At 43.2% G+C, this 144,179-nt stretch overlaps 6 protein-coding genes across 12 annotated transcripts in view; 3 read left to right on the plus strand and 3 right to left on the minus strand.

The window, feature by feature from the left end:
* The window catches only part of dctn2 (dynactin 2 (p50)), a 14,471-nt gene extending 13,504 nt beyond the window's left edge, over positions 1-967 (plus strand). Inside the window, exon 14 of the mRNA XM_069677471.1 lies at positions 160-967. Coding sequence (XP_069533572.1) covers positions 160-246 — 87 coding nt within the window. The 3' untranslated portion in view covers positions 247-967. The remainder of the gene's footprint in view (positions 1-159) is intronic.
* Positions 968-7,330: 6,363 nt separating this feature from the next.
* On the plus strand, positions 7,331-11,614 carry ddit3 (DNA-damage-inducible transcript 3). Of its 2 annotated transcripts, none has more exons than XM_069677837.1 (4): positions 7,331-7,456; positions 8,861-8,922; positions 9,425-9,678; positions 9,846-11,614. In XM_069677837.1, the coding sequence occupies exons 3-4, from the start codon at positions 9,478-9,480 to the stop codon at positions 10,629-10,631; spliced, it is 987 nt and encodes a 328-aa protein (XP_069533938.1). In that variant the 5' UTR covers positions 7,331-7,456; positions 8,861-8,922; positions 9,425-9,477; the 3' UTR covers positions 10,632-11,614. The 2 variants fall into 2 exon arrangements, with proteins under 2 accessions (XP_069533938.1, XP_069533939.1); XM_069677838.1 differs by having other exon boundaries at positions 9,425-9,633.
* A 33-nt stretch (positions 11,615-11,647) lies between these two features.
* mars1 (methionyl-tRNA synthetase 1) lies at positions 11,648-28,724 on the minus strand. 2 transcript variants are annotated; one of them, XM_069677839.1, is made up of 22 exons: positions 28,504-28,724; positions 26,263-26,353; positions 25,182-25,260; positions 24,725-24,856; positions 23,997-24,072; positions 23,616-23,800; positions 21,936-22,045; positions 21,630-21,746; positions 21,071-21,274; positions 19,344-19,545; positions 18,714-18,788; positions 18,335-18,505; positions 17,791-17,886; positions 16,966-17,083; positions 16,556-16,769; positions 15,153-15,284; positions 14,801-14,905; positions 14,381-14,576; positions 13,689-13,760; positions 13,367-13,393; positions 12,930-13,067; positions 11,648-12,361 (listed from the first exon to the last, which is right to left on the minus strand). In XM_069677839.1, the coding sequence occupies exons 1-22, from the start codon at positions 28,604-28,606 to the stop codon at positions 12,212-12,214; spliced, it is 2,793 nt and encodes a 930-aa protein (XP_069533940.1). In that variant the 5' UTR covers positions 28,607-28,724; the 3' UTR covers positions 11,648-12,211. The 2 variants fall into 2 exon arrangements, with proteins under 2 accessions (XP_069533940.1, XP_069533941.1); XM_069677840.1 differs by lacking the exon at positions 13,367-13,393.
* Positions 28,725-29,110: 386 nt separating this feature from the next.
* arhgap9 (Rho GTPase activating protein 9) lies at positions 29,111-73,709 on the plus strand. 5 transcript variants are annotated; one of them, XM_069677813.1, is made up of 22 exons: positions 29,111-29,311; positions 39,452-39,527; positions 44,504-44,835; positions 46,115-46,313; positions 47,242-47,636; positions 52,078-52,329; positions 53,456-53,542; positions 57,745-57,810; positions 59,564-59,698; positions 59,847-59,945; positions 60,638-60,699; positions 60,844-60,931; positions 61,287-61,382; positions 61,760-61,858; positions 62,223-62,328; positions 62,714-62,833; positions 64,819-64,917; positions 66,349-66,426; positions 66,718-66,771; positions 67,444-67,578; positions 70,010-70,115; positions 72,512-73,709. In XM_069677813.1, exons 3-22 carry the CDS (start codon positions 44,614-44,616, stop codon positions 72,696-72,698), a joined length of 2,685 nt encoding a protein of 894 aa, XP_069533914.1. In that variant the 5' UTR covers positions 29,111-29,311; positions 39,452-39,527; positions 44,504-44,613; the 3' UTR covers positions 72,699-73,709. The 5 variants fall into 5 exon arrangements, with proteins under 5 accessions (XP_069533914.1, XP_069533916.1, XP_069533917.1 ...); XM_069677815.1 differs by lacking the exon at positions 66,718-66,771; XM_069677816.1 differs by lacking the exon at positions 59,564-59,698.
* Positions 73,710-76,068: 2,359 nt separating this feature from the next.
* Positions 76,069-84,408, minus strand: LOC138605734 (zinc finger E-box-binding homeobox 2-like). The gene is made up of 8 exons (XM_069678149.1): positions 84,381-84,408; positions 83,875-84,138; positions 82,032-82,241; positions 80,767-80,960; positions 80,540-80,651; positions 78,811-80,294; positions 78,523-78,706; positions 76,069-78,378 (listed from the first exon to the last, which is right to left on the minus strand). Exons 1-8 carry the CDS (start codon positions 84,406-84,408, stop codon positions 77,768-77,770), a joined length of 3,087 nt encoding a protein of 1,028 aa, XP_069534250.1. The 3' UTR covers positions 76,069-77,767.
* Positions 84,409-108,704: 24,296 nt separating this feature from the next.
* gli1 (GLI family zinc finger 1) lies at positions 108,705-120,659 on the minus strand. The gene is given in 12 exon segments (XM_069677841.1): positions 108,705-113,482; positions 113,712-114,018; positions 114,168-114,410; positions 114,563-114,727; positions 115,121-115,270; positions 115,379-115,519; positions 115,626-115,733; positions 115,846-116,014; positions 117,073-117,271; positions 117,380-117,471; positions 118,058-118,300; positions 120,589-120,659. Coding segments are annotated over 12 exon segments (4,452 nt in total). The 3' UTR covers positions 108,705-110,918.
* Positions 120,660-144,179: the final 23,520 nt, after the last annotated feature.

Raw genomic sequence — 144,179 nt, forward strand, 5'->3', positions numbered from 1 at the left:
AAGCGAATCCACACACTAGTGAAGCTGAAAAAACATCCAAAACAATCACTGATGAAAACAAACTAGTTGGAAATGAATTCTGTAGATCCACTAAATCTGTTTTCTGTTTGTACTTTTGTTTTGTCCTCGTCTTCCTCGTCTTCCTCGTCTTCCTCACAGGTCCAGCAGACGATGAAGGAAAACCTGGTGGCTGTAGAAGAGAACTTTTCTGCACTAGATCAGAGGATGAAGAAACTCTCCAAATAAACGGCAGCAGAGTTTCGGAGCGGTCCAGGAGAGTTGAGAACATGGACAAATAAGAGTTGGCTGGAGAGCGCTCTTGCTTTCTACTTCGCCTCTGCCTTTTTTCACAAAGTGGAATGTTAGAAAGTTGGAAAAGATGGAATAACTTAAAAAAAAAAAAGAGGAGACCAACATGTTCTTGCCCTCCTTCCTTCTTCCCTTTTCTTGCATCAAAATGAGATCAACTGAAAACACTTTTGTCCACTCTATACATGCCACTGATTGCAGTCCCCTGTGAAGCTTATTGACTTTTAGACTGGGTTGTTTTTATAATTATTAGTATTAAAGATAAGAAATTCTTCCATTCCATTTGAAACCTTACACTACTACTGGATTTGTACTGTATACTTTGGTCAAGTTAGATGGCTCACAGTAATGTCGGGTTAGAGGATGACACGTTACAGAGGTTGTCAGCTGTGTAAAAAGAATTTAAAAAAGATGTCTTGTCTTCTAGAGTTGTAGCAGGAGCACTTTGTGCGAGTGTCAGGGCCAAGTGACGAAGGAAAGCTTGTAAATACGCCTGTGTACCTTATTGTTTCTTCACGCTCAGTCGCTTGTAACTATATTATTATGACTGAGACCGGACACCACAGACAAACTTTTAATCTGCTTTGTCATTGCCTACAAGTCAACTGTATTGTCAGCTGTGGTCATGGAAACTGATCAATAAATCAAAGTGCGATAACCCTGCCTCAATTTATTTCGTAAGAGGAAGATCACTAAGACGGAGCTGCACGACTTACTCTTGTTTGGATGGAAAATATAAATAATATTACCAAATTACTTCTTGTATAGGAACAAGCTGAGGTCTTTTTTTTTTATGTTATAAATGATGCGGATAAGTCCTGTCATGTCAAACGTCTTTAAAGTTTGAAGGTGCCATCTACTAGCTTCCTGTAAGGAAGTGAGCTCACCAAGGTCCTGGCAGAAACGAGTCCTCAGTCATTGGTATTAAAATTAAAATGGTGAAACTGTAAAGTAAAACACATTTTAAAGAGTAAAAAAAATCATATTTGATATTAAAAAAATACTCCCATCTTATCTTTGGAATTTAAATGCCTGTTTATGACCACTAGGTGGCAGCAGAGCATCTAATAAAAAGGTCAAACTCGATATTGAACACTGTTTTTGAGCTTTTAAATGTACTACCAAATACATCCATGAGAGTTAAATGTTCGGCCATATTACTTGTACATTGATCACATTAATAATCTGGTTTGTATTTGTATTAAAATACCTAAAAAGAAGAGGATAGGATGAGGACATTTCAGACACAACCTGAACTAAAGTCAGTATTCAGGTACGTTTTTAAAAAAAGCAACATCCCTGTTTGTGTCTCTCTCTCTCTCTCGCTCTCTCTCTCTCTCGATAAGATCAGCGTCCTAAAGGATCAAAAGGCACCTTTTCTATCCCCGTTGTAAACACACCCACAGTTACACTTGAATAAACTCCATGCTTTGCTCTGTGAGGTCAACCTCAAATCCCCCCCGGCATTAGTCGGTTTATAACAAGCATTAAAACAAAGAGCCCGCCCGTGTTTAACACCAGGTGATGGTATTAGGGACAAAGGTGAGCAGATAAAGTACAGTGGGTTAAGGATCAGGTGTTTCTGATGAGTCATCCAGACACAACAGAGCTGCCAAAAGGAACACATAGTGTAAAGGTCGGTTTCGTGGTAACTAAAACATCTCTGTGTTTAAAAGCTCTGCTGAAACCTGTGTCTTTGTTTTCTGTCAGAATAAGGTGAAGTGTTGGGCACAGCTTTGCATTTCCCCTTCGAGTTGAGGGAGTTCAATTCTGGCCTATTTGGACAGGACATATCAAGTGTGACTTGCAGGGAATCAGATCCAGAGCTCCAACTTAGAAGGGAATTCCCCAGATGAGCACAGAGACATACCGCATACTGTATATCATGTTATCCTGCATTTGTCCTTCTATTTTGGGTGTGGGTCAGCCAAGCCCATCTGCTAAGACACACTTTTACTACACAATTACAAAGTGAAGATTACGAAGGGCAGCCTGAAATATGGTGAATTTATTTCGGACTATAGCTCTCTGCCTGGCCCTGGATTCAAAATGGACGATGAATGAACGATAACACTCAGAACCCCCTTTGAAAAACAGCCGATTTAAGCCGTGGAGTTAAAATCCAAACATTAATTACAATAAAGCTCCATTCTTTGTTGAATCAACAGTAAAATTACAGCTGCTTATATGCCGGCAACCTTTCCTCCAGTGGACAAAGTAAATACGTTGGTCCGCTGGCAGCACAGAGCAGCACAGAGCAGCTGGATACAGCTGAGGCTGTAGGGAGCAACAATCGCTCCAAAATCTCCGTTTCCCCCATATCAGCAGCAGAAACAAAGAGGAGAGGAAGAAAAGGATGGAGTTAAACGCCTGGAGTGTGCATCTCGCTGCCAGTAAACCCACCTGTTCAGACAGGCGTTTAAACTTTAATGCCCTACAGTCTCTTGCTTGGGTTGTTTTTTTGCTTTTGCCTTTTTTCTCACGTCTCATTTTTGACACATATGTCAGGGCCACGAAATGAAGAAATCAAAGCTGTCAGTACTTTTAAAACAATACTTCAAATCAAGAAAATAAGTCAAGGCAATGAGTTGAAGGTTATGGAAACTGCCTGCAGATTGATTACAATGTCATATAATCGAATATTAACCAAGCTACAATTAATAACCTTTAAAGCAGAGCTATCTATAACACTAATATTTCCTATATTTTGACAGACTGATAAAATTACTCATGACAACTCTGGAAATAAACGGAGACAGTTAAAAAAATAACATCTGACTTGAAGAACGAGGTACGGCGAAGAGGAAACGAATCACACGACGGCCTCTGCATCAGTTAGTCAGATTTTGGTGAGTGGGTCTGGACAGGTGGAGAGTCTGTAGTGAAGCAGAGCGAAGGACAGAAGAAGTGGGTGGAGGAAAGCGGAGTAAAATGGGATGGATACTGTTGTGGGGCAGAGTGAGGCTTGTAGCGTGTAATAAAAAAAAGAGAAGAAGACGGAGACGGTTAGGTAGAGAGAGGTGAGGCTCAGAGGTAAACACGGTTTAACAGACTAATAAGATTGACTGTAAAAGTGGTCCTACAGCCAAATCTCTACAAGTGGACGTGACAGCTGGTGAATCTGGACCGGGTGAGACGGCAGAGAGTGGACGGCCTCAAAACTATCACAAAAAACATCCTAAATGATTTCTAACTTTGATGTGGATGCTGATTTCCCTTCCTGTAGAGGAGATGATAGATGGGGGAGCTGCTGGGTAAATAAAATGTAAATGAGCTGATTAATGGGCATCATCTGACAATAGAGATCTGCATTATTGGCCTGAGCTGAGACGGGACGTGGCAAGAGAGATGAAGAGATGTACCAAAAAAACCCTAAAGCTTATGGACAAACATTCATAACTGTAGGCGAATTACACCTTTTACATTGCCTTACAATCTCACCAATGCTACAAGAGGAAAGACGGGTGCACATGATAGAGAGGAAGCATATTTAAGTTGTATATAATGTAAGAGTATGTTTATGTTGAAGGTAAAAGATAAGTGGGAGAGATGTGAGAATACTGCGGCTGTGTCTGATGTGAGGGTTACATATGTGATGTTTTTCTGTTTCGTCTTTTTCCTGCTGTTGATGTACGAAGTATCTCATCTGTATCTTATTCATATTGAGACATCAAAATAAAAGACTCTCACCAATGTATGACGGCAACTTTCAAGCTTTAAAATGTTCAATCCACACGCGCACGCTCACAATCTGAGATTTTTCAAATGTCTTAAGACGACTTTCTCAAAAAGGTGAGGAGGTGTTTCTGCTCGTTGTCTCGGACTCAGAATAAAACAGTTCAAACAAACGCACAATGAGGAAGGGCGAACCAAGAGAGTAAAGGAATTTACAGTATCACCAGAACATGTTAACAGCTGTATCTGTTGGTCTCAGTTCAGAGAGGGGAAAGATTCCGACAGCTGCTGTTGCCGTGTGTGTGTTGGTGTGTGTGTGTGTGTGTGTGTGTGAGACAGGGGAAGAACTGGGTGTGGAGGAGCCCTGACCAAGGGCACAGGACAGGACGGATCGACGGGAGTGTGGCGGCGGTGGCTGGAAACTCCCCGCACACTTTCTGCCTCCAAAACAAGAAAACAAAGGCTGAAATGGGATTTTCATGGCGTTTAGGGGGATAATAAGTAAAAAAAATAAACAGCCACCTCTGTCCATGTTTCTCTTTTTTATATTGTTGAATATAAAAAGACACCAGCATTTGTTGTAAATCAATGTGGCTGCAGCACAACAAAGAGCGAGCCGAGAAGGAAAAATAAATTCCCCTTTCCACACTTTGCTTTTCTATATTTCACTTGTTTTCTTTAATAAATATGTATTAATATAATCCTGACATGTTATTACAATCTGGCCAAGTTATGTAAGCCTAACTAGTCTCTCTTGTTTTGTTTTCCTCTTTAATAACACATGATGTAATACATGGCAGCAGGGATTATCTGTTTAAATATCATTTTATAAAGAATTTTTTTGAGTTATTTGTGGCTTGCAAGACAAAAAGATATTAAGTAAGATGAAGCGAAAGCCAGTAAAACATTACAGCGACCCCATAGCAACCGATATCTCCAAATATACCAATCAGTAAAGACTTCATCTCATCTAAAAGCCGATCCACACCCAGACAGACATCAGCCTGGGACCATGTTTACAGCCAAGTGTCATAAAGACTGATGATAATAAGAGAATGACAGGATACAGAGGATACATAATAAATCTCATCAATAACTTGATTGATCTTTTGTTTTTATTTGTTTTTATTATGAAGGGTATCTGAAACGAGAATTAACCAGAAAACATGGACCCTCGTGGCCAGACAATGTTGACAAAACATGGCAACCCAGATCTGTGGTTGTAAACAGTGTTTTATAATGAATACAACACAGACGAAGGGACTGACAAAATAAACAGACGGCGGGGTGGAGAGGGAGGGAGGGGGGGGAGGGCTGTAGAGAAAGTATGCTGAACTACTCAGCAACAGCCACTCAAGTCGTGACGTGTTCACGGTGCTTCCTGCAGCGCTTTAACCCGGGTCCTAGAGACAGTATTTGAGCTTTCTATTCGCTGCTCCGCGCTGTTGCTATGGGGCTGTGCATGTTGAGGCGTGCACGTGGCGCCGTGCATGGGAAACAGTTTGTGTGTGCTGAGTTTGGGATTAGGGCAGAAAGTGTCAGGAGCGGGGATCAAGAGTGCGACATGACGAAACGACGCGCTTCTATTACACCGTCACTTGTGTTGTTGTTGTTGTTGTTGTTGTTGTTTTTGACGCTGTTGTTTACCTTAATAATGGACATCATCCAAAAGTAGCATAATAACATTAACTGTGTGTCTCCTGGTGTGTCTGAGATAGTGACCTCGTTGAACTCTGCGGTTTTAGACACATATCATATTACTATACACTACTATATAATATATATTACAGGACTTTTTAAAGAGTTGTATTGTTGGCCATGTGGTCATTCCTTTCTTATTGGCTATTAATATCTGGAAACGTGTGACAATATAAAAGGACAACAGTTGATATGTGCCTCTTATAAATGAAGAAACCGTTTTAACAGTGATTTCTTAAAATATCTATAAACACAACTTATTCGAAAGTGTGCAGCGACTTAATCGATTCTGTGGTGTCACACAGTTGTGATGTAAATGTGATTTTTTTAAATAGTTAAAATATTTTTGATTTGAATATTTAAGTAGCCTACCTATCGGCAAATGACACCGTATGGTTATTGCATATGGTGTATTACGCAATTGTATGTTTCATCAGCTAAAATCTTTCATAACATGCCCACGAAAGAAAATGTTTTTGTCTAGTGTGTCAGCCTAAGTAATTTAATAAATTAAACCTTTATTAGACCTTTTTATCAAAACTAAACCATTCTTATAGTGATGTCGGGGAGTAAAATAAGTAAAGGTTGATACAAATCTTAACTATAACACACTTGTCTGAGAAAATAACGTGCCATAAAAGTTTTTATCAGGAGAATATAAGAATTCTGCTGAATTTCATCACTAAAAGCAGAAAATATAAGCATATAGCCTACCAAAAGGGGGACAGTGTGCTGTTAGATCACACCCAGCACCGCCAGCTCGCGCCACAGACGCTCCAGTTCGGGCGTGTTTTGATATCTCGCGCGGAGCTCTGCCACAGAGCGCGCGGTATGAAATGAATGAGAATTTGACACCACTGTATACATGTGTGGTTACAGTGTGGTCTGTGGCATATAACAAATAACTGATAAATAAAACACGTGTCATTATCAATCAATCTGGTCCGGTAGAAAACTGTCGTTTAAAGGGGAGGGACGGTTTATTTTTTTTCCTTCCCCCTCGTGGATATACGGCATGAAAGGGGTGTGTGTATCTCAGTCTCAACGACAAACTTTAGACAACAACCTGAAATCAAAAGTCAGGTTAAGACGACTGATTCAATAATGAAATAACAACATTTAAGCGCTAAATTGATAGATAAAAGACGTTTTTACGGTAAAACAATTGGTGAGAAAATCGATTCAGCCTTTGTGTTCTGGAAACAAACAATTCTTCGACATTAGATATCCATGCATATATGTATATTTTTAGATTTTAGTTAGAGCCAACACTGTTTAATAAAACATGTTCTGATTCTGCTGGTGTTATCCCCAGCTAGAAATTGGTTGCCAAGCATTGCATCATTCCTTTCATGTGACTCCCATACGCCCCAAATTCGTCCTGGCCGTCTTATGACTGCATCACAATTGCTGCTCGTACAAACTATACAAGCTAGAGAGAACAACCAGCGAAGGCGACGCTAAGCCCCGCCTTCTTACTGATTTCGGGTCACTTTATTGGATGTCGCCAAGGAAAAGATCTTAACTCCGCTCTCCTAATTGGACCGTTAGAACGTCAGCCGTGCTCGTGCTGGCTAGGTTGTGATGAAACTACCTTCCCATGCATAGTTCGGTTGGCCTCTCCCTCAATATAAACACCGCCGGGAGTTTCCGAAAAATCACATTCAGCCGTCAAGACTGAACAATGGTTAACATGAGCTATCACCAATTTTTACTAAAATATCCACATTCGAGTTCTAGACAGTCGAGAAGGCGAGCGAATAGAAGAAAAAGGGTAAGTGGAGACTTTTGTCAATAGTTTTTGATATTAGTTGATGGGTGTTTTTCTGCGTTTCGGGGAGTGTCGGCTACTTATCGCACTCTTAAAGTGGTCTGGTGTGCTGTAAAGAAATACAGCATGTTTATGGCAAATACCTCGGTGCCCTTTTGAGAATTACAGTTGTCTTAATCAATCTCAAGTATACATAGAGTTGTTTTTTTAGTGATGTCTGCTTCTTCTGACAGCTGTCCAGTTCACGGACGGACTTAAAACTAGGAAGTTTGAGGTTCTGACAGGCGAGCGTGCCAAACGTTTTTAAACCATTTCGTTAATTTTGTTGCTACAACATTCATTCGCTTGTATTTTTAAATGTCATTTCATTTAACCAAACTAAGCGACATTAGCATACTCCACGTGACATCCTACAGTGTATTTCAGGGGCTTTTAACTTATAACACTGAACGGCATTTATTTTTTGACAGCTGTTTTCGTTTCTCACACTTTAGACAAAGCCATCTGGAGTAATGTGTACCACTGAATGAACAGATGTTCACGTTGGGTTATCTGTTTTACACAGTCCACTGTTTTCCTCTCACTGTACAGTTTCCTTTTGTTTCGCCCATTCCTCCTGCTGGACTTGCATTTCCATGACGTAACTGTCTTGGCTCACAGTGGACATGTATCCCAACTAAAAAAGAAAACATTTCTATTTTAATACAAAAATAAATACAAAAAAATAATCATTGTTACTTTTTATTTTTAAAACCTGTATTTTTAATGCCTGTATGGTATTTAAACGTGCCATTTACATCCAGTAAAATAGCATTTCTTTGTCATCACTTTTTTAACTCAGTTATTCACAACCAACGTCACATTTATGTATTATTTTTATTTTTATTTATTTTACCAAATAAAGGAAAAATGAGGAAATGCTTATTTATATTACATGTTTCAACTATAATCTTTGTCCACAATAATCGTAGTAAATATGAGAAATTGTTTTGGACTGCTTTAATCGATTAATTAAATCAGTACACCTGACTGTCAGACCTGGGGAGATCAATATCAGGATTTTCTCGTCGTTTTTAACCACTTGTTTATCGATCCCAGCATGCCTTAAAGACCGTAGAAAGCAGGGGGCGCAGTAGAGAACATTTTCGTCTTTGTTTACAAGATTTATGTGACAGGAATTTCTTTTTCTCCATCATTGCTGATCATTTAACAAATACTGACAATTGATTTGTGTTATTATAATTTTGCAAGCGTTAATATTTAATTGAAGGCACTTTTTAGCCAGTAAAAGCTTACTCTGTATTTGTGCAAATCATCATTTTGATTTTGAAATCTCAGCAAAAATTTCAGAATTAGACATTTTAAAATTTTTAAAGACTGACATATTAAATCCTCTCTTTCTTTCAGAATTATAGGGACGAGCTTTCTCCCACAAATCTGCAGACTTGATTAACAGAGACTTTCTAAAGGTAAATTGCTTTTCTTATGTGACATTCTGAATGCTGCATGTTTGAGAAGTTCAGGTTTCGAATGAATCAATTTGTTTATTTTAGCTTGAATTGGAATTGTGTCATCTAAATTTAATTTACATATTTTACATTTTCAAATGTCTCTTATCAGCATATTTAGTGCAGTGCAGTTCTTTCCTCACTTCGAGTCACTGTTATTCCATTCCACAATTAATGGGATTATACAACATACTTGACTTTGGTGTTGTTCTCTTTGTCGAGGTGTAAATCATTTTACAAATGAAAGGTTGCTTCCAGTATTTTCAATGAAAATGGACCCAATCCTTTACCTACAGATCTCACCAGTTATAGAAACGTAGATTCAAACGAACACGGCAGAGTTTTGTGACGGTTTTTTGAGCCTTTTTGTGAGTCGTGTAGTGTGCAACTGCTCTGCACGCTGCCTTCATCTTTCTAATTTTCTCAACCTCCCTGTGCCTGTTGCTGCTGCCCCCCCCCTCAGGTCCAGTGTGAACCGTGTGGCCGAGTATCTGTGCGTTGCGACTGACTGGGGAGATGACTGCCGAGTGGCTACACCTGCCCCCGCCGTACCCCCCTGGCGTGGGGCCGTTGTGTGGTGCAGAGTTGGAGGCGTGGTATGAGGACCTGCAGGATATTCTGGGCTCTGACACGGGAGGGGCAAAACTGGCGCGTGCCCCCACATGCACCGAGGTCAGTAGTTTGAAGAAAGAGATGGTTATCACACACGTGATGAGTGTGAGTGATTTCTCTGTTGTATTTTTGTAAAAATTTCTGGTTTTTAAGTTTCTTTTAGTGTTTTGCGTTGTGTTAACTTAATTACCGTTAATGTGTGACGTGTAACTGAATCACGCTGTCATATTTCAAAGGTTTTGACAGCTGTCATTTACATTTTGTGTTTGTAGAAGGAGCCGGAGTTTCTGGATGTTCTGGAGAGTTGTTCTCTGACGTGGCTTACAGACGGAAACCAGACGTGGGGCGAAGGTGCTCAGAGGGCAACTGAGGAGGTCCACAACCCCCAGCCTCTGCATCACACCTCATCATCATCCTCTTCTTCCTCCTCCTCTTGCATGAGTCCAGCTGTTGCAGAGGAGCGGCGGGCCGAGGCTGAAAGTGGAAGAAGTGGAGACAGCTCTGCAGGAGGCAGCGGGGATCTGCTGCCTCCGGAGTTCTTCGAGTTGCTGAGTGAAGGAGGAGTGGGAATGGTGGATCCAAGCGGAGCCGTGATCAGCGGCGGCTATTATTACCACCACCATCAACACCACCAGGCTAATAATAATGTCCATCCTGCGTCTCCTTCAGCCAGCGAGGAGGAACTGCCCTGTGTCCCCGATTCCCCGTCCTGCTCCTCCTCAGCCTCCCAGTCCCCATCTCAAAATTGTTCTTCTCCCTCATCACCCGTCTCCTCTCCCTCTGTCTACCCGACCTCCCGCCTGGGAAAACGCAAGCGGACCACCAGCGAGAGGGCCAACGGTGCCTTGTCCTCCTACGCCTCCTCCACGCAAAGATCATCCTCATCCTACACGTCTGCCAAAAAGAGTCGCAAAGAAAGAGAGCAAGAGAACGAGAGGAAGGTGCAGGAGCTGACGGAGCAGAACGAGCGTTTAAAAGCAGAGATTGAGAGGCTGGGAGAGGAGGTCCAGAGGACACGTCGAGCCCTGATAGAGAGACTAGTCAACACCAGGAAATGAGAGAAAATGAAAGACAGAAATTAAAAATGACAGGTCCTAAAGAATTGGAATAAGCAGTGGTGGGGAAAAGGTAACAAGGTGGTCATGAAATGCCTCTTAGACAGGGAAGGATTGAAACCAAAGATTTTTTAAGCGAGAGGATTTTTGGAAAAGACAGAGAGCTTAAGATGGCAAGAATTAGGGAAGTGATGAAAGTCAAGACAAGAGAAAGCACAGAGAGAAGGGCTGCAACAGCACTGCGGCAACAAAGAGACACAGCACGTACAAAGGAAAGGCAGAACAGACAGCTAGAAGTACAAATGATGCAGAGGTTCTGATGAATGTTTGTCATTTTAAAGATGCCTAACTCTCAAGATCCATCAAAAGGATGGCAGAGAAAACGTTCTGAGCATCAGATGATTTGTATGTAAGGACAGAAGGAACTTAACTCAAAGAGTGCATTTCATCGTCATCCCTTCCCACCATTTTGCAATAATTGTAATTCCTACATTAAGGGCTGCAATCTGGCTAGCAGAGATTATTCGCCCCCATTTGTGGAGAGACAAGAGCTCAGGAAAAGTCTGAAAGTGCCCAGTGCAGTGTGAGTATGAGAGAATGATTTTTTAAAAAGAGAGAATTCATACTCTTTCTTACTTTTTATAACCTATGGCTTGTGTGTATGTGCATTTAGACAAAGAAGTAGGACCCGGCTATACTTTCTAAGCTGACCTTTTCTATCAATAACGGGGATTTGAGGTAGAATGACCCCAAATTATTCTGCCCTGATTTACTATTTTTATATAACGCTGTAAGAAATTTATATATCTCAAACAATTGTAATGTAATGGCGTGTACTGTAAAATGCCAACATACTCACTGTTCCTTTCTCATCGTAGTCACATAAACTGTTAATTATAGAAAAATATGCATGGCTTTTATCATCGATGAATCAATTACATGTAATCTACCATAACATTTATTTTACCTTTCACTGTAAACCAAAATTTGCAATAAAAGAAAAAAATGTGCAATTTTCTGTGTCATGTAACGTTTATTGGTTTTTGTTTTATGAGCTGAACGATTTTTTGGTAAAAAAAATATGTTAAACTAGAGGGGGGGGGGGGGGGGGGCAAGAGGACAGACATTTTTTAACTGAACTTTTATTTATTTGCAGGATCCAAAAAAGGTTGTTTTTTTTTTAGCAAATGGAAAATAACAATTTTCCAGAGGATATAAAAAACATCTTTAAATGCGCAACACACCTTACAACGCTAATATCGTATGCTGACTTTATCACGGGGAGAGTATAAAATCAGTTTCTTTTGGTGGAGGGATTTGGAGAAATCCCTCCATTCTGTAGCTGCATTCATTTGACTCTCTCTTTGTGTGTTTTCATTTCCCCGTCGGCCTATCCAGCATTTCATTAGTCCTCAGTGCCAATACCACATTGTCTTAGATCCTGTCACGGCTTTGCCTTAAGCTAATACCCTCATCCCTTTCTCTGTGTACATCTCGTTCCCATTCTCCACTATCACACCTCAAACCATTCTTCTCTCCCCTTCCTCTGACTAACCTCAATCATTTAGTTTGTACTTCCTGTCTCACTTCTTCTTGCCCTTCTGAGGTGCCGGCTCAGGGCTCTTCCCCTCAGCCAGAGCCAGCTGTTTCTTCAGGTCCAGAAGTTTGGCCACCTCTGCTGTGATCACGGCCTTCTCCGCCTTCTGGGCTTTGAGCGTTCGCACTTTCTCGCCCTGTGACAGAGACAATAAGCGGGTTTAATACATTTTTTAACACTTCAGCTTATGTAGACAGTACGGGTTGGCAGCTTTCTTGTCAAACTGTACGCAATAAACTAAGGCGGCAATTTGCGATTTTGTTACTCCAAGCGTCTTACCGGGAAACTGTGAGAGCTAACATTTAATTCCCAATAATCGAACTGATGCATTTATAACGATACAAAAGACGTAAAATTTAAAAATGAAGAATTTGCAGATAAAATAATTTTGATCAGTTGATTGCAAACTCCAGCGTAACCAGATAGTTTGAAATGTAGCTTTGAGATGAGATGTTTTTGAGCGGCGGGCGGGTTGTTGCGATGTTGGAGCTGGTTTTCGTTCAGAACGGGAGATATCTTTAGTTCAGTTACTCCTGCTGTTAGAGGACTATTTTAAAGACAACACAATGCAATTAATTTAATGTTATTATTGTCAAAAATTTAAAGTGATGTTCTAATAAAATCTATCAGAATTTCTAAGCTTCTAAAAAATGTAAGAATTGGTTTTACAGCTGTTAGCTCAGCAGCGCGTTGAGCCACCTCACCTGCTCAGCCACAGCCTGTGTGAGCTGCTTGGCTTTTTCGGGGTCCACTCCGTTCGACGCTGCCACCTCAGCAGAAGCAGGAGCGGCAGGAGCCGGGACGGTGGCAGGTTGAGTGCCGGCAGCTTTCTGAGCCGGCGTCTGAGGGTGGACACAGACAGATGTAAACGTTTGAATTTTAGCCATTTTGATGGTTATTATGCACGGAGATGAGTTCCTTCATTTCAGACAATAACCCTCGTCACTCAAAATGTCGACGGGATTTTATGAGTCATAAAGTGTGAATGGACATAGAAATCACACTGGACACACGGCGATGAGTGAAAAGTGAAAATCTGAGGGCGTTAGATGAGCTGCTATTGTTAGTGAAGGCATGCGCTAATCAACACTGACACAACAGCACCAGCGTGGACTCTTCACACACAAATACTGCTCGATACCTTTTTTTTAGGGGGTTCGTCTTCAGGCTATAGGCAGGCGGCAGAGGAGAAGGTTTGAGAAGGATTATTTTTATCCTCATGATGGATGCTAAATACACAATTTAAACATTTATAGCGTGTTTGCTCTGCATGTTGTTTCAAAAGACAGATACGCTGATTAAATACGAATGCATCCTCATGCAGACAGTCTGACAGAGGAGCGTGAGCGCCTACGCATTGTCAATTCTTTCTTAGTTCATTATTCATAAATAGTCAACCTATATTACTACAAGATCTGACTGCACTCATACACAGACCATTAGGCATCATGAACATCAAATACCTGCTGTCCACCAAATCTCTTCTTCAAAGACTCAATCTGGTCCACCTCCAGTTTCTGGAACAGCGGACTGACCTGCGAATAAAGCGGGGAACAGAGAGGAAGAAAAAAAATACATTTACGAATATTAAAAAAGTTTGCACTGCATCCTTTAAAGGCCGGTGTACATTTAACCAGGAGGCTTTGAAGAAGATCATACATGTCACTGAGCAGATAACTACGCATGACAAGTGATCATGATTACAATGTTCGATGCAGCTTTACAGTTGTATCAAAGATTATCAGAGGAGTCGTGAGCACATAAGGTGCGTGCGTTTGGTGCATTAGTGCGGCATTAGAACAGTGTCGCATGCTGCTCGTTGTTCGGACACCTCAGTCACGAATCGTGACAGGCTTTGAGATCAAATGTTGACAGGTTGCTGCAGACACGGGTCAACACAATCAGGCCTGAAGGGACAAGAGGCCTGAGAGAAACTTGCTGTTCGAAGGCTGAGCCCTGGAAACACCGTCTAGGCTATTATTCTTAAGTGTGGGTGTGTCCTCCAGAGAACGGAAATATTGGCAGACTATTGCATCCTCATTGTATCACCCAGCGACAACATTCAGGAGGTTCCACAGGTCTGTGTGTGTGTGTACATGTATGAACTGTGTGTGTGCGTGTGTGTACATGTGTGAACTGTGCGTGTCGTACTCACAGTGCCAATGCGGTGGCCAGGACACAGGGCACACACAAAGGTGCCCGTGCCTTGCAACATGGTATTGACGCAAGACTGAGGGGCGTTGAGTTGATCCCTGATGGTTTGACTGACCGTTGGCATGTACGGCGACAGCATCACTGACAACAAGCAGGCGATGTTCACAGACACACCGGTCACTGTGCCCGCTCGCTGCCTGAAGAGGGGAGACAGAGATCAGTCAGTGAATTCAAACGTTAATCAAATCTGCTCAGAGATACATGACTGTGGAAGGAGGAGCCATTTTTGGAGAAGGTGAATGGTCCGTCCCTGTTGGCTGTCACTCAAATGTGTAAATTCTCATTTTAAAAGAAAGCAGAGTACAAAACAGATCCATCTTAGGTTCATGCATGAGTGTTAAGTTGGTAAAGGCACTCTCACCTCTCTGTGTCTCCTCCCTTGATCTTCTTCCAGGGTTCATTGACCTGAATGTACTGGTTGCCATGGCGAGAGATGTTGAGGATGTGTTTCAGGGCGTCACGGATTCTGGAGGAGCGTTTCAGAGACAGTTTAATGATAGGACGACACTGATAACAAACCAACATTAAAGGAAGGTGTGTGACCCCAACCCATCGGTTTATAAATAATCTTCAGTGTCAAAATATGGATTTACCTGGCGTGCAGATACATCTCAGGTGATGATAACATTACTAATGTGAAAGTAACCTTTAATCAACCTTTAAATGTCTAAATGTCCCAAAGCAACCTTGTGATGTAACTTTAATGGTCTCACTTGACTCTGTCCATGAGCTGGATGTACTGCTGCAGCTCCCAGCCCACCACAGCCAGCAGCTTCTTATCTTCCTGCTGTAGCTCCATCGCAGGCACACAGCCCTCAAAGAACTTGGCGACAAACATGCCAGCTCTGGAGGAGAGAGGGAGAGAGGAGGACTTCAGCAAGACAGATACAGAAAAATATGGGGGTCAGAGAGAGAGGGGAAAACGAGAGAGGGCATGTAACTTGACTCGCTAATTGTTTATAAATTATAGATGTTGTTGCCAGATGTAATACAGCGCTCTGCCAGTGTAAACTAACAGTGCGCTGTATTGATCCTCTTCACAGCCCCTTCACCACCTTTAAGTTGTAGCTGCAGCTCGTCAGGAGTTTTACGTGTACATTGGGAGGCTGTTCATAGTGCGTAGGTTCTTGTCATGTCTGATGCAACATGCTGTTCTGTATTTTACACACCTCTCGGCCTGTGAGCAAAACGCTTTGACATGTCAGGTTTAACTGTGGTTCTGACGTGTGAGCATGAACTTTGTGTGACCTGCATTTTTAATTTGTTGTAGTCATTTGATTAGTGAAGCCCTGAGGGTTTCTTTCTTTCATCCTGGGAAAATAAAGACAAACATTCTTACTGTTACAGTAGATTAATTATGCTTATCAATAAAGTCCCATTATCTGGTTAATATTAAGCAAAGATTCGCCCTTTTAGGTTCGTCAAGCAGGTTATCTGACACATTCTCAACCGAACAGCAATGAGCTGGATCAGCCCATCATGAAAGCATTAATGAATGTGAATAAAAGAGGCACGAGATGGACACTCTGTCGCTAATGATGTGGTGATTTAGTGAATGGATCCAGGCAAGGACAGGATTTCTATTCTGAAGCAGAACACTTTCTACCTCCATCACCTGAGGCTCAATGCAATCTACAAGATATTTTTGAACCAATTAGGCATCAGCGTTGCTGCCCGAGACCAATTTGAAGATCAAGGTACTTTGGGAAAAAAGCTGCTGAGAAAAATCTTTGATGTGGGATTTAACCCTGATCTTTTAAAAATCATTTGAGGCGATGTAATTGGGGCTAAATTACGCCATCCCAAACAAATTTAGAAGACTGGGATGAGCCTCTTGTAATAGTTACCGCTCGAACAGACTTTTTTTTCAATGAGTGCAACTTCATATATAAACTTAAACTTTATAATTGGACTGGATGACAATTTTATAGTGAATTAACTTTTTGGGTGAAACTATGTGAAAAGCTGGATTGCCCCATTTTTTATCTCACATGAACTTTTCTCAACTTGTCAAAAATAATTAAGACAGAAAGAAACCAGACAATAGGGAGAGTTCAATTCTGACATATTACTTTAACCACATGACTCCCCTGTAGAAAGCACAACTATTACCAACCTGTTGATAAAGTTGCCCAAGTTGTTGAGCAGCTCGGAGTTGTTCTTCGTAGCCATGTCAGCCCAGGAGAAGGCCGAGTCCTGACCCTCTGGACGCACGTACAGGAGGTAGAACCGCCACACGTCGGAGGGGATGCCCGTGTCCATGGCCATGTCTCCAAACACACCAACACCGCGGCTCTTAGAGAATTTAGTGTCCTCGTAATTCAGATACTCTGTGGGGAAGTTACAGCATCAGTTACTGAACAAGCTGAACCTTCATTTCCAGTGTAAATCCTGTTATTCAAGATAACAGCTAAACAGAGTGAGTGTTCCCTGACAGTGTGTTGGAAACTATTTAAGATCAGGTGAGAATCTCAAGTAGTCTAAAATATAAAACAGCATATGAATAAGTGATCAGAGGTTGCTTACCTGTGGCAACAAGGTGGTTGACCAGAGTGTAGTTGTCCTGCGCTCCCAGTAGGGAGCAGGGAAACACCACACTGTGGAACGGCACATTGTCTTTGGCCATGAAGTTGTACAGCTCCACCTGGTGGCAGAGACACAACACTGCAATGTGAGGATGACATCATATTAGATCATCATGAGATCATCTGGTTCAAAGAGGACTTATCAGCTCTCCCAACCCCCAACACACTCTCTCTCTCTCTCCCTGCACATACAGGCCATCACACACGTATAACAGGAAGTCAGTCCTGGGTTTGAGACGGACATGAGATGAGTCAGTGAGAATAACAAGGTCGTTTGTTCATGTTTCAGGTAAGAACTGAACGAGATCGCTGACGAGAATGAGTCTCCAGCTGGACACTTGTTTCGTACGCGTTACATGGACACAACATTTTAGTGATGACAGAATCACGAACAGCAGAAGTCCAAGATCCGATTACAGACTCATCATGCAGAGACCTTTAGCTCAATGAAATGTATACAAATGTTACTGTGTGTGGATCCCTCCCCTCTGCGGGTACAAAACTGAACGTGTGTTTTGTTCATAATCAAAGGGGTTATGTCTTCCTCTGTTTCACATTAGGCTCATATGGGGCAGGGAATTACACCGAGTTTCTATGGAGAGACCAGAAGACCAGATGGGGCAATAAAAAAAGCAATCAGACTCATTCTGTTTGGTGAAGAGGACAAAAATCTGTGCCGAGCTCGTGCGTCAGTGCTCTGCTCGGCTCATAGACTCTGACAGCATGTGTTGGTGGGGGGGGGCGAGGATGAGTTCGGGTTGGTTACCTGATTGGGATTCTTCCACCACTTTTCCCATTTGTCGGTGTAGTTGGCAGTAATGGACAGATAACCAATAGGGGCGTCAAACCATACGTAGAACACCTGCAGAGAAAATAAGAGTGAAGAGTGACGAATGATGAATGATGCACATGAATCATACTGAACAAAAACACAGGAGGAATGGAAAATATCCTCTGACCTGCATACAGGTGTTAAAGTGACGGTGCATATTTCCCTAACCTCTCGTGTACACAGAAGTATTACAGGTGTGTACCTACAGAAGCCGTCAGACATGTTTAGACATGTCTGATCTAGAGAATCTCCCAGTGACGCACAAGCGTGCTATTATTAAGAAACTGCTGTCATCAGTGACTGCAAACAGCTAATGAAGCGCAGACTCATCCTCAAAGTTTAATTAGGATCCGGACCTCAAATATCAGGTGTCTGTTTTTACCTGCTGAGAACGTGTGTAATGAATGCAGAGTGGTAGAGTGGTGTGTGCATCTTTTCTACTGTGTAATACACAAGAGAAAAGGAATGCTCTACACACCTTCTCTTTAAAGTCAGGATGAGGTACAGGTGTTCCCCACTTCAGGTCCCTGGTGATGCAGCGAGGTTTGAGTCCGTCTCTCAGCCAGGAGCGAGTGATCTGTTTGGCATTTGCGGTCCAGTCTCCTGAGCCGGTTGACTTGTCGAGCCACTGCTCCAGCTGAGTCTCTAGCTGCATGTGAGACAGAGGGAGAAGGAAAACACGTCTTAACTCTAAACCACAGCTCTCGAATGAGTCAGGCAGTTTATATAATGAAATTAGCACATGGATAACTGCCTCCCAGAGCACTCCGACATTGAATCCTACTTCACACTACTTCCTACTTCACACTTAGCTCGTTGAGAAAGCACTGCTTGTGCAACCCAGAGTGAAACCATACCTTTGGCAGATCCAGGAAGAGGTGTTTGGAGGAGCGGATGATCGGAGTCTGCCTGCAGACTTTACACTGGGGTTCCTGGAGGGGACAGACGTTACACACGATCACTTAGGGTTCATGTAATCCGTCTAAAAATGCAGTTTAGGGGAAAATGTTTTCATCCATAAATGCAAAAACAGGTTCCACACAAAAACAATGCGTCATCACCAGTAAAGGAAAGCTTGTAGTGTTAGCCTCTCTGATTAAAAAGGATTCCTACCATCGGTCAGACTTTTCAGACAGCAGCCAAAATAAACCACACGTGTACTAATGCTTCAATAAATGATGTGAATATATGTTGTGGTGTAGCTGCCTTACAGACCTCGTCCTCAATACACTTGTTCTCCAGCGATTTACATACTTGTGTTTATTTATATGCACTGTGAACCTGGAACAGCTGAAAGTCGCACTGGGACATCTAACAGTTAATAATGTTGTTAATATGTAATATGTTAATAATGTTGAAGATGAGGCTCAGGACAGAATGTACCATCACATGTTTACCATGCCCAGAGTACGTCACCATAATGATCCTTAGGACAGTCAGTTTATGCTATAATGAGTCCTCATGATCATCCTCCTCTTCCGACTCACCCTGAGCTCCACGGCGTTGATGAGCCGGCCACACTTGTCACACTGGTCACCTCGAGCTTCTGGGTAGCTGCAGTGGGGACAGACGCCTTCAACGAAGCGGTCGGCGAGGAAGCGCTGGCACTTTTCACAACGCAGTTGCTCCACCGTGTCTTCTACAAGGAAACCGTGTTTGTGGATTCGCCAGAAAATGTCCTGGGCTATCCTGAAAGGTTAAGAGTGGATGGAGAGGGTCGAAAGATATTTTATGGGTTATGATTTGGCACAAGAAACAAATATTTGGGGCGCTGGTTTAGCTCCATTGGTGGAGCAGGCGCCTCATGTACAGACGCCACAGTCCACGACGCACTGATCGCAGGTTCGGCTCCCGGTCTGTCCATCATTTTGTGCATGTCGCCCCCCCCCTCTCCACCCCCCACATTCTCTCTTCAGCTGTCATGTGAATAAAGGCAAAAAGACCCCAAAAATAATCTTTAAAAAAAGAAAAACATATCTGACCCGAGGTGAAGGTGTGTGTTATGTGAGAACAAACTGACCACCAGCTCAGATTGATACTTCCTCTTCCCTGTTAAAATCATGTAAACTTCATTCATCAGTATAGTAATTACAAAATGAAGCGGTGTAAAGAGATGGTGTGTTATTGTTGTAGTAGATGAACAAAGAGCTGCAGGTAATCCTTGGTGGTGGGTTGGTGAATGTAAAATGTTAGTTTTAACGTCTGATGCACTTTTCATGAATTAAATCCAAAGTCTTTAATCTCTTGGCCCTTGTCATTCTTCAAAGAGCGTGCTTCTGGTGCACAGTGTTTGATGCCTTTTATGTTGTGCGCTTTAAAAGCAAAGGCTCCGAAACAAGAGTTTCTATCTTTGCTCTCCTTTCAGATGCACAAGCTTAAAGATGTGAGTCTCATATTTACTGAGAGAGCCTCCTTTTTGTATCGCGTTTACACTCACGAGAAGGTAAACCCACCATCACTCCATCTGTCAGGTCTCATTTAAACACCTACAAACAAAACAGTGTGACACCTTATCCATGAACACGCGCACATTACTCTCATTGTTTCAATAAGTCCTCACAGCATCAGTCCATAACTTTGGAGCCATACATTTTACCTTCAGACTGCAGTTACCTCATCAATATTATAGAATGGATTACTTTACTAAACAACGTCTTATTCATTTTTCATAGATCGACTCTGCCAATATGTTTTTGGACTTCTTAAAAAGGAAGTTATGAAAAGTGAAACTGTTATAAATCATACTGCAGGTGACCCGAGTGCGAATGTACCTCTACACACCCGTCAGCTTAGTTATCACATGTCTGACTTATTCATTATGACCGATGTCACACATGACGAGTGAACTTCTTGACACTTTGCAGCTACATAAATAAATTAAAACTTTTTCAAACAGGATTTTTTGGCAAGAAAAAACCTACATTTGACAATCCTGCTCAATAATCTCTAAGATTACGAAGGCTAGAATTCATGCTTCAGAGGGCTAGACATACACACCAGTAACTACTGCAAGATTATAGTAATCCAACGTTACGTAATGGTATAGTAATCGTATGGAAACGTGTTTGCCCTTTGATACCAAAGCTAAGCAGGGTCAGAACTACATCCAACCCACGAGGAGAGCACGGCTGTGAGCGCTCGATTAATCCTGGAGTCCCGTTTAGCTTTAGCTTGGTTATTCATCAAGGAGGAAACAGAAAATACTTCTACTTACTCTGTCTGCTTCTCGGTGGTGGTTCTGCCAAAGAAGTCGAAGTCGATCTGGAACCACTTGTAGATGCTGGCGTGAATGGCATGGTACTTGTCGCAGATCTGCTGCGGCGTCAGACCCTCCTCTCTGGCCTTGTTCTCTGTCGCTGTGCCGTACTCATCGGTGCCACATACAAACAGCAGCTTCCAGTCTCGCAGGCGGCCGTACCTCACAGGAGAAAACACAAGGACTTAGTACAGAAACAAAGAGTCCTAATATTACCTCTGGACGCTGACGCCTCTGGCCACAGTTATCGACGGCAGCGGTGACATATTGTTAAGATAATAACAGTGAAGGGTAAGCAAGGTGAGCTGCTAAATGCCCCAGTGGATAACCTGTCTGTGAAAATCAAATAATATGGACTGCAATATTCAGATGGTCTTCAAATTCATTACATTACAAGACTGTGTAAGCTTCTATGTAAATACGTCAGCAATAAATAAACATTATATGTGTACGACTGATTACCTGTATGTTGTTGGCTCTAACTGTAGAAAGAAGGAGGAACTACAAGATCTCCTACCTGCAGAAGACATCAGCGCTGAGAACACAGCCGATGATGTTGCCCAGGTGGGGGACGTTGTTGACATAAGGCAAAGCACTGGTCACAAGCACGTTTCGCTTGCCCTCCTGTGGCAGGCTAAGCAGAAAAAAAAGGTGCTGATTTTATGAGTCCTGATGAGTAATATCTGAACATCCAAATTTCTACAGGAAGATGATCTTAAGGGTGAGGCGATCCCCGCAACATCAATATCCTTTAACAGCAACATGCTCACTCGCTGCGTCCCAGGGTCAGAGTTTCTGCTGAAGGCATAGAATAAGGACTTACATGGGATGCTGTCTGTCTGTAGCCGATGAGCAGGTGTTCAGACCTTTACTCCAGGTGAGAGCAGCCGCCTCCATCTCCTCTTCTGAAACCGCGCGCTCACCTTCCTCAGCCTAAACAAACATTTACACAAAGACAATCGTCAACAGGAGAAAAAGAATACGGACTTTGTAATCTCCACGAGAAGATATCTGCACCTGATTCTGCTGCTTAAGTTTAATCTGTTCGATTTCATCACTGTTGCTAAATAACTCTAAATACTTCTTTGACTTTTGAGTGTTTTTGATTCATGTATAAATTATTTCATATTTTGTAGTTTCTAACCGACACACAAAAAGAAATTATAAAACTATGTTTCATTAACAATTAATAATGAACTAGCTTTAGGGACACAAAGCCTGAACATCAAAATGAGATCAGTTTCAACATGATGTTAAAGAGCTAATAACAAGAGGAAGCAGTGCAGCGTACGCACAGAGCTGCTTCACTTCATTTGTCTGCCTCTGAAGAGAACTGTTCACACACTGATGATAAACTGTGAGAACAATCAAGCTGTGATTCTGCAAGTGTTTCCTGCAGGGGCCGTCCTTATCAACATCCATCCTTTCTACAAGTCACAAATAAAAAGACAGAAAGTATAACTAGTGTCGAGTTACAGAAGTATCGTATTATAGTAATATATTACTGTTAGCAGTAACGCAGTAATACAACACGTTACCACCTGAAGATGCAGGTGCAGCACCTTGTCTCTGTCCTCAGGTTGGTTTACTGACGTGTGGATTGGCATATGATCATAATAATAACACGTGGGGTGGGTGCACGTATTACTCCTACAGGGGAGAGGCTTCATCAGGCTGTAGGCCTTCAATCTCAGGCACCAGACATGTGTTACAATGACCTGGAAACTGGAGCCTTTGTGCTTTGATGCTATGACACAACAGTCCCCACGTCCATGCTACAACAGGCCTAATGCTCAAAGTAGTGTAATAACACATTACTAACAGAGACAGTAACGAAGGTAGCATGTCATCTATAACATATTATTATGTAACTTGCCCATCACTGCTCATGGCTCTTCAGTGTTCAAGGTTTGAGAAGTGTATGTTCAATATGAACAGTGGCCACAAATATCACCAACTCCCACTTGACCTTTTGCCCTCTAACCCCTACGCTCTGGCATTTAGCAATCTGAGAGACACATACTCTGCAGCTGTCTCTGTACGGAGCCACACAGTAAGTGCTGCTGTTTGACTGACACATGTTCAAATCCTCTAAAGAATCAACCTCCACATGCTGCATGTTCTAAAACCAAATATGGGTGTTCATTTAGCCCTCAAAGAGCCAGGTGGACTCTTAAGGTGAGAGTGTCTGCTTTACAAGAAAGCCCTGCCTGCCCAGTTCAGCGCGGAGAATCCAAGCAATGCAACCCCTTTGAATGTTTTCACTTCCCTAAAGACAGTAAATGTACGGAAGGAAAAGTGTGATGAGGCATGTGTCCTGGTTGTGTTAGCACACCTATTGCATGAAGAACAGAAAAACACGTTTTCTTGGAAACCTCACAGGGCATACATGTTTCCTGAGGCACGATCACAAATGTAGTTCGGCACTTAAGCACCTCTGGATGCTTTTTGTTCAGTGAGAATGCTTCAAGCCTAACAGTCATCCTGATGATAAGACTGGTACCTCAGCAGGGCTGCTGTTGCATGGCTGAGAGTCTCTGCACTGGCTGCTCTGAGGGGCAGGCTGCTTCTGCATGTAGCTCTTCATGCCCTGCAGGCCTTTTCCCTGCAGCACTTTCTGAGCAGCAGACTGCACGCTCGGCACACCAGCCCCACGGTCAAACCAAGTCATCACACACTTACGTTCACCTGTAACAAAGAGAGAGAGGGAATGATAGGGCAGAGCGGAAAAGGAAATCGAAGGGTCGAGGTAAGGATGGTTCGGACATGGAGAACAAAAAGAACATTTACAAATAAAACATGCAGAAAAATCAGGTATTTAAAAGGTAACGGATGCGCAATTGATGCATGGTTTATAACAACATTAAACTGTATAGTTTCTTACCCAATGCTAGTGAGGAGTCGGATAAAATGGGGAACAGTGCAGCCCACAAAACAACATCAGCAACTGAAACTGCTTCCTGAAATACAAAAGATTTTAATGAATATTTAAAGCTGTTAAAACACGTTTCATGTGTCATCCAATCAAAAACAGAAACTCTTTTTTGAAAGCCTAAAGGGTCAGGGTCCCTCCCGGTCTGCTGTGACGTTCTACACACAGAAGAGCCCTGAGGAGGACTATTTTCAGCATGGTTGTTTTGTGCGCTCACTAAACGTGGACTATATGTTCTGCTGTGACTGCCTCACTGTGAGTGAGGTTCCTTCGAGCCATGCCAATCACCAAGAGACTCAACAAAACATATTTCTGTGCTTGTGAAATATATGACAGACACAGATGACTTATTGCCAAAGGGGCTGCAAATACCACAGAGAGCTCATCTCCCCCTCACCCACCCACACTGAGGCACATCTGCAACATAAGGGACCTCCTCCCCAGATAAATCGTTTCAAGTTTAAAAATGCATCACTTGCTCAGCATCAGCCGCTGAAAAAAAGACAAGAAGAAGAAATGTTGCCCGAGGAGCCTGATGGCACCGAGGAGACGCTCAGTAAAGCTCAGCTGAGCTTCCAAAGAGACATAATGAACTCTTGACTTGATCATACATCATATACTCTGTTTGTTTTTATGTCTTTACTTTGCTCTCACTACACAAAATGTTAAAAATGTGGTACCCCGGTTAAATATGGCGTGTTCCCCTTGCTCAAGCTCTGCTCCAAGTAGTTGAGGGGCCCCTGGAGGAGGTTGGACACCTCTGATCCTTTTCCCTGCAGCACTGCAACGTGAAGAGCCTGCAGCAGTGCTGGCTGCACACAGAAGACAAAACGATGAATTACAATTGATTGAATGACATCAGATCAAGCAGTAAACCACAGAGCATGACTGAGGTCAAACAGGTCATTTCCTTAAACCCTCCTGAGCATGCTCATTGATTTCCTCTGTACACTGTTCTTTTGAGAAGTGGATTTTAAATCATTAAGCTGCATGGATTAATGTCCCCTTCAGTGAGGAGCAGTAAGATGAGTCTGTACAACAGACAAAAGCAAGAATTGAAAATAATTTGCATCTAAAAGAAGTTTGCTGTTTTACACAACAGATCACTGACAGGGTCTGTGTTTATATAGATCTTACCTGAAGATCTGTGGCCTCCCATTCAAGCCACTGGCTGCAAAGTTCACTGCAGTCTTGTCCGCTTACTTCAAACAGATATCTAACATGTTAGAAAAGGAAAGGCGAAAGACGGAGGTCAAACAGTTGCAGCATTCTTGCTTTCAAAAGGATTTTCTAATGTCATGTGCCAAATAAACATATAAAATATCAATACCATATGTTCTACCGACACACCCCATATTCTTGCATCAGTCACAGTGCGCCTCAACATTTTATAGAAATGTAAACATTAAAAAACAGAAGCTGAGAAGGATACTGTTGCCAAGATGTTGACACCAATTTACATACAGTACATGTCATATAAACATTATAGCTTTAACACTTTTATAGGAAACAAACTGCTCGGCTGTTGACAGCGGATCCGTCTGTCCGTCTGATCCTGTTCAGAGTCGCGGGGGGGCTGGAGCCTATCCCAGCCGTCATTGGGTGACTCAATCACAGGGCTGACACACATGCGTTCATGCTCACATCTACGGGTCATTTAAAGTCACCAGTGAGCCTAACGAGCATGTCTTTGGACTGTGGGAGGAAGCCGGAGTACCCGGAGGGAACCCCCACATGCACGGTGAGAACATGCAGACTAACACAGAGAGGCCCACCACGTCTGAACCGGGATTCAAACCAGGAACCTTCTAGCTGTGGGGCGACAGCGCTAACCACTGCAGCACCGACGTGCAGCCCGGATCAGTTCTCCCACATTACAAAAACACTCTTATTTATCTTTAGGAGTTTTCTATCATGCGGATTATTTAGGTTTTAATTGCAAAGCTTTTTAAACATCTATCTCGGACATTTCTGCTGCCACAGCTATCAGCTGAGGTGTATGTAACTTTTAGGGTTCACAGTCACGACATTACAACCTGAGCACGTACAGCCAAACTTATCTGTGACCAACTGAGAGTCAGAAAAATATATTTTTTGGTGTTGAACAGAGCCTTAAGAATCATGGATATCTGAACAATGATATAGAGTCAGTGATTAAAAGGGTTAACATTGGCATTCATAAATTAACAAGCAGGAAGGAGGTCTTTCGTCTACTGACCGGCAGATGGCATTGGAGCTGAAAAGGTGCAGTCCGCTGGGCAGGAGCAGAGCGGGCAAGGCTGGACGGCTAAGGAAGGGCACCACTCTCTCTGTGGAGAAAAACACTGTGCTGTCAATGTTTGTTCAGATAACACCAAACAAGATGTACGAAACAGCAGCATTATTATGCAGATGAGCATGTTTCTAACTAAACAGACCAGAACCATCTGATGGTACCAACTGTAAATCATCGTTCTAACAGCTGGGTCTTTGGAGGGAGAGAAAAACAACCTACATCCATAAGAGATCATTTATTCCAGCACTTCCTGATTGTATTTTAATTCAATGCAGCATCTTCAGGAGAACTAATAACAGAAGACTTCTTAAGGATTATCCTGTGATCAAATTTCAGCCCCAGTACTTCCTGAAGTTCCTTTTATGGTCTTTGAGGAACAACAGGTCAAGTAGAAGGTCAATGATTCATCTGGAATTTATCAGAACTCAGCGCCGATCACAACATGATGATGAACTGGACACTACGTTTACCTTGATATATGTGCAATATATAAAACTAATGAATCAACTGATAGATAAGAGACATGTGGGATATGCTCTCAGTTTAATCAACACTGTACAGCACTGTATATATTATTTGTCAAGTATTAAATTAATCTCCAACTATTTTAATAACTGATTAATCTGTCTGACCGGTTTCTTAAGCAAACAAGTCAAAATGATCTTATTCTAGCATCCTAATGTTTAACCCCTCGGTGACAGTGAACTATCGTTGGGTTGAAAACAAAGCATTTGAGTGCATCATCTTGAGCTTTGGGAAACAGGGATCCACAATGTTCACATTTACATTTCATAGACCAAACAAGTTAGAATAACCTTCAGATTAACCGACATGAAAATAACTGCTGGACTTACTATATTTTTCAACCAAGTTTAAACAACACGAGTACTGACTTGTATCATACATCTTCTTCCACACACCTAATATTGCTACATACATACATAATGTATTTCTGTCCACTTTGATCATACACTCTGTGGCTGCATGCTCAGGTCTGAGAAGCCTCTCTAACATGATACAATATGACCATAAGCCCAAAGCCAGGATGTATAACCAAGTCAATATAAATACATTCCTCTACATTTCAGCATATAGTTTATGTTCCAAAAGAAATGCATCAAGATGCAGCTTCTTGAGTATATCCAGCCATATTCTGTTTTCAAAGGTAGTACTGAATGCAAACGTTCCCCTTGTGAAACTCGTGGTTAAATTAAGGACTGTTTGCATTAAGAAGTCTCTCTTCATAAAACAACTTTCCACTGTTGTTCAGAGTTTAGACATTATTGGTGTCCAATCCTGAGGAGAAATGAGTGATTCATACAGATGGTTCATCAATATATTATACAGACTTTCGACTCTATCAGTAAACATTACGGCGTGTCTTGGCAGGCGATACACTGGATAAACCAGGAGTTTTGTACACATTGTCCCTCTCTCTCCTCCTCTGTAAATAAGTCTACCTTCTTCTGTTGCTGAAATACATTTTCATTTTCCTATGATTTCTGTCAAAGTTTAGTTTGGTGCAGCCTGACCCGCCATGCAGAAATAAGAGAATAGCACTGTAAGCAAGATCATATTTTGAGCTGGAACACAGTTAGCATGTTGAAGTCAGCCTTTTAGCTTTCGGAAAATATTTTCTATTTCCAAAAACTCTGACAGACAGATTACACACATTTTCTTATATATATGTGCTATAACAAGATATGTGCTTGAGCCTGTATGACAAAGCCCTAAGCCCTAAGACATATACGTTTTTAGCTCAAATACAAGTGAATATGGATTGTTCCAGTCATGACAGGTACAGAAACATACTGTGCAGGTAAAAGCCAAACACCTGAGGCTAAACAAAGAATACATAATGCTACACAAAGTGAACTAAAACAGGACAAACAAAGCAGTAATGTACAGTAAGAGACTCTTCTAGCCTTTTCTCAGAAATAGATTCACGTACCCCATTCATCAATGACTGACACTGACAGGCAGGTGATCACTTGAACAAGTCTACAGCTAGCTAACGTTAGCTAGCCTACAGCTTCGACCGACAGTTACAACACAAACTCAACTGAAACTCCATAAACTACATTTAATGATTCAACGGCCCCAAGTTTAGCAAACAGCTGATGTTGTTAGTCGACTTTGAAGGTAGAGGCACACACTAATATTAAGCTAACCATGCTGTCTTACCTTCGTGGTTGACATACTGAACGTCACACTGAACTCCAGTCACGTCTAAAGCAGCTAACACCTTCAGGCAATGCGGGTTGCCTTCACTTACGAACAGCTTCATTTGACCGTTGGTAGCTACTCCGCTATGCTGGGACTGATGACTGGCTTTAGCGGTGGGAATATATTTACTTAAAAACAAGACAAGAAGCTGCTAGTAAAACTTTAACAGTGAGTGCCGTCCACACGCTGATGCAAGCAGTGTCGGCATTTTACAAATGGCGGAGATGTAGTTCCTTAACGCCGTCTGTGTCCTTAACAGAAGTAGAAGCTGTTTGTCAAATGGACTACACTTCCCATAATCCACTTCCAGGAGCGTAACTGGCGACAAGCACAAGGTTGCTTGTTCTTATTTCCATTGCAGCACGGTTGGGCGGAATCAGTCTCTCGTGATGAACATTACATACCGGGAGACGCCGTGTAATTAAATATGCATCACAGAGTTTTCAGTCATCTCATTGGTTCTTTGTAAAATCATATTGTGCGCTTTTAGCCAATCTTCACCCACCGGACCCAGACAGCGAAAGCTATTTTTTATCCACTTAAAGCGCCAGGAGGATGTATCACCATGGGCTACACCGGGCAACTTAATGCCCGTGTATGACTGTTCTGCAAAAGTGCTCGGCGGACTTCTTCTCTTGGCGTCCGACTCCTGAATTATGTGAAGTTTTATATATTTTTATTCTCCCCACGAGAAAAGACGCAACTCCTGCTTTCTGTCTGCACTTCACTCCAAAACCCAACTGAGCTGTCATCACGTCGCTGCAAGGTGAGTGATGTTTGCTCTCCCGAATGCAATCATGAGATTTCCGCTGAATTGTTTAGTCAGACAACTTATGTTCTGCTGTGAAATATGACATAGTTGCAGCAAACAATATATGCTTTATTAAGCGCTTCTGATATTCCCAGCATTTGTCTTTTATATACTGTGATATTATTGCAGCTAACTATGAACCATACAACCATATCATGAGATGTTTTTGAATTCATTAGATGAATGCATTGAATTATAATATTTATTTGTTTTAAAAAACACTATTTCCAAGTTGTGAGGTCACAGAGTACATGTTTACAAAATCTCTTAATCCTCATCATGACTAATGACTCCTTCAGTGAGGACAGAGGCAACTTTTATTAATAAGAATTAATCAGATTAAACACGTATTTTCCTATCTTAATGATATTTTTACTTAGTTATTACTATTCTGAACATCTATGGACGTTGTTTATGCTTTATTTTGAAAATACATTTGGGACAGATTCATGTTAAAGCTGACCTGAGCCTTGATTCAGTGAAAAAAACATGACAATACATTTTTAATGCTTCCATCTACCGTAAAGTTTTTTGAAAAAAGCTGTAGACCAATGCTGCCAGTCTAATATTTAGTAGCACAGGCCCAGCCTCCACAAATAGCTCATACACTTTGCAGTGACTAATATAGCAAGTGTGCTTCTTCCAAAACAACTTATTTTTCCCAATAATTGTGTCAAACTGCATTAAGCCTTTACTGTCACATCGTCTCAGGCTCAGCTGGGACGCTGCACAAGAGCCACAGCTTACTGTAGACACAACATGCTCAAAAACCTTAACCTCCAAACATTTATTGTGAAAGAACACTTTTCACCATTTACAGTTTCCTGTTCATCCACATCCCAGATATGTAGTATTTATATACACTTGGACATCTTATATGCTTGATTTGATATGTTCCCTTTTTATACTTCTTATACATTCTTACACATTTCTGCACTACAGAGGAGCTGCTGACTTATAACCCTATTTTATGTCATCTTTACTTCCAGTTCATTAAATGTTACACTGATAAGAATCACTCACTCTCAGTACTTTTCATATGACACACTTCTCTTCATGCGGAAATGGTTGCATATTACGGTGAGCGAGTTGTAGCCCTCTCATGCCTCTTCACAGAAGTTGCATGGACGGGTTAACCACAGGGTGTGATGGAAACAGTTTGACTGACGCGTTGCATTTTTGCTGTTTTATAATCTTTCTTAAGTCCATGCAAAGAAGGAGATTTGCTCCCCTTTTCGCCAGCTTGTGACGACACTGGCTTGGAAGATTATTCTCCAGTTGCAACATTGCTGATTAAAAGTGCCCTGTACCATGTGCAGCATTAGCAGAGAGGGGTTAGCAGCTCGCCCTAATTGCTAGTGTGCTTTACTGGCTGCAGTTGTGGATGTAGTGTCAAAGACTGATTGAGAGACTGACATGTTTCACATACTGGTTTGTTACTTGTCAGATTATTCTACCTCTTTAGTATTTGTCTGTGGTTTATGTGAGATGTGTGTCTGTTTGCTGTGGAGCAAAGATATACAGTAGCAGATCACAAAGGTCAGCAAACCTCATGTGACTTTTCTTATTTGTACTGTACACACCAGGTAACAGCCACACCACACATGGTCCTTCAACAGTCTGAGACAGACAGACAGACAGACGGACATTTGTTTTACTTTCATGTGTAATGTTGTTCAGGTGAAGATACTGTGGCTACCTTGTCATCACTTTAAACTTCCTCTCAATTATACTAGGTCTTATTTGGTTTCTCACCCTTTCTAACCAATGACCTCATTTCCAGGTGACATAAAAAGACAGTGTCAAGGGAGAGCTTCAATTAGGTGCGCTTTAATTTTGATTGTATAAAAATCAGTGTGTACTCTTGTCTGCTTTGGTACAGCTAGAAGAGACTAATGCAGTTTAACAGAACATTGTTGATATAACGTTGTGATCATCCGGTAGCTGCAGTTTTTAGTGTTCTTGAATTGTATTGGGTTAAACGGAGAGACTTTAATGCCACTGTGTTTGTATCTTAGAGTAAAGACTGCACTACAGTGTCCTGAGCTGCATGGGGTTCATCATTTCTCAGCCAATGCACCCTTTGAGGTGAATCTTATAGTATAAAGCAACATTAATAAAGTAAGATAGAGTTGTTGTCCAGTGTATGGTTCATAGTTAAATGATACCGTTACATTATGCAGGTGGATTCTGGCTGTTTATACTCCAGTAAGATCATGCCACCTATATACTGCATAAGTACTGAGAGCAACTGTACAGTTCATAGCTCCACCCACATTTACATCTGTGCTGTTTAATCCAGTTTAATCCTGCTTTTGCTTGTAGTGTCAGAGGTACGGCCGACAAACATGATCCCACAAACTGAGAAGATGTTAAAAATAGATTTGTAAATAGTCTATATATTAGCACGACAAACCCTTCATACCCATCCTGTTTTATACAGTGTGCCCTCATTTAAAGTAAGAAGAAAGTTTGTATAAGAGCTGAAATAATTCGTCTGTTATGATGAGTCCATCTGGAAACATAGGTGGCTACTAGCTTAAAGTCGAGGTGAAATGAAAAATGTCATTTTAATCCTTTTAGATCACATCCCCGGTAATATCGTGCATCTGTTTGACAACATAGGCCAATAAAAATACAGGAAATCCATTTCTTCGTATTCTTATATCAAAATCTGATCATTTTTTCTTCTGGTAAAACTAAATTTCACGCGTGCGTACGTAAGTCAGCACCAAACAATTTCAACCAATCAATCTGCAACATTTAGCCGCAGAGCACCAAGAATGCTCGGTCAGTTAGCTAGCTACTGCGCTGTGGAGAACGTCTGTCTCCGCCCACTTCTCAGCGATCGAATCAAATCCCTCTAATATTGTCTATATTGTAAACTTGATTTATGTGTTTTTTGGACTCTTGTTCAGAAAAAAAAGGTGTGTTTTGTCCTCCTAGTGGGCCGATGTGACTCGTGACCTTACCCTAAACCTAAAGCAATAATTGTAATGAAGATATGCACTAGCTGCAGCTGAGAAAAAGAAGTGGAAGGAAAGTAGTTCTTAGAAAAACAATTGCTCCACATACTTGAATCAAGAGACCTGAAGGCATCATGGGTAAACACGGACACATCCTAACCCCTCATTATCGTAATAGTCCTTGTGTAATGGTCCTTTATTGAACAAATATCCCTGTAACCCTGTGAAGGCATCAAAGCAGCGTGCCTCCTCTCTGCTCTGTTTGCCCTGGGAGGTTTAGCTGCTCCTCCTTGTGCCCCAGCAGGATCGTGCTCACTTCAGCTGCACACGGCTGAAAGTGGGTCTTTGACTCGCCTGATAGCTTTTGACAGCTCACTCTCATCCCCGGTGGATCAATGGAGCTCAGCGCGCTTCATTAGAAACATCAATGTACCGCACATTCCCACAGGCTCAGCAACAACCCGAGAGCTCGCTCCGAGAGGGAAGGTTTATTTTGTTATTCTCCAAAGAGCGTTCCTGACTTCTCCGTGAGACTTTTTATTTTCTCCAACTGAAGAAAACTGCAGGATTACAGAGCCAGAGTTTGTTTCTGATTGACTCTGTGCACCAGTATGAACAAGGATGGTCAAACATCGGCTTCCTTCCATGTTAATACAATCTGATCACTTTTATTTAGACTCATGTCAAATAAAAAAACTCATTCTCTGAACGCTCCATATCAACTTTAACTGCTGCTGACAGAAATCAATACATTTCAGAAATGTGATAATTTTAGACGTTCTTTAAGTCATAACGTAGAATAAATGTGATTGAATAACTCTCTACAGAGACCTTCGAACGCCAAGGAGAACAACTACCATCAGTTGATTTGGAGTAAATAATGTTTTTGATAAAAAAGCTTTTGAGAAGAAATGGCTGCGTTGAGTCCATTCACCTCTCAAGTGTTCCAACTTGTCATGAGAGCATATTTGTGTCTGGTCCATCCATCCATCATCCACACCAGGGGTGGGCAACCCTGCTCCTGGAGGGCCACCTTCCTGCATGTTTTAGGTTTCTCCGCACTCTGACACACCTGATTTGAATGATCTGCTCGTTATCAACCAACTGAAGCGTCTCAGAGGATTGCTAACGAGCGAAACATTCGAATCAGGTGTGTTAGAGTGCGGAGAAACCTGATAGATATATGGTAGAACCATTAGACCATTAGAATAGAACCATTCATGCTCACATTCAGACCCTAACGAGCATGTCTTTGTGGGAGGAAGCCGGAGTACCCGGAGGAACCCACGCATGCATGGGGAGAACATGCAGACTTCACACAGAGAGGCCCACTACGTCTGAACTGGGACTCGAACCAGGAACCGTCTAGCACCGTGCAGCCCTGTTTGATTAAAATCTTCTTTTTTAAAGACCATTAATAAGACAAAGAAGAAGTTTAAGCTTTGGGGAATAATAATTATTTTTTGTAACAATAATAATTCTTGCCAGTTGCTGCCCCATCCCTGTGCTTATAAAGAGAATGTTTGAAAGTTAAATCAAGTCCGTTTAATGTCGGAAATGTATGATTGAACTGAGATCAAAGGTGACAGGTATCTGTTGTTGTATTTCTCATACATGAGCAGAGCTGCTGAAACTACAAGCACATTTCTCTTGCTGAAATAAGCTTATTATTGTGATTTAATTCAGAGTATACCAGCAGTGTGTTTTCCTCCTATAAAATGCAGAAGTTAATTAAAAATGTGGTGCTTGAATTAATTCTTTAAAGAGTTTAAAATGCCCCCGGAGCGTTCCCGCACTACTCTGCCTCGCTGGTCCGTCTGGTTGTTGTTTTTATTCAAATGTGTTGAACGAGAAGTTGAGCGTTATAGGAGCGAACTCTGTGAAGAAGTTTGCTACGTGTCGATGCAGGCTGCAGGGTTCATTGTAAACACGAGTGTTGCGTCAGCACAAGCTTGAAATGATGGCATCACACATGTGAAATGTTGTTATGTGCAACAAGAAACACAAAGCGCGCACATACTGGAGACACTGGAGAGGCGAGCTGCTCACAGAGGCTGCTGTCACCATGATAGTAGAGAGCCTGGGCCAATGGCCGCTTCACTGTCATCATCTGCTGTTTGATTGGCTCTCTGACAATTTACACAGCTAATCAGTGAATGAATCCTGCCCACCTTTTTAGTCACGCATGCACGCACGCACACACACCATAGGCGTGCAGTCATACACGCGTTCAGCCAGCCGCCACACTGGGAGACGCAGTGTGTGTTTCAGTGTCTCTCTGGTCTGATCATCAATAATGCACGGCTCGGGGAGGATGAAAGGCTGTTTTGGCTCTAGGCGTGCGTCTCATATGGAGAGAGAGACATCACAGAGTTCTAACTGTACACTTAAAGACAAAGTGATGCTCCTTCATGGTTTCAGGATGAATGTTTAAATTAGTCACGTGATCTCAGGAACGTTTGTTTGTCAGGAGGTCATGGACGTCTTTTTTTTTAGTTTTTAAAAGAGTTGTCTTTTCAATAATGACAGATGTAGAATAATAATACAAGAAGAAATGAAATAACATAGTGCCATCTTTCCTTATCTGTTGATTACACACTAGGGGAATCACAGGCTAACTGCTGATACGATACGTGGCCCATAATCACGATAACATCACGATACAGCGACTCTGTTCACATCACCCTTATTCATGTGCCACTGCGAGGAGTCAGGAAGTTTACGGTCAAAATATTTTTGTAAATTAAAATATATTTGGTGCCAGCCCATCGATTATTGTATTGCACAAATCAGGACGACGATATTCTGCTACATCGATAGTTTGTCCTGGCCGTTCCAGATGGTGACTGTCCTCCATATTGTCCTGCATCCAGACTAGAGTTGTTCTGATACCGATACCACTATTGTTATCGGCCTCCGATACTGCCTGAAATGAAGTGTTGGGTTATAAATCAAGAATGCCAGTCAGTGCCGCAGTGCGATGTAACCATCAGCCCCAAATAATCCACAGGTTTCAGGTGAATTATGGCGTGACAAACAACAGCAGAGTTTTGCTGGCGAATCGTCTCATTTCTATCAGAAGTAGCAGCATGTCAACGGTCGGTGTTTTCTCCACCAATGTTCAGCATGTTTTTCTGATCTCACTGGCATTAGAGGCACACTCAGTATCGATCAATATTCAAGTCAAAGTATCGGTGGTATTGGAGCATCTCTAATACAGACGCCATATTGATTTGTGTATCCATACATAATGATCACATCCACTCATCTTGACCAAACAGTGTCACACAGTAAAACAGGAAGTAAAAGTTAGAATATTAAACACAGCAGTGTTTAAACGTTAGAAGAGAAACGCTTATATTAGTGTTGGCACCTTAATTCTCTTGGTAAGTAAGTAAGCAAAGCAGGCCACATTTCATGGACCTGCAGAGCTGCACTGATTCATTGATGAAGGAGGATCTGACATCTGAGTCTGAAATAAGGATTGAAGGAAGGAGTGTGTTGTATGCTGTAAATATTACAAATCCCTCTGAGACGCAGATGTTAGCTCGGGCTCTGTAGAGAAACTCAGACTTGTCTTTGGGTGTAGCTGCTTTCACACCAAACTTGTTGACTGTTTATTTCTAGAAGTAAAAGATCTCGAGTCATCAAAGTTTCAGCTTTCACTTTGTGATCATTAAATCTGTTTCAGGTGTGCTTTAGTCAGTCTCGTCTTGTAACTCATGCTTTGGTTAAGCATTGATTTTTAGGAAAAATTTCAAGGCACTTCTGTGCTTCTTCTAAGAATTACTGCTGTGCTACAACTCCCCTTACCTATAATGTATGATGTGGATCCATGATGCAACGCTCTACCTCACACAGCCTTACCTGACTGCAAGCTGGGGCTCAAAATCTTGCTGAGAAGAAAAAGCACCAGACGCTTGCTTGCATGAGAAACCAAAGAGATCGTGCACAGGAAGTGTGTCACTTTGAAGCTGTACCAGCAGCTTCATGTGAAGTCAGAGCTTCAACACATTGTTCATTTTTATTAATAAGTACGTTTTATTGTGTTGTATCGTATTTCATCATTCTGTACCGGATCATACCGTACCACATCGTACCGTATCGCTCTGCACTGTTCTGTACCGTATCATATCATATCATATCATATCATATCATATCATATCATATCATATCATATCGTGTCGCGTTGTATCGTGTCGTGTTGTATCGTGTCGTGTCGTGTCGCGTTGTACCGAACCGTACCGTTCTTCGGGGGTGATTTAAAGTCACAGTTCTCACCATGTGGAGTAACTTGTTCTTTTTGCTAATTTTCCCGCCCACCCTTTCATTATAGACATTCATATGTAAATATAGTACAGCCTCTGTGCATAAGTGTGTGTGTGTGTGTGTGTGTGCGCGTGTGTGTGTGTTTGTATGGGAGTGCATGAAAACCCTTTGATGTTCCTCATTCACTCCTCTCTCCCATGTCTCATCGCTCTTTGAAGACCATGTAGCCTTGATTATTAAAGGCGCCCTCATCGACTTCAAACGTATGGAATGAATATGGATACGATATGACACCAAAGTTTCCACCAACAACACCCTTCAGTCTACGATCATCCCACGGTGTGGGCCCTGAAATCTTTAACATCTCAATCCTGTCGTTTAGAGGCTAAAGACGGAGCTTACATGAACATTGCAACTTCCTCTCTCTTTATTCATAAAGCTTGTTGTACTCTGGCATCATCTCATGTCTCCTCTGTATCCTTCCCCAGCCTGCTAGATGCTTTCTAAACATCCTCTGCGTGTTTCATCCCCCTACCATATCATTTATTACATGGTGATTTGCATTCATCATCTCTCTCTCTCACCCTGCCCTCCAGCGACAGGAGTGTTTTCAAGGGTGTCATGATATCTTTAGCAGCAGGTGGTTTGCATGCATGACTTGTTCCATGAACCACATATTGTTTATACTTTACACGACTGCTTTTTCCAAAGCACACCATGTTTTTATTCCTCCCTCGGATCTCATTGTGCCCTTGAACACATCATGAGAGAGTCCTTCCCACGAAAAGAGAACGGTTTTTCTTATCGTCACTTCACTTGATATTTGACCGTCACTGTGCTCTACATGTGCAGAGCTTTTTCATGAAATCATCAGAGACGTACATTTTTTATCATGTCGACTTTCAATGACTGTCACGGTGATGCTCCAAATTTAGGGTGAGTCTGTCCCCTCCCCGTGATTCACTGGACGTTGTCAGCTCAGATTTGTCGGCGCCGAGTTTGATAAACAGACTGAATGAGTAACAGATCCAATAAAGACCTAACCACCGTCACATCTTCACTGGTTACTAACCCTGTCTCCGGCGTGTTTGTGACGTCAGACGGTGACGGTGAAAAGAGACCGACAGGAGGATACTTCACTGGCAATGGGAAAAGAGACAATCGGTTTATCAGTGGGTCTTCCTTGGTCTGAAAAACCTGAGTCAACATGATACATTTGGTGGGTTTCTCCTATTAGCTACTGTGAATGTCAATCAATATCAGCGACAAGTCCCTCCCGAGCTTCCTGCTTTTAAATGAAAAGCGTAAATACGTGGAATCAAGTAGCATTTAGCTAGTCCTGTCATAAACTGCTGAGGAGCCAAAGATTCTACGTGCTAATCTGAAAGGCGGGGGTGTGATTCAGATTCAGTACAGTTGAGTTAATATCTCCCCGCCGGCTGCTGGCCGCCCGTTCTGTGTGCGCACTAAAAAACAAGTGGTGTTCGTTCACAGCTTTGCCTCTGCGACGAGAAAGGAACAAAACACGAACAGCAACGGGTCACGTTTGTGCGCTGACCCTGTCACTCTGCCGGCTGCTCGCACACAAAGAACGGAGCTACATCATGATAGCAAAAACTTCAGCTAACTTATCCTCGTCAGCAGACTCTCCGCCATATTGCTTGTTATTTTAGTTATTTTAGTTGTTAGCGTTTTTCCATGGCAATGCAAATCCATGAATGTAGGGGGCGGAGCTTCTAAAGCAGTCCTGGAGTGAGTGGTGTGTTTGTATCTCTATCAGAAAGCTTTGTCAGAAGGTCCTACGCACCGATAACTGAGTTTGTGACACATCGTATGTTCACACTGGTTCACATAAGAAGGCACAGCTGTAGTGTAAGACAAACAGTTTGATGATGATGTAACCAAACCTTATTGTGAAAGTCTTCTCAGACATTAATCATTATTGTGATGGTGAGTATGTTTATGTATATGAAACATGTGATGTGGGATTTGGAGGCTTCAGATAACTAAATGTTCCCTGATGGATTATCAGTCTGACGCCAGATATAAATGGATCTTTGTACCAAAATTTGTAGCCAGACATGAAATCCATTTCTGGGAGTTGTGAGGTTAAATATAAAAATTGATATGCACTCTGGATAATGTTTGACTAAAACATGCAAAACCACCAGGAGGGCCTTTAATCTCTGAAAGTCTTTAATCCAGTGGCCTGTTGATCTCACTGACATGTAACATCTATCACATGAAGCGTTTCATATTCAAACTAACCCAGGTATCTCCTCTTCAAATCCTGACATGATTCTGCTCCACTGCTAGCATCCATTCGGTGCCTGTGCTAACTGTGTGGTGATGTCTGATGACCAGCCGGCTCTGTGTATGGATCAATAGCTTGATCGATGTACTGGGCTGCTGGTTGTTTGGTCAGCAGCACACACGTCCTCTCTCTCTCTCTCTCTCTCTCTCTCAGTCTCTCTCTCTCTCAGTCTCTCTCTCAGTCTCTCTCTCTCTCTCTGTTTCTCACTCTCCTCATGTTCCTCTCTCTAAAGTTCAAACACGGTTTATTTGCATGGATCGTGATAGCGGACTGACACTCGCTCCGACTCTGTCACTCTGTTTTTATCTCTCAGGCAAAATGCTGCTCTGTGAGCGAAGGTCAGCAGGGGTTCAGGGAGTGGAGGCGGGATCATTTCACTGCATAGGATTAACTGTGTGTGTGTGTGTGTGTGTGTGTGTGTGTGTGGGGAGCTGCTAGCTTTTCTGACCCACCTTTCACTAACCCCAGAAAGAAAGAACTCATGAGAGTTGTTTTAATGCATTTTAATATTTTTATCATATTGTGGGTTTTTTGTTTTGTTTAAAGCTCGCGGTTCGGTTGCACGCTTGGACGTGACTGCAGAGTGAGCAGGTGACCACGCTGACGTAGAAACGGCCTCACGGTTAGTTGCACTCGTTCTCTCTCTCCTCTCTCTCCTCTCTCTCTCTCTCTTTCCTCTCTCTGTCTCTTGCATGCATGCACAAATGTTTACTCTCCATTTCTTCGGCTCAGTCTGGCTTGCATGCTCGCACACTCTGAGCTGCAGAGAAAGCACCAAAGCAAAAAGCAGGAAAATAACACGTAGCACCTTCTCTCTCCGTTTTTCTCCTCTGTGTTTTTCATCTCTCCGTTTGTGTTGGTGATCTGACAGCGTGTCCTCAGCCCCCTGGCACACACTATCCTTGTGGTGGCAGGGAGCCTGTGTCTGTCTCTGACACCATATGGGCCTCTCTGTATGTTTGGGTTCGTGACGCCAGTGCCCTCTGCACCGCCATCTGACCTGCAAATGGAAACACAGTCTGGCCTCATTTTCCTTTGACATCCAGATTTGTAACGATGAAAATGTCTTTTTGTTTTGTATATTGTGTTAAAGTAACCGTCTCTTTTTCCAGTGTGAATTAATAAAAGCACTATACCTAAAACCTTGAGTCACACAGGGATAAAGGCAGACCCTTTCTGTGACTTATCCACTCTGAGCTTTTACCCTCAGGGTCCGTCATCAAAGTGCCTAAACTCTGAATAATGCAGCTAAGGACTTTAACCCTGCTGAGAGCCTGATTTGCACATGATACTTTAAAGCCTTCTGTGTCTTTGTATGACATTTGCAAGTGAACTGATACCGTGTCTAACTCCAGCCCTCACTCTACGAATGTTAGGTTAGGTAAAGCCCCAAAGAAGCTGGGTGTCATCAATTTATTCCACGTGTTTTTTTGAGCAGTGAAACAGGAAAAGAAACACAGGTGTGCAGCAGTATCTGAACACCTCCTGTCTGTGCACAGAGACAGACTCGTGGACAGGCTGCATGAACAGGCACTGCTGTGTATGTTTCTTTAAACCATCTGTATGATGCAATTCTTTCCTGCCCATGTCAGCAGTAAATCACACATTACTGAAGCCATGCAGCAGGATTGTTTTAAGCCAAAACAACTTCTCTCTGCTGCACGGCTCAGCTTTGCAGAACGAAAGCTCCTCACGGAGCTGCACAGACAGAGAAAGAAGGCAACTCAGAGCCACTTACTGTGTTTAAGTGCTGGTGAATGCACCATTATAGACTCAACATTTACACCACGTAACATGCCTCAAGTCAGAAAAACAACTGGTAAGTTAGGGAGGATATGACCCAAAGTGTGGTTGAACCTTGATGCGTCTCTGCAGCTTCCTGTTTGCTTGTTCGTCTGTTACTTCTGACTAATGCCGCTGTCCCTCCTGAGTACAGCTGCTGATCTCAGAGGAGGCTTTTTAGCACCAGAAGCACCAAGATTAAAATCCTGGCTCAGCTCAATGACAGAATAATGTGTTTTCTCATTCTGTTGTTATTTTTTTCCCCCGTGGCGTTTGTTTAAAATGAGAGATTAGAGCAGATTACTCTCTATTGTCAGATCGCTCTGAGGTCTGTCTGCCATCACAACGATTGATTCAAGTACAGAACAATACCACAAACACAGCTGCAGTGCACTTTGTGTCTGACAAACACAGATACATGATACATACACAGATATACTCTACATAGCACTCACCAGATAGTCATATATATAAACATATATAATCATCCTGCGATCAGAATGTCACAATAAAGTCAGCTGAGTGTCGCATCAGTGAGTAGCAGAACTAAACAGTTCTTTTGTGCACACCAGAGGACCCAGCGGTTCACCAACACGAAACTTTCTGACATTTATTCAAACATTTTGAAGTGTTAGAGCCGAGCCGTACAGTCCGCTTCAGCAGGCTCACTTGTCACTCAGGAGAACAACCCAAATGTGTGACACAGGTGCCTAAAGGCAAGTTGTAGACAGAGGAATGATACGTCCTGCTCCCTATAGATGACAGTTTAATTCATGAGCATAAAACGCACTATCTCACAGGGTTTGCTGCTGCAGCCTCACGTGGTCTGGTATGTCCATACAGGTATGTAAAAAGTGAGCACCATGTATCTGTTGTGTTATGATTCTCTGACCACCAGGGGGCGTATGTTGGAGGCCAAGCTGCCACAGGTAACTGAAGTCCATCTAAGCACAGGTGCTGCTCATGAGCATGTCTGAGCTAGTTCGCTGACTTTGTGATACTTGACTTATTTTTTGTAACTTTCAAAGTTTCAGTCTTGCTTTAATTGCAAACCCAAACCACAAGTTTCACAGACATTAGTCAGAATTAAGTAACACACACTTTGTGACTTCTTTAGAGGACACGGCTGCCTTCTGCCTTTGTCCTACATATTGTCCCATATTTGCTACTTTTTAAGGTAACCAGGACACGCTTTGTTTAAACACTCTGGAAAAAAACAAGCAAGCACTAACAGTGTGATTTCAGTCGGTGCTAGCTGCTGCACTTTCTGACCCAAACAGCTGACATAACCGAAAGACACTTCACGGCATGCGTAGGAAAGCAGTGTCCTCTGGTCCCCACCGTGAACGGCACTTTGTCTTTTCCATAACATTGTATTTTCTCTCATTTGTTCTTCTACACACTGACCCAAACAGCTGTTGATGCGCAGGCATACAGGACCGACTGCAGAGTAAGACCTAGAGCCGAAGGAACTACACACAGCGCACACTTAAACTGACATGTTTGTTTATATGAAGGACTCTTTAAGTGGCTAAAGCACTTGTGCAGCTAGCTTAGCTTAGCTTCTGTGTAGGAACTCCTCTCCTAACAGGAGCCATGCTGACTGTGTTCTACTGTATGTAGTACACTTACTATTGATGAGGACCTCATACAACCCCTCTTCAGAAAAATCCAAACTATCCCTTTCTATCAGGCGTGTCTCCTAAGTTCTCCTCATGTGGAGTGGTGTTATTCTGCTGCGTTACATATTGATGATATGCTTTACAGTTAGCTTCCTGCCAGTGTTAGCTAGCTATAGCCCTTCAGGCAGGCCGTGTCTGCTCCATCATGTGCTGGTGCAGAGGGATTGTACTGTAAATCTGTGCAGCGGGGGGGGGGGTCACAGATTCATGTGCTTTAATAACAGTGGGATTATCAAGGTTCAGGCAGCTAACCCTGCCCTCGCTTACAGCGCCTTCACACGGCTCACCGCTCCATCCAGCTTCATCCTTTCCTCCAGCTCCACTTTCTCCACTTTTATTTTCCCATCTCCTCCTGAATTTCTGCTCTTTTACAAACATCTCAGGCATGAAGAGTCGACTTTTATGTAGTTTTATCCGTCTACAGTTTGTAATTCCTCTCCGATTAAACGCATGATGTCTGCATACATTTTCTGGGTTCTCTCTTGTTTACTGCCTCTCCTCTTGTCACCCACACTGATACGGGTTTGGTCTGACTGTGACTGTTGCTAGGTGCCGAGGGATGTTCCCCTGTCTGTCTGTCTGTCTGTCTGTGTGTGTGTGTGTGTGTGTGTGTGTGCGCGTGTGTGTGTGTGTGTGTGTGTGTGTGTGTGTCTGTGCGTGTGTGCGCGTGTGCGCGTGTGTGTGTGCGTGTGTGCGTGCGTGTGTGTGTGCGTGCGTGCGTGTGTGCGTGCGTGTGTGTGTGTGCGTGTGTGTGTGTGCGTGCGTGCGTGTGTGCGTGCGTGTGTGTGTGTGCGTGTGTGTGTGTGCGTGGGTGGGTGCATGCTCTGACGCTGTATCACTATGTGTCTGGCAGAAAGTTGGACGCTCTCTTATGTAAGCGGGTCTTGGCTGAGCAGGGTTTAGCTCGGGGATGCTGGCTCAGGTGGAGAGACGGAGACAGATGCTATTTTGGGTTTACTGCACTCATACATCCTCCAAACGCATGAGTTATTCACTCACTCGTGTCTCTGAGCTCCACCAGGATGAAAGGACAACAGAGAAGTTGTTTACTAGGGAGTGTGTACAAATAACTGCAGGGACATTTCATACTCATCCATGTCTCCCATGGCAACAGCGCTGATATTATTAATCTTTTGATGGATAAGTTGATCAGCAGAAAATGTTCACAAATCATGTAGATAATCAATTTACTGTTTAAGTAACAATACTGTGGATCAGTGTGCAGTGGTTAGCCCTGTTGCCTCCTGGTTCGAGTCCCGGTTCAGACGTAGTGGGCCTTTCTGTGTTAGTCTGCATGTTCTCCTCGTGCATGCGTGGGTTCCCTCCTGTCTCTGTGTGTCAGCCCTGTGATTGACAGGTGACCTGTCCAGGTGTAACCCCGCCTCTCGCTCAATAACAGCTGGGATAGGCTCCAGCCCCCCCGACCCTGTACAGGATAAGCGGTATCGTTGATGGGAGGATGGGGATGTATGTTTGAAGTGATGAAGACATTTTTACAGTATGTAAGCTTTGCTTGGTTCTCTTAGAACCTGGTGCTAATGAAGCTAACACCTTTAACAGTGGACGGGCCGGAGCAGATTAAAGATTATGATATCATCATAACACATAAACTTCTATTTTGTACAGATTAACAAACACATTAAACATTTAAGATGTGTAGTGTTGATTACTGAGCATTAGAGGTTCTTGTATCTCCTTGTTTCCAGTCTTTGTGCTAAGCTAAGCTAAGCTAACAGGCTGCTGGCTGTAGAATAAACAGAAGGTTCTATAAACTCGATCCCTTCTAAGAAAAAACAAATCTTTTTTTGTTGTGGTGTTTAATGCCAGGGAAGGTGAACATGCCCGACACCAGTCCCTGAGGGACGCCTCTTCACATCAGATGTCTTGAAAGCAGAAAATCTTCATTCCTGAGAAGCTGGGAGCGATGACATTTTGTGAAAGAAAAAACATGAATAGAAAAACTGAATATGTTTTGATGTCGTCATACTTGTCGTTGATTTTCCCAGATTAACCCAGATTTTCATTTTTAAAAGGATTCATCTTTAAAATCTGCTCTCAGCGTTATATCAGTGTTCTCTGAGACAGCCGCTGTAATCTCTCTCTCTCTCTCTCTGTCTGTTCTCCTCTGACTCAGATCATGGCACCGGCCCGGCTCCAGCATCTCCTGCCCTGTCCTAACCTGACCGGTGTCGACCATCAGCACGCTCCCAGCAGGGCTTGCTGAACAGCACTGTGTGGAGGATCATGCTGACTGGTACTTGGAGGCGTTCTGTGGGGTCCCAGCAGTCTGCTGCAGCTCCTGTGATGACCTCCAGGGGGATGACGGTGTGCGGGGTCCCCAGCGGCACGGTGGTCCTGGAGGCCCAGTATGACTACAACTACCGCGGGGCTGACGGACGGCAGGTCTGCATCAGGGAGGGCGAGCGGTTTGTTCTCCTGAAGAAGACCAACAGTGACTGGTGGCAGGTGAGGAAACAGTTTGAGCCACAGACTGGACATGGCCTTTTTAAGATTCTCACTGAAAGTTTCAATTAAAACTCAAGTGTAAGGCGAACATTACTTTACTCTGTACCTGTCCTGTTTTTAGCTCTAAGGCTGGAGACACTTCTTTTCACAGAGGATGTAAATCTTTCAAAGCTGGTTACTGACATGTTTCAAGGTTTTGGAAAAAGCAAAACAGGTTCTTAAAACAGAAACACAAGCAGGTCGTTGGTAAAGAGTTCCTGTTTGGAACTATTGCTGATTTTGAGCTCTATGGATCTACAGCAGTAGGATGGTGTGGGATAAACTCTGTGTGTATATTTAACATGTTTAAGTCAAGCGTTCACATATATTCGCATCAACGTGGCTCACCAACTGTTTTTGTGCTGTTTTGGAAAAGAGAGAAATATTAACATAATCTAGAGAAGTATTGAAAGTATGATCAACTCATCGCCCGGAGTCAGAATCAGAATCGGTCTTATTAGCCAGGTGTGCACCGAACAAGGAACCTGACTCCGGTTTAACTTCGCTCTCTATGTACACGAAACATTTAACATGAAACTAGAAACGACGAGCCCACCTCAGACAACAGCAAAGCACGAGAGAGCGCAGTGCCGAGGCTCCTGGCACGACGATCCTCAGACAAATAAAGAATACAAAACATTCATCCTTTTAATCCTTAACTGCGACGTACCGGTGCTCTTATTTACTCAGCAGCTGTATTGCTGCAACCTGGCAATGTGGGACATCTGGCAATCAAGTAAGCAACTTAACTGAGGGGACAACATGGCTGAATTCTTCTATCACACCTGTAAGGAAAAATGAATCCTGAATGTAATCCTGCTGAAAATGCAACAGTACTCCTGACGCTGTTCGATAACCACATATGAAGAGATAACATAACATCAGATCTTTCAGGTCACAATGAGCGTCTTTCTTTTCTCCTCTCGTGTGTAAACATCTGCTGTGTGAGAAAAACACTGACAGTCGACACAAGCATCGGTCACACCCGGCGACATGCCTGGTTTAAAACGTTTTAAAACATCGCCCATTAACTGTCATGGGAAAAAGTATGACCTCTGTATTTCTTAAAAGAAGTCGTGTGTTTTCTCACTGAATTTGTAGATGTCAGAAAAACTGCAGCGTAACACATTTCCGCCTCAGGCCTCAGCTGTGTTGTGTGTTGACGCGTGGTCAAGCTAAGCGGATTAATGTGGGGGGGAATAGCCAAGGCATATGTGAAAGTGTGTTTGTTCTCTGACAGGTGCGAAGGATCGGGGCAGCCAGTAAAACAAAGCCACTGTATGTCCCCGCCACGTATGTGACCGAGGTGCCCATCGCCCCGATGCCCTCGCCGCAGCGCCTGGTCATGTCCGCCTCGCTGAACTCCAACCTCAGGATCTTGCCGAGGGTGTCGCTCAGTCCCAGCCCGGCAGGGACCAACTACAGTAATCAGCAAGAAGGTAAAGTGAAGGAGAAGACAGAGAGTGTGTTTTCCTCTGTATTATACCATGGTCTGGGTGAATACTCCATTCTGTTCAATCGGACACCTATGAAGTAGTTCTGGTTAAACGGTTCACTGCTAGCTGCTCATCAGCCTGTATCTAAAAGGAGTAAACATGACACACTGTATGCAGCTTGTTATCTAACATCTAATTACAACGATTCAAACAACAATGATGAGAAACTTTGATCTACAGCACCAAGTAAAGTCCTTCAGTACTCATGAACACCACAGGGGGGCGCATGTAACACACAAACCACAAGTAATACACTGCCTCTCTGAACTTATTGATACTATTGATCACACAAGCGAACATCCCATTCGTTACTTCAGGCTATAGCCGACAGTCAACATGTCATTTGTTTTGGTGTTGATTTGAGGACAATGACGTGGCTAGCTAGCTAGCTAGTCTTATTGTTAAACATGTCAAATTGTACACCATGTTACTGACTTTCAATCTTGCTAGCACACTGTTAGCTTTCTGGCTAATAGCTTAGCTGAAGCACTCTATGAGCTGCGCCGCAGACGAGAAATATCTCCCGTTACCGAATCGTGGCTACGAGCCGTTATTTGTTGAACAGTTTTCACTGCTTAGTCTGAGATCATCGGCGGGGGAAGTGTTTAAGTATTAATCGAGCCTTCAGGCATCACAAAGCAAACTGTTACGGCTTGTTCAAAACTTAAATTGTTAAAAATGCCTGAAAACAAAGTTTTGGTCGTATTTTCTGTCTTTAGCATCTGACCATGGTATAAGCAGGATAATGTGCTTCGAGGTGTCCATACTCGGGAATTTATTGACACCTCGTCAGGTGTGATCCCTTATGTATAAGCACTATTTTATAACTGATTTGTGTAAAATGAGAATGTATTTGATCTCCCTCCATCAGTGAATAAACCCCTGTACCGCTCCATGGAAAACCTCAACTCCAACAGTGCCTTCCAGCAGCTGGAAAGCAACTCCGGCACAGGCGGAGGCCGCTTCCCCACACTGCCCCTCTCTGGATTCTGCTTTACCCCAAACTGTCCCAGCTCCTCGTCAGGACACCTCATGGTCCCCGGGTCAACCACTGCTTCAGCGACAGAATCGTCTCAAAGGAACCCCAGGGTGGTGCCCATGATCACTCGCAGCCAGAGCTCCAGCAACCTGCCCGAAAACCTGACGGAGAACACGTACGACGAGGTGGGAGGGGTACTCGGCAGTCGAGTCAACCACAGGGTGCCCAAGAAGTCCTGCAGCCAGTGGGACGTGGTGGGAGCGTCGGGCAAGAACAACCATCTGCAGGTAGGAAGAGGCGGGGCTTAAACCTCAGACTGATGTTACTCAAACATCTGCGTAACACAGCGGAGCCACTGTGATGTGTAGAAGGGGAAGTCCGGTTCCATATCTGTAAACTGTTGACCATTTTAATGAACTTTTAACTTTTAATGCTCCTTTATTAATGTCGATCAAGCAGGAATCTTTGTTTCCAAATCTTGCCAACAGAGCTGATGAGTACCAGTTAGCAGGTGTAGTGAGCGACTGTCTCTGGGACACATAAGACGACAGTTTCCTCTAAAACAGGAGGAATTATTTCATGTAAAAACCAGCAGGAACACATGATAGCAATAAATCAAAAGGCCACAGACTCAGGTGTATATTCATCTTTCCCTGATCCAATAGGAACAGAGAATGAATGAAAATAGGTCAAACAGATCCACCACATGGAGCTGTTTTAAAGGGAAGTGCAGGATCAAATTAATGTTTACTTCCTCACAATAACTACATCTCTAATCTGATGGATTTATAGGCCAACAGTTGTATAAACAGCTCTGTAGTTTTTAGCCTTGTGACTGAACCGGGTAAATAAACCAAAAACATTGTACATATATTATCTGACGGTTATTAAACTGAACGATTGAGTTCTTTTTCATTCCAGTTAGGAGGTTTTTACGGGCAGGGCAAAGTGTTTGTACTCATTGTGATTAAGACGAGAATAGACCGTGTGCGAGCTAACAGCGGCAGAGGCTGTGTTTGATCTACGTCTGTACTTGACCTGAATAATCCTCCCAAAGCAGCAATCAAGTTAGCATTGTAATGACGTCAGAGCCTCCCTGTATTACATCAGAGCGGATTAAACGATGCTGCTGTTAAGAGAAAAACTGAAGGTTATGCGTCTGTCAGCTGATGGAAAGCTCCCGCAGCCGAGTCTCCAAACCGTCTCTCTGAAAGGAGTTTGCTGAACCGGTTACTTCAGACTCTGGGTAGCTGTGAGCTCAGTGGAAATGACTGAGCTCCTTTTTCTCTCCCTCTCGATCGCTCGTCCTTCCTGTCTGCTTCTGTCTCTGTCCCTGTTTCTCTGTCTCTGAGGACCCTCTTTGTTCGAGCCTTTAATACCAGCGAGCAGGATTATTGCAGCCACATTCAGGTCAAAACTCCCTGATTGTGATTAGAATACACTCCGTCACCGTACATGTCAGCACGTTTATAAAGTGCAGCTTCACATGATTCATTTCCAGGGGGGACGATTCTGTTAGAATATAAAGAGATAAAACTGAACATGATGGCCATGAGTAGGTTGAACATCTCATACTAAAACCAGAGGCATTAATAAGCTGCTACAGCTCAGAGCTCTGTGCAGGTTCCTCCACACCTGATGTCTTGACACATCCTGGACGTCACACATGCAGCACTGTCTGGACATCTGGGAAGTGTGCTCCTGCATTTACCTTTTATCACCACAGAGAACGAAACTGACATCTTTGAGATTAAAACTCGAACCCGATTTTAAACTTTTAAAGGGTAGAGAGTGATGGAGGGAGGCTGTCGTGATCTGTTGCAGGTGTCTTGTATCAAGTTTGGAGATAAAATTGAAGTTGCATGTAACACCTGATGGTACCCGTCCAACCACACGAAACAAATGTTCATCAAACTTTCAAAGCGCGACGTATTTTACTGTGTTGTCACATCTTTTATGCTCCCAGTCAAATACAGCTCAGCATGAAAATGTGCTGTAAGCCTAAACGCAGAATGCATGCACACTCGCACATAAACACACTACACCTGCATCATCTCCTCCCTCCTGAACCGCCACATAGCTCTAGGACCATTTCCCTCATGTCATTGTGTGTCGAAGTCACAATGAGTGTGCAACCAGTGGTGAATAAGTATTTGTTCATAGCGCAGCTGGAAGAGGAAGTGTTTGTTACAGACGTCAGTACTGACCAGGACTCGACTGAGAACTAACCGATGAAATATCTGCTGATGAACAAACAGCTCTGGAGATATCAAACAGGTAAAGATGGAAACAAGCTCTATGTCTTCATAAAATATATATACTCAGATATTCTATACTTTGTAGCTGTTTAACACTTTACACAGCCATGGATATTCTGACTTGTCACTACAGGAAAGGCGTAACTAATAACGTTAGTGGTGGCTCCATTCCATGTCAGTGTGCAAGTTAGCCAAGCCAGTGAGCCAGTATACACACTATGACAGCTCTGACAGTGGTACATGTCAATGATGTGTAGAAGCCATCTTTAATGTTATTAGTTACACCTGTGTGCTGCAAGACACGTCTGTTTCTTCACCTACAGCTGCTGAAATAGTGTTCATAATGCAGCCAAAACACAAAATGCAAAATAAGTTTTGTTAAAAATTAGTTTTGACTTTGGATTTTGAATTTCTAAAGAAGCTAAAAACATTTAAATAATTCACATTTTTCTTGTGCAAAAAGTTTTCTTGTGCAGAAATCTGGCAGGAGATCCTTCAGACATCGATGCACGATCAAATATACATTCGCCCTCCAAAACAGTTACTCTGTGGACTTTAGTTATAAATGAAGATATTAGTTTTATAATATGCAAAATGTTTTGCAGAGCATATTTTATTTCCAACATGTATTTCCATTTCATGTCCAACATTAAGGATGTTTCTCATTTCAAACAAAGTTAAAGTAACGTTAAAACTTAAACTAAGACAAAATGTTTTAACGTCAACATTCTGCAGATGTTTTCAGGATGTTATCGAGGCCTGGGACGTCAGAACGCCTTTTATAAAACATGTGCTCGATGTGACATAAAAACAAAGGTAGAACATGCTGACTGCAACATCCTGAGGATCTTTGCAGGATGTTAGTTCGGCCTGAACTATCAGAACGTGATTTATAAAACGTTCCTGAAATGTGATCTGAACATTCTCACTGCAGCTTTCTGAAGATGTTTTCAGAGAACGTTCTCCTGCTATTAAAAGGAACATTCTGGGAACCAAATAAAAACATTACCAGAACATCGCACGTAGAATTCTCAGAACGTTCTTAGAACAGAACATTTCCAGCTGGAGGAGACTCTTGGTTTGTCTGTTTAACCGCTGAGGTGAGCGGCAGGAAGTCGTAGCACAGGAAGCCTCAGGTGAGCTCAGGACTCAGCGCTGCCTCCTGGAGAGAACTACAGTTACATCCTCTGTTACAATCAAATCAATCAATCAATCAAATTTTATTTGTATAGCACCAAATCATAACCAGAGTTATCTCGAGACACTTTACAGACAGAGCAGGTCTAGACCGACTCTTTGTTCTGTTATTTAAAGAGAGGCCCAACATGAATCACCATGAGCAGCACTTAGCAACATTCGGCACATTGGCAGAAAAACTTCCTTTAATAGGCAGAAACCTCGAGCAGAACCAGACTCATGTTGAACATCTGAAGAGACTGGATGGGCCGAACATGGGACAGAAGGAGATGCAGGATAGAGACAGGCAAAGTTACACATTCCTCTCACACATTCCTCTCACACACATACACACTTACACACATGCATGCATACACACCATTATCTGAGACCACTGTGTGTTATGTAACAGGGATCAACCCTGCTATCAGCTATCAGTTAGTGAATTATGTCTCTCTGTATTTCGTAGAAAGATGATCTCGTGCGTATCGTTGCTGTTTATTTCACTGGATTTGTATTTGTTATATATATATAAATATATATACATAAATATATATATATTATATTTGTCCTCTCTTGTAGTTGTAGCTTTATTCTCTCTCTCTTAGGGTGAGCACATGCGTTTCCATAAGCTCTGTCGAATCCAGAGCCTGACAGGTTATTCTACAGCGAGGGGGGGTTCTGTCTCTGCTTCACACACTGAGATGTTTCTGTTTAAGGCGCTCCTGCCTGCTACTTGTGGAACTCGTGTGTCCCTGTACTGAAAACACACACAATGCAGTATCTGTTGCCCAGTCTTTGTGTCGCTGTGGGCTCGACGCCTTTTTATATTTAATTGGAAATCAGCTGCTCCTCCGACACACAGGAAAAAAACATCAACTTTTTACAAAATGAGTTTTTAATGAAGTAGTCTTCAGTACGGACGGTCGGGACATCTGAGGCTGGGGCTGAGAACTACACACATAGATGTAAAATATCATATACATATAAATAGTCAAACATATAGGGGACATTGTCATTGTAATAAGGGAGCATGAAGAAGACTCACTTATGTTGTTGTATTGTCTGTGGCACGGAGGAGTCTTTGTAGGCAAAGGAAACACAGATGTGCTCGTTGGTGGGAAAAAGAAAACGTTGTAATATATACAGCCTCATGCTTTATGTTCTATCATCGCTGAACATACTTTAAGTCCATTAAGTCTTATTGTTTTGTGTTTTACTGTCATCTTTACATTTCATATGTAATTTGTATTACCTCCATGTCCTCCCCATGTCTTCCTCTTCTTCCCACAAGGTCCCGACAGAGTCCTACCTGTCCCAGCTGTCCTGGCAGGACTCCCCTCTGTACACTGAAATGCAGCCAGAGAAACGTCTGTCACAGCAGGAGCCGCCTAGCCCCGCCCCGGGTCAGCAGCCTGTTCAGGTCCTGGACCTGTGGGAGCAGTACTCGGACCCGTCCACAGGGAGAAGCTACTACGTCAACACCGTCACCAAGGAGAGGTCCTGGAAACCCCCCCGACGGGCCCGCACACAAACCACCAACAAGGTAGACCCCCGACATGGCCACCGTTCGTTCATTACTCTTTTTTTTCTCTTTCACTAAAATTGCTTTAAAATCAGCAAGGTTGGCAATTTTCAGAGCTGGATGAAAGCTTCTTCTGTCAAAGGAGAGGATATAAAAGGGTCAGGATGGAGAGCAAAAGAGCCTGCTCAGTAATATTCTGACTGTATCAGCACAAAAAACAAAAGAATAGCTTAAAGAGGGCACCTGGCACGCTTACTTTGCCTTTACTGTGACATTAGGTGATGCAGAGCGGGCTGCAGTGATCACAGGTTTCCACAGCTGGTAGCTAAAGTCTACTGTCTGTGGGGAGACTCGTCTGAGCGGTCGCCATCAGGTCACATTGAACTTTACACTTGCTGCATATTACATAGTAATTGATATGAACAGAAAACTTTAAAGTAATAGTTCAATGTTTCGCCTCCGAACTTTCACGTGTTTATTAAAAGCATATAAAGCTAGGAGACGGTTAGCTTAAGGTGGTAGACAGACAGCTAGCCTAGCTACTTCCAAAGGAAACTTAACCCACCTACCCGCGCCGCTAAAGCTAGCTAATTAACTCAAAATACCTAATTTGTTTAATTTTTCCAAAAATATAATTGTCTAACAATGACTTGCTGTTTTAAGGAGAGTTATGGAACTAAACACAACCAGCAGACACACCAGGAAATCACTCCTAAAACGATGCTAGGCTAATTGTTTCCCACTTTTCCCAGTTTAACCCAGTTTAACCCAGATTAACCCATATTAACCCTAAACCTAACCCAAGATAAGCTAACTTGCTGCTAGCATTAGCTGGATATTAACAGACGGATATGAAACAAATCAATCACCTCATTCCTTTCTAAAGAAGAAGAAGAGGTAGACAGTATTTTTGGAGAGTATTTGATGTTGCTCAGTAACTGACCAAAGACCGCTTTAGTTCTGGAGACAGAAGCTAACTTCATCTATAGGAATCTGTCAACTCAAACATATGAACAGCTTACACTAGCTTACCTTTGTGAAACTCATGTCAAGTCAAAGAAGTGTGGGTTCAACAGTATGATAGCTATGAGGATGTAGTTATTAGCTTGTAATGTATCTAAGCCTTTCCTGTGTGTTTCTGTCACAGGGCAGCACAGGACCTCAGACGTTACCCAGAGAAACCAACCATCTGTCGCTACCACTTTCTGAAGCCGGCAATGGCACCGTGCACAGGGTAAGACTGCTGTGCTCCACGTGTCTGTCAAATTCAGCCTCCCTGAGGACATTCTGCATCCCGAATCTGAGTGAGCTTACCCACACTGGTGGGCCTTACACGCTGGTAAGCACAGTTTACCTTGTGTGTGAGTTTGTGGGGTGATCAGGATGAGTTTTGTCTTCACTATAGTGGAAACAAACATTAGTGTTACACTTCAATCCTGATGGCACAGGACTGAAATGGAAACACTCTTGGCTCGGGTACCACTAATGCACATCAGAGAAAACTGCTCCCCTCTTCTTCTTCACCGCTGCAGTTTGAAGTACTCCAGATGACCTGTAATGTTTTTAGAGCAGTGTTGTAGTCTTCAACATCGATCTTAGTTTTCACACACTCACGGTTTAACTTGGTCTTGTCTAGGTCTCAGGGGGGGCTCTAAGGGGCTCACCTGCTGTATATGTGGCATGAGAGAGGTGAATGAAGAGGAATCTCAGTGTGTGTTTTATGGGTGTGTTTAGGTGTGCAGGTCTTTCAGATCAATTTTAAGCTTGCCGTGTTTGCATGTTCCACACATGTTATCAGGTCTGGGCCTCGTCGGGGCCTCGGTCTTGTTCCCTCTCATTGTGGGTCCTGTCTCGGCCTTGATACTCTCTTGTCTTGGTTTCGGTGAACTTGAATACAACACGTTTAAAGCAGTTTTAAATTCATAATTTAAAGTCCCATATTAGTAAAGTTGATGTTTCTATCTGACTGAATATTGAATGCACTTATCACATGAGTGAGTTTCTGTAGCTACACAGGAGGGTGGAGTTTCCCTCTGTAGTCACAAACACGACTCAGGTCTGCACATAGTTCAAGGCAATATTTGGCATCAATAGAAAATGTTTCAATTAATATATATTTTAGTCTTATTATGTTTCATTCATATTTTTGCCAGCATGTATATTCATTTAAAATCCACCCACACATTTGCTTTGCACTTATTCAGTGATCCTTGTGACAAGATGGTTTGTTCTGCTGAGATCTGAAAGAGTTCATGATACTGTCATTAGTCTAAGGTCATTACGTTTGTTCATTGATCAGAATAAATACAGACAGAGCAAGAAGACAAAACCACAGCCCTTCTCATTTATATCTAAAGATGAATTAATTGTCTTGGTTACCCAGAGTGCACACAGAGTCCAGGGCAGGGCTGTGCTCCAGATTAAAGCAGGAGGAAATGCTGAGCGAGGCCAAATTAAAAAGGGGATTATATCTTTTAAGTTTTCTGACTGACTCGCTGCCCTATTTACTTATTTATTACGCGCCTCCTGACGCACACTTCCTCCGAAATGTTGTTTTTGTCGGGCTAATCCCTGAAGGTTGCTCCTCCTGATCTGATGCCGATGAGACGGACTCTTTAAATCCAGAACATTACAAAACGTTTCTAAATTTAAACCGCTCGCTGAGACTGAAATCGTCAGCTGCCCTCACATATGTCGTCACAAACTTCCATTTACCTTTCTGTGGTGCTTATACGCTCCGAGGCAGGAAGTGCATCTGTTATCTCTGTATTTGGGGATTTATGAAGCAGAATTGATCCGTCCGCAGAATCAATGACGACATCTACGGCAGGAGGCGACGCGAGCTGCGTGATCCAGATTGTTTGAGATAAGCATTTTGCATCTCAAGGTTGCGTTGCCTCAGTGTTGCGTCAGTGTTTCAAATTTAATGTTGCTCATCAGAAAAAATACCCACATGATCAAAGCAGTGATCCCCTCATCCAGTCAGCCTGAGCTGCATTCTGCTGACCTACATGTGTCTCTTCTTATTCTGTGGAACACGTTTCACCCGACAGGAACCTCAGCTGTGATATATAATGCATACTGCACGCCGCATTTAATGACCCAGGTGTTAAAACCTGAGCGACCCATTTTACCTGTGAGCACACAGCGTCCTCCAGCCCCGAGTTCCATTTTTAAAATCCATTTTAAACCGTGCTGACCACTTCCTGTTCTTTGTGAGATCATGGTAGTTGTAGTTCTAGTACATTACCTGTAAAGTAAATTAACTACACACATTCAAGAAGAAAGTCTTTTACTTTTTGACTCAACATGTTGTTTATGGGGTGGCACGGTGGTCCAGTGGTTAGCGCTGTCGCCTCACAGCTCGACGGTTCCTGGTTTGAGTCCCGGTTCAGACGTAGTGGGCCTTTCTGTGTTAGTCTGCATGTTCTCCCAGTGCCTGTGTGGGTTCCCTCCGGGTACTCCGGCTTCCTCCCACAGTCCAAAGACATGCTCGTTAGGTTCACTGGTGACTCTGAATTACCCGTAGGTGTGAGCGTGAAAGGTTGTCTGTCTCTGTGTGTCAGCCCTGTGATTGACAGGTGACCTGTCCAGGTGTAACCAACGACAGCTGGGATAGGCTCCAGGCGACTCTGAACAGGATAAGCAGTATAGATGATGGATGTTGTGTATGTTTGACCGAGCTGAATTAAATGATGAGACAGTGGAAGTTAATGTTGTTGATTGATCGCTGAAGATCGTCTTTGAGCAGAGTGATCAACAGTTTCTGCTCCTGTCTTTGATCGTTAGTAAACTGAACATCGTCGGTTCTTGAACAATGTGACGCTAACTTTAAGTAATTACAAATATAACATGGTTGCTTGTTTAAACCTGCTCTTGATAACATAGGATGCATTTTCATTGTAAGTTTAAACCCACATGCACAGCCCCGTCTGATGGGCTCAGGTTCCCAGTCACAGATCAATCACACTCCAAATATATTCTTTTGATTAAACTTAATGATGAATAACAAACAGTCACTGTCATGAGGAGGACCCAGTATGCTGAATGGTGGATTTGTTTAGTCTGCATTTGAGTGGCAGAAGCTGGACGTGTTGTACCGTTATTACTTTCAGTCGCCTCTTTCCGCTTCTCGACACACTTGTTTCCACACACTCTAAATAGCAGCAGGTCTGACTGAGGTGTTAACTCTGACTCTTGTTGGTTGTAGGCGTGTCTTGTTGTAGCTGGTAGTTTTCATGGTTAATGTGAGATCAGATAAGATTATCCTAACAGCAGTCTGAAACCCTGTGCGCCTTTAATTTTTATATCACATGTAAAGTGTAACACATGAAGATGCTGCTGACATGCCGATGCATCTGAAATTAAAGTAACAGATAATAACTGTCCTTGTGAGTGATTTAATATTTGGTACATTTTAGTGAAAGTAAAGTATCAGAGCTGAATGAACACCGAGCCGCTGCAGCTGAAGTCAAGTCTCCTCTCTGTTGGTTCATGTGGCGTGTTTGCAAAGTTCTGCTGTGAGTATTCTGAGCTGCTTTACATGAGAATGATTGTAGCCGCTGATAAAGCAGCTAGCTTCCCTCTAGAATGGGGAAGTAAGTGCAGGCGGAGAGAGGAGGGAGAGATAAAGACTTCACATTTTCACACCTTTGACAAAAGGTGTCGTGACATGAAACGACAGACGGTCGACTCAAACGCGACAGAAAAGCGGCTCTCAGAAACGAGGCTTGACCCGGGCAGTATCTCAGGTGATTGTGAAGATGAGCACCTCTGCTGTAAGTTCATTTGGTTTCATACGCTTCATTTGTTGTTCTCATTTCATGGTACCGTTTGTGAAATCATTCTTCAGCTTTTCATTGTCAGCAGTCAAGCGTCTGACTCTCTCACAATGAGCTGATATAACCTCCTTTATGTGGACGTGTGTGACTCAGATCGTTAACTGTACATCAGCACGCTTGAGTCAAACAAATACTACGCTGTGTCTGTTTCGGTCTCACTGAGCAACGGCAACTGCCTGTCTGTCTGTCATTGACTTCAGCCTGATGCACGAGGCTGCATGTGTGTGTGTTTTGTGCCCCTGTGTTCTGTGCTGGTGAATCAAAGAGCATTTTTAGCTGGCACGATGTGAGCGGGCAGAGGAGTAGCTTCAGCATTAGCTGATCTCAACTGAAAACTTTCATCAGCATCCTGTGTTTACACGTGGGTGTGACATTGACCCACATCGCTGACATTTTGGGTCAAATTTCCTGTTGCACAAAATGTGACAAGACACAAGAGCTGACGGTGCCCAGAGAGTGACACAGCCTTTGATCTTTTCTCAAACTCAATTATACAGAAAATAGGTTAGAGCTGTATTTTAATTAAATGGAGATATACATAGTAACTGTTCATCTGTGTTTCCTGTCTTTCTCTTCCTGTCTTCTGTCTCTCCAGCTGTCCCCTGATTTCCTCTTTGGGAGCCACCAGAGGAATAATGACGGCAGCTGGGAGATGAGACAGGTGATGCTCTACCTGCTGCACTCTTTCACTGCCAGAGGGCAGCTGATGCCTTTTACTGCAACTGTATCCCTTTAGAAACACCCTCTATCTGTCTGTCTGTCTGCCTGCCTGCCTGCCTGCCTGCCTGTCTGTCTGCCTGTCTGTCTGTCTGTCTGCCTGTCTGTCTGTCTGCCATCGCCACACGTCACATGTAGTGTGTCTCTGTCTCTAACTACCCGTCTCTGACTTGAATCTTTCCCTCCTCGTCCTTCCTGTTTGCTCTCCTGACTGTGACGGCACCACTAAGTGTTTTATCAGCGCTTTAAGGCCTTTTGATGGAGGATATTTTCCTCATGAAAATCAATGAACCCGAGTCATTAGATTTGCAAAAACTGCATCTCCACTGTATTACTGTAGAATACATTAAAGCAATGCCAGCTATGCTCTTTAGATTCTCAGAGATCAGCGTTTATGCATATGAAGGTGGTGAAATAGCAACTCATGGTGTGAATAGAAAAGGCTGTTACCCAAGCAGTTCTTACTGCAACATGTTGCATCACAGTGGGGTGTGGGTGCGCTGGCTTTAAAGCCCCTTTAAAGGCCTCCTCTTAGCAAAGAGTGGGCTCTTAGTGCTAATCCTCCGTGCAAGAAAAGATGGCAAACATTTGGAGGGATATTTAGCCTGATTGTTGAAAGTAGGTTACAGGGATTGGGAAAGGTACTTAATTATGGCTGCTGCTGCATGAAAAGTCGTGTGAAGTTGTGCGTTTGTGTTTGATTATGCTCACTGGTGTATGTGAATGCAGGCGATTGTAAGCGTAAATATTTAGCATGTAATGTACAGATGCACAAACGTAAAGCATCGTATTTCTGCCTCACAGTGAAGCAACAACATTTGAACTTCCTAAAGAAAGTGCAGGTTTTTTTGTCTTCAGCTGAGTCACTCGTGCCGAGTGGCAGAAAGCCTCACTTCATGTTTTCACTTTGTGTCTGTAAATGGAGTTATGATGCAGCACTGCGGTTGCATGTTGTTTTCCCCAAAGGTAAAGTTCAGCTTAATTCATGGCACATCTGAGATAGCAGAAGTGTTCTCTGCCATTACATGATGTGAGATCTGCAGACACATTAGAGTCAGGAGCCCTGCAGAGAGGCTGACGCTGTGCTGTTGACCAAAGTGAGTGAAGTGACGTCCGACCCGCGTAAGGCTGATTTCCAAACCAGCGCTGGGTGCCCTCTCTTGCATCCATCAGACAAACAAAGCTTTCATCACAGCACCTGTAAATCAGAACGACAGAAACTGACGCAAAATGAAGGTAAAACATGAAGCAAACTTCCTCCTTTGAGATTTAATGAAACACTGAAAAAGCAGAATCCAAAGTGAACATTTGATCTCAAAGTTTTGGCACACATGCAGTCGTTCTTGTCTCGTGGAGTTTGCATGATTGTAGTTAAAGCAGTAAACTGATGTCACATTAACTGTGTTTCCTGCACGCTGACCTTTCTGGTGCTCCTGTTGCTTGTTTGTTGCACTCATTCAAGGTGGCTCCAGGAGAGAGCACCAGCTACATGCTAACATGTACACTTACTGTTCTATAAAGAAATGCAATAGACAAACACATCATCATAGTCAAACGGGATGTACAGATGTAACAGTACAGTAGGAGCGTGTTGCATTAATTTAACACGTCACAAAGAATTAATTTGTGATTGTTTGTCTGTTCCACCTTTCACCTCCGACCCAAACATTTGCACCTGACCTTTAACCCCTGTGAAGAGCATGCAGCGTGCCGTCTCCTCTGACACCCTGAGCACGACAGCACTCAGCCATGTCCATAACTCAGGTTCCCTGCATGACGCCAAGCAGCAGCTCAGCCAGTCCCAGTCTATGATCCTGCCTGAGAACGGCAAGGTACTCACCTCCAGGTGTCTGTGCTCTGTGTGTGCAGTTTGACAGACGTGCTAAGAGAAGAGAGACAGTGTTCCCACATATTCACACATATACTGAACACATGCAGGGAAATGAACACAGCTGATGTTGCTTGTTTCCTGTCTTTCAGCTGGTCCAGCAGTGCAGAGATTACGCGTGTAACGTGACAAACATCGTCGTGGAGCCTCCGTCTCCTGAGAGCTCCCCGGACAGCGAGGGCGGCACACCGGTGAGAAAACACCGATTTTTACTGCTGCTTCAGCTGCACATGAGTACAATGTTTTAATGTAGATTAATATAATAAATAAAGACAACTTTTAGCTGCGTATGGTTAACCTTAACCAGTCACACAACACTCTTTAAAACCACTTGAACCAGCATGCACACAGTTCACTTCACACCCAGCTCTGGAACCAGCTCTGGAACCAGCTCTGGAACCAGCTCTGGAACCAGCTCTGGAACCAGCTCTGGAACCAGCTCTGGCAGCATCGAGGGCCGGGTCCATCTGTGTCACTTGTGTTTATTATTGAAAGTCTTGACAAATAAACCACTCAGGGTGGGTATCTGCTCTCTCTTTCAAAGGCTCTCTGTCCCGTTTTCTCTGCACTTTGTTCTTCACTGTTTTTACATATTGTTCTAATTCATATTCATTCTGTTCCCTTGCACCTTAAACGGGGCCACACCGCAGTGGGAGGTTTAGAGCAGCTCCCCTCCTGCTATTTTTTCAATGATGCAACAGTCAAGTTAAATGAGTTCGCTCAGGATGCAAAATACTACACAGAGGAAGAATCCTCTGCTGTGCCTTACTGTTAACACGCAACCAACCTCCTAATATTCAAGCTACTCTGGCCTCCTCTGAGTGATCGATCATACTGCTGAGATGTTGCAGATGTGAATGTGAACTGCTTTTCATGTCCTCAGGAGCTGGAGAAAGCCGGCCTCTTGAACAAGACCAAGATTGCAGAAGGAGGTCGGAAACTGAGGTGAGGCTTCATCGGGCTGCTACGGAGGAGATTTCATTTGTTTCTACACATACACATAAATCCTGTATTTATAGTGTTTGGATGAATTAAGACGAGCACGATTTCTATTCCATGTTGAGTGAACGTGTGTTTGTTGGGCTGCAGGAAAAACTGGAGCCCTTCCTGGGTGGTGTTGGTCGGGAACAGTCTGGTTTTCTTCAAAGATCCTAAATCACAGACTCCTGCCAGCTGGGTAAGACGAATCATCACGTGAAGCAGACTTCTTGATTTGTAAATCCTCAGCCAACTCTCGAGTCAGTTTATGTGTAAAGAGTTTCAGCAGACCGTTTTTATTCCTTTGCACAAGCTGCTCTGTAGCTTTTAACTGACCCAGAAAGAGAGCACACAGCTGGATGGTTTCGTCTTGTATGTCGCACGGTGGTCGACTCCTAGCTAGAAGGTATCAGTCACAAAACAGGTCACACAAACCTTTCTCAGGTGTCGTGGTTTGAGCATATCAGGGGCCATGTCAGCCAGCTCAGTGTTGAGAACATAGAACATAACTTGTTCTGCTTCTCTTTGTGTGTTTTTGCCTCTTATTGAAACAGAGACCTGGAAACAGTCGGCCCGAGAGCAGCGTGGACTTAAGGGGAGCGAAGCTGCACTGGGCCAACGAGCTGTCCAGCAAGAAGAACGTCTTCAAGGTGAAAAAAGAAAAATCCTCAAACACACAGAAAGCCTACTGAGAGTTAAAGTTTAAAGTTCCTTTTAATTTGAGCTGATGTGCAGAGAGGAAGATACGCATGTGAAACCCAGAATGCTGTTTGTGTCTGAGGGTCTTTATCAGGGAGGGAAGTGAGAGAGTGGGAAACTTGTTTTACTCATTCAGCGAAGGAGAAGAGGAAGCACCAAAAATTAATTTCCAGTTAAATTTAGCAGAAAAAGTCTTCTAAGAAATGTCCGACAGCCTGTGGACGTGGGACAGAGACGTGTCAAACAAGAGACACGTACGTTCCCTCTCTGGGAACTTAACAAACATATTACAAACATATCGAGTTATATGTTCTTAAATGTGTTGTAGCTGAGGACGGTGACGGGAAACGAGTTCCTGCTGCAGTCGGAGACGGACTCTCTGATCAAAGAGTGGTACATCACCATCCAGAACGTCATCGACAGGCTGGTGAGACACAAAACACACACCACACACGCAGAGCCGTACTCCCTGCACCACTTCTCCATGTGTGGTAACATGGTGTCCCTCTGGATAGTGACAGTGTCACTACCTCGGTATATAACCTTCATGTCTTCCACATCCTTCGTCCACTTCCTGTTTGTTTTTAGTTTTCTACCTTTTTACCTTCTATTAGTTTCAGTTTCTTTTCTTTCAGGTTCAGATGTTCACATGTAACGTCCTTGAGTCCTGACGTTGTGGCCTCTGAATCCTGTGCATGCAAAATGGAATATATAAAAACACTTGACATTCTTAGATTTTTAAACGTCACGCTGTTCAGAAAACTATTTATTTCCCTCTGCCTCTCCTCCAGGACCGTGAGAACCCGTTAGACAACGTCCTCCTGTACTCTCTGAGGCGAGCGGGCAGCGTGGAGATGCTGGAGCACAGCGGAGACGAGGACGAGCGCAGAACATCGCGTGAGTCATCATCTTCACCCGCAAAGCCTCTCATCTCTTCACGTGAAACCCTCCCTCCCTCCACCTCACTTTACTTTCAGCTTCTCTCTCCATCATCATCACTCTTTGTTTCTAAACCTCCACACAGGCTTCTTACATCCCTCCATCCTCTCCTCCATCCTCTCCTCCATCCAGCCCACTTACATTTTCACTCGGCCCCCGTGGCAAATAATCCCTCCGTCCGTCCTGTCTCACCTGCGCCGCCGCCCGGCCCTCCCCCTCTTCATCCTCACCACCATCCCCTCTCATCTGCTCTGCTGCCCCCCCACGGCCGAACGCCCCGCACTGACCTCCTCCCCCTCTTCCTCCCTCTCTTCCCTCTCCTCCTCCTTTCCTCGCTCCGCAGTCCCTCGCTCGGCTTCCAACCTGGAGAACACAGAGAGGAAGAGAGTGAAGTCTCGGCTGAAGAAGCTGATCCTGAAGAGACCTCCTCTGCAGGCGCTGCAGGAGAAAGGGCTCATTAAAGGTCAGACTGCTGTTTGAAGTTTTACTCTCTGTCAGTGCAAGTATCCTTTATTCAGCAGCATGTGTGTCTGTGGTGAAGTACGTGGCCTCTTTTTCTAAGCTGTAAATATTACAGCATTGCACTTCTGCAGCTCAAACTACCCGGTGAACTTTGTCAGGAAGTTGAAGGTATTTTGCAGTTATGACAGCTGGCAGGAAATCTCGGCATTAATCCTGCAATGATGCCACATCCCCCTGTGACTGCGCGTCGCAATCCTCCTCTCCTGTTTAGTAAGAGCTCCTGCAGAATGATGACGACTTTCACCCCGCTCGTCTGCTGATTACAACACTTTCTTTTATGGATCTTTCTTGAAAGCTGAAATGATCCTTGGCTGAGTTTTTCCATATTCCAAACACAAGACATTTTAATAGATGAAGAATTAAAGTAAAAACCTGAAGAAATAAGAGACAGCCTGAATGTCGGGGCGAAGAGGGTCACCGTATCGTTTGAGTTATTAAGTAGAAAAACCTGTTTGGCCTTCAAAGTCAGCAGATTTCAACCAGACTAAGAACCAGCAACAAAGATCAAATCATAGTTTGTTGGACTCTGAGCCTCTCTGAGGAGTTGAACTCCTTCACTAACTTAACTTAAAACGCAGAACGCCATCCAGATCATCTTCATCCACTAGGGGGCGCTACTAGATGTTCTGCATGTCATTAGACCTGATGAAGCTGATTCGTTCTAACATCTGCAGGCTTTTAATGAAATAATGCCTCTGTTAATATTTTGCAGCTATATGAAAAGTTTGTTTGTCAGTGACCAAATTCATCGGAACGACAAAGACGTAATCGCGCTCTGAATGTCTCTGTTGTCCTTTCGTCTCTGCAGTCGCCTCAGCATTTTGAAAAGGCTCAAACTGTGATCGATCCATCCACAGAACGTTCCGGACCTCAGGCTCGTCTTCTTCTAGTTCACAGTTTTTGGAGTAGCTTTGTAAATACGTCTTTCACTTCCTGCATATCAGAGACATTTTTCTGCTCTTATTTCTCTCTTACAAACGTCACTTTGTTTGATTGTTGAAAATCTTTAAATATTAGAAAATGATTATTTTGCTCTTATGTTTTATACTTCTTGACGTAGGGGCGGCACGGTGGTGCAGTGGTTAGTGCTGCTGCCTCACAGCTACAAGGTTCCTGGTTTGAATCCCGGTTCAGACACAGTGGGCCTTTCTGTGTTAGTCTGCATGTTCTCTCCGTGCATGCGTGGGTTCCCTCCAAAGACATGCTCGTTAGCGTCATTGGTGACTCTAAACTGATGTGTCAGCCCTGTGATTGACAGCTGATCAGTCCAGGTGTAACCCCGCCTCTCGCCCAACGACAGCTGGGATTGGCTCCAGCCCGCCGTGACCCTGATCAGGATAAGCTGTATAGATGATGGATGTAGTTGTTTCATGACCGGACACATGGGGGCGACCATCTCACATTTGTACTGTAACATAGATGTGATGATGATGATGATGATGATGGTGATGATGATGATGATGATGATGATGAAGGCTTTGGGAACATACGAAGGTTTCTGTAATGTAACAGAGCTGGACTTTAACCCTTTCCACAGGCTTAAACAGGAGAGACCATCCTCTCTGGAGGAGCCGCTGCTGAACAGTTTATAGTTCTTTTGATTACTCTACAAGTTCATCTGAGTCCTTATCAAGATAACACAGCTGATCACACGGCAGTGTACTGGTAGGATACGCCGCAGTGAAGGCCTGAGCATGATGTTTTTCACCCTATAGCTGCACAGCAGCACATGGGCTGGATTGCATCATCAAGGCTGAGCTGACATATCTGCTGGGAACACGGTCGACCATGGAGGTTTTCTCCCATAGAGAACTGTAGATCAGCAGACCAACTCCAGCTCGTAGCTCTTACATCATGTGTTGGCACAGTTATCTTAGAACTAAAAACATAAAAGTGTGTTTGTGTCCGTGTTTCGTCACCCTTCAGATCAGGTGTTTGGATGTCATCTGGAGATGCTCTGCGAGAGAGAGAAGTGCACCGTCCCTCGCTTCGTCAGGCTTTGTACCGCGGCTGTGGAGAAGAGAGGTACAGTCGCCGATAATGTGATCACTGTTCATCTCTGTGACGTAAATAGTTTGTCAAACATGTGAGAAAAATGTTTTTGGAGCTAAACTTGAACTCAGAGAGACGACGTCCTGACAGCTGCCAGCGGAGATCTTAATGAGAGAAAATGGAGCTGTTTAGAAACAATGCTGCAAATACATTTTTAATACACACAGAAACAAATGGTTTGATGAATAAAGTATCTCTACAGAGGGTTTCAGATAAAGTAGCTTCAAGAAAAACAGAGATTAGTGAGTCAGATAATTCTCCTTGTGACAGGATTTAGTGGTTATTATGTTAAAGAGAAAATCTCAAAGATGTAAATAAATGTCTGTAAGTCTCTCTCTCTCTCTGAATGAGGTAACACATGGTGACTGAGCCTATGGCCCACTGATGAAAGCCTTTCATCTGCAGTATATAGTATTATTATGGGCTGGGTGTCTGTGGCGGCGCCCAGTTAGTGACGCGTTTTCCATCAGCCAGCAGTGGTTGGTCTGCCAGAGAGGGTAGGCGGAGCTAAGCGGCTGCTTTTCCGCTCTCTGCAAGTGTTGTGAGTAAACAGTAATCTACTATGGCTGAACAAACAAAGAAAAGATGGATGACTACAGATACAACTTCAACAAGAAGTGAAAATCCAAAGAAGAAGAAACAAACTCGACGCTCAGATGAAGCAAACAGTCTGAAAAGGAAAGCGACCGTCAGCCAGGAAAATCAAGAGTTACAACCGGAGCCGACCGTGGACGTCACACATGCAGCACTGTGTGGATATCTGGGAAGTGTGCTCCTGCAGTTACCGTTTATCACCACAGGTGGCGCCAAAGAGAACGAGACTGAGATCTTTGAGATTAGCACTTTAAACTCTCCAAAACCCAAAGACTTTATTTACTGTCAGATAACCAAAACCAGCAGCAGCTCCTCTTTAAGAATCTGAAACCAGCTAATTGTTGTAGCTTTACAATCATTATTCAATAACTGAAGCTGTGCATAAGAAGACCGAAGCCCTGATATGATGTTTATAACCAATGTGTCACAAGAGCTCGACTTCTTCCACAAACCGGTTTGGAAACATCACAAGCTCCTGCCGTAACAACGAAGGTGAAGATCATCAAGAGAGAGGCGAGACAACGTGAAGAGGAAGTTTGGGTTCATAGGGAGGTCATGTCGTCATGCAAAGTGATGTTTAAATGTGCTCCTGCTTCACTTTACTCATGTTTCCCTGTGCGTGATTATTTATTCATGTGCAGCCTCTGAGTCTCTGACACTCCCAGGAAACAATTTGACTTACACTTCTGAAATGTCACATAATGGAAAATGTGTTCATTTGGTTGATTGTAACCTCCTGAGTCAACAGATACTCGGTCACACATACGAGTAGTGGAGATGACCTGACCGCCTGTGTGTGCTGTGTTGCAGGACTGGAAACTGATGGTATCTACAGAGTGTCGGGAAACCTGGCGGTGATTCAGAAACTCCGCTTCATGGTGAACCACGGTGAGGATGGAGGGGAGGAGGAGAGGAGGAGAGGAGGAAAGGTCTTTGTGTCTCATACTGAAGAAATGAGAGGAAAATATTGTTGGCGGAGAAAGAGAGAAATCATAAAATGTTATCTCTTCCTTTTTCATTCACTTAAAATACTCCATGTAATGCTGTTTTTATCATTCGTATAGCACATGATATTGTTCATCCACACTCTCTGCATACCTGAAACCTGTCTCACCCCCTCTACCTGTTGAAGAAGTGGGTGATGAGGAAAGCCACCTGAGTAACTGTTGCTTTTTGCAGAGCGAGCGGTGACTACAGACGGCCGCTACATGTTCCCAGCGGAGTTGGTTCAAGGTAGATCCAGATGGACGAGGACAAAAAGCAGCCACTTTGCCCGCTTGTTGTGTGTTGTTCCTGTGTTGCATAATGTGAACACCTCAGTGAAAAACAAACCACCCACAGACCGAGCGACTCTCAGAGCGGAGCTGCAGCGCAGGCAGACGCTGCACTGAGCAGTTGAGCTACCATTTGCTTAATGTCCCTTTAGGCTTTTCTGCTTTAAGTTTTCTGATGTAATAACACGCAGCAGGTTGTACAGCGACTCTCGCGCGGTCCACGGCTGCCACCCAGTGGACGAAAGGGAGAATCAGCAGCTTGTGTTTGTGCTCTAATCCCACAGCAGCTTCTCACTGACTGATGCTTCTCATCACTGTTTGTATCATAAATATGAAACTTCTTTAAAGCAGTTTATTTGCTTCCTTTTGGTTCTCATGATCCAGTTTGAGAAGCATCGGTCAGGCCTGGATTGTGTGTGTGTGTGCTTGTGTGTGTCGTCTCACTTTCACAGACCGTTTCTATCTCCCTCCTGCAGCTACAAGCCTCCATGCTACGCCTCAGCACTGACATCAATGTTCTGTGACTGTAACATTTCCTTCTCTCTTTTAATGCTCTCTTTGGCCCTCTTTTTCTCATCGCCACGCCCTTTGTTCACTTCCTCTCTGACCCCCCCCCCTCACTGTCTCTCAGAAGAGAAGCTGAATCTGGACGAGAGTGATTGGGAGGACATTCATGTCATCACAGGAGCGCTGAAACTGTTCTTTCGTGAGCTTCCCGAGCCCCTGGTGCCCTTCGGCTTCTTCACCGACATCGTGGAGACGATCAGTGAGTGACCCGCTTCAGCCCTGTGCTTTATATAAACCACGCCTCCTCATGTGAGGTGCAACTTTAGTCACTGAAAGACTGAAATCATTAGTTATCTCCTTCTTCTTTTTTTCATGTTTAATTTCACCTTTATTGCCTTTTATTTGAATATTTATAAGTCCCTGATACGACATAAGGTCATGTTGTTGCAGTTACGCCCCTATAACATACACTTCTTATTTTACCTCTGATGTGCTTTTATTTTGAAAATCCGCCACACTGCTGTGGTTGTAATGATCCCACACCGGGACAGGCTTGGTCAGACAGAGTTCTCCCTCCCCCTGTGGCTCATTCTCTTCATTATAGAATATTTACAGCACTTTTTTTTTCCACCTCTAGAAACTGTTTCACAACAACGTTAAATATCGTGAAAGAAATATGGACACAACTAAATGATGCATCCCAAAAAGAGATTCCTCGGCGAGAGCAGAATAATTACACTCTGACAAACAGACTTTTACTGAGCAGCTGAAAGAAGTGATGCTGTGACTGTAAACAAAAAGTCCTCGCTTTACAAATCAGAACATTTTAGCCTCATTTTTTTAAAGCTTCCCGTCGTCCTCAACTCACATTCAAATGTTTTTAGTGGGCGGACGGACGGATAATAATTGAGAGTATAAGGCTGGTGTTATTCTATGTTTGTATGTATTCAAAGGGACACCAGAGCAGTGGTGCCCGTGAAGCTCAGACAGTAGAGCTGAGGCCTCTTACACAGAGGCCCTGCTGGGTCGACCAGTCTGATGTATGTCACCCTCATTCACTCGCTCCCATATATCACTCGGCACTGTCTTATCAAGTGAGGGCAAAAAGGCCAAAAAGAAAAGAAGAAAGACCAAAATAAAGTCATCTGTCACTGCTTCACATCTCTCCTCCTGTAGCGCTTCAGACGTTCCCACTGATAAAACAGGCCGGGGGGGGGGCTGCTTTGTCTCAGTCAGTAGAGCAGTCGCCTCGCGTACAGAGGCTCCAGTCCTCGACGCACCGATCGTAGGTTTGCCTCCCAGTCTGTCACCCCCCTCTCCACCCCCCCACATTTCCTGTCTCTCTTCAGCTGTCCTATCAATGAAGGCAAAAAGGCCATAAAATCATCTTAAAGGGGATGGCTCGTATTTTAGCTCTGCAATCAATTATTCTATCGTGTTTGAATCACGCTGGTAAAGTTTGTTTCCTTTTAAAACTTGTGCACATATTTTAATTATGTTTCGGAGCCTCTCCTTCCTCCTGAAACCAACAAGCCGTTTTACCGGTCAAAGGTCAGACCTTAGCCACGATAGGCTGACAGTGGAGTGACCGTGTAGCCCCTCCCCCAAGTGTGCGGCCGCACTGCACTGTCACACAAAGTTGTAGAAAACATGGCTGCTCTACGACGTTATTCGGCCTTACATGTACGAGCCAGAATCACCAGGCGGTATCAGAATGTTACGTTGAAATCTCGTCAACGACTCGACTACAAGCTCGTGCGAGAAGGCAGCCTGAGGTGAACGACGGTGAATGACGATTGGTCGATTTCAGCCAAAGGTTCGACGTAGAAACCTGCAGCTGTTCTGAACGGCCCGTTTCAGAGGCGACCTTTTTAAAAAACACAGAATTATGCAGCTTTCACTTTTTCACTGTGAACGATAAACAACCAAACATGTGAGAGACATGAAGAGAGGATCCACGTGAAGGAGAAGCAGAAACAAAGAGTATCTTTCAGTGCTTTTACTGTCGGTAAAAAAACAATCATTACTCAAGGAGTAACAAGTGGTGCTTTTTGGGGGACTATTTTCAGCTGTGGATGAATACAGAATAGTTGCTTTAGTGAGTTTTTACAGCGTCATGACCGCGCTGCTCTGCTGCTAAATGTTTTGATTGGTTATTTGGTCCATTACACTGAAGAGTAAACCGGACCAGGCTCACATACAACGCTCAGTGAGTCAACCATCATGATTTTGATCTCTTCGTGGGGTTTGGTGACAGTAATAAAAATCACTACACTTTTCCCGTAACTGCGATCTTTATCAGTGAATTAACATAAACTTCTGTGATAACACAACGCATCAGAATATCTCCGACTTACTGACGAGGTAATCTGGCTTTTCAAAATAATTACATTCAGTTAGAAATCTTGCAACAAAAAGATAACGAATGTTCCCTGTATGGACGCCCTGCTCCTTATCCATCTGCACTACTTTTTTGTCTTGCACAAAACGTGATCATGAATTCACTGCTCATCAAACCACAGTGGTGACAGTTGATAATTGCACGCTGCTGTATCAGATTAGATAGTGCATGCTGAGAGACTACACATGATATCAGTATGTAAATCTGGTTTCTGATGCTCAGCACATGAAATGGGATGCAAGTGATGACATTTATTGTGATGTGACTCGTCTCTTGCTCTGTGTTGCAGAGATGTCGGACTACTTGGACAAAGTTCATCGCTTGAAGTGTCTGGTGCTCAGCATGCCTCCCCCGAACCACGACACGCTGAAGTTCATGTGCCGCCATCTCAGACGGTGAGAGAGGAAGGAGTAAAAAACGAATACCGAAAATGCTTTTTTTTTTTTATCTTGCTTTCATTTGTCTGTCACATTTTGACACAAAGATATGAACCAGATGCCCTCAAAGGGAAATTAAATCTCCTCACAACTTTTCCTTCTGAGTCTGACCACAAGAGGGAGCACTTTGCTCGTCGTTCCCAGTATTCTCTCTGTCCGGGATTCTTTGGCCGCAGCTCCTAAAGTATGCCCGTGCTGTACCAGGATCACTCTGTTGTTAACTTTGTGTCCCTGCGAAGATGAAACGGCTGGAGGAAGATGAATGGTGCACCATGTTCTGCGAGCCAGTTCCTTTTACAGTACATAAAATCTGTGTTTTTTACCGCCTATGGTTTTTCCTTCCACTTCAGGGGTGAGCGTTCGTGTTCTGAGGCCGATGTTTGTGCCAGGGTGTGGTGGAGGCCCCATGAATTTGTCAACTCTCTGTCTTTCTCTCCCCGCTGTCATTCCTTCTCCCCCCCTCCCTCGCTCTGTTTCTCATTTATTATCTCCCCGCTCAATCACCCCCATTGCCTCTTCGCTCTCTCTCTCTCTCTTTTGTCTTCTTATTTCCTTTTCATTCTCTTCCCTCTTTTCTTTATAGTCTCCTTTTTCCTCCTTTCTTCCTCCTCTTTCCATCCTTTTTTTCCTCCCTCCCTCCTGCTCTCCTCCTTGCCTCGAAGGTCCCATGGGAGCCTTGTGGTTCGTCTGCTGGAAGGCATACCAACACCACCGCCGCCACCACTGGAACCTCTCTCTTTTCTCTCTCCCTCGCTCGCTCCTTTTTCTCCCCCCTCTTCCCTCTCTCTCTCCCTTTTTTCCTCCTCTCTTTTTAATGTGGAAGTTTTGAGCAATTGCTGGCTGCTTCTGTGGCTTGGTGGGAATGGCATTTTTAGAAGAATGCCTCACTCTGTGGCTTCAACCCATTCCTGTGTCCCCCACCGATCACACACACACACACACACACACACCAACATAGGTGGATACAGCGCTGGATTTAGACACTCGTGTTCCCAGATCTAGATTGCACAGTGCAGATACATTGACCTGAACATGCATGCAAAAACAAGATGGCCGTGGTGGATGTACGAACGCTGATTCGTGCAGTAACTGTGTTTCTAAGAATTACAAGGATGTGACATGCTGACCACAAGCATGAAGCTGTACTGCAGTTAGCTGTCATCTCTATACGTACAATCCAGACAAGTCTGCAGCCATGCTAGCTGCTCTGTGAGGCTGTTTTTACAGGCTAATTCTTATGCTAGCAGGTATAATGTTTATTATAGTGTGTTAGCTTGCTAACAGTTGCTGAAAAGGAGAGTCTATGCTTTCTTGTTGAGCCTACAGCTACGCTAGCTGCTCTCTGAGGCTGTAGTTACATGCTAACACACTGACCATATTTATCATGTTCACCGTCTTTTTTTAGTTTAGCTTGTTAGCGCCCTTACATTTGCTAATTAGCACTGAACACAAGTTACAGCTGAGGCCGATTTAGCTGCGATTTAGCTGCTCTAAATGCTAATGCTGATGTTTAGCAGGTATAAAATTTACCATGTTCACCGTCTTTTTTTAGTAGCCTGTTAGCCCCCTAACGTTTGCTAATTAGCACTTATATAGCTGAGGTTAACAGGAGAGTAAAAAGAATAAAGCTATGCTAGCTGCCCTGTGATGCTGTACATACATGCTAATGTTTAGCAGTTCTGTTTTCCCCATCATGTTCACCTTTCTATTTTAAGTTTAGCATATTAGCATGCTAATATTTGCTTATATTTGCTTGTTACAAAGTCCAGCTCAGTCTGAGAGGAACACTTGTTGTTTTGGACAAACCAGTTTTAACAACGTTAACCATACATTGTAAAAAGAGGGGGCGTAGCCACTGTCACCTGTGAACAGCTGTTTTAATGACCTCCATGTTTGGCTGCTGCCATCTTGTTTTTTTGTTTGTTTTTTTGAGCCATACGTGACGATATTTAGCGGAGGGGTGGATGTGCATTGATTGGATCACAGGAAGCCACACCCAACAGCATACCGTGCTCTATTGTCTTTTTTACACGTAATGTCACCACAACTTCGAAGAAGATTCGAAACGAGCAGCTGAGACCGTAAACTCGTAAAATGATTACTGAGGAGTTGAATCCACTTAGAGGTTTGTTGAGCCATAGACAGTAACGAATGTTAGGCTCGTGGTGGCGCTAGAGGACACATCAGGGGATTACAAATATAATTAGGATTTATTTATTCCATGGCTGCCCATCAAAAAGTTGGTGAGATTTTTCAAGCTGGGTAAAAGTGTTGGAATTATTCAAACCCCAAGTTTTTTTATTCGTTACTGATATTTTCGATCTCTTTCTCTGTGTCTTCTTCTCTGTCTGCAGAGTGTTGGAGCATTCAGACACCAACCGAATGACCACCCAGAACATCGGCATCGTGTTTGGGCCGACCTTGATGCGCCCTGAGCGGGACAACGGCAACATGGCGGTGAACATGGTGTACCAAAACCAGGCGGTGGAGCTCATCCTCAGCGAGTTTGACCACATCTTTGGAATAAGAGGCGCCTCTTGATCTTTCTGGACCGAGGGGTCTCTGTCGAAACGCTCCTCCAGATCAGACGAAAGCACAAGTAGTGCAGCCGCTTGTCCTCTCTGCACGTTGACTCATGTGGTGTAAAAAGGATTTCACATCAAAAAGTTAATTACGGGTTAAAAAGAACCAGGACAGAAAGTTGCTAATCATGACATCTGGCCTCCATATAAAGCCATGTTAAAACAATAATAGTAAAACAACCCAATTGTAGCTGCAGTACTTGTGACTTTGTCTTCAGATGTGGAGCCCCGGTGTTCACTGCTGGAACAGACGCCTCCTTGTCACTTTTCCTTGATGTTTCAGACTTGATCAGGATAAAAAACAGCCATAAAAGTGATTAATCTCCTCCAGCTGCTCCGGCTAGCCGCATATTGATCACTTATTTATCAAGGAATGTGAGAAAGGATGTGTCTTAACGTAGCACTGAAACAGAACTAAGCAGAACCATCTCACTGTGAAAACACAAGCACCAGCACCTCGTGCAGCAAGGACTGAGGACAGATCTCACCTGTAGAGTGGATTTCAAATGTAAAATATGCAAACAAGCAAGAAGAAAGCCTGGCGTGTCCGTGTGCCAGCATCTCTGCTGAAGCCGTACAGTGTTTAGAGGAAGATTTACAGGTTTATTTCAGACGTTTAAAGGGGAGAGGAAGCTTTTAGTGATGAATGTGCCAAGAGGGCAGCAACTGTTCCTGTGTACCAAATTGTACTTTTCAGTGTGTGGACCTTTAAAGTCTCCCCTTATTGTACAAAATTGGATTTGTCTTCTATTTTTATTCGTGCAAACTCCTCAGATTAAGTTAAAACTATTGTAAATATGTGAAATACCGTCATTGTCAACTAGTAGCACTTTGCATACAATGTGTAACCTAGCAATGATATATATTAGCCAAATTCAAACTGTTATATTCGCTATGAAGAGTGCGTCGTTAAAATATTGCCTGGACCTGATTGTAAACTCTCCTGCAATAAAAAACAAAAGCGAACTGATTTGATGTGTTTGGATGTGTCTGTTGGGCTGTTTGTGCCGAGGTTGCGTGACAGATAGTAGAAGTGTGTGGAGGTATGTGGCCCTCAGAGACGCGGCGGGCGGAGGCATCCCCTGTGATTGGTGCAAATGCTGCTTTTAATAACAGAACAAAAGAGGAACTGGAAATGCATATGTTTAAAAAATGTGGATTTTCCCCCCAAAAAACCCTCTCACTCGCTCACTCTGTGGCTTTGGTAATTTTATATTGACTGTGGGTTTGGCAGGAGACAAAAAAGAGCAGAAAGGAGGCACGGGGGGGAAAGAGCTCGTAGATCTGCGAAGGTTTTATTAGATGTATTTATTCATTTTTATGTTCGTATTATTTCAAGTCTTACGAGTGTGCAGGAGGGGCTGAAGTGATGTGTAGCTGACTGATGGAGAGTCATCTGAACCTTTGATTACAGCGCGCTCCTCAAGGTCGCCCTTTCATTTGATTGACTCTTCTTAAATAGACAACCACATTTGTTTATGTGATCCACATGCATATATGCACATATACAGCTATGCCTCAGTCATTGGTGCAGCTTTACAGTTTCTTTTGACAGCCGTAAGTCTGAGAGTGTTTCCATTTATTACAGCACTAAAAGAAAATACAACAGCCGAAAAACATTGATTAATTCAGTCATTGATAAAGTGTGTTTAACGTATGTTTTGTTCTCCTTTCTGAGACGGAGGGATTTTCCTGTCGGTGGCAGGAGACTGCTGTAGCCTTTCAGCTCTATGATGTGTTTTATTCCCGCTGGTGTGATGGTGCTAATTGCTCCCCAAAATAGAATCAGTCCATCGCACACACAATCAAACACCCTCCCTCATAATCAGCAGTGTGTGGCAGTAAAAGTCAAACTCTATTACTTCATCTTTATATGCTGCGCGCTTTTCTTTCTTTAGTTTCTTTCTTTGACTGATTCATGATTCATCATTTAATAACGCCACGCACGATGTTCCTTAATATATTTATACAATGCAGAATATAAACTTCTGTATGGTGTCTGTTGTAGTCAAATGTGGATAAGAGATGGACAGAAGAGCTGCAAAGCTTTGGAGAAATTTGCATACGATGACAGATTGTGCACGGATGAAATGGAACAGTCTGAGATTGCTGAAGTTCAAACCCGTTTCTGCATCTGTAGGCAGTTATGTTGTTTGCTGCAGAGCTGCAACAAGATGTTTCTGAGTGTGTAGAAGTGTTTCTTAAAAAAATGTGAAAGTATGAGAATGTTTTCATCTTCTGCATGTTCTTCCTCCAAATCAAATGATTACATTTTCAGTGTTTCAACTATAAAGTGAAACTTTGCAGGAATGTGGTGAGATGCATGTTGAGTAAAGAGTCTTATTCTGCAGGACTGAAGGTTTACAACAAACACAGCTCCTTCTGTATCTGGATATGATGTCTTTTTTCTGTTGGTAAGTTGTTTGCATTTATTTCCTTACATTAGATTAGTTAGGATGAAGAGGAGAAATGATCACAGAGAATCCCTCTCATGCCAGGTGGAGATGTTTGCTCCTTTGCAGTCTAAGGCTATCTCAGGTGCTCGTGTGGTCGCTCTAGTTGATCGTCCCATCATTAGAGCACGTCTCTAGCTGTGTGAGCTCTTCATATTGCTCCTCTTAGCAGTTGGTTCAGGGAATCGAAACTTCAGCTCGCTCAGCACCCAGTGTGACAACCTGTTGCTCATGGTCGGCCTTGCAGCATGTTTGCAAGTGATGCTGATGCTGAGCCCGCTGTCTGTACACCGCAAATATAAGTCGAGACAATGTTCCCCTAAATGTCATCTTACTCACTGTTGATCCAAAAAACACAGCCGAGCTATCGCGTCATAACATCACTGATTGTTGATGCTACGGTTGACTAAATGCTGCTGATGCAGGGCACCCTGAAGTATCCGACCTGCGTCAGCCGGCACGGTTTGTTAATGTTACGGTTAGCAGATTGTTTACTCAACCTGCCGTTAAACCTAAAGCTCAGTGTATCAAATACCAGCAGAGCTGCTCAGCCCCGGCCGCATACGCAGGTTCACAGGCACAGAGCAGCCACCTCTGATGAATCATCATGCAAACACACAGAGCCACAGAGAGGTTGGTGTAACAATGCAGTCTGCAGATATGGGTGATGACAGAAAGTGTTTACTGTGGTGGGAAACTGAGGGGCCCAAACAGCTGAGCTTCAAACTATCTCGTGCTAAATTAAGAAGACAAACAGAACTTGTTGTCTGATGTTTGATCATGTCGAGGTTTATGTTGACTTTGAATTAGAAAAAAACAATCAAACACAAGATTCTTGTGACAAAGTATGTACAATTTTATTACAAATATCCACAAACATGCAAAAATATAGATAGAAAGTCTTACAAAAGTTCTACAAATTCTGCTTCATATAAAAAGTGTGCTGAGTGAAAGGAAACCTGTTCTTAAACTCAGTAACAGGTAAGGAACTATGCACGAGTAGAGCGGCAGTTGGTGTGTCACATATGCAGATCTTTGGTGATAAACACACATACACACACATTAGGACCAAGAAGTGTGTTTTTGGCGCCCGGTATGCATGAATGCTACAAGCTTAGTCACACCTCACGCATCACCGTGTTATCTGGTGGCACCAATGCTTTGTGGGATTACTCACAGGGCCCGAGAGCATCTGAGGCACTTTTCACGTTGACTACACTGCAGTCGGAAAGAGGAAGTTAAAAGCTGATGTGTGTGTCCTGAGTCTTGACCCACCGCCACACCTCAAGAGACAAACCCAGAAATGTGACACAATGTTCCGGGCGTGTGAAAACAGGCTGCAGCACGTGTCAATCATTACGAGAAATAGGAGAAATTTGAGCTTTTAAATGAAACAAAGAAGTTTTTTTTTTGTGGGATTATTACACAAACGGTGAGACAGTGCACGTTTTGTTTGCTCCCTCAAAAGGAAAAAAAACAACAAAATACTGACTTCATCTTTTGCCCATTTCACCCAGACGAAATGCAGAAGTGAGCTTGCAAGCGTACGATTAAAAAGCTGCAGTCCACTGCTTTCTGTTTAAAACAATAAATAAGCCTCCCTCCACTTCTTCCTCTTTTTACCGCCTAATCTAAACTACTAAACAGATGTTGAATATTAAAAGCCAATGAGCACCACAGTTAACCTGAAGCTGGTTTGACCTGGTGATTTCACAGCATGAACAGTAAATGTTCTCAGTGAACACTCACATTTACTCTAAGGCCTCACTAGCTTTGGTACAAGGTAATAGCTGCATGTTGGTATGTTCCTTAAAAACAAGTTAATGTTTGTTTCCTAAAATAGAGGTAAAGATTTCTCAAATAACAGCCCAGAATATTGAAAATTGAGTGTTACTTGCACTAAGGAGGAATAAATATGCAAACGAAATCTGGCTGCGTCTGTAACAGTTCATCTACAAAGATGTTCCTTTAAAGGACGTCTCTGAATACTGCGTCTATCCTACAAACATTTATTTAGCCTTGTGGATACTGGACCGGCACGCGCCACACCGGACAGCCTTGCGCCTCACCGGACCGCCGCGCGCCTCACCGGACCGCCGTGCCTCACTGACTCGGTGACTGATCCATGCGAACAGTCAAAATGTTCAAAGCAAGTTAAAAACTAAAATGTTCTGAATCCTGGATGTTAAAATATAAAAGCTTCTGTGAGTTGTGCAACAGTCAGCAGCAGCAAGCGTATAATAAGTGACATTCCTGCATCGTCACACTCACATCTGGACTTGTGACACGGCTTCAGATGAGTCGAATCTCTCAGCTCTCAGACAACAATAAAAAGAACAAAACAAATCTAACACTGTAGGTTCATCAAGTCTTGTTTTGATGATAGACTACTGATCTTTGTCACATATGTTTTGTCGATATGGCTTCATCCACTTTAAGGCTGCTTTGGCATTTCTGTGCATTTTTTTTATGTTGTAAAATGTGTAAAAACTCGGTGGAGGTTTTATGTAATATAAAAAACAAACAAATATATATATATATACTATATGCATTGTTTCGGATTGTTAAAGTCTCCTTAAGTTTTTATTCTGGGTAAATCCGTTAAATCCAGGCTCAGTTCACATTTGTCCAAGTCTCCGTTCCGCTCCTCACTGTCCCACAATTTCCTCTCCGTGCTCTCCGTATGGTTTCCCACATCGTAAATATTTCTCTCTCCGTTCTCCCCAGAAGGTGATTCTTGGATGGGGCTACCTCCCATCTCCTCCGCTACTCCAGACAACTCCACGCGACCATTACTGACTCCTGCGTCTTTATCTTCCTCCTCTTCCTCCTCCTCTTTGAGGATCTCGGCAGCTCCGTCCAGACTGGAATCGCTGAGGAAGGAGTGCGGGGTCTGAGTGTCCTCCATGGACAGAGGGGTCTCGTCAGATAGGCGGCCCCCGAGGTTGTGTCCTGCCCCTGGGGTGAGAGGCATCTCCTCCTGGTCTTGGTCTGGGTCCTGGTCTTTGCTGCAGTAGGCGTAGCGGTGGTTCATGTGCTGCGAGTACGAGCCTGAGTGAGAGAAGCGCTTGCCACACTTGTCACATTGGTAGGGTTTCTCTCCAGAGTGCAGCCGGCTGTGCTCGATCAGATGGTGCTTGTGCTTGAAGGCCTTGTTGCAGATCTTGCACTCATGGGGACGCTTGCCTGAAACAAATACAGAGAAATCATTTCTAATATCCGAAATGTTGCAGCATTTTGAAATTCAAAACACGTGAATGACTTTTAAATGTTAAGAAATCTGTTTCTTTTGTTCACATCATGTTTAGTGTTTCTGCACAAACTGCTGACCTGTGTGCTCGTATTTGTGTCGGAGCAGGGAGCTGCTCTTCTGAAAGGTTTTTTCACAGATGTCACAAGCATAAAGCCCCTCGTCTGTTTTCTTTAGTCTCTTCCTCCCCGGCCCTCCTTCTCCGTCCAGACCGTCATCCATGAGAGAGAGGTAGTCCAGAGCTCCGCGGCTTAACGCCTCACCCTGTGCAAGAAAAACATTTCAATTTTATACCTTTTACTCCAAGTCTGCACATTCTTAGAGCAGTGCCTGACTGTATAATAGAATTCATGATCTTCTTCACTCACCATGAGAACTTGTCTCTCCTGGTGGATCTTTTGCAGCGCTGCCTCTGCGTCTGCCTCCATCATGTAAGCCATAGGAGAGAGGAAGCCGGGGCTGTTAGCAGGCTGGCTGAATGGATTCACTGCGATGCCATCAGGCCCTGGGAGCCCTAAACCGGACTGGCTGAAGATAGGAAACCCATTATATAAGGCACCTGGAAACACAGGAGCCCCGGTCCCGCTGAAGACAGGGTGATGGTGAAGGGGAAGATGTGAAGTTGGACTCGGCCTCCTGAGCTGCTGAGCCCCGAGCTCTCTCTTCTCTCCTCTGGCTGAGTTGCCGTTGACAGTTTTGTTTTTCTCTTGGTCTGAGAGGTGTTTGGGCAGGGAGAGGTCCAGAGGTTCATTCTGTGCAGACCAGGGGCTGCCGCTCGGATGCAGAGGCGATGACAGCTCAGGAGGACAGCTGGTGAGGTCGAGGCAAACTGGAGACCCGAATCCTGAAGAGGGAACTCTCCTCCTGGGTCGAGGTGATGACATCTCCGGGGAGCGGTTGATCGCCTGGCTCGGGCTTCCCTTTTCCTGGCTGGACCAGAAGGCTCGTGCATTGTGGAGGGGCTGTGGGGAGGAGTGCATCGCGACCAGGAGCTGCTGCGGGACGGAGTGCCAGCTGGGCTTCTGTGATGGGGATTTGTTTCCAGAGAGGCCGTTGGTGACTTCACTTGGTTTGCTGTTCTCCGGTTGGAGAGCAGGTCTGGGGAAGAATAAAGGAGGCGAGGAGAGCTCTTTGCTGTGAAGGCCCTCAGACACCTCCACTCCCTCGCGGTTCATCTTACAGAGGTAGCGCTCGTGCTGCAGGAGCACCGCCACATTGGGGAAAAGCTGGGAGCACCAGCGGCACGTCACGCCGAGCACACCTCTCTCCCCTTCACCGACCAACTCTCTTCTCCTCTCAGGTGACACTTTACTCTCCGGCCCTCCTCCGTTATAAATCACCCTCCTTTCCTCCATTGCAGCTCCTCCTCTGTCCATGTCCTCGTCTTTCCTCACCTCCCTGTGAAGCATCTCCTGCAGCATCTGCTCAAACTTGGTCCCAGAGTGCAGATAAGGCAGCAGGGTGGTCCCTTTAAGTATGCTGGCCCTCAGGGAGAGCTCTGCAGAGGGCTCCCAAAGCCGAGCCAGGTCTGAAGCTCTGGGGAAGCCCGTGTGGTTCGGGTCCTGCAGTGAAAGCTGCTGAGGATCCTCCGGTACTCGACCCAGACTTCTGCTATTATCGTGGATCTGTGAAGCCATCGGAGAGCCCTTGTCATGACTGTTTCTCCCCCCGCCTGCAGAGGGAGACGTTGAAAATGACGGGTGGTAGGAGTTTTGGCTGTGTCCGTTAAACGCACCGCCTGCTCCTCCTGTGTTTCCTCCATTCAGGCACTTTTTGCTGCTTAAGTGGGAGCTGTAGGATCCAGAGTGAGAGAAACGCTTCTTGCAGTTGGAGCACTCGTACGGTTTCTCACCTAGAACAGACAGACAGGAGAAGGTTGAAAATACCTTCGACTTGTGTGTGATCCGTATAATTTTCTTAGTTTTTCTGGTCCTGTCATGAATTGTTTTTACTTGGGTTTTTTTCAGCACTTCAAATAAGGTATAATTTCATACCGTATAACTGGCACGGTAAGTAAGGGTTAGTCATACAGTGGAAACAATAGCAAATTGATGGGTACAACTGTTTGGATGTTATTTGGATGTTCTTTTGTCTCACCGCTGTGGATACGGAGATGCTCTTTGAGGTGGTGTTTGTACTTGAACGCTTTCCCACACTGCAGACATTTGAACTTCCTGGTCTCCATGGCTTGATCCAAACAGATGGCACTCTGGGATTTAAATAATAAAACACATTCAGGGACTCAAATCAAATCAGGACACTGCACATTATGGTTATTATATTTTGTCCTCACAGCTGGAATCATTTCTCCCGTGTGTCTTTACCTTGTCCTGCACTTGGTTGTGAAGAGCCAGGTGCCGCTCCATCTGTGCCCTATGGGTGGCAGTGTATCCACAGAGCGGACAGGCCATGTGGACCCCCTCTCTGTCCTGACAGTACTTGATGTGGTCCCTCAGAGAGGCTCCTCGCTGATACATCCTGTGGCAGAATGGGCAGGCCTGCTGGCTCCTTCCTACATCTGGAGTCCACAGAGAGGTGAGGTCAGATATATACCAGTAATCCATACATTTGATAACTTGTTTATTCTCAGTGTTGCATAGAGTCGGAGCGTATCCCAGTTTATAGTGAGCAAAATGCAGGGCACACTCGGGCGTATCACCATGACATATATCCCACGACACCCGCACTCACTCTCACATTCCGCTTAAGTATACTGTTTCTAAGTTTCCTTCACAACTATGTAAAGACTTGTACAAAAATAATCCCTGTCAGCCGTCTGCTGGACCCACTGCAAGTGTGTGGTGGAGTCTGGATCTGCAGAGATCCTGCCCTCTGCATGTATTTTGTTATTTAGCTCTGATCAGTGTGTCGGTGTGAACGTTTGGGCAGAGGGCGGACAGCATCCAGCCAATAACAGCACACAGGGTGTGAGGACGGGACTGTACATGAAGCAGCCACCAGGTTTTGGATAACAGGCACACTTTTAAACTACGACTGATTCTGCTTCAGACATCCTGTAGAAACAAACGTTAGAGAATTACATTTACAATGTTCTGCCTGTTATCACACAGGTATGCATATTGCTAGATGGCTGGATTCATAGATCACCTGAGTAACACCTGTGCTCATGTAACACTTCTATACATACAAATATCTCTTAAGACTCAGACAGACAGTGTGCAGTACTCAAGTTATTTTAGTCAGTGTAAATGCATTAAAGTTATAATGTTACAGACAACAAAGTCTGAATATGAATCTTATTTTCACTTGATTTCAATTCTTATTGGTGAACGATTAAACAAAACGACCTCAAAATGTTGAACAAGCTGAAAGTAGGAGGAGCACATGTTCCTGCTGCAGGACTGTGGACGTCTAACTTCTAAATAACGTCTAAACAAACGTTTAGCATCGATAAGCTGATAAATGCAAACCACTCACTTCCCTCTCCATAACATCTGCATATAGAATCTGATATATGTTGCATCACTGCTCTTTACTGTCAGCCTGTCAGCCAGCACACTGCCTGGCTCAGAGGTAGCCTTTTCATCTTCTCTTCAGTATCATTGCAGCTGCTCTCTTGCTGTCCTACCTGCTCCCTCAGGTGAGTGATGCTGAGCTCCTGGTGACCAGATGGCGGGTGGCAGCTCATCGTGCCTGCTGCCCGGGTGGTACGCAGCTGCTGTGCCGTTGTGGTTCAGATGGTCCAAGAGACTGGCCGAGGTAGAGGCCTTCCTCAGCTGGGCCAGAAACTCAAAGTGGGCTAGGTCCTCCAAGGCATTCTGGGAGTCTGAGTTCTTACCTGGAGACAAAGACAGAGATAAAGAGGAACTTAAATATCGATAAAAAGTGATATGTATGGAGCGCTGCTTTAGTCCAGTTAGTAGAGCAGGCGCCGCGTGTCCAGAGGCCACAGTCATCAACGCACTGATAGCAGGTCGAACGCCGGTCTGCGCTCATTTGGCGCACACTCTCTCCTGCCCACATGTCCTCGCTCTCTTCAGCTGTCCTTTCTCATGGAGGCAAAAAGCCAATAAAATAATCTTTAAAAAAAGTAATATGTATATTGAAAAGCGGAGGTTGTGGCTCGTATGTTTATTGTTTGAAAATTTTAAAAAGATAAGAAACCTTACGTATGCATTTATTTTCTGGCTCGATGCCTCAGAGGACGTTATCATCTTGTTGAACTACGCGCTGCCAATCCACTGCCTCCCTATCAGATGCTAATTGTTGTATATATTTAACATTTTAAACCATGAACTTTTTTGTGCTTTAGTATAACTTATTTTGTGTATTGTCTTTTCTTTTCATCTGGGCCTAAAGTTTTGAATTGAATTAAAGTCTGAGGCAAATAGCAGTCCTGGCTGAGAGCAGTGTTGGGATCATAAATACAACACGTACAACAAAAACAGACGAATAAAAGTGTCAGACCATGAAAAGAACAGAACATTTGTTTTATAGATTTTGTACTAAAAACCTGCTGAATGTGGTGCCACGTTAGCTTAGCTCAAAGGCCAAAAAGGCCAAAAAAATAATTAGAAAATATATATTTATTCATTTATTTATTTAAGTGTTAAATCACATTTCTCACAGAGGCTCTCTGACTCTGTGTACATGCCTTGTTCATATGAATGTGTGAGACTGTGTGTACCTATATTCTGTAAACAGTCACATGCTGCTGCAACAGAATCTAATGAAACTAAACTGCTGACTGAGGACTGACATATAACACAATATACTCAGGGTTCTGTTTGGCCAGATATGAAACTACTTGAAGAATTCTTTCTCATTCGTGCCCTTGAGTGCAGTGACAGGCAGCCAGAGAGAGAGAGAGAGAGAGAGAGCCAGCTTACAGCGACTTTGAGGAAGATTTTTCAAATGTTTGCAGATGTTGGCATATTTCGAGCTGTTTTTTTATGTGGTGAAAGGGAAGAGCCTGTGCGGTTGAGCGTTGTAAAAACTCAGCTTTGCCTTCATCAGGCAGGGCCAAATCACACGAGGCGAGAGAGCTAAGTGATTGTTAGTAGGCAAGCCGCGTGAGCCTTTGATCTCCCCTAAATAAAAGGGAAAGCCTCACGTCGCGCAGCGCTGATTTCAGTACCGTAACGTCACCTCTTTGATGCATGGAAATATTGTGACATTGTGTGGGATGAGTTCTTTTGTCATGCTTTCAGAAGGCTGCCTTTTCAAAGAGAAGAGTGAAAAGACAGAACAGCTTGTAGGGAAGGCACGGTTTCAAGGAGCCGCTGTGAAGGTGTTTCTAGAGGGCTGTGAGGAGCGTCATGAGACTGGAGGTGTGTTGCATCAGAAAAACACTGAGGACTTGTTTACACATACAGAAGTGTCCCGCAGCAGTCTTATATACCACTTTCATTCTTCAGATATAAATGTTTCAGTTCAGAGAATAAGGGCGTAGCTTTGGTAACAATACGTACAGTACATCCTTAAAGGGTCCTGGTCTCCCTCCCTGTCAGTGGTGGATGCAGCGTTCGGCTCCTCCTGCCCCCAGTAGCTCCTGCTGCCGGGGCTGAGGCTGTGCGGCCGCGTGGAGCGAGCAGGGCTGCCGGGCTCCTCCGTCCCCTCACTGGGCGTCAGGCTCGTCTTGTCCAGGCTCTCCTGGCAGTCCCGGGGCTCCAGGCTCCACAGACCGACCTCATCCTCTCCCTCAGACCCCAGTGAACTCACGGGCTCAGCATCAACTGTGACGAGGAGAGAAAAAGAAATGATTTAAGAGGAAGACCGACGAGGCCTTGTAAACAGCAGGAACAGGCCGTGCGCTCGTTAGGGGTGTGTTTTTAAATAGCATGAGCGCTGCCTTTAATCTGCAGCGAATGTGATGCCAACTGTTCTTATGTGGTGATCAATATATATTTATTATTATTAATGCAGCAGACGTGTTTTTTCTTATTGTTTCGGATGTCTTGTCGTCGTTGTCTCTTACCATCAAAACAAACGAGAAACTGCGACATGATTCTGAAAACGTCGTCAGGAACTGAAACCAAACAGGACGAGCTCAGACAGAATTTCACAAACTGAATCTTACATGTTGTTTGAAGTCATAAAAAACAACTGTATTCATTTTTCTGTTTTTTTTAGGTCCGTGCCGTTTCATGTGAAGCTGTCCAATGTGTTTCTTATTAATAGATGCTTTATAAGGCTCTGTGTGGTTTCATGTGCCGATCATGATCCATACAAAGACACTCAGCAGGCAGAAATCCTAAACAAGCAACAAACTGTGAGACTTAAAATAAATACATAACTGAACTATCTCTACAAGGTGAAAGTTCAAAGGATGAAATATTACGTATTTATAGTCAGTTCTGGTTAATTTGAGCGTCATTTCCAAACGGTGGTTTCTCTCTGACGGTAGTGAGAGTGCTGCGTGGCTTTCATTTGAAACAGATAAAATACATTAAAACGTATTAATCAAGAGGATTTCTCAGTTACATAATTCATCTCTTTGAATTTAATGTAAATCAAACTATACAAAGTTATTTATAGCTCAAATGTGTTTTTGTTCATAAAGGTAAAAAAAAAGAGTTTATATTCTTCTCATTTCCAGCTCATACACAGTGTGAGACGTGGTCATAGTGCAGCATGTAAGCAGAAAAGATAAATAACATATTGTGATTTAAATTGTACCCTGGAAAGACGCACGACTTTTTCCCATGGCAAAGACAATAAATGACAATCACAAACACATGCCCGGGATTTCAGCTGTGGGCTCTTATTTCCAAGCTTTTTCTGAGGACTCTCTGTTTTCCTCTCACTGATTGGCAATATCTAATCACAACCAAGTAATGTCCGTTTAAGAACACAAATACAGTCTGTGCCAGTGCCTTTGAAATATACCATCAGAGAGCCAAACCATTATCGAGGGGGGAGCGTGGGCCGTGCCAACACACAGAGGGGCCAAATCTTCCTTTGTATTGTTGTGAAAATAAGATTTCTGAGGAAGGTCGCAGAACAACTCCGTCATGCTTCTGATTAGTTTAAAATAAATTCTCCATTCTGGCCCTGCGAGTTGTGTGCCTCCTTTTATCAGATCAGAGTGAAAACGAGGTTTCACAGCTCGTTAAATTTCCCAAAACACACAAACAAAGTTTATTCATTAAACTGTCAAAACAACTCTCAGTCACTCTTGAAAGGTTTTCAAAGTTTAGTTTGAGCCGTTCCGACGCACCCTCGCTGGATGGCCGGCGCAGTAATTGATGAGAATTTCGCTCTCGACGCCTCTTCGCGTTCAGTTACACCCGACAGCTCACACTCACAGAGATGGCGTCTGCAGTGAGGGAGACATTTTAAGAAATCCACCTCATCAACTTCACATCTAGAAGACGCAAACACACACAGATAACACACACACACATACTCACTTTGTTACTGAAAGAGAAAAGGGGGGCATTTTCTGCAGTCGGGGCCGGCCCGCAATCACAAATACGCTTCAAACAACTGCGCCACAATTTACCAACATTCTTCTGATGAGTGTATTAGCCAATCTCAAAATCTAACACCTACATGTGTATCTGTTTGCATCAGCAGGCTGTGTCTCCGGCCCCTAACTTTATGACACCCCTGTAGAAAGTCATGCAAAGCTCTGATTCACCCGAGGCCTCTGCTCCATGCAGTGCTAACATGGGCAGGAATGACTTGCTCTTACGGGGTGTGAAATTGCTCATAACATGTGCTTCCCTGCAGCAGAGAGTTAAGAAGTTATATGATGTAGTTGAGGCCGACCTATCATCCCTGCAGGAGTCTCCTCGAATGATAGGACACACCACAGGGCCCGAAAACAGAGAAAGCTGGTCTGGATTAGCATGAAATGGGCTCTAATTTCCCCTCCCATGACGGTGAGTGACACTGAGTCTATACGTGCTGTCATTAAAGCAGCTCCGCGCTGCCATGGCTTTCATCATCTGCCTGCTCATTTATTTATTTTGATGGCGATTGCATCCTTTAAGTTGGTCTTTCTGTGTCGGAGCAGGAAAGTTAAATCTCTGAACAGTGCAGGAGGTTTGGGATTGCTTGCAAGAGAAGATTAAATGTCAAGGTAGAAGGTTGGACGAAGCTGAACACAAATAACACAAAGAACAGCAAAGCAGAGAACTGCTATAGAGCACACAGTGTAGTGTGTGGGAAGAATGTGACTCATATCCAGAAAGTGCGAAGCAAACTGTGCTGCATCATGATTGACAATGTCGATCGCTCGGTCTTCTGGGGACTCTTTCTGATGGTGTGACAACAACAGTGTGTTCACATCAAACTATTTTAATCTGCCTCTCTGTCCCTGCCCGACACTCGCTGAGAGGCTGAGAGATTGACGGCCTGTCGGCAGAGAAAGGAGTCTTCTCTCAGCATGAGAACGCAGGCAGATTTGACAGAAAACATCGCTCCTCTTGGAGGGCGTGTGATCCATCTGAAGCCTAAAAATTGACGACCTACTGTAGGTTTGAAGTCCGTTTCCCGAAGCCAGAAGGAGACGCTTAACGCCTGAATACATTCAAAAGCACATCTGTGTTTGACAGAGGTTTTAAACAACCACATTAAAATACAAACCACAACTTTAAAAAAGTCACAAAAGATAAAGAAAAATAATCTCAACAGTAGAGAGACACTGTGGGTCTCCTTCTGCACTGTTATAACCAGAGGGCATCTCCTGTACAGCAACCCGCTGAGCCTCAGTTTATTTTACGATGCACAGATGTGATCTGGTTATTGACTCAGTAATTATGTGGCTAAATGCTAAGCACGCAATAATTACCTAGAAATTACCTTGTTTGTTTCATTTGGTTTTAAATGGAAACAAACAAGGCCGGGCTCAATTTACTGCTCGATGCATCACTACGTTCTGTTGGTTTTTATAATACACGATTCTTTAAATATAAAAGGCCGAGTCACGCTGTGTAACAGTATAAATGCTGTTTAAAAGATAATTACAACCCGATAAGCATCAGAACAACTTTTTAACAACAAAAAACTGAACACAAAAGTCTTTCGGGTGCGCGTGTTGACAGCGGTAAAATACTGAATTTTAAAAAAGTACTTTTTTTTTGATGGACCCAAAATTAGAAAAAATCACAAGAGTACATATCTTTAAGTTTTAAGAGTTTAAATACATTTTCTATGTTTTTAACGTTTCATTTCCATATGTATTAAATTATTAAATCACTGTCCAAACTGATATCAATCAAGACTTCTCCGGCTACCTAAAAGAAATAAAAGCCAGGCTGCTCTTCATACGATAATCGGCGCTCGTATCACATCATAGTAACATCTGATACAAGACAAAATGTAGGCGGTAAAACTGTCAGAAACAAGAAGAGACTCAGATGCATGAATACTCACTGATCCATCATGTTCTCTGCCAGAACTCCTCAACACATTTCACATCTCTTTATAAAATTACTTTGCTGTTGTTCATCAAGAAAGCTATGATTTCCCATGCTGATAAAAGAGTGGCACTTTCACAGGTATTATAAGAAACTCAACACATGCTATTTTGAACTCAATAAATAACCACATGCAGGTCACACACGGTCGCCCACACGCCGAACATAAAGCAAGCTAAGCAAGACGAGTGCATTGTCATTTTACGGTACCTATATGAGCAGTTCAGATTCGAGGTTAATCCATATTCATCTGCGGAGCGCTCTCGTGTTGACATCGGCGACCTCGTTTTAAATATATCGCAGAAATCAAACCTGCCATTTAAAAAACTCTCACCGTGGCTACTCGACTATTCATATCTGCTATCTGACATTCATACGATGAGTCAGGGAGGACCGCAACCAAGAACAAACACCTCCCACCTGATCTCCTTCAACAAGGCAGAGACTCTGTGTTTCAGGGTGATGCCTTTCTGTCACTTTGGCACCTTGGCCTGCTCTGGTTTGACCTGCCCATTCAACACAGAGGGGGGAAAGGTCCGCTGAAGAGCATGTGTCAATCACAGTTTTTTGAGTACCTGTGTACACACATACAGAACGCAACAGGCCTGCAAAAAACAACAGACAAAAACTGCTTTTGACACCAGAAGATTTACAAGATAAATATTCCAAAGCAAAATACTTACAATCTCAGTGCTGAATCTTCCTTTCTTAATTTCTATTTTCCTCCAAATGTTTTAAATGTTGTGAGCAAATTGAGGATTAAATACTCTAAATTACACGTTAGCTAATAAGCATGCTGGTAATGTAATGATTTGCTGCTCCTTTATTGCATTTCTGCTGCCAGAGAGGAGGAAGTGCAAACATTCCTGTCTAATGATGGTTAAAATTACCACACACACACACACACACACACACACACACACACACACACACACACACACACACACACACATTGATATGAATGTTTAACTCATACAGTCAACGTCTGCTTCAATTGATTACAGTCATTTCTGAGCCGGTTGGCACCGAGCCACACACAAGTTTGCAAATAGCTGCTGGCAAGAAAATATGAGACCGAAACTGTGATACTGTGATGGGGATTGTAAAGGTCACATTATGCATTTTGCAAGTGTTTGGTACAGTGTTGTTGTGTTTAGAGAAAGGGGCTGACAGAGGTGCACAGAGCGAGACAAAGAGAGAACAAGTGGAGGAGAGAGGGTGAGATAATAAAAGCAGTGGAGCAACAAGAAGAGAAGAAACAGAGAGACGGAGAACAGTGTCAAACTGTCTCTGACACGAATCTTCAGACTGATGTCGAACTGTGAAAAACACGCTGCAGAGGGAAATTCCCTCAACACACACACACACACACACACACACACACACACACACACTGACACACACACACACACACACACACACGCGTGTGTGTGAAGTAGGGAAGCAAGTGAAATCAAGAAAAACAAACAATTTGTATTGTGGACTCAAATAGGGAGCAAGACCGGCCTGCTGCTGCAGAGGACTAGCACATGATCAAACACAGATAAGAAATACATGACAATGACTGTGTGTGTGTGTGTGTGTGTGTGTGTGTGTGTGTGTGTGCAATATTTCATGAATATCTGAATTGCAATCCGAGATAGAGAAGTTGAAGCCCATGCGTACCACAGCAGTAAAGTCACGGCTCTGTGCCTTCAGATGTCCCGCTCATTAGGAGACGCCACCCTGTCAGAGCATTTAAACCACCACCACAGAATGTGCCGCCGAGGGGCAACATCTGCACTCCCAGAGACACACACAACAATCACATCAAATAATAAACAGCGAGCCAATTTCCTCATATCGATAAGACAGAAGCCGCATAATAGCGGTGCAATTTTGCACACTAACAAGTGGTCTTTAAATCAACAACAAACACCCGTATTGAAACTGAACTTGCCTTTGTTCCGCGCTTGTTTTTAATGATTCTGCTCAATGAGGGCCCTTGTGACACAAACACAGAACCTCTCATGGTGTTTTATTAGCTTCAAAGCGCCTGAGCCATTCACTGATACCACTCGCAAAGTCGATTTGTCAGAGAGTTGTGCTTTTAGTGTGACTGCGCTGGTGTTAGTTTCATTATTCACATACGAGTTCTCAGTAACATTTCAAAGCACAGCCCCCCGAGACCTCGACTGTAACACACTGTGGTGTGTTGTTGTGTACGGCTGCTTCAAAGGGCCGAGGCATCTGAAAATCGATTGAGATCAGTACTACTGATCTGTTATTCTCTATCTACATGTCACAGCACTGCAACCAGCACTGAACCACATCTGCTCTGTGGAAACTTTCTGTGGATTTCAAACAAATATGACAAATTAAGTAGGTTAATAAGCAAACAAAGCTGTTACTTACTGTACAGTCTGAACGCATCAGTGAAACTATTTCAGACTGAGAAGCTACTGACTTCTCTGCTATTGTCTTCATCTGTCACGATCAAAGATTAGACTTAAAATGTAATAGGTCAAAGCTCCTCCTACTCCTGTTTGAACTTTACTACACATCTTTGCCTAAGCTTTATGTTCTGTAAATGCAGCAGAGCGGTTTTTATCTCGTGATTTAAGTTGCAGAACATTAGAATTATGGCATTGTATCGCCTGAAGATGACACGATAATGTCAGTGTTAAGAATACACTCAAACAGCCTTTTCTGTGCTACCATGCCTGTGTGTGTTACATGTAGAGAAGTGAGTGAGCTTGGACAGGAAATGGGTCCCAAATAACTTCAACCAGTAATCACACCACAAAGGTGCACGTACCTTTGCATACGTGAGTAAACTGTGACACACTTTGAAGTACAGCAGATAGACACACACGTAGAGAGGCGGTGTGCAGAAGCTGGAGAGACACGCTCACAGGGTACTCTTTCATCCCCTCTTGTAGATTCCCACACGAGCTAAGTATTCTTAGATCGCGGTGAGTCACAACTGTAGACATCCACGATATATTTTTGTAGCCTATAATGATGTTAACTTTTGCAGAGTTGACAGCTGCCAACACAGGAACTCACAGGAAGAATGATAGCTTTGCATTTCTAGCAGGTAGAGTCTGAAGAAGCCGATAGCTAGCTGGATTATTAGCTTATAGTTTAGTGTATCTTTATAGTTGTTGTCGTCTACAATTGGCACTTTTTCTAGTGCAACTAAGCTAAAGTAGGTGCACACATCACGCAAAGCAAACCTCAGGGAGTTCAAAATGGACTGATTGTTGCTGAAAACACAGGAGGGAGAACGCTGACAGTTCATTTCTCACTTTAAATAGATCTGACCAGGTTCAAATGTTTGGTCCCGTCTGCCTCATGTTTAACCTTGGCCTGTCTGCTCGCTCTTGTTTTCATTTTTAAGCCATGACATGAGCACAGAAACTACTAGGACAAGGCGTTGCTAAAATTGCAGCAATCAGAAATGACACAAGGTGTGAGTGAAGAGGTGTGCAGAGAGCCTTTGTGGTTTCTTGTGTTCTTCCTCTGGAGGTTTCCTGTGTGCTGCTGCCTACATGTTTGCCACCATGTTTACCTGTCCTGTCCACCACCACAGTGACGTTTATGAAAAAAGTTACGTTGCTTGACACCGACCTTTACCTTCACAGCACATACGTGTGGCTTTCTGCTGTTGTGCCTCTTTTTGAACTGTGTGAAGCCTGTCAAAGTGTTCTCTGCAGACAAACAGCACAGAGGAGGAGGACATTTTTGGATGATTTATTTATTGACCTGTTTTTTTTATCAGATGTTGCAGGGATATAGCTAGTTTGTATTAAATAATCCTCTGAAGCATTTGTGACCCGCACAAAATGTAGCATGTGGCGTTGGTTAACTTGCTTCGTACTTGTCCCTATACAAATAAACATTAAATACATAAATAAATGTACAGCACTGCTCTATCAGGGTCTGATGTCCTGAAAAAAACATAATAAGTGAAAGAAGTCTTGAGCTGAGCTGTCTGTTTCTCTCACAGTGAAAGCACAAAGCCTGCGGATGATTAGAAAATGAGCATAAAGATGTTTTTAACTACAAACTTAAAGTTTACAGCAGTTAAAAAATGCATCTTAAATTATATTTAATACAAAACGTGGTTTATCAGACGTACAGATGTGGTCTTTAAATCGACAACAAATATCCGTACTGAAACTGAACTTGCCTTTGCAGCGCTGTGCCTCCGTCGGATTTCCTAAAATAACATAATTACTGAACGACATCTCGACGTGAGCCGTCGTCTGTTGACTAATTTCTGTCCTAATAAAAGCACAAAGCCTGGGGATGATTTAAATCTTTAGTAAAAGGACATATTCTTCCTGATTCTGATGTTGTTAGCTAAAACTTGAAAGTATATGGCAGTTAAAAAATGCATTTTAAATTATATTCAATATAAATATATATATATATATAATATAATCTCACATCATGCATGACTAATATTTTTTAATTGACATTATAAACCTGTATTTTCCGATACACCTATAGGACCTCCTGTAGGTACTTTTGTGATGACTTGCAGCTTCTTATTTTGTTCAGTGTCTCTTTCTCGCTTCCTCATTGCACATCTGTAATAAACTCACACAGAGAACAACTGACCTACGAAGATTTAAATCAGACACTGCTGATATCACTCTGGACTTCCCTACTACATCAAGCTCTATTGTGCTATTTGACTCACTTACCACCTCAATGAGTCACCGGCACTGACGCATGTATCATACCTCTTGTATCTATACTGCGTGTTAGAGGTGTGCTTTTTAAAGCCTGGTCACCATGCTTGAGCCCCGTGTCAGTGTGCATCTGCTGCACTGGAAGCAGGCCTGACGGTGCTGAGAAAGGTTCGCTTGGTTTGAGGAACACGTTATTTGGAGTTGGCCCCGCGCCTCCTCCTGTGGCCCGCGCTGGTTTCCGTGTAGCGAGGGATCTTTGCTGGAATGCAGTAACGGTCACAGAGGGACCCACGCGCTCACCGCACTGTGAATCAAAACCCAAACTCCACTTCATTAGACTCCTGTCATTGCAAAGTCTCTCACACCACTCTATAAATACCCCTGTCTCCCCCCTCCAAATTTGTTTTCCCTCTTTTTTCTTTACACATGAAAATGCTCAGGGACTGTTCCAAGCTTTCTGATGTGGCTCTTTATTTTGTACGTTGGCGCAAGAAACCACACAATAGTGGCTCCTTTTGAATATTAAAACATTCTCTGACGGAGCACAAAAGGTTCTGAAGTTTTTTAATAGGGCTGCACGCTAAATAAAACTTCTCTTTGAGCTTAACAGCTCTACAATGTGGGATTTGGTTAGTGCGACTCAGACTGCAACTTTTACTTACTTACGGGGGGATTTGTTTTGAGGCTGAAACAAATATGGCTGGTATCCCACTGACTTTGTCTACTTCAAACGTCTGTACATAAGATCTGTAAGAGGTGTTATATGGGATGTGGGCTTATTTGCTGCTTTATAGTCCAACATGTCTAAATTTAGCCGCTTCGAGCCGAGTTAAAACACAAGATACACGAGTTCTGAGAAAGCCACAATAAGGTATAAAAGATCAGAGCACACCATGAGAAGGTTCACATGTAGTCCCAGCATCAACAATCCAACTGCCACCACCACATCTGTCCTGTTATTCCTCTCCTCTTTTATACACTTAATGAAGAACAGAAGAGGATGTCTTTGTATCTAAATCTACCTTCTACGATTGTAAGTGTTGCTCTAATAGACACAGCCCGTAGATGAGACCTGGCAGCCAGTTCCTGCCTGTGTAACATACAGACGGGGCGCCATCCTCTGGCAAACATCGACATTACATCCTCCAGCCAGGAGATGATGATATACCACACATTGCCAGTGACCACATGTGACCTCTGAGGCTTTGAAACATAGAAAAGATGCCTTTCTAGTGTGTCACTGTGCTTTTATTTTCTTTGTCTTTCGCTCAATTGTTCCTCACAGCAGTATGTGCTCTCTCCTCTCTGCCTCCTTTCGTCACTTTTTCTGTCATATAAAGAAGTCGTGCAGTAAAAACAGAAACACACACTATTAAACAAGTCTCTTTGTGGTTATGCAGTTCTGATTAGAAAGATGTATGAGTCACATTGCATAATAATTTACACACATCTGTGTGTTTGTTAAGTTACCGCTGGAAGTACTTGTGCGTGTGTGTGTGTGTGTGTGTGTGTGTGTGTGTGTGTGTGCGTGTGTGTTTGAGAGAGAAAGTGTGTGTCGTGCATGTGAAGCCCAAACCAACGCCTTGAAAAAGAAACTAATTAAAGTCATGAAGAAAAATGCAAAGGCAGCAGAACCGCACAAGAGAGTGTGTGCATGTCATTACTGACCTAGGAGAAAAAAATGATGGCATGGAGAGAGAGAGAAAGAGAGAGAGAGAGAGAGAGAGAGAGAGAGAGAGAGAGAGAAAGAAAGAGAGAGAGAGAGAGAAGAGCGTAAAACCTCAACCAGCCAAATAATGTATATAAAAAGGCCTCAACAAGAAGAAAGGTTTAAAAAGCAAACTTTGGGAGTTTAAGAGGATCTTTGATGTGTATCAGAAGAGGAAAGCAGCCTTGCGACTGGGACGACAGTAATTTTAAGTCGAAGCAGAAGGCTGGCTGCCTGGCTGACTGACTGTGGGCTTTGATGGCGCTGGTTGTTTGAAGTGGTTTTCGGGGGATGGGAGCAGCGTGTGGTGTCAGTGGGACAGGGGAGGCGCTCAGGGAGGGGGGGGGGGGGGGGTGCATGATGGCGGCCGTGCAAGGTTTGGGGAACCCGGGCTGGGAGGAGCGGAGGATGGATAGATGGAAGGAGAGGGGGGAAAGAGAGAGGAGGAGGGGATAAAAATGGAAAGAGTGAAAGGGATAGGAGGTGAGGTACACAGGAGAGGACATAAAGAGGAATCGAAGAGATGATTAAGAAAGAGAAGAGAGACAGACGAGGTACAAAAAAAGCAAAGCAACAGATGATCTCCAGAAATAGCTGCAAATCAGAGGAGGAGGGAAAAAAGCACAGACAGTAAAGTCAAACCGAATCTGTGTCTGAAATTCAGAGCTCTGTCCCTGATCAGGCCTGGACACATTCACACCTACATATTACTTGTATCATTAAGATGACGTTAGAGCCCTCTGATATGCTGCCAGGCTGCCTTATGACTTACTTCCCCTCCATCCCTCCAGCAACGCTGGACACATGAACCATATAATCAGAACTATACTGTTTCCCTGAGGTACCGAAGCCGGACGCACAGCCAGAAAGAATAAAATAGATTCTGAACAACTTGCCCATTCATCTCCTTGTTTCAGTGACTGACCTTTGTAATTAAATAACCTTCCCTGGTTTTGTAATCTTGCAAAAACAAAAAAAAGCTATGCTAACCTGTCACGTACCATGAGCTTTACATCAAAAACAGATGAGATAAGACTACTAGATTGTTACATGGCGATAAATGACGGCGTGGGCCTGTGCACACTGATAGTACATTTGCATTGCTTCCTTTCTAGCAGAAAAACCTTCCGGTGAATGGATCCGTTTCTTTATCGTACCTGAGCTACCAAAGATTCAACTGCATGATTGAGTTTTGCACACTGCTAGCAAACAACAACAAGCCCTGTCTGAGGTGACAGTCACGCATGGACCAGTGTGTCTTATAATTATCAGACCTGAAAAAGCTTAAATGTAAAGAATATAAAAAACAGAAACTCATTACCAAGTCACTGAAGGTCGTTTTTTGAAACACTGCTAAATAAAGCAGAAACATGCTTAAATGTAACCAGCTCAATATATGAGAGAGAGAGAGAGAGAGAGATGGGGGTGAGTACAGGATTCAGACAGACATAGATGTGTGTAAAATGTCAGACCTAAAGCCCTGACTGTTACAGGTGGGCCTACAAGGCGATGATGCGTGTACGCTGCACACTGGAATGTGTTTACTCCCACCCAGGTATCTATGTGTATGTTCAGTATCTGTGTGTGTGCGGAAGGGAGGGAGAGTGGGATGTGCAGGTCAGTTGAAGGTGGTGCCAGGTGATCACAGGTACAGGCAGACAGAGGGGAAGAGGGGGAGTCGGCTGGCTGACTTCTCCCATCATGCCTTTCTTGTTGTCAGTCCAAGTTTTACTTGTTTTCTCTCCACACCTGGGCTGATAAAATGTGGAAGATAGAATGTATGATGGTGGACTGAGCAGGTTAATGACTGAGGAGAAGAGGGTTAATATGGAGACACTGTGGAGCAGATAAAGCATGATGTCATTTTATACCAGAACACACATTTGTTGTTATCCATCAGAGATTTTGCCAGGCTGTTTAATCAGTGATGGGATGCTCTTTAACATCTGCATTAGGATGCAGACGATAGCATGACAGCGATGTTTATGACCTCACTATTAATCTGATGATGTATCTTGGTTATTGGATTTGTTGTATTTGCCAAAGAGAGAGTTCACAGCTAATTACTTCAACATCAAAAAATAAATCATCAAACATTTGGATAAATGATGGATCCTCTGAATCGTTGTCCACGTGTATAAGACTTCTGTCTGTTTTATATGGAATAACTTACAGCACATAGCAGTTTGAGTTCATCACCACCCTGTACAACTAACAGATGTTAATGCAAAACAATTATTAATTATTTCATGGAAATTAACATTGATTGACTAACTGATTCAAAAAAACTGGCCACATTCTGCCATACTTTTTCTATATGAAGGTCCTAATTGATCTTCTCGTGAATGCACTGCATTATACAAGGCTGTACATTTCCATTAATTCATAGAACTTGAAAATGTACCTTATTGATCTATCTATATCTATCTATTAATGGCAAACCTTTCATCTATCTAGTGTTCTGCTCTCGTCTAAAGAGCTCCTTATCCGAAAGTGAACACAAAGTACAGAGATGTTAAAGTTGTAATCTCAAAGATCTCAGTTTCGTTCTCTTTGGCGCCACCTGTGGTGATAAACGGTAACTGCAGGAGCACACTTCCCAGATATCCAGACAGTGCTGCATGTGTGACGTCCACGGTCGGCTCCGGTTGTAACTCTTGATTTTCCTGGCTGACGGTCGCTTTCCTTTTCAGACTGTTTGCTTCATCTGAGCGTCGAGTTTGTTTCTTCTTCTTTGGATTTTCACTTCTTGTTGAAGTTGTATCTGTAGTCATCCATCTTTTCTTTGTTTGTTCAGCCATAGTAGATTACTGTTTACTCGCAACACTTGCAGAGAGCGGAAAAGCAGCCGCTTAGCTCCGCCTACCCTCTCTGGCAGACCAACCACTGCTGGCTGATGGAAAACGCGTCACTAACTGGGCGTCGCCACAGACACCCAGCCCATAATAATACTATATACTGCAGATGCAAAGGCTTAACAGACATTAATTCACATGAACATCTTCCACATTATCTCTTTAAGCATGAGTACAGATACACCGGGTCTAACAGACTAATATTTGCCTTTAAAACATTAACAAAGTAACAAACTGGACTCAGAGAGCGGTACAAAAAAGGCAGATAAAGGATAAAAAAGTGTTAAACCCAAACCGAAAAATACACTGCTTCCTTTTATCAACCAGCAGTGAGTTTTCTGGACTCGGAGGTGATTGAAGCAAACCTTAAATAACCCCCTCCCCCCTTATTCCTGTTAGTAGGTGATACACACCACATATCAAACTGTTCCTCTTTTAACCTGCTGCTTTTCTTTATCTAGTTTTGGCAAATCCTGGCACACTGAGTGCACAGCCTGCCTACAAAGGCTGCTTTCCTCTGTCTCCTGTCTGTTTCCCTTTCTCTCCTCTCTCTCTCTGCCACCCATCTGGGCCTTGTAATACATGACAGCTGAAGAAAGGTTTCCAAATTTAATTTGAGGTGTGATAAAACAGCACATATCTATAAATTGTGTGCAGAGAGCCTGCCTATCTGGATAGTTTAAACTTCTTTCTTCTCTCTCACATGTGCCGCGTATCAAACACAGAATGCTCCGGCTGTCTGCACCAAAGGAAGGCCTACAAATAGACTTAATGACGACGAGTCTTGCCAAAGCAATGACAAAGAATGCAGTAATAATACTGCAAATGGAATGGGTCAGTACAACTTGAAAGTACAACTTCTTTTCAGATAAAAACGCCTTTGATGTGAAAACAGAAATGCCTGAACATGAGTGAGAAGCCGCAAGAAATACAGTTCGTTTTAAACGTGTGAAACACATACACATATTCACACACCTCATGTGGCACCTCAGCTCTGTGGCTATTAGTGCGATCTCACTGTTTAAAGGAGAAGATCTTTAGACTTAATGTAACTGTCCCTGGTGACTACACTAGATTTGACCGTCATCAACTGAGGGCTGGGTTTGAATAAAAGTTTAAAGTATACGTAGATTTAAAAGATAAATTATGTACAACTCCAAACAGTCGTGCAAGAGCTAACAAGCGGAAAACCCCCTGTGCGTGTATTAGTCTTGCAATGGCACCACAGAACTTTCCAAATAATCCCTCCTGGAGTGGATCAACAGTGTGGCAGCCACGCGGCAGGAATGTACAGTAAGACATGGGACTGCTTTGGCTACATCTGAAACATCATAATGAGCAATAATCAAATAAACATGTGAAAAATACCAGAGGGACTCAATCAAGGGATTCCCCTTTACTGCTGCGCAGATCTGGCATCAGAGCCAGAGAGCTAGGATGGGCTAAATCTGTGACACTTGGAACTGTGGGAACAAATGAGGAAACGCTTAAATTTTCCCACATCGTGTCGCCCGTCTCTTCTGTCTCTACCCCTCACGCCCCTCAGCCCCCAAAACTCTTGTCTTCTCACGCCGAAGAACTCTTTTCGCTGCCTCCAGCCCTGTCAACCCCATCAGCTCCCCACCTCTGTCATCCTCCTCTCTTTTCTTCCTCCTCCGTCCCTCCCACCCGCTGGTCCTGACGCCTGAGCTGAGCCCCTTGAAGAGTCCTGGTAATAAACTGTGGTGCCTGAGCTCTTCATTGCTGTCTCGCCCTCCCCACCCCTCATCCCTGAGCGCCGATACATCTGCCGTTAAAGTAGGCCCGGTCCAAAAGGCCCGGCCCCTCCGCTCTGTACTGTACAAGCACGTCAGTCTTTAACGCTCAAATGTTTCCCCCCCATTCTCTCTCTTTCTCTCTCCCCCTCTTTTTTGCTGCTCAAGTCCTTTGTGTACAGTGTGCTATGCTCAGTGTGGCAGCACTGTGCCAGAAAAACCCACACAAACACACACACACACACATGTATGCGCCCACATACATGGTCACAGACACACAGCTGGGCCCCAGCTGCATACAAAGACTGGGGTTTGGAAATCAATGAAGGAGAAAGAAGAAAAGGGGAAAGGAGTTTAAATAAATTGGCACTTGAAAAAAGAAGAAACACGAGAGAGAGGGAGTGAGGGAAACAGGGAGAGAGAAAGCTCTCTCTTAAAAAGGCACGTCAACTCAACAACAGAGCGAGTTTTTTTTGTCATGGAGTAACAAAACATAACGCACAAGGCAAAGGGACTCGATATGTTTGTAAGGGTGCTGGAGAAACTCAGCTGTACATCTGATGTAAGGGCGAGGGTTAGAGTGGCTCTGATGGGTTGTGCGGATGTAACTCTGGCGAAGATGCCTGCTGAGTCTGAGGGCAGGGGAAAGCCCGAACGCAACACAGCCAGAGGACCTAAAATACATGACAGCTCTCTCAAAAGTTGCCACTGCTGGGGCTAACAGGACCGCACCAACAAGGTGGCTTATGCAAGGTTCATTTAGGCTGATTGCTACAGAAGGTTGCATCACTGAAGCTGTCTTAAAAACTGAAGGAAACATTCAGTTATTTCCTTCAGTTTCTTTATAAATTTGATTTGTGTCACTTTTCTTTAATCATTAGATAGTAATTGTGGAGCTTTGTTGCTTATATACAAAAAAGTGAGAGAACAGCAAAAATAAACTTTTGATAATCAGAATATGTGAGATACAGTTCAACTGTATCTACCTCAAAGGGGTAAGTGAGCCTACAGAAAGCCTACAAAACAGGCCTGAAGGTGGGTTTGTTGAACCGTTGACTGTCAGTGCTCTGCTAATTAACACGCTTTACAACTCTCACTCACAGCCTGTACGTATATGTCATCAATTCAAATGTTCCCCTCTTCGTATCGGGACTGTTTTCAATCTGCCAGGAATGAAAAGCAGTAATTTCCTCACATTGCTTTAGATCGGTTAACATTGACAGTTTTATTGGGGGAGACAGAGACATAATCAATAGGCGCCTCGGAGCGAGAAGAAAAGTCAGCCTATGTTTTTCTCTTTCTTCTGGTTTTGGATAAGATCCTCAAATCGCTGTCTTATGAGTCGAGCCTGCCAAATTCATTTGGTTTTATCAAGGACCTATAACTCCCCGCTCACGCAGCACAGCACATTCCAAATCCTACACAGAGCTTTAATACACTTTTCTACACGGACATGAGGATGAACACGCATCAACTGCTCGCTTATAGACTGACGCATGTGTGACAAGCACATATGCTATGTATAAGTATGCAATGAGCACAAGCATGCAAGCAGATGCACAAAGAATTCGTAGTGCGATTGGGAACGATGGAGCCTAAATGAACATCTAAAGTGTTAATATGTTGCAGGATAGTTAAAGAAAGCATTTACAGTTATCTTATTTTCTCCTTTAAAGCGTCTTCACTCGTAAACACTAACTGTACATTGACCTGAGGTGACGTTGGTCTCTCCTCTGAGGTCACAGCAGGAGTAAAAAAGGAACTACACTGATAAGTGACAGGTCCTTGTCAGCAAGTGTGTCTTTCTGCTGATGGCTTTCACGGTACTGTGATGCTGCCGATTTGTCAAACAGAGCGCAGTCGGTCGACAAACTGCTACGTGACAGTCAAAGGTGAGAGTGTGCATGTGTGTGTGCACAAAACACACAAGTACCGTTATCGCCAAGCAGCCAGAGGGGATCTCACCCTGGTGACACTCTGCAGAGCTTCACACCTCTCTGAATAAAATGAGGAAACACTCAGAGCAAAGTAATAAACTATTTAAGTAAATGCACTCCTTACAGCAAATAGGTTTAGAGCAGTTGTGTGTCAGATCAGAGACAAACAGGCACTTTGCATCACTTGCATTGGCTGCAAGAAAGTGCAGAAAGTAAAAAAGGCCAGAAATGTTTGTGCATGTTTTTGAAGACAAATCAGCATCTTAATTATGTGTCTTTTCTGGGTTTAAAACTAAGTTAATATTTGTAATAATGGTTAGGTTAGTTTGTTTTATCTCAATGCTTTCCCTGCATCACCAAACAGTAAACCTCCTAAGTATTACCATAATTTAGAATAAGGTTTATTTAGCTTTCAGGGACATTTCGGTTTTTCAGACAGGGTTTTACCGTGTTAATTTAGGGTAAGAGAAGTGCAACGTTTTGGATATGTTATGTTAGTTAGGGAAGTAAGATTTGGTTTGAACAAAAATGTTCAGTCCATGCTGGAAGAACAAATGTTTATATGCATGCACAGGTGTGTGTGTGTGTGTGTGTGTGTGTGTGTGCGTGTGTGTCCTCACATTTATTTGTGAGTTCAGACACACACACAAAAACAAAGCACAACCTGCTGCATGCAGAACAACTTCTAAACAAGCTCTGAATTTAGCACAGTGACTTAAGTTCCTCTCGGGGAGTGACAGCGAACATCATCTTTAGCTTTAAGGTCACCTCAGGATTTCCACTGTTTTTGATCAGGTCATTTAAAGATATGAGATAAGATGTCAAGGAAGATTAAGCATACAACATGTGCAGCAGAATTATTTACACTGGTTGGCAACTTTAAATAAATGCATACATGCATCTAAAACATTTAGATTTGATTGACAAACTAGAATTTTAATTTTTAAAGCCTAAATATTTTACCATCTTTCCATTTTTTTTAATCAGGCATGTGATGTAGAGAATTGATTAAAGATGTTCTCAAATGTGTGACATTGTGGTAAAGGAATAGCTTTGGCATTTAAAAATCCAACCAACGCTATTCTTCTTCATTTATTTCTTATTATTCCCCTTTCTATTTAATACATTTTGATAAAACTGGCATTGAACTCGCAAAAAAATGGCATTTGGTTAAAAGTGACCAAGCAAATAGAAAGTTAAAGTCAGAGCAGGTTAAGCATGAGCAGAAAAACTAAAGTCTACGGATGTAAGAGACAGAGTGTAGAAAGCCCGTCTGTTCTATCTCTCTGTTAGAACAACAAAGTCTGAGTCCGACCTCACTAAAAAGACTGTGTGGATTCGCCTGAATCGTCGCTGGTCTGTCATTACTTTGACAAATAACTTTCGTACAGCCTCCATAAAATACACAAGGGTGCAGAGTTTACAAAGCGCGTCTTTCTTCAGAACAACCTCGCACCTTACAATGTTTTACACAGGTACGCGCACAGGTAGAATTAACCAACCTAACGGACTGCTCGTTCCTGCAATTTATGTCGCAACGGAATCACAAGCAATGAACTCAAAAATGTCTTTCTGAACCATAAATAGAGTCGAAGTGCTGAGGATACAATGTTTACAGTTATTTCAACAAACGCGGTTCGCATGAGAGCTTCCGTCCGCTGCAACATCTGCCCGCATCATTTAGCAACTTGTTCAAACTTTGCAGCGCTGCTCGTCTTACCTCGGTTTCTCCTCGGGTTGGCTTGTTTCCTTCGCTTGCCCCTGCTTTCTTCTGTCATCATCACGTTATTTCGTTTCGAATAAGTTGTCCAGGGAGCGCTGCGAGTGTGTGTGTCCTGAGTGCCTGCCTGAGAATGAATGGTGATGAGGCATCGCCTTCGGTCACAGCGGGAGACTCAGACCTTGATGGGAGTCCAAGCAGAGGCGACGAGCCGTGCACGAGGAGGAGTGATGTCAGCAGCAGAGGTTGGCCCTGAGGTCAGTCTTGGCACCGTGCACGTTCACCTTCCTCATCTAGAAAGAAATCAACGGTGGAAAGACATGTTCATATAACCGATCAGTAAATGGTATACTTTGACACAATACTGTCCTGAACTCGCTCCCATGCACCTCCTCTTCAGACAGCGTCTTTGCCTCTGCATGTTTTGCTGGGCTACTTTAACTTAACATGTGTATTTATAAGTTTACTTAAGAAATCAGTAGCGACTCGTCTACTTTTGGACTTTACAGTTTTCCGTCATTGTAACCGTTATTTGGATAATCAGAAAAGCTAACAGCTAACCTGTGAATCTGCATCTCATCTGTTATGCAGAGTTAACTGCTCTCTCTCGCCCTCACACACAGAGCTTTTAGCGTCTAACTTTGAAGCGTGAGGCTTTTCGACGGTGCAAATGGGGCTGTAAACTGCAGCTCATCTTACTACATTTTCACCACTACGAGATAATACTAACTGCAGGTTAATGGGAACAGGTATGTGCGCACCCCCTCCTCTCCCCATGCGCTACCCCTCCCCGTCATGTTTTATGGTTTGACTGTTATGCACCTCGCACCTGCGCTTAAGTACCCTGGAGAGGACCCCGTCCTGCGCCCCATTCACCCCTGGATGGCTGTAGGAAGTGGTGCATTGACCGTCCTTTGTCTTGCAACCTGCACGGTAATCTGTTTTGCAACTGAAAAAAACATCCGAAATAAAACGCAGGCGTTCAGGACCCCCACTTTGGCTTTCTAGTGCCCCCCCACCTCTGACACATAATATCAGCGAGCCGGGTAGCGTCTCATTGCGCATCATGTGTCCTGCTATAGAGTCTGGGCGGAGTAAACAACCTGGGATGTGAAACAGATTAGTAAAAGACAGATTACGTGCTTAGAACTTTTATGTTAAATTACAATGGAAAATCTGAATCGCCACATACAAGTGAATAGCAATAATCCAAATATTAAATATACCAAAAGTAGTTAAATGGTTGCTTATTGTCCCGATGAAAGAATAACCATCTTTGTGCATAATGTACACAATAAGGCATTACAAACTAGTGATGACACTTAAGGCATGACATAATATATGCAATAGAAAACATCATAACAGAAGCATTTTGCCTTTCTGTGAAACTAACAATTATACAACTCCAAGTGCCTCAATAATTTTCTCCAACCCTGCATGAGCTCAGGGTCACATTTAAAGTTTGACACATTCTCTAATTGTTAATCAAATAAAACTACTTCTTTTACCCACCACGGCTGCTGGGGGGGTTTGTCTCTTAATGGATTCTGGAAGAGAAGGCATCCTGAAGGTGGGGAGGGAGCAGAGGGCTGAAGAAAAAGAGGGACAGAAGGGTCATCTTGGCTCTTTGTGGTGGGATGGATATGAGGCCAGGCAGGAGAAAAAGAGGGAGGATGGGAGCTGGGTGAGGAGGGGGCAATAAACTTTGCTACAGATGAGGGTCACAGAGGTGCAGAGGTGCTTCAGGGGTCCTGGGAGCGTTTTTTTTCAGTTCTTATATGTCCATGTAGTAGGCTATGTCTGTACTGTGTAATGTAACTGAAGGCTGTTTCATTCAGAATTTCATAGATTAAATGTACATTTTCAGTCAAGCCAGATTATTTATTGTGTATAATTGTAACTTGTTACATGATACTTTAAATTTAGAGCAATAGCATTTGTAAGGTTTTGTTAAACTTCAATAGAAAATGCCACACTCGCGTTTAATGAGTTGAAAGTTTACTTACAATCTTACTGCACTCTAGAAGACTTCTTTCAGATGCATTTAATTACGCACCATTTGGATGGTTTGGTAATTGGATCACTAACCAAGACTGATCAATCGGATGTTATTTTGGTTTAATCGTTGTGCTGAGTATAAAAAAGGGCACAGCAATACTGTGGCGGCATAGTTCGAGCTTTCTACTGTCTTGTTAAAACAACTACTTCTATGCACACACGCACACACTCACACACAAGGAGGAGCATAGAGGAAGCAGTCCCACTGGGGTTTTGTCCCTGACTGTGGTCTATGGGTTCAAAGCTTCTTGCATGGGGAGGAGAGCCCTTAAACAGCATATTAAGCAGGAGTTAATTATATGCCAACCTAAGTGACAAAGGAAAAGAAAAGCCTCCCTCTGAATGGCAAGACAAGAAAAGAGAAAAGTCATTATGCTGCCCACTTCTTTGCATTTGAAAAACTCAGTTCTTATTTTGGCATTTCCATTTGTAACTCTACAGAAAAGAGGAGGTCACATTGTAGAGAGTCAACAACAAAATCTTTGCATCAGTGCTGTCTTACTTTTTAACACCAGTTCAAGAATACAGTTTTAGAGTAGTTTAGTTTGCATGTATATGAATGCACTTTTTGTGAAAAACAAGCTAAGGTCATTTTGCATAACAATCACTGAGGCATGAGGCAGGAAACAAGACAAGGTTTCCAAAATGTCCATTTTGAGGAATTCATTCAATAGTGCTCATCGTGCTTTAGATCTAACAATGTATTTAACGGTTTCAGATATAGTCTAATCATTAAACAAATACAACAAGCTTTTTAAACTGAGGTAAAATACATCATTTTTACTCTAAAAGCATAGCCTTGCTCTGATCTCATTTACTTTGTTACTCTTGAATGTAGTAATAGAACACAACCTTTTTTATGAAGAACAAATAATCTAGTACATCCAAAGGCCAAATTAAGTTCAGATGTATGGGCCTATGTTAGCTTTATCTTTTTTTACTGCATTAAAAGCCATAAAAGTATCAATACTCTTCCTGCAAACATGCTACTTGACCCTGATGTTGAGATTCAGCTATTGTTTCCAGTCTCAAATCTGGATATGCCAGAATTCAAATCAGTAGTCCGTCAGGAGCACTTCCCCTTTCCTTGGAGCAAATGAGTCAACTTTAGCATCAGTGCCAGGCTGTAGTGGCTGCCCTGACTCTACTGTGCCATGCCACAACACCACAATGCCAATATAGTGTAAGTACACTGGGGCCCAGAATGAGCCAACACTGTAAAAAGTACTGGTTGTGAAACCATTGTTAAAAATATTCATTTATAGGTTATTGTAACTAACCATTTTAGCTTAAAAAACACGGAGAATTAGCTAAACGAGATTGTTAGCGTACGATCAGGTGTCCGTTAGTATGCGGCCAAGCTTTTCATAAGCAGACATTTTAATAATTCAGTGAATTGTCGCTTACCATTGGCGTGTTACATCGTCAATAAGTTTAAAAAGTTTATTTTCATTCAAATTTACCCATAATCCCATTCGATAAAAGTAAGCGTTAGCTAGTTTAGCTAGCTCGTGAGGTTGCACGTAGCAGACGTACAGCACTGTTGCTACGGTTACCCACAATTAATACGTATATTGAAAACTGTTTTCAATTTTAAACGGACATAACGTAAAACATGTCAAGTTACTATCTTTACCAGTCAAGGCATGAAATACATATTTTAATGCAATTATTGATGATGAATCAATTTTGCTCTGGCGCCGTGTAGCCTAGTTTAGCCTGGATACTTAATTGGGTCCTTACATAAATCTGACAGGAGAGAGAGCGAGAGAGAGAGTTTATTATGATTACTTTTTGTTTATTTTATTATTTACTGTATTAATTATATTTTGTATATGTGAGTTTATGCCAGTGACTATATATACAATCTTTGGTTTATGCTTTGGCAACATGTTTGATTCATAACGTCGTGCAATAAAGTTGAATTGAATTGAGAGAGAAAGAGGGAGAGAGAGGTCATGCTCACATGAGCTCCTGAAAACGTACCATGAGATAGGACATTAGAATTGGCTGCAACCTCAAGTAACCATGAGGTGCGAAGCAGAGACCACATTAACAATGGAAGCAGAGCTCCCCTCCACAAATGCAAATACTTCTCATCCTTCCATGGACTCCCCACACCTCCAAATACAATCCATCAAAATACATTTCCCAATAACGATTACAAATGAATCTGCAAGAAAGAAGTACAGGAACTCCTGAAGAACAGTCCAGAGACTTTATTTGCTGACTGTCTGAAAAATGAAAGGAAATCCACCCTTACTTTCCACACCGACAATCCCCAGGCATGGCACACTGCAATAAGAAACCATTACCCCTCTGTTAAGAAAGAGGGTTTTAGTCGAGGGTGGACACTGAAGATAAACCCAGATGATGAACAAACCACTATACACCTCTACAAGAAGGGAACAGTGATGATCCAGGGCAGCCAGAGTCTCTTTGAGGAAGACTTCTCCAGAGTCAGAGAGAGAGCACAGGAGGAGAAACCCCACTCCAGCGACAACACCCCCACCACAGGCCAACTGGACATCCCACCTTCAGCTTGCGTTGTCTCAGAAGAACCCCTCTCAGAGAGTCAACCCTCCAACATAGAGCCCTACTCCTTCGCTGAATTGAGAGAATCACACAGTGGAAATTAAGCAAGTGGAGATGGCACAAATGATCAATGCACTTTCACTGTATAGTGAAGACTGTTTAAGCACCTGTGTATACCTGCACTGACCGTCTGCACTGCTCATCTCTGTATATACACAAACTGTACATACAGAGAACAAATAACTGTAAATACATTTTTAAACATAAATAGGGAAAAAAAGTTCTGGTTTACACAGCTGCCATTTTTTACTTCACTGCTGTCGACACTTTTTATTTTGTATTTAAATCATCTGTTTATATTTTAAGATTAAATTCTGCATTTTCAGTTTTTATTTTCAGTTTAACACCAAGTGATAACTTGTTTAACTCTAAGTGATTATAATGCTGCAGTCACATACAGCTCTGTTTACACAATTTGTCCTTATCCTGCTTTATTGTACTTAATTTGTATTAGTATTTTTTCTACGACACGTAAACGTACATTTCCAATGTTAATAAAGCTCCTTTGAATTGAATTGAACTGATTTGAACTGAGAGAGAGAGAGGTTGTTTTTTTCTGTCCGTTCTCTAATTTAGTTTCAATCTGAGGGGAAAATATCTATGCTGCTCATAAGTCACTTCCACACCAGCAGATCATGTGATGTTGGGTCACAAATAGACATGACTTCATTTTAAAGAATCACAAGCCAAAAAGATTGGCAACAACTCCTGTCCAGCATAATATGAAACAGTATCATGGTTATGACCTTTTTTTTACTCCCCACCACTCACATTTCTCACCACTCTCTCTTACATATGTATTTTAAAGCGGAGATGTCATGTTGATAGTATTTTACGAGCAAGATTAGTTGTAGTTTTTCTTTCCTACAGCATTCAGCAGCCCACAGTGCCAGTTCCCACTGACCACAGAGAGCCCGTCCAGGCACTGATGTCACCAAGAGCAGCCATTTTTAATACTAATCCACTTATATACTGTAACAGCCTAGCAGATCACTGTAGCTCATAATAGTCTGCCGTGACTGGCATGTCTAAATCATATTCAAAACAGAGGGTTTTCCAATTAGGATAAGGAAACAAAGAAGGATGCTACAGGAATAAAGGTGAGTTTGTTGGACATTTCATCATTTTGGGGTAAAATGGTTTTGGATTTTATGCGGAATATGTCTTAACTCCTTACAGGTGTGATTGACTATGCAGAGTTCGCAGGATTCATGTTATGCTATGTGGGCTTTATTTGTTGTAAAAAACAGAGAAATACTGTCAATGCTTGTTTTCAGGCTGTACTGCACTCTGTTGGAGGAAATGAGTCATTGCATCAATCCGTCAAGCAAAGGAACAAATGTAGTACAGCAAAGCAAGCATTGTACTCATGTCGTTGCCTGGAAACTTGTTTGATGCATCTTTGAACCCACATAAACCCCCCTTGACAAAATGCAGGGATATGCTTACAGCATTTGAGTTGTATCAGTGTTGTAAATTAACAAACAAACAAACAAACAGAGACAAACAAAAACAGCTCGATTTACAATGATGGATGTGGAAAGAAACATTGGACAAACATTCTGCATCCATCCCACTGAACATGTTTATTCATAAACTGGTAAAATATAGCACATTTGTATAAAAATGTAGAAAATTGTACACAAAATATAACACTTGGCTTTTGTCTATTATAGTTAATGCTACTATTATAGCTTTCTGTTGCTAAAGGGGATATTCTTTTGCCAGCAAAAAAGTCAGAATGAAGGATGACAGTTACAAAACACACAAACACACACACACATATAGAAGGCAACGTCCATAAAGTTCATTAATATAAAAAGATAACTGTACAAAACATTTCATACATTCTAAAGAACAGCACTATCAGTCAATGTTCATGCCCTTATTGCTGGTATTAGTGTTGTGTTAAAATAGACTATTTGTGCATCTTTTTCTCAATTCTTAAGGTGTCTTTGGTAGGTTGTACACTTTTTCCAAAATGAAGAAATGTTTATTCCTGCTAATGCTTTGTTAAAGTGACACTACTATTTTATTCTGAAACGTCACACAAATGCTTCAGCAATATTTAAATATGGCCTGTTGGGTTTAGCTGTGCTCAGATATGTTTTTGAATTACTATTAAAAATACTGTGATGATTTTTTATTTCTTTTAAAATGAGGTTCATGTGAATAGTCAAAGGAGACTGAGACCTTTCCACACAGTGCTTTAGTCAGTGCAAAGCCACAGTGCCAAATTAGTTCTCCTGACAAAAGCTGCAGCCTTCTTCTGTATGAGCTCAAAAGTCGCACAAAAGTACCTCAGTGTACACATAATATATGTATTTTACTACAGTGGTAGCAATTGATAGAATTCCTGCGTCTTGATCTTCTATCCTGAATTAATAAAAGAGAATTTTCCAATAACTTCTCTTTGGGATTAGAGCCAAAGTGCAGAAGCACTGTACTATGAATGTACCTCATGTTCTCAAGTATAAGCAACTATTACTGATCTGGTAACAGATACGAACCAGCTGACTCGGGTTTAATTCACAATAGCCGTCATCCTCAGCTGCATCATGTATGAGTCGTAGTTCTGGTTAAAGTTAAGCCAAGGCATTATGTTGACTATATCAGACATACTAAAATGTAGAGGGGATTGTTGCACACATATTACATTTAAGCTTTGTATATTTTCCCCCGCATATGTACCTCAGAAAGAGCAAGGCCTTTTCTGTTTTGCAGTTATAAACATCACTGGGACAAAAAAATGAATACAGCTGCTTTCGGAACACTTACAGTAAACATGTGGAGTGCAAACTCTCTGTCTGGAAAGGCAATAACAATATAAATGTAATTTAAACACCAAAGATTCAAACACAAACAAGTCCTGAGTGTCTGTGTGTAAGCTATGTTTGGGTCTGTGACTACTTGGTGCATGTGTTGGAATACTGATATGCCACTATAAAGAGTGTGTTCATGACAAGGAAGAAATCCCTAGCAATACAGATTAATATTTAGTAGCACCAAGAAATAATTTCTCAATCACTAAAAGCATATCTTTAGTCTTCACTCAGTTCTCCGTACAACCATCCCGTCCAAACATTGGCCTTCAGAATCCAAGCAGTCGATCACGAGACGGGATTTTTCCATTGTCTTATTGTCATATACACAACATATATAAATGTATTTAAAAACGTATTTACATGCATCCTTCTCTGCTCCACTGTTGCTACAGCCCTACGTGGCTGGAATGCCTGTTTACATAAAGTTCAGTAACAGTTTCATATCAGGCATAAAGCTCTGGGACTATACCAAGTACCAAGGCAGCAAAGGAACAATACAGCGAGGGAGGTTGATCAGGCACCTTTGGTTTTTAAGGTTTTGGGGTAGGGTTCTAATAATTTTGAAACCTGTGATGGGATCACCATAGTAACTTAGTCTCTACTAGCAACCGAAACCCATTATCGCATATTGTTATTCCTGTTACATGGGCATCCAGTTGCAAGAGACCCCTGGCCAGTTCATGATTCTGGCTCAAACACAGCTTAATGTGTTGGGCTTACATTTAAAGGCCTGTGGGGACCTATATAACATCCTAACGCACTCACCCTATCTGACCTTTTTTACAAAGTACCAGGAAAAATGTAAGCGACATGACTTAAGTGTTTCAAACCCAAGGCTGGTTAACCTTGACAGTGGGCTACGAACATTTCCAGGCGGGATCTCAATTTTAACATAAGGAACTGGCTGAGGTCTATACTTGATTGTTAGTGTGGCATAAGATGCCCAACATCTTCCTCTAAGACAGTGTGTTCAGGTATTTATTCTCCCCAGCCAGCGAGGTAAGCATAGATGTCATGTCGCCCACAGCCATGTTTGACAGGCCGGAGCCTGCAGCTAGGCTGACAGTTGTCTGGGGGGTGGTGAGGCGGGATGATGCCTGGGAGGACGACCCCGGCTGACCCTGAAGGGGATTGTTGACTGGGCTGAACGAGGAAGAATCAGCATCATCAATGATAGAGGTGAAGTCTATGCGAGCATTGTCCAGGTCCAGGTTTTCTAAGGCATTGGACACAGGGCCAGATTCAGGATAGGGAGCCATGGGGGTAGACTTTGTGCCACCTGTTGGGTCCATGTTAGATGCCATACTGTGCTGCTGGCTGAGACAAGGTCCATTCTGAGGGTCCATGTGTTTCTCTATATCCATGTTTATCTGACCAGAGTAGTACATGTTGTTGTTATTGGAAGGAGAGTACATTTCATTTTGCAGGTGCTGTGGATGCTGAACTGGAGGCAGCCGAATCCCTCGTCTTGGGCTTGAGGTGGAGTGGACAGGGCTGAGATGGGGTGGACTGCCCAGGTAGACACTTCCAACCTGTGATAGGCTGTTCTGGCGGCTGAGAGGTTTCCGTCCCTGAGGAGGCCTGGGGACCACCATCTCTTGACCATAACATGAGCCTTGGAGACCTGTAAGCTGCTGGTCTTTAGGTGTCACAGAGCTGGGTCCTCGGGTGTGGGCTGTAGGACTCATGACCAGGTTCTGGTTAGGGTAGCTTTGATAGGGCTGGCTAGGGTAAATATTCTGGTTTTGATGCTGTGGACTGTGCTGCATTATTGCCGACTGGCCACTCATATCCATATTATCAGATAGAGGAGGAGGTTTTATTCCACTTGGCGGCTGCTGTTCTTGTTGCTGCTCCCACATGAGAGCTTGCTGGGACTGAACATAGTTCCGCACCATCATCTCCTTCACCTGCATCATGGGGGTTTCTGATCTCTGTCCATCTGAAAGTGCAGCACACCCCAAGCTCAAGCCCCCTCCACTGGGGAAGGAGCTTTGATTCCCTGGAAATTCACAGCTGGGATTGTTAGCGTTCCTCATCATGACTTGGCCTGTCTGTTGAGGGTAACCCTGAGCCTGCTGGAGAAGCATGCGCTGCTGTTGGAGCTTAACACTTTGGCAGGCATCTCCACCTCCCATCCCAGAGTGAAATTGCTGCTCTGGCTTGATGACAAGTTTGTGAGTTCCATCAGGACTGTTGTAGAGGCTTGTCTGATTGTTGAAGTGGGCCTGTGTCTGCTGAGGCTGCAGGCTAGGATCTGAATACTGCATTCCTTGTGGGTTCTGGAGAGTATGGCTTGAAGTTTGGATTTGGCTGTGGGTATCACTCCAAGGGCCTCCAGAATTACCACCCTGGCCTATGTTAGGGTAATGGGGGCCTGAAGGACTGAGCTGGCAGGTGCTCATACTGTATTCAGCTTGTTGAAGAAGTGTATTAGACATGCCCTCTGAGTGAATCGACCTTGCTTGGCCAAGTGGATTCCCAGCAGCCCTTGAAGCAACTTCCCCTCCCTGGTTCTGGTAGTGCCCCTGCATGTAAGCCTGGTCCTGACAACTCAGAGAGTCATGGCTTGGGGACAGCTGGTTTGAGAGAGGACCTCCACCTCCAACTCCTCCAAGAGTTTGATGCTGTTGCTGGTATCCCATGAAGCTTCTTTCTCCAGGGGGCATCATCATGGAACGATCCCTGGCCTCAACAGGGGCAAGGTGGGGCTCCATACCCATAGCCTCCATCATTACATTCTCTGTAATGCTAGGTGGCCGGGGGGAGTACAAGTGGCGAGCAAGGCTGGTGTCGGAGCCACGGTGTTGGAGTGCATTCCTTCGGCTCATCATGGCCACATTGTTAAGGCTATTGAATCGCTTTGGGAGGGCTTGTGGATCTGCTACTGATCGTACAGGGTCACTGGCTCGCCTGCTGTTGTTACCCGGAGCTTGATGAGGGTAGATAACACCAGTGCCATACTCTGTGTTGGCACTGTGCCTACGTGGACCAGCTTGCTGAAGGAAAGGAGGCAGGGGTTGCCCCTGGTACTCACTTAAAACACCTCCCCTCCTGCCTTGGGTTCCTGTCTGCTCCATATTAGGTAATGGAGTGGGTGGTGGTCCACCAGTTGCTGCAGCATACTTGGCCTTAAGGCTGTATTGCTGGGCAGGTGTTAAATTTGGAAGACCAGGCAATCCTCCTCCTCCAGCACATGGAGCTCCTCTGCGATTGGTCTCAGGAGAGAGGGGGTCTGCCCCACTCTGTTCAGGGCCAAGGAGGTGACATCCTCCCCCAGCTGTTCCTCCCATTTGTGAGACGTCACTAGAGCGCCGGCTGGACAGGTAAGGGGACACCATGGAGGAGCGACGGCTGACGGTGTATGCAGAGCTTAGGCTGCTGGTGCCGCTTCCTCTCCTGTCATTGGAAGAGCAGCCAATAGACGTGCCACCTCCTAACTCGTGATTGGACAGCTCCATTACCCGGCGATTTGAAAGGAGTGGAGAAGGTGCACACATTCCCATATTCTCTCCTGGACCTGAAAATTAAATTCAGAAAGAGGAAGGAGCTTAGACACAGTTCAGCAATGTTCATTTAGATGTTCCATTGACACCCTCCCTGAATCCTATATTAGTCAGAAGTCAGGGTTGTAACAATGCAATTAATTCTTCAGCCCTGTTGAATAGTTGTATTTTCAGTATTTACTAAGAATATGCCCATAACAAAGTTCAGAATGTGCACCATTCCTTTTATTTCTTAGAACATACCAGGAAGTGCAGGTAGCTTGTTATTGGCACAACGGGCAGGAGGGGTTGGCCGGCGGATTTGTTTCAGCTTGTCAATCTTCAGGTTCTCCAGCCGCTTCAAAGCCTGTGCAGACATTCCCATTGTTCCCACACTTCCTTGCTCTCCAGCTCCTCCACCTGCAACTCCATCCTCCAGTGCCGTGAGATCCTCCAGACTGCCTGCGGCATTCAGGTTCATCTCCACCCCACTGTCATTGTTGTTGGCGCTCCCCAGTGGAGAACGTTCACTACTGCAGGATGATTGACCACCAGGGCTTGGCTGGGATTTCTGGAAGATTGTGTTGTGATTTTCAGATTTAATGACTGACTAATTTTGATTTTTAAATTAAGGCCTAAACAACTATGGAAGTGGTACTTTTTACATTGGATCTTCTCTTTAAATAACCTTGCAGGTCATAAATAAAATGTATCACTCACCAGCGCAGTCTCAGGAGCCAACAGTTTGCAGTCCTCCCTGCGTGTCTCTGATTTCTCCAGCAGCAGTTCAGATTCCTGGCCTCCAGAGGTCATAGCTGAACCAGGGGGTCGAGGTCCTGTGTCTCCACGGTGCTTCTTGGTGATGTGGGCTTCAGGGCCATGCACCGTCTTCACATGTTTACGCAAAGAGCTCGGATCTGTGTACCGCTTAGTGCAGCCGGGGATCTTGCATACATAAGGTTTCTGTAAATGACATAAGCGTCTGTCAATACACAAAATCTTGTTCATGTGTCAATAATAAATCATCTTTGGAGCTTTGAAAGATAAAGTATTGCAATTTAGCTATCAAGGTTCTGTTCTAAATGACTTGATTCTTTTTCAGTAGTGTATAGTACCTCATTGGAGTGTGTTCGGTTCTGGTGCTTGGCCCGGTCTGAAGCATTGGAGAAGGCCTTATTGCAGCCTTCATGTTCACACACGTAAGGTTTCTCTCCAGTGTGAGAGCGCAGGTGGGTCTTTAAATTCTCCAGGCGAGAGTAGGCCTTATTACAGCCTTCAAACTGAAAAAGAAACATACATAGCAGGTTTTATGAAACTGCAAAGTTGAAATTGAGATTACTTTTGCTAATAGCCATATCCAATAAACTATAAACCAACAGATAAAGAAAACATTTTGTATATTCTCTCTTGTTGTTCCCTCTTGCATTAATGTATGTGAGTACCTCTGGCCCCTGGCAGGTAAATAAAATAAATGCACCCTTTTTTAAAAGTCTAACCAAACAATGTAGTATAGTAGAAGCAGTTGACTTATTTTCTGCTGTAGCTAATTCTGATGACACATGATGATAAATGTAAAATGTTTGACAATCAGTGCTTGCAGATGACAGAGTAAAAAATCAGTATAAAAGAGAGAGAAATAAAGTACATAGAGACTAAACTAAACAGAGACTCACAGTGCACTTGTGTGGCTTCTCTCCTGTGTGTCTGCGCATATGAACCACCAGCATGTACTGTGCTTTGAAAGGCCTCTGCTCTCGGGAGCACTCCTGCCAGTGACACACAAACTCCTTCTTTTCTCCATGGATGTGCTCATTGTTGATGTGCTGTAAAGTAAAACATATCAATAGAGAGACTCATTAATAAAAGTTGTGTACTGCAGTGTTTTTTTTGTACTCCATTCTAAAACATCTAGTGACTGATGTGTCTCTTACATGAACTAGCTGATCTTGTGTGTCAAATTCCTTGTTGCAGCTCTCCCAGTGGCAGTTGGTTTCATAAATGGCCTCTTGCTCAGGCTTCCCGTCCTCCTTGTCCAAGTCATCTCTGCCATCCAGTAGACCCAAGAGAGGATCCTGATGAAATGTACAGGTAGACAAAAGTAAGGCTTTATTTTAAGAAATAGTGTACAAAACAAAACTAAAACAAAAACGCAAATGTGTGATGGTGACAATTTTTTACCTGCGTGCCAGTGGAAGAAGGACTGGCCACATCTCCCTCTGACCTTTCCTCCAGGCTCTTCACATTTATGCCATCCATCACACTTCCAAGTCCTGGCTCTGTCTTCAGCTAAAAACACAAAACAGATCATATCTATCCTCTCCCAGCTGTCAGAAGCAGAGGGTGCAGTGATATGAATGGTTCTGACTGCTGTGAAAAGTGAGGGAGAGAGACTTCTTACATGTCCATGCTTGGGTGGAGCGTGGAGCCGAGGATTGTGGGGAGGTAAGCGGGAAGCTTGGCAGGGACCTGGTGTGTGTCCACCAAGAGGCGTCCCCCCACCTCCACCGTACATGGAACCTTGTTGCCTGGATTGACAGTTTATATTGCTGGAATAGCCGAGGGACGGGCTGTAGAGTGACAGAAAAAAAGAACATTATGACAACCCTTGCATAATATATGAGCTAATGGTAATGTATAAAATGCATCAAATAAATAGAACCAATTGGCAATATGCTAAAATGTCAAAATATTTACCATGGGCAAACAAAAATTGCTTAATTTGAACATTTATTCATGCTTGGGAGAATATTGTAAACGATTTTCTACACCCCTAAAGTGGACCGTACCATTTCCATAATAACTTTGACGTTAGCTGAACATCTAGCGTCCCTGCTGAACTCCGATCGTTGCTGTGGCTCGTGACATTAAAATCTATGCTCGCGCGGGTCACGCAAATCCATGGAAACGCTGTCTGCAACTGTAAGTAGCTAACTGTCAAGCTGGTGTAATAAACGTTACTTCCGTACTTTCAGCGTTTCTGAGTTAGACTGTGTCAAATATCTATGGATAAATGTAACGTTAGCTAGGTAATAAAGTTGACCTTAGGTTACTGTTTAGCTAACTTACGTTAACTACCTGTAACTTAGGGTAACGTTTGCCTTACCTAGCATTAGCTAACGTTTACTAGCTAAAAGCCCCACACCTCATTGTAAAATCGCACTCTGACTAAGTTTATGTTTCCACCTGTGTGTAACAACATAAATCACACATGCCGAGGAACTGGACAGCTAGCTTGCAGGTTTCAAACTGGGGCAACAAATTAACCGAAGTTTGATTTATTCTTAAAGCTATGTTATTGTTGTTCATGTGTATTTAATGCCCGTTGTTATTTATCTGCAATGGCTTTAGGGATGTTATTGTTACTGCTTTGAATGACATGGCGCTTGCAAGAGGAAGATTCATGCTCTGTGATAATTATTGTTGTGGTTTTGCAGCCAAATGAGGGAGAGGTACTAACAACACATTTAATGTTACAATGAAAAACATTGCATACTTGAAGTGTACATTTAAATCAGGGATTGTGCGGCAGATATTTCAAACACTGTGAATGTAAGACCTCAAAAGAATGAGTATTGCCTTTGAAATGCTTTTTTTGTGCTTCACATAGAAATGAGAAATATCTGACCTCATGGCGCTCACAGAGAGATGGCCATAAGAGCTGGCACCGTTGGGATTGCAGCGAGAGTTGACAAACGCCACCAGGGAGTTAGGTGATGTCCTGATCACCGTCTGCAGGTCAACACTGGCATCAGACAGAGGAGAGATGGAAAGAGCTCTCTTTTTACTCAACTTCAGCATGGAGCGAGGTGTGGAGAACCTGGAGCCTGAAGGGGAACAGAGGACAGCAGGAGCAGAAGGGTAAGCTTCAATGATACACACTCTATTAAAGACATTATTTTTATTTAAAGGAAAAGGTGGGAGTTTTAATTTACCATCTCCTGAGCCAATCTGATCCGAGCCAGGCTGAATCTGGCAGAAGTTGTGATGGGAGGACATCATGTTGCTCTGGTTACAGTAGGGGGTGCTGTTGCCACCTGTTGGACATATAAGACAGTGAAAACCAATGCGAAGACGCACATTTACATCTTCTAAGTTAGGGAAGCAGACTGGCTTACTGTAATTTAGTATAGCCAGTGTGCATATTTAAGGTCGCCCTTCAGTCTTCACTAAAAATGTTAAGTTGAGTAGAAAAGGACTTGGACAGCTGGCTTAACTAGTCTAGCTCTTAGAGCTTTTCTGAAAGGTGAGGAAGAGGATCAGTTGACCTGGGAGGTAGGGGAAGTCTGCACACTGGGATTCTAACATCATGTTTCAGCATACAGACCAGTTGCTTTTTGAAAACAATTGAACTAACTCCAAACGTCAACCTGTGTGCAATTCTTGAGTATTAATTGCTATGCTTAAAAATTAAACAGAGTGCTTTAGAGCTGTTGAAGCTGCTGCAGAATAACGGACATGTTTATATCTCGGCAGTACAACTGGCCTTTTGTTGACTGCTAAACTTTTCCTTTTGTAGAAATCTTTGTGGTCTCTGTTTCTTACTCAGTCTCTCAGGTATCTTAAAGCCCAAATCAGTAGCAGCTGTGAGATAAAGGAGATGTAAAAGATACTCTGACTAACCCTCTGTGGGCGGCATGCCCCTGTGTCCCATCATACTGTGTGGTGGTGGGGCCTGAGGGGGCCTCATATATTGATCCATGCAGTGGCCCATCCCCTGTCCTGGTCCTGATCCATGAGTCATACTGGGAGTCATGGGATTATATATAGTGCGGCAGTCCTGGGGAGGGCCGTTGAGGAGCGGGGCACGCAGAGAGGACACATCGCTGTAGGGAGACTGGTCTGAGGGGACTAGGCTGCAAATTATACCAAAGAAACACGGACATAGATATAAGAAATAATAGAATATTAATGTGAAAAATTGCCACTGCAAAAATACATGATGAAAAGTGTCAAAAAAAAGTGGAATATAGTGCATGGGCTTATTTCTGGTGTTCTGTGAATGTTAAAGTATCAGAGAAACATGTAAAATAAATAAATATAATAATATAATAATATAATAATAGAAATTTGAAATGAATCCTTTATGATTGTATGTGCAATAAATATAGAATTAATATTCTTTCACCTGATAATGCTCATAAAAAATGTGCGATTTATTTAAGCTAAAGAATTTATAGCAGCCCAGAACTCATGGAGAAAGAGTTCAGAAGCTCATCTTGTGATGTCTTGTTCTCGCCACTAGATGGGGTATGGCCCTTATCTCAGTCCACACTGTGGAAACTTTCTCATCTGGGTTTTCCCCTTCCAAACTAGAGAGGAGAAGCTTTATTGGAACTTTCCAGCCTTCTCATGAATTTCAGTGTTTTCTCTGACCTTTCTTCGGTCTCACTGGTTAGTTCAAAATCTGCCTCTCCTGTTTTTTCTCTCTCTGTCTGTCCCTCTCGCTCCTCTCCTAAAGGGGCAGACTTCATCTATCCACCTTCTCCTAAGTCGTCCTTTCAGTTCTTTAATTCTTTCACCACAACGTGTATTCCACACAGGAGCTTAATCTGTCCTCTCTAATCCACTGTGCTGCTCCCCCCGAATCTACCTCCCTCCTATTCCCACTCCTTTCTCCCTTTCTCTTCTCCCATTCATCCCTTCTGTTCTCCTTCTCCCCCTCTCTTTCTCTCTACCCCCTCTGTCCTTTCTGTCACTTTCTATCTCCTCTTCCCTTTCTTCCTCCTCCTCCTTCGCTTCTCTGTCTTTCTCTGTCCTGTCCGGCCACCTTTCTCTCCATCTCTCTCTGTTTCTCCCTCACTCTGGGTAACCTGAGCGGGGCGCGAGGCAGTCATGCAGAGCGCAGCGGGGCCTGGTCAGCCTGTAATTAGCAGCTGTCAGAGAGAGGCCGAGTCCACCCGCAACCTGGGTGGCATGAGGAAAGGAGGGAGGGAGGGGAGGAGGGAGGGGCTGAGCTAGCGCTGTGTCCGTAACAATTGCAGTGAGACCTGGGCTTCTGTAACCTCAGAATATCTGCTTTAAAATAGGAAAAGTGTCTCTAAGATGAGTATCATTACTGATTTCAAGAAACAGACTGCTATGAGTGTGCTTATAAAATAACCTCTTTACAAAAAGATTAGGTGTGATTGGAATGCAGCACAATTGGACAAACTAGTGCTATGTTCAGAAAACTTTTAACATGTCGGGAAATATGATTTCCTTTCTGGGAGTAAGATTTGAAATGATCAACCCTCGCATAAAGACTAAATGCATGAGGAAACAACGAGTGGCTAAACCTTTCCATGTCCTGACACAAAATGACACGACGGAAACAAATCGTCTGACTTTGGAGCGACATCTTGTCAAACATTCAGGGACAGCGCTCACCTTCTTAACACCTTTTCTGACTATCAACCTTCGTATGAAGAAGCGCTGCACGCACGGACTAACTGTTTGACAAGAAACCGCTTCAACATGTGAGTTAGCATTAATCCTGAGATAAAGTTTATTGATCACCCAGTGGGAGTAATTTACTTGTTATTTCTTTCCCCATATATTGACTGATATTTGCAGTCACAGCTGTATTTTTATTGCTGTTTACTTTCTGTTGGCTGATAATTAACAACTAATAATTGTGGCACAGATGTGACAGAAGAGCCATAGTTTGTGCTCTATACAGCAAAGTAATCTCTTACACTTTGTACGTTTGTATTCGGGTGAAAGTTCTTGGTCACAAATTCAAGAAATTCTTTATAAAAACATTTATTGTTATTTTATTCTTTTGATTCTAAAATATACATTATAGGTATTGGATGAAACTGTAGCACCTGTTAGTTTCAACAGTAACAATCCCTGAAATAATTTAAAATCATTTCCTTTCTTCATTTCTGTTTTTGTACAATTTAAAAAAACCTTTTTATCCACTTACTTTGACTCTTTGTGCTAAGATAGGCTAACCCTGTCCTAACTGCTGCTCTTCACTTGACATCCAGACATAAGAGGGCTATCAATCTTTTCATTTGAATTTTTGAAAGACTTGAAATAAGTATATTTCCCAAAATGTTAAATTGTTCTTTACATGTATTTGTGATGACAGATAGAGCTTAAAATGCAGCAGCAGTGTAATGTGTGAGGACGTTGCACATGCTAACTGCCGTCTTACCCTCTGGAGGGCTGGCTGGGTGAGGTCTCATAGTGATACAGCCCCTGGTGTGGCTGCATGTCCACTGGCATTGGAGCTCTGAGGCCTGCTGCTCCCCTTACACCCTGGACCTGACACACAGAGACAAGGACACGGTGAGGGTGAAGACGGGAACATCAAACAAACCAAAGAAAACAGCAGAAAGAAAGACAAATGAACAAAAACAATTGTGGTGGAGGGGAAAAAAGAATATGTAGGATGTTAATAACAGACAAAACCAAACCAAGCTAAACAGTTCAGGGGAAAAATAAGTTTGTCAGAAGCCTGAGTCATACTTATTTTAAACAGAGCTGGAACAAATCCTTTACTTGTGTAATGATAGAAAATGTAAAGATGGCATAAAGCTACCATTTATTTTAAATACACACTAAGTAAAAAAACCCTCAGTGTAAACAGAATAAAACACTTGTACGTTTACATTCCGTAGATGGTCCTGGAGGTGTTAACCCTTCTCAAGTCAATCACAATTTTGTTGAATAATTGTATGTAGAAAATATGAAGTCTTACACAGTCATACCTGCCTCCAAAAAACATGAAGTCTCACACAATGTAAAGAGATTAACACCACAACAACGCAAAGACAATAAGATAACGTTTACAGGTTACAGGTGCAGGCAGGTATGTTTACAGTTACTGTGATTCAAAGCACAGTCTGCTGGTTTAAGAGGTCATAGTGGGTTGTTTGCCTCTTTTCAAAATAAGAGCCCTTAAAAGTGACAGAACAATCCTAATCCTCTTGAGCAAACAAGCCGCAACACTAATGTTGCACTTCTGCATTCACACATAGAAATATAAGCATCAAGCCATATTTAGATAAATGAAGCATCCATAAGTAAATATGATTGCATTAAGCTTACACTGTATGTTTTATTAATGATAACTTGAATTAGTGTGAGCAATAGAAAGAGAGTCTGCACAGACTGATCACAGAGTCTTTTAAAGCAGCAGGGCATGTGAAGGTACGGATGTTCCCTTACACACAAACCCTGGGACACAAACAGTGGGCTCGGCTGTAATCTCTCTTCTCTAAACAGAGTCATGCACCTCAAACGCTGATGACAGACACTAAAAACCTGCCGCGCCTTCCCATTCTAGAAAGTAGCCATCAACACGGAGAAGAAATACAGAAGAAGAAGAGTGTCTGGGTTTTGCCTTAAAGCTCAAGAGAATAAAGGGCTGCTACCAACACAAACAGAGGACAATGAAAGTAGAACAAAGCAGCCTGTTGTTTCAAACTCATATTGGGATGGTATCTTTCAGCAAGAGCGCATGTGTAAGGTAATTCTAGCTGAGAGATCTTGGGAACGAGCACCTGCTCATTACATCCAACCACATCAGTGCAGGTACTAATAGTCGGGACTTACATGGTTACGGGGTAATTAGGAGCAAAAAGTTACTGTACACACTGATGGCGTAGCTACCACAAAAATAGAAGAGCCAAAAAAGTTGTCTGATAAGTCTTGATCTCGCTTCAAATCAACGAAATATATATTGCATATTTAATTTGAATGTAAACCTGAGGCATGATACTCTACTGAAATGATATCTCTTACGTGAGTGCTTTTTATAAGTAGTGTCGAATAAAACAAGAATATACGGTTGTATTTGTTAGGAAGGAGACATCCAGCGATCAAAATCCAAACAGGAAAACTTCTTCTTCTTTACAAACTAAAACTTTTAAAGTAGACCAGGTAAAATATGTTCTTACTTTTGAGAATTGTATTTTAAAGTTGCATCTGTAAATGTAGAAATGGACCAATCTGTCTTACACCATATTTTAACACTGCACTACACAATCTTTTGCCATGTGGAGTCAAACTGTCACACTGCTGATGTTCATGTGACGAGTGTTTAAACCAAAGCCGGCGCCGCTCCTGTGCCCTGCAGAAAGCGTGCCTGTGGTTTGAGTGCAGCAGGTTGCCAGGCCTGTTCTGTAGTAGCACAAGTGTTAAAAGGGCAGCAGGGACCTATTTAGGCCCACAAGTCACCAGGGGGATTCGGTACGCAAAGTTAGCGAGAAGCTAAATGATGTGGGCGGTCCAGGGGCTAATTGCACATATTCAGCTTGGCCTCAGATGTGTGTATGATAATTAGCCGGAAGTGCTAAATAGAGATCTCGCCGAGCGCCTCAGCTGTCCAGAACCAATAAATACCAAGAAGGGGGTCGCCAGACTGCCTGACACACACACATACACACACATACTGACACACCTGTCAGTCTCACCAGGGGGTCGCTTAATAATGTAGTGGCCACCATGTCTACAGTGAATGTGTGTGTGTAAAAGAGTGAGTGTGAGTGAATATACCGACACAGTTTGTACTGTGTAAGCCCGGTGGCAGGTGTGTATGAGAAGGCAGTTTGAAGACAAGTGTATTCGCAGTGTAGCGAGCGTGTGTGTTAGAGGGAGTGTGTTTGACACGATAAACAGTCGGATCTCAGAGTAAGAGTGAATGATGTATGAGACCACCTGAGTATACTTAAGCTGAAATTTAAAAAAAATATGTGTGCGTGTTACCGCCGCAGCTCCACGTACAGACTCTCAACTGTGTGTTGTGTAATTAATCTGCATGTACATAGTTAAGGCAGTGGATCACTGTGAAGTACGTGCTGATGTAGAAAAAGTCAACAGAATAAAAGTCCGAGTATCATGGTCTCATTGAAATAGATGTTTATAAACTACAGTAAAATATATCAAGATTACACTTTATTAATATATTGATGAAATGTTTTTAATTAACAAAGTTGCAAAATACTGAACAAAACATTCATTAAGAAAATATTTTACTTGTTTTTCCCACAATAAAAGCTGTTAGAATTCAATGTTCAGTCATAGCAGAGGGACACAATTTAACTTCTTCAAGATTAAATGGAAATCAATATCTGTCCTAAACCGTCAAACCGAGCTTCTGTTGCCTCAACCTCAGGAAGTGAACCCAAGTCTAACTATGACTTTGATGCTGTAGAGAAACGTATAAACTCTGAGTCCATGGTTCTTAACCGGTGGGTCGGGATCCAAAGGTGGGTCACGGAGCTGTTTTCAGTGGGTCGCGGATGTGCGCTTGGAAAAACAAGAAGTCTACGCTGCGCTTTTATTTTGAAGGACACTGGTTTCCTGTGACGTGCCTGCAGTAGTAGTGTAGTTTATCCACACTCATGTATCCACTGATTGGGTAATCACAGCTACAGCTACATTCTTGAAACTCGATGAGCCTGACAGTCGTTGCATTTATGAAGCATTTATTTATTTTATTCTGTCGAGAAAATGCTGCTGATTGAATGAATTGCAGAAGAAACATTTTCCTGTTACGCACTGCTGCCTGCTGGTCATACTATATCCCTCTGAACAAAGTCAAACATCCATAATAAAACATCATCATCATAAATGAATCATCTGCAATTTGAACTAACACACCATGCCAATATTGATGGTGTTGCTGAAGTAGAAAATTATTTTAAAAAGTGTTTTTATTGACGACTGTATCATTTATATTTTTCTTATTTTACTGATGACTTCAGACAGGAGAATAACAAATATACATATACATGTCTGTATGGGTATGTGTATTTCTTTATGGTATGCAAGTACATTTAGATGGATGATCCTATGTATGCAGTGTGCTGACACAGGTGTCGTGGCATTATGCTATTTCAGGTCAATATTTTGTGAGAAACTCTCAGGGAGTTTGCTCCCCGGTGTAATTTTGCGGTGCTGGGTTTGAGAGGGATGGGGCAGAGGCATATTAAAAACCCCAAGGCCATAAATCAAACGGCTAACTAAACAAGTCTGCTTCACTGCGGCACAGAGAGCCGGGCAGGAACCGAGGAGCGGAGGATGAGGACAGGATGTCCAGCCACTTTGTAAACCCAAAACCTCTCCATTTAAACAGTCCAGCTTCAAAGTCCTGCAACATCACCAACACATGCAAGTAAGCCACACCTAAAGAGCAGACATCTCTACATCCAACCCCAAATCACCAATCAATCATAGCTTCAAGGGCCGGGACGACTTTTCCACACAAACTCCCTGGTGTCTTTTTAAAGTGTCGCCTGAAGTTTAACTCAATAACTGGATATTTAAAAACTAGCCCAAGATGTCCCGACTGTGGTCCAGCCTAATAAATGTCCCTCATGGCTTACCGTCTTACTCAACACAGCTTACCACCAATAAATAAAATATGGTTTTGTATCTCTAATGGACCATTACTCATCTACTGTCAGGAACAAAACCACTGCACTGTAAAGAATTCAGCAGCAGATCTCACATACTCTTCCTCTCACGTTCAGTCACAGGCTGATTCCACCCAGGTGCACGACTGAACGATACAGGAAGTCCTTTCAATGTACACTCATGTTCAGGAAACAGTTGCATATGCTTATATTATACATGCATTTGTATATTTATGCACTGTATATATTTAATTTAAGCACAGTATATATTTATATTTAGCTTTTTATAAAACACTTTTGCACGCTGGATATTTTTTGTTACATTTCTTAGCTATCATTTAGAGTCTCATGAAAGTTTAAGTTTGGTTTACAAACTTATTTTAGTATTTTATGTTTATTTTTTAAATGCTGAAATGTTTTTATGTTTATCGATCAAAATGCTTGTACTTCAGTTTCATTTAAAGGCACTGGGGTATTTCCGGTTTAAGCTACATTATACATTTATAAAGCTCATATAATAATTTTTTCTCCACTTATTTTATTTTACAAACACAAGTTACGAGTTATTTTGCAGATTCAGAATATTAATCAACACTAAATTGATCGAGCAGCTAGTAGGATATAAACTAGTTGGAATTAGCTCAGTTTTTACCAGATGCACTAGAAGACATGGACGCACAACTAGTGACAATCAAGAAATAAACTGTTCTGAAATTCACACACTGTTGTTTAATTTGAGTGTACTGAATTAATGGTGTGTTTTACTGCTTATGAACTACAGTTATATAGTCCTGTAAATGTTAGAACGTCTCGCTACAAGAAACCAAGCCACATGTCAGAGTGTTTTCTGACGACATTAGAGTGTAATATTACCGTAACTATTTCCCAGCAGATCAACACTATAAGCTTCACAAATGTAGGAGCCCACTGTGTCGCATTGGGGTGGCATTTTTCTAATGACCTTAGGTGTGTATTCATCCCACAAACTTCAGTTCTCAGGTGATAGTCTGTGTTTGTGGTGTACAAAGGAAATCATTGTTTAGTCTTCCTCGGTTTGGTCATTTGTGACATTCCCATAAAGCGACAGTCCTCCTCCCTCTGAGGAAGTGTCCCGAGAGGACAGACATTTCCACAGGTCACTGGTCATGTCAGACAAAAGGCCTGATTCGGCCCCGCAGCTCCTCCACTCCTCCACTCCTCCACTCATGGGTGTAACACTAAACTGGGGCTCACACATATCCCCCCCGCTCCCTCCCCAGCCAATATAGAAAGAGGCATTTAATGACAGCCCCTCTCCTCTTAACCTCGTTTCTCCTCTGCTCTCTGATGGGAATGGGACTGTTTGTTCTCATTTGTGTGTTTGCTGGATAATCTATTACTAAGACAACATAAAACAGCCTAAATAAAACCTAGCACACCACTCTGGAGCATGTCCTGCCGTGTAAACACCCATCCGATCCGTGTCCTTCTCCCCCACCCTCTCCCTCGTTCCCGTCTTTCCTCCTCTCTTTCTGCCTGTTCCTTTGCTCTGAATCTCTATCTCTGGCTATCTCCTGCTCTCTCTCTCCCTTTTCTCCCCCGCTGCCTCCACCCTCTCCCTCATTCCCTCTCTCCCGGCTCATTCCTGCTCCTGCGACCTCTCCCTCGCCCCTCCCCCTCCTGGCGGAGCTGCAGTCGAGGTGGGTGTTCTCAGGCTGTTATGACTTGAGAGACGATAATGGCAGCTATAATGTAGCCAGCCGTTCCTGATGTGGCTGGGCTTGTGGGGGATTCTGTTGTGTTAGGGCTGGAGACTGAGCGAGGGAGGGGGGGGGGGGGGCAGAGGCGGGGCCCTGGGCCCTCAGCCAACCACAGTCCAGATCCTACCTCATTTTGTTTTTCATTTTTTTCCTCTTTTCTTTCGTTCCCTCCGCACCCACCAACTTTTTCTAGGCCTGTTGTTTTCCTTCGGTGGTAAACTTTGTTTTTAAATTCTGGCTTTGTTTTTGTAACCCCTCCACCCAACACAGACTCTCCTCCCTCCGTGCTTTTCTGCCCCCACCCACCGCCGTCCCCTGTGTTTTTTACCCCTTTTACCCAGACTCTGAGAATTCCTCACAGCTGCTGTAATGTGATGGGGGCTGATGGTGTGACCACCGAAAGGCCACAGGGCTGGAGACATCACTGTAATGTACAATAAGCTCTACTCACTGACCTGCTGCAGGGAAGATTAATGTCATATCTACTTGAACAGTTACTTTGAGTTTTATTTAACCGGCTTTAATTCCTGTTAAGCCCCAACCGACATTTCAAAGCACGCTGAAGAAAAGTTAGCGTAATTGTGAAGCAGGTATTAACCTTAGCTGGGAAATAATTCAATATAATTTTGTATTGACTTTCAGTGCTATAGTGATGATGCTATAATATCATGTTAAGAGAGAAAGAGTTAAGAGATAAAAAATTGTGTTGCCCAAAGTGACAATTCATGGCAAATATCTTAGTTATATGTCTTTAAATAATAAAATAATACAATAAAAGTAGGAAGATGTTCATGTAAATAAATGTCTAAGTCGAGTAAACAGTAATCTACTATGGCTGAACAAACAAAGAAAAGATGGATGACTACAGATACAACTTCAACAAGAAGTGAAAATCCAAAGAAGAAGAAACAAACTCGACGCTCAGATGAAGCAAACAGTCTGAAAAGGAAAGCGACCGTCAGCCAGGAAAATCAAGAGTTACAACCGGAGCCGACCGTGGACGTCACACATGCAGCACTGTCTGGATATCTGGGAAGTGTGCTCCTGCAGTTACCGGTTATCACCACAGGTGATGCCAAAGAGAACGAAACTGAGATCTTTGAGATTAGCACTTTAATTCACTGCCATTTGCATCTTAGACTCTCCTTTACAACTTTTATTGTGTTTTATTTGCCGATCCTATTTTTTACCTTGACAACATTATTTAAACAGTTGATGGATTGTTACATTTTGGCTCTTTACTTCCTTTTGTCAAAGAAACATCCTGATGTCCGGCACCGACTGCCGACATCAGGGACAAAGACGGAAACAGGATTAAATCTAAACAAAGACTGTGATTTAAAGTCGTCTTGATTTAACGTGCCTGTTGCTGTCAGGGAAGAAACCTTGTATCTCCATATTTCATCTTTTATTTATTTATCTTTATAAAACAATGCAGTTGGTCACCCTTTAAGTCTGTACATATAATGACACCTACAAGTAATTGACTATATATACACCAGCACAGTACCGACCGTGACAATGCTATGTGTTCCCTTTTTTTATTTCCTAAAAATGAGAGGTTTTGGAGATACAATGTTTCCACCTGACAGCGATGGTACGTGCAGAAGAAGCTGTCGGCTCAGAGTTTATAAAACCTCTGTGTTGGTCCTGAGCTGTGTTGGTGCTGACCCGGTTCAGTAGTTCAATTACTTTTACACATTTTGTACATTTTAAAGCGGTAACAGCAGATGTTGGTCTTTAAATGGAATTTATAGCTATTTTCTAAATGTACAAACATTTAATTTTGAACAGTTTCTTCCTGTTCCTGCAGTGAGTGAGCGGCCCTGACTCTGCCTCACATGACAAAGAGACTACAAATGATCAAAAGGTGAGGACGGCCAACTTCTCTTGTTGCTATGATGTCAGTTATGTTGGGAAAGAAGAATCCCTGTAGCTCTAAATGAATGTTTACTAGTCTTACAGTGTGGTTTAATACAGTCAACACCATAGCCCAGCATTTTAAACCCACTGATTCACACCTCATGTATCCCTCTACTGTAAACTGTGGGCTGAGGAAGCTGTGGTGGTGCTGATGTCTCACTGCTGGGGTTCTCACCTTGTCGAAATGGCAGAATGAAACGTTGATCCCTTGTTGCTACACAGCCGGAGTGACTGATGACAGACATCGGCGCAGCAGAGGGCTCGAGCGCGGCGGCTTAAAACGACTACAAACAGGAGAAGCGGGAGCTGAACTTAACTGAGCACAGTAGAGAAGAGTTGAGCAAACAGCAGGAAGAAGAAGACTGAACCTTTTGGACAAAGTAAGAGAGAAGAGCAAAGAGGGTGAAATACCAGCCAATTACACTGACAATGAACCGATTCTGATGCTAACAGAAGCATCATTTACTCAGGCTGCTTGTACAGCAACACAGAGCCTTTGCTGCACAGTCATGATTACTGTTTTACCACTTGTGTAACTATTGGCTTGATCAGTCAGCAACTTGATAGTGTTTGTTTTAAGATTAGGAGTGGTTCACCTCTCCTTGTTTTCATTTGCCTGCACAAGCACAGTTTTGTACTGCCGGCCACTGAGCAGCTTCTCAAACGCACTGAAACAATCGTCTGTTCAGGGAATTCAACCAACAACTCTCTCAGGAGGACAGACGCTTCGCCCGAAACACGTGTCAGGGGGTTTCCTTCCTCTTTAACCCTCGCCATACCTCCCTGTTCCCTCACTCCTCCACAATCCCACTTTTTCTCTGTCCTCTCTCTGGGCCACCCACCCGCCATCCTGCACATACCTGTGGTTTCCTGTACCCCGCTCCTCTCCTCTCTCTTCACCTCCCCCCACACACACCTTCCTCCCCTCTCTGTCTACCAAGTTACACCAAACTCTTGTCTTGTCCTCCCCTCTTCTTCTGCTACTTCTGCATGTCTGTGTATCAGGTAGGTAATGCCCCAACCACAAATATTTCTTTGAACTCCTTCTAAGGCGGAGAAGTGGAGGAAACAGGCAGAGGGAAAAAAAGAAGGACAGAAGGATGGATGGATAAAGCAGATGAGGAGACGTTGATTCACACAGCTGGCTTCCAGCTGTAGACTGAGGCAGAATTGCTCCATCTATAAACAACTAGGAGCCCAACCCCCATTTTTAGGGGAAAAAAGAGGAGCTTTGTCATTGAGCTAAGCACTCCTCTTCACCTTCACCAGCTCTCCTAAATGTCACGCTTGTTGCTCTTTTCTTCCTCTCCTCTCTGCAGAGCTACGTCATTTTCCTCCTGCTTTTTGTCCGCTCTGCTCTTCCCTGCTGAGGCTAAGATGTCACTGTGGCTGTAGAAGTATAAAATCAAGGCCTTGTAAATCGTCTGCCGTCAATCAGCAGCAAAAGGAAAAGGTCCTCGGCAGAAATCCACTAGAGATGGCTGCGACACCGGGGAACAAAAACCAGATAATAATCTGTTGGGTTTATAGAAAGACCGCAGTGATTATAAGAAAAATAATAATCCTAACAGTCTTGGGTGGGCAGGCGATATTTATAGCCGGCCTGCTGCTACTTATATTCCTGAGCTGTATAACACAGCTGGAAGTGAGGGAGGAGAGGTGGAAAACTTGTGAAGAAAAAGACACGGAGGAGAGAGAGACACGGGGGCTCCAGGGGGAGAGAGAGAGTGTGTGTGGGGGCGGACTCCCAACGCATGTGTTTGGCTAAGAGCGAGACAGACAAAGACAGAAAGATATAGACATAGAGCGCGCTACATGAGTGTTCTTTATGTGTTTATGTGTGTGTTTGTGTTCGGTGTGTGGGAGAAACCGCTGCACAGTTCCTCCAAACGACGACAGACGAGGCCTGCAGGCCACCAGGCGAACACAGTGACCACAGCTGTGAGAGCCTCTCGCAGAAGGGAAACAAGGAGAAATACGACACAGAGAACACAACCATAAAATCAACTGAGGCAGAATCAGCCAAGAGACAGCCGAGGGGAATTTTGGTGACTGTTAAGTTCTCATTTCTGTGCTTTAGTTTCAGAGTCTGGGAGGTCTTTGGATCAAAGCACAGAACAATAAGGACGGAGAGTGACTGATACATGCAAAGACTGGCCAAGAAAAGGTAACAACACAAAGCATTAACTCCTCACAGAGTGAATGTTCTTAGTGAGTTCCTAACTCATTAGTACAAAACATTACGTGCTCATCTTTTCACCCTGTAGCACTTTGAGATAAGCTTCAACTGTAAAGTGTCTTATAAATAAAATGTATTATTATAATTACATTAAAATCAAATTTATTGCAACCAAGACATAATTGTAAAAGATAAGTAACATGACAATCATCTAGCCCCATCAAATATCTCATTTGCTTTAACAAGGCAGATTTTGTCTACTATTGAACTACAGGAGATTTAATATTAAATATTAAAGGAGCAGTTCTCCCCTGTTAAAGCTGCTGTCAGTCACAGCTGGTGTTCTCTGTAATCCAGAGAAGCAATAATATTTGAAATTGGCGCCATAGCTGTGGAGAAAGTCGTACAAACAGCTCGTGGTTTCTGCCATTCTACATTCCTACAACACCCAGCATGCATTGCACCCCTCCCTCTGAAAGGAACGGCCCTGTGAGAGACACCGGAGTGAAATACGACCGTTTCTCTGCAGGCGACGGCTCAGAGCGGGACAGAGTCTGAAACACGACGAGAATATACCGGTGGATCGTCTAAAACATCTTCAGGTCTGCAGTCGACATTTCAAACCCGACGATTCTGAACGAGACATGACGTCGGAGGCGGCGTGTGAGAGTGAGGAAGTGTAGTTTAGCGAGCTCCCTGGCCGACGTTTTACGTAGTCTGTCGGAAGTTTTCCAGGGCCCATTGGAGAAGAATTGGATAGCGCCCTCTAAAGGCACAGAGAGAAACTGCATTTTCTTTTCCACCGTAATGACATTAGCTCCCCATGATAGCATGACAGGACTGAGGGTGAAAATCGGCCTTTAATGAGAGTGTAACCTCAGGTCCTGGACTCTGATTGGAGCGTGGTCGCTGACAGGAAGTGACACATCTGTGCTGGTCGATCTTTTTTAAATAACATTTCAATAGTTGTGGTCAATAAAGAGAATCTGCACTTAGGGGTATGTAGGCGCTGGAAGCTGCCTGTGACTGCCCTCAGTGCACCTGTGTCTTCATTCGTAACGTTTCCATACTTAATTATTTACATTGTTCTTTCCAGTTGTCCCCCATTTGTGTTTTTCACGTCTCTTTTCATTAGAGTTTAAATGTTTGTCTGACTGTAAAAGTTGTTGTGAAAATGAAGCCAAAGAAAACATGATATCCTGAAACACAAGCAGCCGTCTGACAGCTTTTAAAGTATCATAATTTCAGCAGGACAAATCTGATTAAGGACTAAATAAACACAACAAAAGATCCATCAAAAGTTTCAATGCCACTGACAGTTTCCTTATTTATTCCACTGACACATTTCAGTTGGTGCTTGAAGTTCAACAACCAGCTTAGCAGAACAAAGCACGACGCTAAACAACACCTATCACGCTCTCTTTAAAGGCCTAACATCTTTTACCTTTCTCATTCCTTTTTGAATCCGTTAATCCGTCTCAAGCAGGCCTCTGCAGTTTGCTCACGTCATGCTTGGAAAGTTACCACTTGCTGCCAGAATTGAGCTAATTGTCTCTGTGCTGTAAGAGCTGTGCTATAGCTTCAAAGTCAAAGTGTGTATGGACAGGGGAGCTTTAAGTTCAGGTGTAAACAGGGTCACCTTTTGGTACACTGATACATCATACACAACTCTGTCTTTCTCTCCTCGTAATGTAAATGGTGCTTTGACTCCTTACGGCTGAACATACATGTGGGGACTTGTCTTCATGCGCTCACAGTTAAACATGCACGCCTTGATGAGGGTCACTGTATTTTTCGGTGTTATATCATCACTTTTACACTTGTGCTCTCCATCTTTTCTCCACCTCTTTATCTCCTGACCTTCTTTAAGTTTCATAGAAACTTTTGAACAGTTTTCCACATACCTGCTCATTTTTATCTCCGTCTTGTTCGTGTTTTTGCTCAAAAGAATTTGCAAAATCTTGCAAAACAACACGTGCAGAGAATGTGCTCCGATTCGTCTCAGTCCACTGGGAATCTGCAGCGAACTATAAATCACATGAGAACTGATGACTGCTGCGATCTGATGACACATTTGTTGATGCAAAACAGTAGGGATGAAAATGAACGTTCTGCTTGCCGTTTACTTGAACAAACCTCATCAATTTACACAGCGGACAAATTACAGAGCAACTATTGGATCATACACTCAGAGAGTAGAATGTGCTCGTCTCCTGTGTGGTCCTCCTCAGAGCTGCTGACTTCATAACTAATATATCACAGGCGTTTAGTTTAATACCCAGATGTTGGTAGGGGCAAGGCATCTAGGCCTGTGTTGGCTTTTAATTGGCTGGGATCCTTGAGCTGATGTTTGGGGCTTAGCATGTGACTCAGGGAGACACACAGACAAAATCGCCCACATGAACACACACACACACACGCACGCACACACACACACACACATTGCATGCACACACTTTCCCTGAACGAATGAAAGGCTTGGCCGTATTCTGACCGGGCGGCGGGCTCACATGCTGTCAGGAAGAGACGAGTCATGGCTGTCCAGAGGAGTCTGCTAACTAAACAAACGCAGAAAACACACACACATGTAGACACTCAAAACACACACACACACACACACACACACACACACACACACACACACACACACACACACACACACACACAGAGTTACATCTCTGAGATCCCAGGACTGACTGACGCCACACTAATGAAAGATCCGCAAAGCAGCAGCCATGATATCTCCCGTGGTAATTGTTATTACTTTAAATTAAAAGACGCATGTGCAGAAAGAGAAATGAGAGAGAGAGAGAGTGTGAGAGAGGGACGGAGAGAGAGAAATGGTGGTGAGAAATGCTGCAAAAATATGTCTCCTGTCGCAAACATCAACACAAGCCTGGTTGTTAGTGTGTGTGTGTGTGTGTGTGTGTGTGTGTGTGTGTGTGTGTGTGTGTGTGTGTGTGTGTGTGTGTGTGTGTGTGTGTGTGTGTGTGTGTGTGCGTGTGCGTGTGCGTGTGTGTGTGCGCGTGTGCGCGTGTGTGTGAGAGAGAGAGGTGAGAGAGTGTGTCTATCTTGAGTTCCCACCAGGGCTGTAATTAAGTGGCATTAACATGACTAAAAGGCAACAAGTCAGCTAATCAGCTGGCTGTGAATTGGAGGGGACAGAGGAGCTTAACACACACACACACACACACACACACACACACACACACACACACACTTATCAGAGCCACATTGTAATTTTTTTTTCTGTCAAATTAACAGATGCACAAACATGTAAGATCAGCACCAGATGAGGAATCTCAACAATCTCACTTGTTGCTCATCTAGATTGATTGTGAAATGTATTCTTTAACTGAGAACATATTTTGAGGATTTTCTCATTTGTAGCTGTGGCCGACCGCACACACACACACTCACACACACACACACACACACACACACACACACACAGAACATCTTCACCAGATTACTCCCGCTGTGTTTCTGATTCCAGTGTGAGCTCCACATGTTGCCCAATGACACTGTGTCACACTGACCTCAGAACTGCCACTCCACTTTCTCCTCTGATTGTTGTTGAGGAGCCACTTGTTGCTTGTACACAAGCCTTGCACCACTTGTTCAGTGTTCACTACTACACATGCACGAGGGACAAAACAATGGAGAACAGAAACATAAAAGGGCCGAGGGAGTGAAACTGAAGTGAGCCGTCTCTGCAGAACCTTTGTTTGTGTTTGTCTGATCAGTCAACATGGTGCAAACTGGGCAAGTAAATAATTGTTCGCATGTAAGTAAATCTCACGAACAATTAAAACTACTTTGTAGGAGCGATGTTCTGATTGGCCAATAAGGGTTTGAGATAATAGGAGGCCCACTCACTCACTGTAAACCAGATCTACCTCCTGGTACAAATACAGTAACCTCATCTAACCTAAACTAAAAGGTGCTAACAGCTAAACAGCATTTTAATGGAGCACTGTAGTGCTGCAGGGATGCCCTGGCCTACAATCATTGTTCTCTATATGTATGACAACATTTCTGTTTGCTACAGACCTGATGATTGTCCAATCATTATGATTTTAAATAAGAGCTATCATCGATGACGAGTCAAAACAGTCGTTAGTTGCAGCCCTAGCTGTGAGTGGCACAGCGTCTTAGCAGACATGTGAACCGGTACTGAAGTCATACCTGTTACTCTGCTGTGTATTCAGGGTACAGGTAGGAGTATTTTCCAAGGTATAAATACAGAGCTAGGTTTTACTCCTCAGCACATGATGTATAAACACATGTTCAGGGACATACTGACACACAGTAGCTGTAAAAGAACTTAAAGCTACAATACAAGCATAGAAGCACTGGTAGCATGAAAAGTATTTGCTAATAGTCAATGTAATGTATTCAACATGTTCCCTATGCCTTAAAGCTGCACACACTGTGTTCTGATTGGTCATGATAAATGTAAACAAATGTGTGTTTGTTTACAGTGAAAATGCAGCAGATGAACATTTAGCAAACTGAATGTGGAACGTTAATGGCCCCCAGTAAATTCCTAACTACACACATGGACAGAAAGTGGAACCAGACCCTTCACCATTTCACATATCAATTATTCAGTTGTCACTCTCCAAACACAATCAATATTAATCAATGTGTCTGATGAACGTAAGCCAGTCGTAGGTCAGATAAAGACGTCTCTAAACGCTGCCGTTCACATGAGAAAAGTGAAGCTAACGTTTTGCAATCACAGAAGCTGTCTGCTATTTGTGCATGTAAACACTGATCCTATCTCATGCATGAGGAAGGGGCTCCTTTCACCGCGTCTCAGCCCTAAATTCCACTCTGTATCTCCATGCAGTGCTCAGCGATGCGCAGGGAGCACATGCACGCACACACATAAAACAGACACACACATAAACAAGCTCCCTCACTGAAATGGACCCAGGCATATAAAGGCAAACTGTACACAGAGCCCACTTATTATTGACACATAAACTGTAAAGAGAGGTACACACACACACACAACACACACACACACACACACACAGGCAGATATACACACACAAGTATACAAACACACACATACACACCCATGCAGGGAATTGAGAGGGTGGACGGCCCTGATGACCCAGGGACCTGATGTGACAAACACAATAAGAAGGGCACGATTTACGTCAGCAGCTTCTGAATAGCTCACTGAAGACACGCTAACACAGCTCACACAGCTCACACACACACACACACACACACACACACACACACACACACACACACACACACACACACACACACACACACACACACACACACACACACACCTTGTGCCAGTCCTGCTCTATAACTAGAGCCTTTTACACACTCAGTCTTTTGAGTCATTTTTAGGAGCTTTCCTAAAGAAAAGAAAGAGCAAAAATATCAAAAGAAAACTCAGAGAGTCAGGCAACTGTCTCATCAGCAGCAGTTAGAAAACAGCTAAAGCTAGCTAACATTAGCCAGGGGTCACACTTTGCCAAGTCCCAATACAGCAACATTAATTTAAAAGCAAATTCTCCAGAAGAGAAAACTTAAATATATATTCATTTAAAAGTCATTTAGTTATTGGGCGCTGGTTGAGCTCAGTCAGTAGAGCAGGCGTCGCGACAGAGGCTCCAGTCCTCATCGCACTGATCACAGGCTGCTCTCCCGGTCTGCCGGTCACTCGGTGCATGTTTCCTGTCTTCATACACCAGTCTTCAGCTGGCTTGTGTTATAAAGGCAAACGCCAAAAATAATATTTAAAAAAAGTGATATAGTTTTGCTGTAAAGCACAAGATCACTTGTTTAACAAGTAACCAGAATGCATCCATTTATTTCCAGTTTCCTCCTCATTAGCAATAAAGGCAAACAGCCTAAAGACGATGTGATGCGCTGAGTATTAGTCCGCACACAGACTGAGCCAACATGAGCACACAGTGAGACAGGCAGCCTCATGCACTGTTCAGCACACTTCTCTAACATCTGGATTTTAAAGTGAATCATTTAAAGTGAAACAACATTTGAGACAATAACTGTCCATAAAAGGTCTGTTTAATTCTTAACAGTAACTTATGTAACTGTTTAATCATTATAATTAATCGAGTAGTATTTATTTGACCTAAGAGTATCACTGTGATTAAAAAAAGTGTTTGCATAATATCCTGGGATACAACTCTCAATAAAATCATGTAATCTCATTACATTAAGTGGATAGAAAAGTGAGCTCTAGGACTTGACGTCGGGGAAATTAAAGATAAAAGGAGGGCAAAGAGAGTCCACGTTTACCACCGTTTCCTGTACAGAGAGAAAAAAGCAGGCTGAGTGATTCACTCGAGATGGAAAAAATCTGGCGGCAGTAATGTTGCTGTGCAGCGGGCGACTCATAGTCTGTGTGTGGTATTCATGCTCTCCTTTCTCCTCTTACAAAAGGGGGAATAGGGGGATTCAGAGGGGATGGAGAGAGAGAGAAAGACAGGGATGGTAGAAAAAGTGAGCGTGACAAAGAGAAACAAGTGAAGAAGAAGCGAGTTGATGGAAGAAGAGACACAGAGAGAAAAGCAGGAGAGAGAGCGAGCAGGGTTGAGCGGCACTATGCTTGAGCAGTCCTTTTGACTGAGGAGAGAGGGACTGGAGACCTATTGTTGAAATCCCATTCCTCACTGTATTGTCCGACCTTATCAATGCAGGGTCACCAGGAACAATAGTGAGCGCTGCCATAAGTTCTCATTTGTTCACAGTGTCACTGCAGACAGAAACGCAGGTGTGCCTCGTAAAACGTCCTCCAATCATCATCCTGCACTCGTGTAGAAATAATTACGTCAGATTCATTCATGATTTTCTCAGTTTCAAGTTAAGCAAATATTTCTACAGTGTGTGAAAAATAAAACTTCTCTTTCTGAGTGTCATTAAAGGGTCAACCCACAAATTTGACACATTAAGTTTAGTTCATAAATAACACTAGTGACATAATCAGCTTCATCTCAGCTTGAGCTTAAGACTTGTTGGACATAATAGAATAAGGGAGGGGGTCTGTATATGTAATGTAGGTTCCAGTTTGTCACTTGATGAGTTAAGCTAGAAAGCTAGGATTTAAAGCAGCCACTTCTTTTTTATTTGTCTGCCTGTTTGTCCCCAAATTTTGTATTGTTCTTTGGTCTTCTCTTAAAGGGATAGTTGAGATAGTTTAACATTTCCATAATGTTGTATTTTCTCTCTCCTCTATTAACTGCTGACCCAAACAGCTGATCCGATACCGTGCGCTGCATGCGTAGGTAAACGGGGCTGTTGAGCAGAGTGAGACACAGTGCTGAGGGAGAGGGCTGTCTGACGTCAGTGTGAAGTAGTGAAAAAACAAATCAAAAATACAGCCAACACGTTAATGTTGTTTTCTTTTTTTAGCTCTAGGACTCAAAGTGGCTAAAGTATGTGGTACTCATGACCCCATCTGCAGCAGCGCTTAGCTTAGCTTCAGTGTAGGAACTCTGAGTGGCTTCTCCTAACAGCCGACTGTTACCTGCTGCACTATTATATGTAGTACTATGGATAAGTACCTCATACAAGCCCACTTAATAAAAACAAACTATCCCTTTAAATACATGATAATCCTTTTCATAATAATAAGAATAATAACTTTTATTACTCAAAGTCACTTTACATTATTAAAAACAACTAAAGAAACAAATTAAGAGGAACTATTAAAACAATGAGAAATTATAATAACAATGTGCATTTATATGTATATAACCTAAAGTACTGATAACGTCTAAACATGATTCCTAACAACTTTAAAAATGTCAACTGAACAATTAAAAGGAGATCAGTTATTCAGTGATCCACCCCACCATGCGTTTACACACTCAATAATACAACTGTCCCCCAGACGTGGACACGAGGGCAGTAGCAGGGCAGCCATCAGAGTCTGACTGCAGCTGAAGAAGAGAAGCTGCTCAGGTATGTTTAAACAGTTAAATACCTCCAGTAAAGTTACACAGTGACTGTAGCTCATATTATGTGACATGTAATATCCTTATGAAGTATTTTCCTTCAGCTTCAGACTGTAAGACTTTTATCGTGTTACTCGAGGCCGACTTGAATGAAAGAGAAAATTCCACCTGCGTGATGAAAAAAGCCCCTCTCCTCTTGGGTCACCAGACGTTTCTTATTCATTAGCAGCTATAAAGCCTGACAAAGAGAAAGCTTCTAGCCCTTCTTCTGCCTCTTCACTCCCTCTCTCTCTCTCTCTCTCCCTCCTGCTCTTCATGGAGAACAGAGAGGAGGAATCATTCAGCGGCTGAAAAGGTTAAAGTCTAGCCGAGGGTTGGAGTTCCTGCGTCTGCCAGGGGCACCTGAAGAGGGGCAAACATTTACCGGCAAAGAAAAGAGGGGGAGAAAAAAAATCAACAGGCTGCCCGAGAGCTGCAGGGTCCGCGGTGAGTGCTGGTGTAGGGCCCTTGGAGAGTTTGTCTTGTAATTGAGTCAATTGTTGACCCCTGTTCAGCCTGCCTCTGCAAATCTTGGGAGGAAAAGCCTGCCGAATAATTAATGCTCTCTCTCCTGCTCTCCCTCTTGCTCTTCATCTATCCATCTCCTACTCCTCTTCGCTCCCCCCTCCTCTCTTTCTCTTGTTTTCCGTTGTCTCAGAGGATAATTGTGCTGTGAGTCAAAGGCAGTCATTTAGAGAGAAAGAGAAGGGGGGCTGTTCAGGGATCTGCTGAGGCTTACAATCTTCTTTTCACCCCAAATCTTACTTACTCCCCCCAACACTCACTCTCCCTCTCTCCTGCTTTCTCCCCCTTTTTCATTCCTGCTTTTGTTTGCACCGTGGGATGAATTTTAATCACTCGGCTCTCCACCTCCGATCTCACTCGCCCCCCTTATTTTTCCCCTCTCTCTCTCTCCCCACTCATTTCCAACTTATATCCTTCACTGCAGCACCTCCTCTCCTTCACCACTCCTCCACTGATCAGCCCCTCATAGGCCATGAGAAAACAAGGACACAGATATAGCCCTTTGATGGCGAGAGGAAGGGAGTATTTGTCACTCCAGGTTTAGCACAGGCCAAATGTCTTTAACGGGCGCAGGAGCAGGAGGAGCAGGGGGAGCAGGAGGAGCAGGAGGAGCAGGAGGAGCAGGAGGAGCAGGGGGAGCAGGAGGAGCAGGAGGAGCAGGGGGAGCAGGGGGAGCAGGGGGAGCAGGAAGGGAGAAAGAAGGCAGGGATGATAAAAAGAGGGAGTTTAGGGGGGAGGAGAAAAGGGGGACAGAGAGAGGAGGGTCGCATTCTGTTTGTGGAGAGCGATCATTTTTAAATGCCTCCTTCATTGGAGAACACTTTGTTTGCATAAGGGCTCTAGTGTTGCGCTCCTATTGTGGCGGCTTATCCCGAGGGACAGTGCAGGCCGGGGACACTGTTGTCATTCACATTTACTCATTAGCAGGTGCTCCTAACAAGAGTAGTTTAAAAAAGAGAGAGCACAAGCTTTTTATCCTAACAAGAGCACTTATAATATCCACTGGAATAAATGAGTAAAATAAATGACAGGAAGTAATCCCATCTAACACGTGAGCTTCCTGACAGGCCAAACTGTGACACCTAAACGATTTCTTCCTCCAGCTCTCCCTCGGTCGGTCGGCCTGCGGCACATGTGTCCCCGTCTGACTGCTCCGCACCAGCTGAGGACGTTTACAAGGGACATGACAGAGTCAGACAACCTTTAGATTCTTTATGGCGATGTCAGGATGTCAGCACGAGTGCAATAACTTATGGAATGAGTTCATCAACGTAAAGACGGCGTGACCTGTCGATCCTTGTGGTTATGTTCAGATTACATGTTCAGTGTGTTTGCAGAGGATGGATTTACAGTCACAACGTACTTCACTGGAGTATTTTTATTCTATGCAACAGTGTAACTCTCCTCCGTCACATTTCAGAGGGAAGTCTTGTGATGTGTCAGACACTACATTTCTGCAGTTACTGAGATTTTTACAAAATATGCAGAAATTCAGCCTTATCTAAAGGACAGCTTTAATATAACAAATATATTATTATTATTATTACTATATATTCAAACAAATATAATCTTGTTTTTTTAAAGATTGTTTAACCTGTTTTTGTGATATCAAGACGAGCGACTAAAGAAAAGAACAATGTTTGCAGTGAGAGCAGCTGTAATCAGGAGGAAAACCTGATGAAGAAGACATAACCCTGTTTCATGAAGTGTCACGAGGAGAGTCCTAACTTCCCCTCTCTCCCCCGCTCTGTCTCCCTCCACCATCCTCGGCCCTCCGAGTGTTTGGTAGGAAATCCTGAACAAACCGCGGCTGTTTGTTCTCTCTTTGTCAATGACGGCTTTTTATTGACTTCTACTATTGACAATCGCTCGACTCCCGTTGGCCTCACACACGCTGGATAACGCTGTGCAAATACGTGTATGTACACACGCACATTAACAATCTGTCCGAAACACACGCTCACAACCTGCGTCCCAATCACCCCGAGCACACTGAGGGGGCAGTTAGAAGGTGAACAATAGAAGCAGAAATAAATTCGTTGGTATGTCAGATTCCTCTAGCATATGCAACCGACTCTCTATATGCCACTAACTATATGAACACAGGTACCTACACCTGACTGTGATATGACTCTGACACTGTAAAGAACCACGAGCATCAATATGAGGCTGAAACACCTTCCGCTTCTTTCAGGGATTTGCTCTCAGAAAGCGAAGGCAGCGATCGGGCCGGGCTGCCAGTGTTTGCAGCTCATCCAGAGGTGGATGGATGCTTTAGGTCAGGTCTCTGTAGGTCGGTGAAGTTGGTCACACACAGCAAACTCCATGAAAACAAACTCTTTATAGAACGTTTTATATTAAATAAATTTCTCCAAACAGTTAGAAGCACATAGTTTACATATGACTGCTTTCTGTAGCATTAAGATTTCTCTGTAATGTTTTTATATATTTCTGGGAATGTGGCGGCTTTGGTGACAGAACCAGTTATTATTGCATGATTTCCCTCTTATTTAAAATGTTGATTTTCTTTTACAAAAAAAAGAAATTCATAAATAAGGGTCAAAGGAATAAACACTGACTTTATTCTCCAGCTGCATCAGATGCACATAGAGGGCAGAAATCTTTGTAAAAACATGATTCCTGCATATCCTGCACACCTGTACAGTTTTTAATTACACCTGCTGCACATATTTAGATTTATATATATATATATTAATATATTATATATTTTGTATTAACATATTGTTTTTTATATTTTTATTCTTATTGCCTATATTTTATCTTCTATTCAAGTCTTTAACTTATTTTTATTCTGTTCACTGTTCTGCACCAAAGCACCAAAACTAACTCCTTGTATGAGTAAAGCTACTTGGCAGTAAACCTGATTCTGACTGAAATGTAATAAGAAGTAAATTTGTTTCCGATATTCACAATGTAAAGAGTTTGTTTGGTGCCTACTCGCCGAGGGCACAGGTGTGCACATACCTGTGGCCTTATTGTGTCTGTGTCATAGGGCTTCGAAATTAACTAAATGCAGGAGAAGTCGACACCAAGGTGAAACACAGCGAACATAACGTGTCGTCAGTGCCGTTCACAGCCACTGAACGCATCAGTGTGAATCCAGTTAACTCCAACAGGAGAGAGCGAGACTCTCCAGATTCTTCAGCTCTGACTCAGAGCAGAAAGAGAGAGCTGAAGAAGGAGGTAAAAAAGACATCGGCTGTGAGGGAGAGAGAGAGAGAGAGAGAGAGAGGGAGAGAGAGAGATGGAGGAGTGAGAAAGAGGATGACAAAAAAAACACACAGGGAGCGGAGCAGAGCTTCTGTGTCAATGGAGGAGATCATGGATGCCAGTAGGGGGCTCAGCCGTCAGCACAATAGACCCCCAACTGGGCCAAGACCCTTAATACCCATACTCCTATTTCACACATCTTTTCAAAGCACCCATACGAGCCACACCACCCCCTCCCCAGCGCCCCCGCCTCCACACTCTCTGGCAGTGCCCTGTGATTGCAGCCGGGGCGACAATAGCGAGAAAACCTTCAGCGGTGCAACTTAGGGGCCGTCCGGGGACTCACGCAGGGGCCATCAGGACACCTTGTCTTTGTGTATTGGAAGACAATAGCGACATCTCAGGAACAGCAGTAAAAGCTTCCTCTGTCCTGGCAGGGAGCTGTGAGGAATGACAGGGGCATCAAGTGATAAATGGGTCATTATCATGTGATCTGAGGTGAAGTGTGGAGCTGATAATGAGCCGCTGCGTTACCAGCGAAGGCCTGTTGTGCTGCCAATCAAAGACTGTCGCGTCTGTGTGAGTCACACTGTGTTTGTCAAAGTTCCCTGCTTCTAAAGCATGTTACAAGACAAACTACTGTAGCATAATAAAGATCATTTGGTTACTTTTCTCCTGTTAACAAAATCAAACCGACATAATATTTTTAAAATGACTCTGGGCAGTGTTCATTAAAGATCTCCAAGTCTTCTGGGCGTGATCTGGACGGTGCAACCACGAGAGAGACATGCAAACATTTCTCTTCTGCCAAAAGAAAACATCTTGAAAAAACTCATCGTTGGGAGCGGGGAGGAAAAATATACCTCAACATCCTGGGCAGGTCCAGGGGAATCCTGGCCCGGACCCAAACACTGGAAACAGGGCGAAGAAGGCCGGGCTTTGTGGAGGAATGTGGTAGGGAGCGTAGTGAGGGGCGTTGGGGAACCAAGAGACGATTTATGTCGGTAAAAATGTGACTTTATAACACGAGGCTTTCAAAACAACTTTAAAAAATCTGAATTTTGAACGCTAGCAGGCATAACGTACGTTTAAATCAGCTCAAACTAACAACAAGAGATCGATTCATTAGCCTCTTTGTTTCTGAAGGAGCTCATTGCATCAGTACCCTCAGGCTATTATCAAGCTAACAAACTAGCCTTTAGTCATGACCTAGCTTAGCTCCACTAGCCTCTCAACCCCGGCTGCTGGCCTCCACTCAAGCAGACCCCCTCCTCCATTTACAAGGGCCTTCAGTGGCCGGCTGGTTGCTAGACAATGTGCTTGGTTACGTGGGTTATGTAAAGACCCTCCTGCACACAAAAGCCAATGTGGGCGCCTGTTATGTGCAGCTCTTCAGAGCCCCGGGTCAGTTAGCAGAAGAGCTCTGGCGCTAACACTCCAAGTTAAAAACGTTTGCTCTTCACTGTGTTTGCTGAGAGGAGAGGAGAGGAGAGGAGAGGAGAGGAGAGGAGAGGAGAGGAGAGGAGAGGAGAGGAGAGGAGAGGATGGACCCTTTAATTATCTTCTGCTTGCTAATTTCACTTCTGCTCAACTTCCAAATCCCACTTAGTTGAGGTTAAAACAACTCCCTTGTTGACCTATGTGTGTATTAGAGAGGAGTTGGTGAATGCATGTGACAGATGAAGTCAGCGGTGATCCCTGATGTTTAAAGATGTTTAAAGATGTTTAAAGATGTTTAAAGAGGGCTCCATGTTGAACTCTTTTGGTTTCTCTGATTTTGATACAAATAGCTG

The sequence above is a fragment of the Semicossyphus pulcher genome, unplaced genomic scaffold (genome assembly GCF_022749685.1).
Source record: "Semicossyphus pulcher isolate SPU_LCO1_2020_fin unplaced genomic scaffold, fSemPul1.0.p SCAF_3, whole genome shotgun sequence".
Lineage (NCBI taxonomy): Eukaryota > Metazoa > Chordata > Actinopteri > Labriformes > Labridae > Semicossyphus > Semicossyphus pulcher.

What these genes read in the sequence shown, in the direction of transcription:
- ddit3 (XM_069677837.1), top strand. Translation starts at nt 9,478, where the DNA reads ATGACTGCCGAGTGGCTACACCTGCCCCCGCCGTACCCCCCTGGCGTG. An exon ending in TTATCACACACGTGATGAGT is followed by an intron (nt 9,679 to 9,845) that starts GTGAGTGATTTC and finishes TTGTGTTTGTAG; the next exon opens with AAGGAGCCGGAGTTTCTGGA.
- mars1 (XM_069677839.1), bottom strand. Translation starts at nt 28,606, where the DNA reads ATGAAGCTGTTCGTAAGTGAAGGCAACCCGCATTGCCTGAAGGTGTTA. An exon ending in AGCTCCAATGCCATCTGCCG is followed by an intron (nt 25,261 to 26,262) that starts GTCAGTAGACGA and finishes CTAACATGTTAG; the next exon opens with ATATCTGTTTGAAGTAAGCG. An exon ending in GGGAGGCCACAGATCTTCAG is followed by an intron (nt 24,857 to 25,181) that starts GTAAGATCTATA and finishes TTCTGTGTGCAG; the next exon opens with CCAGCACTGCTGCAGGCTCT.
- arhgap9 (XM_069677813.1), top strand. Translation starts at nt 44,614, where the DNA reads ATGCTGACTGGTACTTGGAGGCGTTCTGTGGGGTCCCAGCAGTCTGCT. An exon ending in GCACACAAACCACCAACAAG is followed by an intron (nt 52,330 to 53,455) that starts GTAGACCCCCGA and finishes TTTCTGTCACAG; the next exon opens with GGCAGCACAGGACCTCAGAC. An exon ending in TCCTGCCTGAGAACGGCAAG is followed by an intron (nt 59,699 to 59,846) that starts GTACTCACCTCC and finishes CCTGTCTTTCAG; the next exon opens with CTGGTCCAGCAGTGCAGAGA.
- LOC138605734 (XM_069678149.1), bottom strand. Translation starts at nt 84,408, where the DNA reads ATGTCGCAGTTTCTCGTTTGTTTTGATG. An exon ending in ACAACCAAGTGCAGGACAAG is followed by an intron (nt 80,652 to 80,766) that starts GTAAAGACACAC and finishes TTTAAATCCCAG; the next exon opens with AGTGCCATCTGTTTGGATCA. An exon ending in ACACAAATACGAGCACACAG is followed by an intron (nt 78,379 to 78,522) that starts GTCAGCAGTTTG and finishes TATTTGTTTCAG; the next exon opens with GCAAGCGTCCCCATGAGTGC.